Below are 144,179 nucleotides of genomic sequence, written 5' to 3' on the forward strand. Positions count from 1 at the left end.
TTATACCACAAAGGTCGTCGCCTGACAGAGTTGCGTGTCGAGGCTAGTACCGTGCAGAGCCTCCGGCCTCGCCTAGATTGCCCACACCGGCTGAGGGACGGGTACTGGGGCCCTTACGCCCCCCACCCCCCCCCGCGCTACAATAATACGTTTAATCGCTATAATTTTATTATCTACCGACCCTATAATAGTATTGCACACATTGGGGTGGAAGGGGAGTGAAGAGGACGTGAAACTTTGATGAATTTACCTCAGAGTCGCGTGTTAATGCGTGCGCATATTTGTAACGGGAATTAAAAATGGCGTCCACCCCGCAGCGAAGTTGTTGCTACCCGTTGCCAGGGGCAACCGTCGTAGTCCGCGCCGGCCGGCAATATTAAATAAATAAATATATAATTGTGTAACTAAATAAAGAGCAATCGCACTAAATCGATAATCAGTCCGATTTAAAGTTTAGAGACGAAAAATCGGAAATGCCTAAGTTTACCGCGGGCCGGGGGCGTGCCCACCTGCAAAATTTAATCTCGGCGAACCCCACGGTCCGAGAGCTAAATCCCCCGGAAGGGAGCGTACGCAGACGGACAAACAGACAGACAGATAGACAGACAGACAGACAAAAAATGAATTATATAGGTTAGATTATCTCGCCCTCTATAGTCTCTATCTCTTTCATTTGCTGATCAGCGAAACGTCGGTTCTGTGTTTGTGAACCACGCCTCGATCGTCACCACGGCTCCGTCTCCTCTCTGTCTCTCTCTCTCGGGACGAGCGCTTTTTATTGTTTTTAACGGTGGTGGGTGAGGCAGCTCAACTCCTCGGCACAGGCGCAAAGGCATTCTCCTTGAATTATACTTCATAACGAGCGCATTGGTCGCGCGTGCCGTGGCGTGCGTGACGACGGCGGTGTTTGTGACGCGCGTGTCACGTGCGGCGCCACGTGACACGCGCGTCACAGAGTGGCGCGCACGCGTGACGCTGTACTCGATGTGACTTTGTATCGAAATGGGCTTCAGTGCTTTCGCTGTGGCAACAATGAAAGGGTTTAAAACTCTCACCTCTCTCTTCTGTTCTATCTCCACATTATCTCTCCAACACTATCTCTCACTTTCTCGCAACTCTAATTAAAGGTATCTTCTCACTCCATCTCATTGTCAGTATCCGCCCCCCCCCCAATCTCTCTCTTCTCTCTCCATCTCTCTCTCTCTCTGTGCGCGCGCGCTAGTGCCGTCACGTCGTCATTCATTACTCGCAGCAAATATTCGTTTGAAGCGGTGGGGGGGTGGGGGGCGTGGTGGGGGGCCCGGGCGGGAGAGAGCGATGGTGGGGGGGGGGGAGGTGTGGGTAGGTGGGTGAGAGGGGCAGAGGGGGGTGGGGTGCAACGTTTATTTACTTAACATTTATATAAGTTTAAAGAAATATCGAGATTTTATGCTGCGCTCTCATACACAGGAGCGTTCATGAGGCCGACCCCGAAGGGCCCCAACCTCCTCCTCCTCCGCGTTCATCGCGGAGCGGCTTCCGGCTGCAGCCACCGCCCAACGCGCGTGGGAGACGCCGGTGGGGGTGGCGGCTAGAGGCGCAGCCCCTGCAACTTCCGTGGGCGCCACGGTGGCCAGGAGATGTTGACTACCTCTTTTGGTAGGCAGGAGGTCGTGGGTCCGATCTCGTCCCTGACGATGCCTGCTGTATATTTGGAGTTTGCGTGTCTCTCTTATCATCATCACGGTGGCTAGGAGATGTTGATACCTCGCCTGGTAGACAGGAGGTAGTGGGTCCGATCCAGACCATGACGATGCCTGCTGCTGTATATTGGAGTTTGCGTGTCTCTCTCACATCATCATCATCATCACGGTGGCCAGGAGATGTAATTACCTCGCCCGGTAGGCAGGAGGTAGTGGGTTCGATCCAGACCATGACGATACCTGCTGCTGTATATTTGGATCTTAATTTTAATTTGGAGCTTTCGTGACTGCAGGAATTACTCTTTGGTTCTTTCGGTAAAGTCACGTATAAGATAAAATAATAAATTAAATAATAGCAAGCGACGTTTCGATTGCAACACAAGTTTGCGTGTCTCTCTCTCATCATCATCACGGTGGCTAGGATATGTTAACTACCTCGCCTGGTAGGCAAAACGTCGGGGTTCGATCTCGACCCTGACGATGCCTGCTGCTGTATTTGGAGTTTGCGTGTCTCTCTAACATCATCATCAACGGTGGCTAGGAGATGTTGACTACCCGCCTGGTATGCAGGAGGTCGTGGGTCCGATTTCGACCCTAACGCCTGCTGTATATTGGAGTTTGTGTGTCTCTCTCTCATCATCATCATCACGGTGGCTAGGAGATGTTGACTACCTCGACTGGTGTGCAGGAGGTCGTGGGTCCGATCTCGACCCTAACGCCTGCTGTATATTGGAGTTTGTGTGTCTCTCTCTCATCAATCACCATCACGGTGGCTAGGAGATGTTGACTACCCTCGCCTGGTGTGCAGGAGGTCGTGGGTCCGATCCCGACCCTAACGCCTGCTGTATAGTTGGAGTTTGCGTGTCTCTCTCTCATCATCATCATCACGTGGCTAGGAGATGTTGACTACCTCGCCTGTTATGCAGGAGGTCGTGGGTCCGATTTCGACCCTAACGCCTGCTGTATATTTGGAGTTCACGTGTCTCTCTCTCTCTCATCATCATCACGGTGGCTAGGAGATGTTAACTACCTCGCCTGGTATACAGGAGGTCGTGGGTCCGATCTCGACCCTGCCGCCTGCTGCTGTAATATTTGGGGTTTTGTGTCTTCCTCCCGTGGTGTTCGCGTGGATAATTTGGCTGCGATACATTCCACACGACGATAAGCTACATAGCTCAGTGGACCTTACCTGCTAATAAAAAAATAGTTTATTCGTTTTAAAGAAATTCTCGCGCTAACACCAAGACGGAGAGCCCGCCCCCTCCCCACCCCATCAAACCTGGATAGTATTTGCCTACTCTTCCACGTTGTCCAAGCATATTTGGACAGTGGTATAGTTAGGGATAGAGGGTTAGGGCGATCACTCGTGTTAGAGACGGGTGTGGTTAGGGTTAGATGGTTGGGGTTTAGAACTATCACTCGTGTTAGAGACGAGGTGTAGTTAGGGTTAGATGGTTGGGGTTTAGAACTATCACTCGTGTTAGAGACAGGGTGTGGCTAGGGTTAGATGGTTGGGGTTTAGAACTATCACTCGTGTTAGAGACAGGGTGTTGGGGTTTAGAACTATCACTCGTGTTAGAGACTAGGTGTAGTTAGGGTTAGATGGTTGGGTTTAGAACTATCACTCGTGTTAGAGACAGGGTGTGGTTAGGGTTAGATGGTTGGGTTTAGAACTATCACTCGTGTTAGAAACGGGGTGTGGTTAGGGTTAGATGTTGGGGTTTAGAACTATCACTCGTGTTAGAGACAGGGTGTGGCTAGGGTTAGATGGTTGGGGTTTAGAACTATCACTCGTGTTAGAGACAGGGTGGGTTAGGGTTAGATGGTTGGGTTTAGAACTATCACTCGTGTTAGAGACAGGGTGGTGGCTAGGGGTTAGATGGTTGGGTTTAGAACTATCACTCGTGTTAGAGACAGGGTGTGGTTAGGGTTAGATGGTTGGGGTTTAGAACTATCACTCGTGTTAGAGACAGGGTGTGGCTAGGGTTAGATGGTTGGGGTTTAGAACTATCACTCGTGTTAGAGACGAGGTGTAGTTAGGGTTAGATGGTTGGGTTTAGAACTATCACTCGTGTTAGAGACAGGGTGTGGTTAGGGTTAGATGGTTGGGTTTAGGACTATCACTCGTGTTAGAGACGAGGTGTAGTTAGGGTTAGATGGGTTGGGGTTTAGAACTATCACTCGTGTTAGAGACAGGGTGTGGTTAGGGTTAGATGGTTGGGTTTAGAACTATCACTCGTGTGTAGAAACGGGGTGTGGTGAGGGTTAGATGGTTGGGGTTAGAACTATCACTCGTGTTAGAAACGGGGTGTGGTTAGGGTTAGATGGTTGGGGTTAGAACTATCACTCGTGTTAGAGACAGGGTGTGGTTAGGGTTAGATGGTTGGGGTTAGAACTATCACTCGTGTTAGAAACGGGGTGTGGTTAGGGTTAGATGGTTGGGGTTAGAACTATCACTCGTGTTAGAAACGGGTGTGGTTAGGGTTAGATTGGTTGGGGTTTAGACTATCACTCGTGTTAGAAACGGGGTGTGGTTAGGGTTAGATGGTTGGGTTAGAACTATCACTCGTGTTAGAAACGGGGTGTGGTTAGGGTTAGATGTGTTGGGGTTAGAACTATCACTCGTGTTAGAAACGGGGTGTGGTTAGGGTTAGATGGTTGGGGTTAGAACTATCACTCGTGTTAGAGACAGGGTGTGGCTAGGGTTAGATGGTTGGGTTAGAACTATCACTCGTGTTAGAGACAGGGTGTGGCTAGGGTTAGATGGTTGGGTTTAGAACTATCACTCGTGTTAGAGACAGGGTGTGGCTAGGGTTAGATGGTTGGGTTTAGAACTATCACTCGTGTTAGAGGCAGGGTGTGGTTAGGGATGGAGGCGAACAGCGTTGTCTCGGTGTTAGTAAAGTCTATGAATTGCCATCTTTTGTGAACCCCAGGACGGTGATCGCGGCAACGATACAAAGATCCCCCGTATAGCCTGAACAGACTGTAGGGGCAAGTGCTGCTAGCGAGTAGCAGCACTAGCTATGTGGCCAGCACGGCGCCCGGCCGCCTTTGTCTCCCCCAATGGCCATGTTTGGTACACACCGCACACCAGGTACTCATTCGATGCCGAGTCGACCTAGGGGAGGGGGGGCCCAGGATCGGTTCAGATCATCGTCACAGGCGTTGGTGGCAGCGATCCGTTGGGTTTTCGTAGCGCAATGCAACGCTAACCGCTGCGCCACCGCTCCCCAGCACCGAGCCCATTCCCCCTGCCACGGGCTATCCCACAGCGCCCTCTGCTGCCGCTACACCCCCCCCCCCCCCCCCCCCCCGGCTCTGCTCACCTATGAACAACAAAATTACTTACACGGTACAAGGGTTACTGTCTGTTAGGGGCCGTCCATAAATGACGTCACGCGATTTTGGATGATTTTGACCCCCCCCCCCTCGTTACACGGCATCACAAATAGTCAGACCCCCCCCTCAAATATGACGTCACATAGCTGTGCCCACCCCCCCCCAAATAAAACATGCTTCAAAACGCTTTAAACTATTGTGATTGTAGTGCGTAATTAATGTGGCGCTGCACTCTGATGTTGTCGGAGAAAACATTTATTTAAAAGTCTGTTTAATTAAGTAGAACGTGTTGTCTATATTTATTTAAAGTTGCGCATTTTGATGTGACATCACATTTCTCAAATCTCCCCCCCCCCCCGTCACACATCGTAACAAATTTCTGACCCCCCCCTTCCCTAGGTGTGTGACGTCATTTATGGACGGCCCCTTACAGCCGTTTTCTATCCACTGAAAAATAGCCGTATAGCTCAGTGGTTTCTTCAGAACCCGATAAGTAGATCTAAGGGTCTCTAAGTCGATGGGTCTCTATGTATGAAGTCTATGGATCTCTGTGTAAGTCGATGGGTCTCTATGTATGCGGTCTATGGATCTCTGTGTTCAAAGACAATGCATATATTATCATCGTGTGTTTTGTTTGCATTTCGACTGCAGGTGTTGTGGTTAATGCAGACATGAATCCTTGTAAAAAGGTTTCAGCTTTGTTGCAAGAAAAAGGGGAAAACCCCTATTATTATATTTGGGTACTGGCAAAGGAGGTCTAATGATGAAGTATGTATCGAACTCGCTGGGCTTGTGAAGCCGATTTCATAACGCGTGGCTGTCACGCGGATTCGATCCCATGTATCTCAGCGTCTCTGACCCCGATTCTAATCTCTTTCACACCACAACGGTTTACCATGTTAGCTCGTATGTATCCGCAGCATGAATGTCGAATCTCTTTCGCACCGTACGTAGTCAGCCGTGCCAATCGGAGGTGTCGGGGGAAGGAAAACTCAACATAAAGACCAGTTCTAAAGAAATGCGTTTTAAAATCGAGATTTAAAAGTGCATCGTTCCATTGGCTTTCTAATACACTGGTCAACAACAAAAACAATTGTGGACTTTTGCAGCTGTTTTAGACTAATTTCAGGGTGCTGATTCCAAATCTGATCTCAGATTTGCTCTATCACATCTCACTTTTATGCTATCGGCATACTCCATTTCATTGATTTTACCCGAAATTAACTCTGTCACTTATGATTGCAAGTTGTTGCGAGTCAGTGACTGCTTTAGTGTTAAAATATGGTGCTGTATTTTTAGGACAGTGTGTTCATAATATCATTTTATGTAGATATCCACATTTATTTAATCTTTTTCTTCTGCAGTTTTTATTGAAAATGCAATATTTGATATCTCAAAAACCTGATGTGATAGAGAAAACCGATGCCAGATTTGGAATCAGCACCCCACAATGACCTTAAACCCGTTGGAATACCTCATGCCAGAAAAAAGTGTGTTGACCAGTGATATATCGGAGGGGAAAGCGTCTGCACGTATGCACGTTCAACTTCTTTCGCACCGTACGTATCCAAACCGTGCCAATCGGAGGTGCGTGGTAAGAACGACGAACACGATTAGGTCGATAGTCGCTTGACCCGAACACCTGAACTCTGACACGAAAGAACGACGTAGACAAAGGTCCCCCGTACAGCGCGAACAGACTGTCGGGGCAAGTGCTGTTAGCGAGTGGCAAGCAGCACCTACGAAGGCGGCCGGCATGACATCCGAGAGGTGGCGGAGGGGAGTGTGTGTGGGGGGGGGGGGTGCCCAGCGCCACGTTCACAATTCCGACGGAGACTCCAGACGTGGACGAGTGTCACGGATCTTTAATTCACATGGAAACCCACCCACACGCATGAACCCCTCCCTACACACACGTGAACGCCCTTCCGAATCACGAGCCCTCACGTCCCCTCCCCACACACATGAACGTTCCCTGCCCCCCACTCCCCACCCCCCACTTCGCCCCCCCCCCCCCCCCCCGGACACAGCTGTACCCAGCCGCAGTAAAATTCAGGGGCAATCTTGCAATTAATTGGCGGAACGTATTAACCCGGAACAATATTTATCCGTCTATATGTATAAAAAAATATTAAATTTCTCCGTATGTACAAATCAATTCGAAATAATTATCTTTACCTAAGATTAAGATTTGTTTTTGTTTCTGCTGCTGCTGCTGCTGTTCTTGTCGATTCATCTCCGATGGACGATGCTACTCACCGCATCGGCCCTGACGTCCAAATCAAGCAACCCCGCTTGTGCCAGGCTAGGTGCAGCAGCAGCAACACCGAATACCTCGTCTCATCCGTGTAGAATAGGAGGGGGTGGGGGAGCGGTGGCGCAGCGGTTAGCGCACTGTGCGCTTGTCGTTGCCCGGAATATCGGAGGCAGTCCGTGGTGATGCGTGTCTCTCTCTCTCTCGCTCCCCCCGTGGTCGCGTGGATTTTTGTCTCCGGGTCTCTCCGGTTTTCCCCCCCCTCCACATTCAGAGTCAACGTCACGCGTTTTGCGAGAAGTTGGATGCTGCTATGAATGTCCGCACGACGATGATGATGATGACGATGATGACGACAATGATGATGATGATAACGATGATGATGACGACGATGACGGATGATGATGATGATGACGACGATGATGATGATGACGACGATGATGATGATGACGACGATGACGATAATGATGACGACGATGATGATGACGATGATGATGACGACGATGATGATGATGACGATGATGATGATGATGATGACGATGATGACGATGATGATGATGACGATGATGATGATGATGACGATGATGACGATGATGATGATGACGATGATGATGACAAAGATGACGATGATGATGATGGGCCCACTTCGTGTCAGCTATCATTTGTGATGGCCAGGTCGCTTCTAGAAAGAAACAAAAGCTATGTAGCAGCTTAGTGGGCCTTGCCTGCTAAAATAAAAAGGTTTAGTCTTAGTTCATACTCTTTGGTTCTTTCGGTAAAGTCACGTAGGTAGAAAACAAAAACATAAATCACGAGGCTTCGATCGCAGCACAAGCAATCGTCGTGAGGTGGAAAGATACAGCGGTAGAACTGCCGAACAAGAAAGGGCTTCTGCAACAAGAGGTCATATCTACAGGTGTGAGGTGGGTGTCACCCAAGGGTAAGTGGGAGGGGTCAGAGGTGGAAAGGTGTCCCGTCGCCGCACACATGCGCAGCAGCTGCGTTCAAGGGAGAGATTGACATCTCTGACCCCGGTTGAAAGCTTTCGTGACTGCAGGGATTCATCTTCTTGGTTCTTTCGGTAAAGTCACGTAGAATGTAAACCGCTCGCCAAACCTCCTACGCATTTCACAAGTAGTACTAATCGCATATCTGCATTTCCCATACATATGCTAAATTCCTCTTCATATGCAAATTATTTTGTCTGAGCGCTCTTCGCCCCTCCAACCCAGCTTAAATAGTCGCTCTAAGCCTGGGGCGTCTCATTCAGACTCTGTCTTCTCGACAGACCTGTTCTCCACCTGAGGACGGCTGCTTGCGTTGTGGCCGAAACGTCGTGAGAATTGTTTTATTATGTTTTATTTTTGTTATTTTATTGTTTACATTTTACGTGACTTTACCGAAAGAACCAAGAAGATCTCTGACCCTGCCCACTGACCCTTGGGTGACACCCACCTCACACCTACACATATAACACTGGTCAACAACAAAAACACATTATTTTCTGGCCTGGACTTTTGCAGCTGTTTTAGACTTATTTCAGGGTGCCGATTCCAAATCTGATCTCAGATTTGCTCTATCACATCTCATTTTAATGCTATCGGCATACCCCATTTTCATTGATTTTACCCGAAATTAACTCTGTCACTTATGATTGCAAGTTGTTGCGAGTCAGTGACTGCTTTAGTGTTAAAATATGGTGCTGTATTTTTAGGATAGTGTGTTTATAATGTCATTTTATGTAGATAGCCACATTTATTTAATATTTTTCTTCTGCAGTTTTTATTGAAAATGCAATATTTGATATCTCAAAAACCTGATGTGATAGACAAAAACTGATGCCAGATTTGGAATCAGCACCCCAAAGTTACCTTACAACCGTTGGAATACCTTATGCCAGAAAAAGTGTGTTGACCAGTGAATAATCTCTTGTTGCAGCAGCCCTTTCTTGTTCAGCAGTCCTACCGCTGTATCTTTGCACCTGATGACGATTGCTTGTGTTGCGATAGAAACGTCGAGATTCATTATTTATTTTTCTACCTACGTGACTTTACCGAAAGAACCAAAGAATATGGATTCCTGCAGTCACGAATGCTTCAAATCGAGATTGAGTTTTAGTTTAACCAACCAAAAGTGGCGAAGTATGGACAAACAACCCCACCCCCCACCACCCCTGCACGCCCTACCCCCTATGACAGCCAAAGCAGAAATAGATAAATAATATTGGGTCTTTCGGTTCAAAGAACCTATCTACGTAGATATGTTCAAAGAATCTACGTGACTTTACTGAAAGACCCAAGAATATGAATTATTCCTGCAGTCACGAAAGCTTCAAGTCAAGAAATCGATATCTTACATTGAGGCGTTGTTGTTGGTGGTCAGCTCCCGTTCAAAGCCAGCGGTGGCATTTACCTGGACGACCTGCGGGTAAAAGAGAGCTCCAAGTCTCGTCGGATTTCTCCGCGAGAGATGAGGATTCTGACCGTCTGACGTTCCTGTGGCGGGGTGATTTGAGAATAACTCAATCTGCTCACAGCCCCCCCCCCCCACCAATCGTATTCTGTTGATGGCCCCCCACACCAGTATAAGACCCCCCCCCCGCACCGCGCACGCCCCCACCCACCACAGCCTTCCCCGTGGCACCACCAATGCCCCCAGGTGAGGTATGTACAGGTGATCTCCCACACCTGTAGGGCACATCAGCGGCGTAGGTGCCAGGTGTTGCACAGGTGTGCACGGGGGAGCGGTGGCGCAGCGGTTAGCGCGCCGCGCTACGGACCCCGGCTGCCCGAGTTCGGTTCCCGCTCACGGCCAACACCAGTGACGGTTATCTGAACCGGTCCTGGGCCTCCCCCTAAGTCGACTCAGCCTCAATGAGTACCTGGTGAGGTGCGTAAACATCGCCACTGGGGGAGACAAAGGCGGTCGGGCGTGGTGCTGCCCCCCACCCCCCACCCCTCGTGTACCGTGCTGTCCTTCGTAGGCACTACTCGCTGACAGCACTTGCCACAACAGTGTGTTGAGGCTACACGGGGGATCTTTATCTTTGTCTTGCACAGGTGTGCTGCAACTCCTTGTGTGTACAGGTGTGAGGCTACTGTCCACAGGTGTGTACTGGTGCACTGCTGCAGGTGCGTACAGGTGTGAGGCTACCGTCCACAGGTGTGTACTGGTGCACTGCTGCAGGTGTGTACAGATGTGAGGCTACTGTCCACAGGTGTGTACTGGTGCACTGCTGCAGGCGCGTACAGGTGTGAGGCTACTGTCCACAGGTGTGTACTGGTCTACTGCTGCAGGTGTGTACAGGTGTGAGGCTACCGTCCACAGTTGTGTACTGGTGCACTGCTGCAGGTGTGTACAGATGTGAGGCTACTGTCCACAGGTGTGTGCTGGTGCACTGCTGCAGGTGTGTACAAGTGTGAGGCTACTGTCCACAGGTGTGTGCTGGTGCACTGCTGCAGGTGTGTACAGGTGTGAGGCTACTGTCCACAGGTGTGTACTGGTGCACTGCTGCAGGTGTGTACAGGTGTGAGGCTACTGTCCACAGGTGTGTGCTGGTGCACTGCTGCAGGTGTGTAGAGGTGTGAGGCTACTGTCCACAGGTGTGTGCTGGTGCACTGCTGCAGGTGTGTACAAGTGTGAGGCTACTGTCCACAGGTGTGTGCTGGTGCACTGCTGCAGGTGTGTACAGGTGTGAGGCTACTGTCCACAGGTGTGTACTGGTGCACTGCTGCAGGTGTGTACAGGTGTGAGGCTACTGTCCACAGGTGTGTGCTGGTGCACTGCTGCAGGTGTGTAGAGGTGTGAGGCTACTGTCCACAGGTGTGTACTGGTGGACTGCTGCAGGTGTGTACAGGTGTGCCGCAGCAAATGTAGGTGTGTACAAGAATCCCCCGCGATAAGGTTCCACGTGCGTTGTTTTGCAAATACATTGCCGATTAATAAGGGAACATATTTCCGTTTAAGTGTAATGTTTCGCATATGCGTTGTTTAAAAAATGTATATCAACACGTAGGCTTTCGCGACCGATATCATCCATTATAGAGGTTAATTTTTTTTGTTAGATCGCGTAAATATATACATGTGTGTCGTTAAAACCCGCCACCACCCGACACAGCCAATTAGTATCCCTCTATTTAAGGAACGAAGCAGGAGGATTTCTCTACAAGTCTGGCTGCCGCCTGATGATGCCGGTTGTAATTACCGGCGAAACGTCGTACTTAGATTGTAAATCTTCTTGGTTCTTTCGGTAAAGTCACGTAGAAGGGAAGTAATAAAATAATAAAAATAAAACATAATAAATAATTCTCACGACGTTTCGGCCACAACGCAAGCAGCCGTCCTCAGGTGAAGAACAGGTCTGTCGGGGAGACAGCGTCTGAATGAAACACCACCACGCTTGGAGCGACAATTTAAGCTGGGTTGGAAGGGGGGAAGGGCGCCTTGACAAAATAATTTGCATATCAAGATGAATTTAGCATATTTATGGGAAATGCAGGTATGTGATTAGTACTACTTGTGAAATGCGTAGGAGGTGTGCGGGGGGTTTCAAAGTCATATTATGTAAATGTTGTGGATTTGCTCTCTAACACACCGGTGTTGCTGTACTAGTAACGAATCGGCCACGTTCTGTTTACATCACAAACATTACTAATTGGCTGTGTTGGATGGTGGCGGGTTTAACGACACATTTATATTCACGCAACCTAACCCAAAGAAAACCTCTATTATGGATCGAAAAAATATATATTTGCGCCAAAAATGTTTGCAACATTTTTTTTAACTCGGAACGCACACGGACTATGTTGCGATGTAATGCCGCACGTTGGGCGAATATTCGCGTACCACCGAATATCGTTCCGTCACGTGATCCGCCTCCTTGTCTGCCAGACCGCCATCTTGTGTGATCGCAGCGCACGTGGTTAGGTAGAAATGTCGCGTTCGGTGAGTTTTTTTTACAGTACAAAGGCCTTAGAAAGGTGAGTGCTAAATGCACGGAAAATTATGTTAGCGCTTCTGGCAAGAAAAGGCGAAAGGTAAAGAATCTCAACGATAAATCAGAAGTTTCAAGTCGTTATAAAGCATGTGAAAAGGCTGTCGATATTTGCGAGAATGCGTGGCCTTCGTCTGCATAACTCCACAGTCGTCGATCAATAAGCTTTGCTTTACCATCTCTGGTAAGTTTTATCGAATTATTTGTATTTTTTATTCGTTAAAATCTATGCTACCTGATGGGTTTCTTTTTAAATAAACTTCACGACATTTAGTCACGCATTTTATTCCTGAAATGTCGGTTAGGAACTCAACCCCTTACTTTAAGATGTTTATGGGAATTTAGAGTAGTTCGCTTTTAAGTTATTTCGAGTTAAGTAGCATTTCTCAGGAACACAACCCTTATGTAGAGCGGGGGATTCCTGTACAGGTGTGTACAGGTGTGCTACTGCAGGTGTGTACAGGTGTGCTACTGCAGGTGTGTACAGGTGTGCCACTGTTCCTGAAGGTGTGTATAGGTGAGTACAGGTGTGCTATTACAGGTGTGTACAGGTGTGCTTCTGCAGGTTGTACAGGTGTGTACAGGTGTGCTATTATAGGTGTGTGCAGGTTTGCTACTGCAGGTGTGTACGGGAGTGCCACTACTCATGCAGGTGTGTTAAGGTGTGCCACTGGTACTGCCGGCGTGTTTAGCTGGTGTGCCACTGCTACTGCAGGTGTGTACAGGTATGTACAGGTGTGTCATTACAGGTGTGTACAGGTGTGCCACTGTTTCTGCAGGTGTGTACAGGTGTGCTACTGCAGGCGTGTACAGGTGTGCTCCTGCAGGTGTGTACAGGTGTGCTCCTGCAGGTGTGTACAGGTGTGCTGCAGGTGTGTACAGGTATGTACAGGTGTGTCATTACAGGTGTGTACAGGTGTGCCACTGTTTCTGCAGGTGTGTACAGGTGTGCTACTGCAGGCGTGTACAGGTGTGCTCCTGCAGGTGTGTACAGGTGTGCTCCTGCAGGTGTGTACAGGTGTGCTGCAGGTGTGTACAGGTATGTACAGGTGTGTCATTACAGGTGTGTACAGGTGTGCCACTGTTTCTGCAGGTGTGTACAAGTGTGCTACTGCAGGCGTGTACAGGTGTGCTCCTGCAGGTGTGTACAGGTGTGCTCCTGCAGGTGTGTACAGGTGTGCTGCAGGCGTGTACAGGTATGTACAGGTGTGTCATTACAGGTGTGTACAGGTGTGCCACTGTTTCTGCAGGTGTGTACAGGTGTGCTCCTGCAGGTGTGCACAGGTATGTACAGGTGTGTCATTACAGGTGTGTCATTACAGGTGTGTACAGGTGTGCCACTGTTTTTGCAGGCGTGTACAGGCGTGCTCCTGCAGGTGTGCACAGGTATGTACAGGTGTGTCATTACAGGTGTGTCATTACAGGTGTGTACAGGTGTGCCACTGTTTCTGCAGGCGTGTACAGGTGTGCTACTGCTGGCGTGTACAGGTGTGCTCCTGCAGGTGTGTACAGGTGTGCTCCTGCAGGTGTGTACAGGTGTGCTGCAGGCGTGTACAGGTATGTACAGGTGTGTCATTACAGTTGTGTACAGGTGTGTCATTACAGGTGTGTCATTACAGGTGTGTACAGATGTGCCACTGTTTCTGCAGGTGTGTACAGGTGTGCTACTGCCGGCGTGTACAGCAGGTGTGCTCCTGTTGTGCAGAGTCACTGAGTCTCCCGCTTGGTGAGCACTGTGTGGGATGTGTGGGATGGGGAGGGTGGGCGACCCTCGTGGGGCAGGGCCCCCCCCCTCATCTTGTAGGGATCGGGACCCCCAGGGGGGGAGCTCCCGGGAGGAGACGGGAGCGGCGTGTCCGGGGTGGCTGCGACGCAGAGACACGCACCACACGCGCACACAAAGACAAAGATCCCCCGTGTAGCCTGTAACAGACTGTTGGGGCAAGCGCTGTTAGCGAGCATCTACGAAGGCCGGCACGGCACACGAGGGGGTGGGTGGCCAACACCACGCCCGGCCGCCTTTGCCTCCCTAGTGGCGTTGTTTACACATTGCACCAGGTACTCATTTGAGGCTGAGTCGACCTAGGGGTGGCCGAGGACCGGTTAAGATAATCGTCACTGGTGTTGGCCGTGAGCGGGAATCGAACCTGGGTCGCCAGATTCGCAGCGCAGCGCTAACCGCTCCACTACTGCTCCCCACGGACGCGCACAACAACAACAACCGCCATTCGCCACTAAGTGGCGGTGACATCACCACGACGCTTGTGCCAGGCCATGTGCACCTTGAGGCCACGTGAAGTGTCGAACGCCCGCTGGCAGGAGGTCACGGGGCAGACCCGACCCTGCAGGTGCCACGGGTCGACTCACTGAGATGACCGAGATGACTGGCTGATGCACCACCTGTGCCCCCTACTGTGCCAACTTGCTGTGCTTTAGCCACCCGGCGCTCCGCTCGTTGTTGTGAGCGTCGCTCCTCTATCCCTCCGTTGTTGTTGGAGGGCGCAGCCTTGCCTGCCGGAGGAGCTCACCGATGGGACTTTGCCCAGATCTTTCAAGGATTTGTGAGCTCCTCACACAATCCAGCCTGGTTAAACCCAGGATGGATCGTAGGCAGGCCAGCCTAAATGTTCCTAACCAACGTGCACACACACAGACACACAAACACAAACAGCGGTGTGCTACATGGTGGTGGTGGTGAGCGTCTACTCACACAGGTGAGCGGTGTGCTGCATGGTGTGCTGCGTCGCCATGGGGTTGCTGATGATGACCGGGTGCCCACTGCCAGAGTTGCCCAGGAAGTGATGCGGGGGGTCTGGGGAGCGGGAAGGGGGCGGCGGCTGCTGCTGCTGCTGGTGAGGGGGGTGAGCGGGCAGGTGAGGCAGGTGAGGCAGGTGGGGCAGGAGCTGGGGGTGAGCGGGGTGAGCGGGGTGAGCGGGCGCCTGGCCGGCGGGTGCAGCGTCGGCCGTCACTCCTGCGCGCGCACAAAGACAAAGGCCCCCCGTGTAGCCTCGAACAGTCCGTTGGGGCAAGTGCCGCTAGCGAGCGCCGGTACGGCGCATGAGCCGGTGAGGTGGCCGGCAACCACGCTCGCTTTGCCTCGCCGGTGCTGATATCTACTACGCACTGCAACCAGGTACTCATTTCAGGCTGAGCCGACCTAGGGAAGGCCCAGGACCGGTTCAGATATTCGCCAGCGGCGTCGGCGAGCGAGCTGGCGGCCGGGTCCACGCTAACCACTGGGCCCACCGCTCCCCGGCACTGCCGAGGATTTCTCTCGGCCACTTCGTGTTTGGCCGTCACTGAGATTTAACCGCAGCAGGTCGACGGCTTCACAGCCCAAACCCGTGCCAAATTCAAGCGGATTTGGAATCGCCCTGAGCAGCAATCTTCCTCTTCCGCCCTTCCTCCTCTATCCATGACTCTAGGCCAGGGGTCGGCAACCTCTCAAAGCAGAAGAAGACGAAGAGCCGTTTTTTGTCTTGGTCTTTGACCAAAATAGCACGGGCAGCTAGCTACTTGTACACACAAACACAGCAAGCGGTCACACAGCCAATGACAACACCACGCATTCTGACTTGAATAGACAAAATAGTTTGAGAGCCGCGTCACACGCTACAGCAACTTGTACACACAAACACAGCAAGCGGGCACACAGCCAATGACAACACCACGCATTCTGACTTGAATAGACAAAATAGTTTGAGAGCCGCGTCACACGCTACAGCAACTTGTACACACAAACACAGCAAGCGGGCACACAGCCAATGACAACACCACGCATTCTGACTTGAATAGACAAAATAGTTTGAGAGCCGCGTCACACGCTACAGCAACTTGTACACACAAACACACCAAGCGGGTATACAGCCGACGAGAAAAAAATTCTGACTACAATCAACAAAATAGGTGATGGAATAAACGGCGTCTATTTCGTTTTTCAGTTATTCGTTAACACTCACACAGCTTGACTGTAGTTCATTGTGTTGTCGCGAAAACATCAAATAGTGACACTCCCATTCCCTGTTGTATTTAATACATTGCCGATTACATTTCGATTGAAAGCTTTCGTGACTGCAGGGATTCATCTTCTTGGTTCTTTCGGTAAAGTCACGCAGAAGGGAAGTAATAAAATAATAAAAATAAAACATAAACAGGACCCTGCGGGGTGGGCTGGTAGGAACGAATAACCAAAGAATGTAAACATAATGTATTATTACACTTGTTAAGCCAGGAAAGCCCCACTGAGTCAAAAGGTTTTTGTAGGGTCCTGCCAAGTGTTTGCAGTAGGGGGCGATGTTGCTACACCTAATCGGACGATACGAAGGGAGAGATTGAGGCCTAGTTCTAGGTTTTAGGCCTAGCTGTAGGCTTTAGGGCGCTGTGAGTTAATTTTTAATTTAAATGTTTTAATGATTATTGTAAAAGCTTTAAATTTAAATGTTTATATTTAAAAACATGAGGGAATGTAACATTGTTAAACATAACTCCCTTTCACACACGCGGGGGTACGATACGAAGGGAGAGTTTCAGGCCTAGTTCTAGGCTTTAGGCCTAGCTGTAGGCTTTAGGGCGCTGTGAGTTTTTTTTATTTAATTTGAAAGTTTTCATTAAAAGCTATCTCAGGGAATTATTAGGTCGCTGTGAGTTTTTTATTTAATTTCAAAGTTTAAATTAAGAGCTATCTCAGGGAATTATAAGGGAATGTTACACGTGTTTAGCCAGGAAAGCCTCATTAATTTAAATGTTTAAATTAAAAGCTATCTGAGGGAATTTTAAGGGAATGTTACACTTGTTCAGCCAGGATAGCGTCACTGAGTCTAAAGGTTTTTGTAGGGTCATGCCAAGTGTTTGCAGTAGGGGGCGATGTTGCTACCAGGATAGCGTCACTGAGTCTAAAGGTTTTTGTAGAGTCATGCCAAGTGTTTGCAGTAGGGGGCGATGTTGATACACGGACGGACGGACGGACACATTAATCTATTGGTGGTCTGGTCCACTTCGTTCCTACCAGTATAAAATACAATTCTCACGACGTTTCGGCCACAACGCAAGCAGCCGTCGTGAGAATGATTTTATTATGTTTAATTTTTTTTATTATTTCCCTTCTGCGTGACTTTACCGAAAGAACCAAGAAGATTGCCCATTACCCTTAGGTGAAATTACGTTTTAGATTTAAAATATTTTTTGTTGATTTTTTTTTAAGCGGCTGCCCGCAAGGGGGCAGCCAAAGAGCCACTTGCAGCCGGCCTCAAAGCCGCCATTTACCGACCGCTGCTCCAAACCGCAGCAAATTAACCAATTCCACCGCTCCATCTCCCGCCTGCGTGGACGACCTCCCGTCGGACACGGACCATTGCCCGGCTGCCGCTCCGTCGCTATTATTCTTGACCGCCGTTCCCATCCGGCGGGGCGGGGAGGCGCGTTCGGCGAGCCGTGTGGCCTCAATCAAACGCTGGCGCGAAAGCCGCAAAAGCGCAACGGGTTAAAGCCCGCGAGAGGGAAGCAATTAAAACGATGTCGTTTTATTTTAGCAGGTAAGGCCCCGCTGAGCTGCTATATAGCTCAACGAAAGTGGCTCATCATCATCATCGTATGGACATTGAGAACAGCAGCCACGTGCTCAAAACGCGTGATGTTGATTCGGAAAACCGGAGCACCCGGAGACAAATCCACGCGAGCACGGCGGGAGAGACACCGCAAACTCTAAAAATACAGGCGCCAGGCTCAAGATGGAACCCACGACCTCCCGCATACTAGGCGAGGGAGTTAACATCTCCGAGCCACCGCTGCGCGCCAGCTTCTGCCGCATTTCTCGCCCCTTCATAACGCCACCTCGCGAGACGTGGAGGATGACGGACTGAAACCTCCCGCCCCTCCGCCGTACCTCCGAGCAGCATCTCCTGCAGAAGGTTGTCCACCTTGGCGACGCCGAAGAGGCGGAGGAGGTGGACCTGCTCGACGAGCTGCCACGTGATGCTCTGCAGCGCCGGCAGCAGCAGCAGCAGCTCGCCGAATCGTCCGCGGCTCTCGTACTGGCGGTCGGTCACGTAGTCCTCCAGCAGCACCTGGGGTGAGCGAGCGGGCGAGCGGGTGAGCGAGTAAGTGGGTGAGCACCCACATGGATTAGGCACGTAGTCCTCCAGCAGCACCTGGGGTGAGCGAGTGGGTGAGTGGGTGAGCGAGTGAGTGGGTGAGCACGCACATGGATTAGTCATGTAGTCCAGCAGCACCTGGGGTGAGCGAGCACGAGTCACTCATGGGTCAATGTCCCGTCTCACCAAGTCACCAGTCACTCAATCACCGGTCACTCACTCTCTGGTCTCTCACCAGTCACTCACCCTCAGCTACCGTCGCTCACCCTCGCGCACGCCACTCACCTGCACGTGGAAGCGCATCGCTTTGATTCGAGCAGCGTCGCTCAATCCCTTCGCATCTGCAACAACAGCGAGGTCACGCACACCGGGTGAGCGCTCACCACCCCCACTCGGCCACAGCCTCACCACCCCCACACTGACCCACAGCCTCACCACCCACACTCATCCACAGCCTCACCACTGACCACACGTACCACCGGGTGGTGCATCTGCCAGACGTCTCGGTCGGTCGACCCATGGCGCCTGTGTGTGCCCCATGACCCCCTGCCTGCAGCGAGTCTTCCACACGCCACGTGATAACCTCAAGCTGGACCTAGCCTGGCACGAGGGCTCTGCCGTGACATCGCCGGTTGTTGTTGTTGTTTACAGGTGTGTGGGTAGCACTGGGTGTATTTTACATGAAGAGTGAAGGTGCAGATGGAGGTCTTGAGCCTGGATTTGAACAGGGAGCAAGGAGACGGCTGGGGTGGTGGTGGGGGGTGGTGGTGGTGGTGGGTGGGTGGGGGTAGTTCCAGACTATAGGGCAGAGGTCACAATCGGGTACCCGATACCCGTACCCTACCCGATACCCGGCTACCCGTACCCGGCCGGGTACGGGTAGCCGTTTGCAACTCTGGTGCGGCCGGGTACGGGTAGGCGGTGAGTCACCGTTTGTCACTCATTTCCCAACGTCTTGTCTCTTCTCACAATTCAAGTTCCTAGAATCAACCCACCCACGCCTGCAACATGGCTTCATCCCAGAGGTCACAATCGGGTACCCGATACCCGCACCCGACCCGATACCCGGCTACCCGTACCCGGCCGGGTATCGGGTACGGGTACCCGTTTGTGACCCTGGTGCGGCCGGGTACGGGTAAGGAATCAAAACCCGTTTGCGACCTCTGCTATAGGGGTCACCAGAGAAGAATCAGCAGCCTCCCTTTGAGCGAAGGTCGACTGGGAGCTCCCACAGAAAGCCACGGCTGCCGTAGCCAAGAGTGCGCGGAGGGGAGTAGCCAGCGAGAGATGAGAGGTTGGCGAGTGTCATAGAAACTCAATTTGGAGCTTTCGTGACTGCAGGAATGACTCTTTGGTTATTTCGGTAAAGTGACGTATAAAGATAAATAATAAATTAGATACTAGCATACGACGTTTCGATTGCAACACAAGCAATCGTCATCAGGTATAAATGAAATAGAAAACACAAATCTAGTATACTTATAAATGTAATGTAATACAACAGAGAGTCGGATAACATAACAGTCAACACCCTACCTATACACTACTACACACTACACTATACACTACAATACACTACTACACTATACACTACTACAACAGAGAGTCTGATAACATAACAGTCAACACCCTACCTATACACTACTACACACTACACTATACACTACAATACACTACTACACTATACACTACTACAACAGAGAGTCTGATAACATAACAGTCAACGCCCTACCTGCTTGATTACGTTCTTCCTGAGAATGCTAAATTTGAGAGAGAGATAAAACACAGAACCAGAGACATATAGACAGACATATAAGTAGAGACAGATATCACAGAGATACGTAGAGAGAGTGTCATACAGTTATTCTTTGGTTCTTTCGGTAAAGTCACGTATAAAGATAAAATAATAAATTAAATAATAGCATACTACGACGTTTCGATTGCAACACAAGCAATCATCATCAGGTATAAAAGAAATAGCAACAAAAATCTCACCAGAAAACTATAGACAGACATATAAGCAGACAGACATCATAAAGATACACAGAGAGAGAGAGAACACGTATCGGCACAAAGAGAGAGGTCGTCTCTGTGACGGGGCCTTAAATATAGAGAGGGGGCGGGGGCGGAGAGAGGGAGGGGACAGAGAAAAAATTAGCATGTCTCTGCCCCCTCCCTCTCTCCGCCCCCGCCCCCTCTCTATATGTAAGGCCTCGTCACAGAGACGACCTCTCTCTTTGTGCCGATACGTGTTCTCTCTCTGTGTATCTTTATGATGTCTGTCTGCTTATATGTCTGTCTATAGTTTTCTGGTTAGATTTTTGTTGCTATTTCTTTTATACCTGATGATGATTGCTTGTGTTGCAATCGAAACGTCGTAGTATGCTATTATTTAATTTATTATTTTATCTTTATACGTGACTTTACCGAAAGAACCAAAGGATAACTCTATGACCCTCTCTCTATGTATCTCTGTGATATCTGTCTCTGCTTATGTGTCTGTCTCTGTGTCTCTGGTTCTGTGTTTTATCTCTCTCTCTCTCTTGCAAATTTAGCATTCTCAGGAAGAACGTAATCAAGCAGGTAGGGCGTTGACTGTTATGTTATCAGACTCTCTGTTGTAGTAGTGTATAGTGTAGTAGTGTATTGTAGTGTATAGTGTAGTGTGTAGTAGTGTATAGGTAGGGCGTTGACTGTTATGTTATCAGACTCTCTGTTGTAATAGTGTATAGTGTAGTAGTGTATTGTAGTGTGTAGTGTGGTGTGTAGTAGTGTATAGGTAGGGCGTTGACTGTTATGTTATCAGACTCTCTGTTGTAGATTCCAAAGAACACAGGATGAGATGTTACTATCCTTTGTGCAAGCACTTCCAAGAGTTCATGAACAGTGAGCCTGGTGAAATTTGGGGAGCGCATCGTCAGTAGTGACCCTTTGGTTCCTAGGGTGTTTCGGCCTTTCATACTATACACCCTCCCCAAAGGCGGCCAGCGACAGGGTGATCAATCCTACGCTTGCGTCCCATTCCCAATTAGTCATAGGAGTTGCCTTGTTGTTGGTAGCCAACATCCCATGGGACTATGCATGGCAGGGGCGTCCTCCTCCCTGAGTCAAGCATTGTTGACTGCATACCTCCTGGTATGCAGTCAACAATGCGTAGTGTATTGTAGTGTATAGTGTAGTGTGTAGTAGTGTATAGGTAGGGCGTTGACTGTTATGTTATCCGACTCTCTGTTGTATTACATTACATTTATAAGTATACTAGATTTGTGTTTTCTATTTCATTTATACCTGATGACGATTGCTTGTGTTGCAATCGAAACGTCGTAGTATGCTATTATTTAATTTATTATTTTATCTTTATACGTCACTTTACCGAAAGAACCAAAGAATAATTCCTGCAGTCACGAAAGCTCCAAAATTAAGATTGTCACAGAGTTCACACGCGGGGCTCCAGGAGTATTTTGTTTCTCACCTGGGTCAAAGAAGACGATGGCCTTGAGGCACGCGAACTCCGCGTCGTCGAGTTGGAGGTCACGGAAAGGTCGCACGAGCTCGTCCAGAACGCGGTTCGAGACGCGGCACAGCTCCTGCTCGGGGCAGTTCCTGGGAATCACCGACTCGGAGCCTGCGGCGAGACGCCGGGGAACGCCGCAGCGGCCCAGTAAGGCGAACGCATGGCAACGGCTTGCCGGTGAACCCATAGCAATGGCCACGCCGGTGAACCCATGGCAATGGGATCGCCAGTGAACCCATGACAACGGGATCGCCAGTGAACCCATGACAACGGGATCGCCAGTGAACCCATGGCAATGGGATCGCCGGTGAACCCATGACAACAGGATCGCCAGTGAACCCATAGCAACGGGATCACCAGTGAACCCATGGCAACGGCCTCACCAGTGAACCCATGGCAACGGCCTCACCAGTGAACCCATGGCAACGGCCTCACCAGTGAACCCATGGCAACGGGATCGCCAGTGAACCCATGGCAACGGCCTCGCCAGTGAACCCATGGCAACGGCCTCACCAGTGAACCCATGGCAACGGGATCGCCAGTGAACCCATGGCAACGGGATCGCCAGTGAACCCATGGCAACGGGATCGCCAGTGAACCCATGGCAACGGGATCGCCAGTGAACCCATGGCAACGGCCTCGCCAGTGAACCCATGGCAACGGGATCGCCAGTGAACCCATGGCAACGGGATCGCCAGTGAACCCATGGCAACGGGATCGCCAGTGAACCCATGGCAACGGGATCGCCAGTGAACCCATGGCAACGGCCTCACCAGTGAACCCATGGCAACGGGATCGCCAGTGAACCCATGGCAACGGGATCGCCAGTAAACCCATGGCAACGGGATCGCCAGTGAACCCATGGCAACGGGATCGCCAGTGAACCCATGGCAACGGCCTCGCCAGTGAACCCATGGCAACGGGATCGCCAGTGAACCCATGGCAACGGGATCGCCAGTGAACCCATGGCAACGGGATCGCCAGTGAACCCATGGCAACGGGATCGCCAGTGAACCCATGGCAACGGCCTCACCAGTGAACCCATGGCAACGGGATCGCCAGTGAACCCATGGCAACGGGATCGCCAGTGAACCCATGGCAACGGGATCGCCAGTGAACCCATGGCAACGGCCTCACCAGTGAACCCATGGCAACGGCCTCACCAGTGAACCCATGGCAACGGCCTCGCCAGTGAACCCATGGCAACGGCCTCACCAGTGAAACCATGGCAACGGGATCGCCAGTGAACGCATGGCAACGGCCTCACCAGTGAAACCATGGCAACGGCCTCGCCAGTGAACGCACGGCAACGGGATCGACACTTCTCAGCAGTTGTGAAGAGCGGCGGTGCAGTGGTTAGCACGCCGCACTGCGAACCGAATGGCCCGAGTTTGACTCCCACTCACTTTCCATCCAAACATCGGTGAGTGATTTATCTGAAGCGGTCCTGGGCCTCCCCTAGGCCGACTCGGCCTCAAATGAGCATCGCCACTGGGCGTGGTGCTGGCCACTCACCCCCTCGTGCGCCGTGCCGGCCTTCATAGGTGCTCAGGACCAGCGCTCGCCCCAACGGTGTGTTGAAGACTATACGGGGCACCTTTGTCCGTGTGAGTGTGGTGCTCACCGAGCAGCAGCAGCTCCTTGTAGGGCAGGGAGCGCTTGGAGACCCCAAGAAGGAGGTGCTCGCCAGCGTGAGCTCTCAGCAGAGACACCTGGTGAGGGGGGCACGCGAAGGGTGAGGGGGGCACACGAGGGGTGAGCGGTGAGCAGGACACGTGAGGGATGAGTCACTTGCTTGGCGAGATGGGCGAGTTGCACGATTGGTGAGGGCAAGACACGTGATTGGTGAGGAGGGCGTGTCACGTGATTGGTGAGGTGGGAGAGTCACGTGATTGGTGAAGACAACGTGTCACTTGATTGGTGAAGACAACGTGTCACTTGATTGGTGAGGAGGGCGTGTCACGTGATTGGTGAGGTGGGAGAGTCACGTGATTGGTGAAGACAACGTGTCACTTGATTGGTGAAGACAACGAGTCACTTGATTGGTGAGGAGGGCGTGTCACGTGATTGGTGAGGTGGGAGAGTCACGTGATTGGTGAGATGGGCGAGTCACCTAATTGGTGAAGACAACGTGTCACTTGATTGGTGAGGAGGGTGAGTCGCGTGATTGGTTAGGTGGGTGAGTGACTTAATTGGTGAAGTCGGCAAGTAACTTGATTGGTGAGGAGGGTGGGTCACGTGATAGATGAGGAGTGCGAGTCGCCGTGCCTGGTCGTCTAGGGGCAGGTCGCAGAAGGCCGGGATGTACTTGGCCCACTCGACCAGCACCAGCAGCTGCTGCTTCATCGACTCGCACACGTCCTGCACCCCGGCCAGCTTGCGCACGGGCCCCCCGCCGTCCCCCGAGCCCCCCACTTCCCTGGCCCCCGTGATCTATGCGCACAGAGACAAAGAACACCCCCCCCCCCCCGTGTGAGGTGAAGTGAGTCAAACTCGGTTTTAAATAGTGCTGTTCGCGCAAGGCCCCACGGCGCTTGACAACAAAAAAGCCTTAACATTACAACAGTGAGTAAGACAACCCCGCACAGACGGATATGCAGGAGAAAATAAATGTGTTTTCAGGCGAGCCTTCAAAAGCTCGACTGACGGAGCGTCCCTGACGGACTGGGGCAAAACATCCCACAAGCGAAACGCCCTGACTCCTGAAAGCTCTATCACCACCCATTGCATGCAGATTTGTCCTCAGTATACTCGGGGTGCCCGGATTTGGTGGATCAAAGTTGCCGGACAGGGGCAGAGTACGGTTTCAGCACATCTCCGAGATATAATGGAGCCACTAACGCCCTGTCATGGCGCTGAAGGCCAATACAAGAACTTTAAATTCGAACCTGTATTTTACCGTATCGCCCGAACGGACTTTAGGGGCACGTGCTCGTGAAGGTGAAGTCGGCACATCAGTGAGGGTGAGAGCGTCATCGTAAAGACCGAGAGTGCCACGCTTGAGTGAGGACCCCATGTTAGAGTGAGGGTGCCATGTTAGAGTGAGGGTGCCATGTTAGAGTGAGGGTACCATGTTAGAGTGAGTGTGCCATGTTAGAGTGAGGGTGCCATGTTAGAGTGAGGGTGCCATGTTAGAGTGAGGGTACCATGTTAGAGTGAGTGTGCCATGTTAGAGTGAGGGTGTCATGTTAGAGTGAGGGTGCCATGTTAGAGTGAGTGTGTCATGTTAGAGTGATGGTGCCATGTTAGAGTGAGGGTGCCATGTTAGAGTGAGGGTGCCATGTTAGAGTGAGGGTGTCATGTTAGAGGGAGGGTGTCATGTTAGAGTGAGGGTGCCATGTTAGAGTGAGGGTGTCATGTTAGAGTGAGGGTGCCATGTTAGAGTGAAGGTGCCATGTTAGAGTGAAGGTGTCATGTTAGAGTGAGGGCGCCATGTTAGAGTGAAGGTGCCATGTTAGAGTGAGGGTGTCATGTTAGAGTGAGGGTGCCATGTTAGAGTGAGGGTGCCATGTTAGAGTGAAGGTGTCATGTTAGAGTGAGGGGGCCATGTTAGAGTGAGGGTGCCATGTTAGAGTGAGGGTGCCATGTTAGAGTGAGGGTGCCATGTTAGAGTGAGGGTGCCATGTTAGAGTGAGGGTGCCATGTTAGAGTGAGGGTGCCATGTTAGAGTGAGGGTGCCATGTTAGAGTGAAGGTGTCATGTTAGTGTGAGGGTGCCATGTTAGAGTGAAGGTGCCATGTTAGAGTGAAGGTGCGATGTTAGAGTGAAGGTGCCATGTTAGAGTGAGAGCGCCATGTTAGAGTGAAGGTGCCATGTTAGAGTGAGGGTGCCATGTTAGAGTGAGGGTGCCATGTTAGAGTGAGGGTGCCATGTTAGAGTGAAGGTGCCATGTTAGTGTGAGGGTGTCATGTTAGAGTGAGTGTGTCATGTTAGAGTGAAGGTGCCATGTTAGAGTGAATGTGCCATGTTAGAGTGAGGGTGCCATGTTAGAGTGAGGGTGCCATGTTAGAGTGAGGGTGCCATGTTAGAGTGAGGGTGCCATGTTAGAGTGAAGGTGTCATGTTAGAGTGAGTGTGCCATGTTAGAGTGAGGGTGCCATGTTAGAGTGAAGGTGCCATGTTAGAGTGAGGGTGCCATGTTAGAGTGAGGGTGTCATGTTAGTGTGAAGGTGTCATGTTAGAGTGAGTGTGCCATGTTAGAGTGAGGGTGCCATGTTAGAGTGAAGTTGCCATGTTAGAGTGAGGGTGCCATGTTAGAGTGAGGGTGCCATGTTAGAGTGAAGGTGTCATGTTAGTGTGAGGGTGCCATGTTAGAGTGAAGGTGCCATGTTAGAGTGAGGGTGTCATGTTAGAGTGAGGGTGCCATGTTAGAGTGAGGGTGCCATGTTAGAGTGAAGGTGCCATGTTAGAGTGAGGGTGCCATGTTAGAGTGAGGGTGTCATGTTAGAGTGAGGGTGCCATGTTAGAGTGAGGGTGCCATGTTAGAGTGAGGGTGCCATGTTAGAGTGAAGGTGTCATGTTAGAGTGAAGGTGCCATGTTAGAGTGAGGGTGCCATGTTAGAGTGAAGGTGCCATGTTAGAGTGAAGGTGCCATGTTAGAGTGAGGGTGTCATGTTAGAGTGAAGGTGCCATGTTAGAGTGAGGGTGCCATGTTAGAGTGAGTGTGCCATGTTAGAGTGAAGGTGCCATGTTAGAGTGAGGGTACCATGTTAGATTGAGGGTGCCATGTTAGAGTGAAGGTGCCATGTTAGAGTGAGGGTGCCATGTTAGAGAGAGGGTGTCATGTTAGAGTGAGGGTGTCATGTTAGAATGAGGGTGTCATGTTAGAGTGAGGGTGTCATGTTAGTGTGAGGGTGCCATGTTAGAGTGAGGGTGCCATGTTAGAGTGAGGGTGTCATGTTAGAGTGAGGGTGTCATGTTAGAGTGAGGGTGTCATGTTAGAGTGAGGGTGTCATGTTAGAGTGAGGGTGTCATGTTAGAGTGAGGGTGTCATGTTAGAGTGAGGGTGTCATGTTAGAGTGAGGGTGTCATGTTAGAGTGAGGGTGTCATGTTAGAGTGAAGGTGCCATGTTAGAGTGAGGGTGTCATGTTAGAGTGAGGGTGCCATGTTAGAGTGAGGGTGCCATGTTAGAGTGAGGGTGCCATGTTAGAGTGAGGGTGCCATGTTAGAGTGAAGGTGCCATGTTAGAGTGAGGGTGCCATGTTAGAGTGAGGGTGCCATGTTAGAGTGAGGGTGCCATGTTAGAGTGAGAGTGTCATGTTAGAGTGAGTGTGTCATGTTAGAGTGAGTGTGTCATGTTAGAGTGAAGGTGCCATGTTAGAGTGAGGGTGCCATGTTAGAGTGAAGGTGCCATGTTAGAGTGAGGGTGCCATGTTAGAGTGAGGGTGCCATGTTAGAGTGAGGGTGTCATGTTAGAGTGAAGGTGCCATGTTAGAGTGAAGGTGTCATGTTAGAGTGAAGGCGCCATGTTAGAGTGAGAGTGTCATGTTAGAGTGAGGGTGCCATGTTAGAGTGAGGGTGCCATGTTAGAGTGAGGGTGCCATGTTAGAGTGAGAGCGCCATGTTAGAGTGAGGGTGCCATGTTAGAGTGAAGGTGCCATGTTAGAGTGAAGGTGCCATGTTAGAGTGAGGGTGCCATGTTAGAGTGAAGGTGCCATGTTAGAGTGAAGGTGCCATGTTAGAGTGAGGGTGTCATGTTAGAGTGAAGGTGCCATGTTAGAGTGAGGGTGCCATGTTAGAGTGAGTGTGCCATGTTAGAGTGAAGGTGCCATGTTAGAGTGAGGGTACCATGTTAGATTGAGGGTGCCATGTTAGAGTGAAGGTGCCATGTTAGAGTGAGGGTGCCATGTTAGAGAGAGGGTGTCATGTTAGAGTGAGGGTGTCATGTTAGAATGAGGGTGTCATGTTAGAGTGAGGGTGTCATGTTAGTGTGAGGGTGCCATGTTAGAGTGAGGGTGCCATGTTAGAGTGAGGGTGTCATGTTAGAGTGAGGGTGTCATGTTAGAGTGAGGGTGTCATGTTAGAGTGAGGGTGTCATGTTAGAGTGAGGGTGTCATGTTAGAGTGAGGGTGTCATGTTAGAGTGAGGGTGTCATGTTAGAGTGAGGGTGTCATGTTAGAGTGAGGGTGTCATGTTAGAGTGAGGGTGTCATGTTAGAGTGAAGGTGCCATGTTAGAGTGAGGGTGTCATGTTAGAGTGAGAGTGCCATGTTAGAGTGAGGGTGCCATGTTAGAGTGAGGGTGCCATGTTAGAGTGAGGGTGCCATGTTAGAGTGAAGGTGCCATGTTAGAGTGAGGGTGCCATGTTAGAGTGAGGGTGCCATGTTAGAGTGAGGGTGCCATGTTAGAGTGAGAGTGTCATGTTAGAGTGAGTGTGTCATGTTAGAGTGAGTGTGTCATGTTAGAGTGAAGGTGCCATGTTAGAGTGAGGGTGCCATGTTAGAGTGAAGGTGCCATGTTAGAGTGAGGGTGCCATGTTAGAGTGAGGGTGCCATGTTAGAGTGAGGGTGTCATGTTAGAGTGAAGGTGCCATGTTAGAGTGAAGGTGTCATGTTAGAGTGAAGGCGCCATGTTAGAGTGAGAGTGTCATGTTAGAGTGAGGGTGCCATGTTAGAGTGAGGGTGCCATGTTAGAGTGAGGGTGCCATGTTAGAGTGAGAGCGCCATGTTAGAGTGAGAGCGCCATGTTAGAGTGAGAGCGCCATGTTAGAGTGAGGGCGCCATGTTAGAGTGAGGGTGCCATGTTAGAGTGAGGGTGCCATGTTAGAGTGAGGGTGCCATGTTAGAGTGAGGGTGCCATGTTAGAGTGAGGGTGTCATGTTAGAGTGAGGGTGTCATGTTAGAGTGAAGGTGCCATGTTAGAGTGAAGGTGTCATGTTAGAGTGAAGGTGCCATGTTAGAGTGAGAGTGTCATGTTAGAGTGAGGGTGCCATGTTAGAGTGAGGGTGCCATGTTAGAGTGAGAGCGCCATGTTAGAGTGAGAGCGCCATGTTAGAGTGAGGGTGCCATGTTAGAGTGAGGGTGCCATGTTAGAGTGAGGGTGCCATGTTAGAGTGAGAGCGCCATGTTAGAGTGAGAGCGCCATGTTAGAGTGAGAGCGCCATGTTAGAGTGAGAGCGCCATGTTAGAGTGAGGGCGCCATGTTAGAGTGAGGGTGCCATGTTAGAGTGAGGGTGCCATGTTAGAGTGAGAGCGCCATGTTAGAGTGAGAGCGCCATGTTAGAGTGAGGGCGCCATGTTAGAGTGAGGGCGCCATGTTAGAGTGAGAGCGCCATGTTAGAGTGAGAGCGCCATGTTAGAGTGAGAGCGCCATGTTAGAGTGAGAGCGCCATGTTAGAGTGAGTGCGCCATGTTAGAGTGAGGGTGCCATGTTAGAGTGAGGGTGCCATGTTAGAGTGAGAGCGCCATGTTAGAGTGAGAGCGCCATGTTAGAGTGAGGGCGCCATGTTAGAGTGAGGGCGCCATGTTAGAGTGAGGGCGCCATGTTAGAGTGAGGGTGCCATGTTAGAGTGAGGGTGCCATGTTAGAGTGAGGGTGCCATGTTAGAGTGAGAGCGCCATGTTAGAGTGAGAGCGCCATGTTAGAGTGAGAGCGCCATGTTAGAGTGAGAGCGCCATGTTAGAGTGAGGGTGCCATGTTAGAGTGAGAGCGCCATGTTAGAGTGAGGGCGCCATGTTAGAGTGAGGGTGCCATGTTAGAGTGAAGGTGTCATGTTAGAGTGAAGGTGTCATGTTAGAGTGAGGGTGCCATGTTAGAGTGAGGGTGCCATGTTAGAGTGAAGGCGTCATGTTAGAGTGAGAGCGCCATGTTAGAGTGAGGGTGCCATGTTAGAGTGAGGGTGCCATGTTAGAGTGAGGGTGCCATGTTAGTGTGAGGGTGCCATGTTAGAGTGAGAGTGCCATGTTAGTGTGAGGGTGTCATGTTAGAGTGAGGGTGTCATGTTAGAGTGAGGGTGCCATGTTAGAGTGAGTGTGCCATGTTAGAGTGAGGGTGCCATGTTAGAGTGAGGGTGCCATGTTAGAGTGAGGGTCTCATGTTAGAGTGAGGGTGTCATGTTAGAGTGAGGGTGCCATGTTAGAGTGAGGGTGCCATGTTAGAGTGAGGGTGTCGTGTTAGAGTGAGGGTGCCATGTTAGAGTGAAGGTGTCATGTTAGAGTGAGGGTGCCATGTTAGAGTGAGGGTGCCATGTTAGAGTGAAGGTGCCATGTTAGAGTGAGGGTGCCATGTTAGAGTGAAGGTGCCATGTTAGAGTGAAGGTGTCATGTTAGAGTGAGTGTGCCATGTTAGAGTGAAGGTGCCATGTTAGAGTGAAGGTGCCATGTTAGAGTGAGGGTGCCATGTTAGAGTGAGTGTGCCATGTTAGAGTGAGGGCGCCATGTTAAAGTGAGGGTGCCATGTTAGGTTAAGGGCACCTGTCTGGAGAGGGCCTCAGCCTGCACGAGGCTGCTGATTGAGAGCGACCCCACCTCCTCATAGCTCGGTCTCCGCAGGGCGATCCGATCTCTCTCATTCTGCACGGCTGCTTGAGGGGGGAGTGAGGGGTTTGGGGTGAGGTGGGGACAGTGGGGAGTAGGGGGTGGCGGTGAGATGATTTTGGGGGTGCAGCACAAGATCGTCAACACCACTCGGCTTATGGGTCAGGCTAGCTGTCCCAGGTGTAGTAAGTCTGAGTTTAATGAGATTTTAAAGAGGTGTAATGGGGGGAGGGAGGGGTTCTCTGGGGTTTTATGGGGTTTTATGGGTCTAATGAGGTTTTTCTGGGTCTTAATGGGTCTAATGGGATTTTATCTGTATTTTAATGGTATTTTCTATGGGGTTTAATGGGAGTTTTTATTGAATTTAATGGAAGTTTCACTGTGTTTTGATGGGATTTCACTGGATATTAGGATTATCTATGAGTTTAATGGAGTTTCTCTGGGTTGTTATGTGTTTAATGTGTTTTCAGTGGAAATTTCTATAGATTATTAATGGGGTTATTCCTGATTTAATGGGATTTTTATGGGATTTTTTGTGGTAAATTTTTTGATTTTCAATGCGGTTTAATTCATTTTTTTCTGTGTTTTAAAGTAATTTTACGTCGGCTTTTTTACAGAATTACCACTGAGCTTTAATGAGATATTTTCCATGGGTTCCGAATTTAATTTTCTCTCGCTTTTAATAGGGTTTCCCTTTGGGATTAACGGCTTTTCCATCTGATTGCCTCCGCTCACCCTCCTTCTTCATCCCCGCACGGAAGCACTTGCGCAGGCGGCAGTAGCGGCACTGGTTGCGTTTGTCCTTGTCCACCACGCACTGCCGATTGAACCTGGGGGTCAGAGGTCATCCAGGGGAGCGGGTCAAAGGTCATTTGACAAAAAATGTACTCACTGCCAGGTTGTGGTACGGCGAGGGTTATGGTTAGGATAGCTTGACTGGGTATGGTGCGGCTAGGGTTATGGTTAGGCCAGCTAGACCGGGTGTGGTACAACTAGGGTTATGGTTAGGCAAGCTAGACCGGGTGTGGTAGGGCTAGGGTTATGGTTAGGCAAGCTAGACCGGGTGTGGTAGGGCTAGGGTTATGGTTAGGTCAGCTAGACCAGGTGTGGTAGGGCTAGAGTTATGGTTAGGCCAGCTAGACCAGGTGTGGTAGGGCTAGGGTTATGGTTAGGCCAGCTAGACCAGGTGTGGTAGGGCTAGGGTTATGGTTAGGCCAGCTAGACCGGGTGTGGTAGCGCTAGGGTTATGGTTAGGCCAGCTAGACCAGGTGTGGTAGGGCTAGGGTTATGGTTAGGCCAGCTAGATCGGGTGTGGTACAGCTAGGGTTATGGTTAGGCCAGCTAGACCGGGTGTGGTAGGGCTAGGGTTATGGTTACGCCAGCTAGACCAGGTGTGGTAGGGCTAGGGTTATGGTTAGGCCAGCTAGACCGGGTGTGGTAGGGCTAGGGTTATGGTTAGGCCAGCTAGACCTGGTGTGGTACAGCTAGGGTTATGGTTAGGCTAGCTAGACCGGGTGTGGTAGGGCTAGGGTTATGGTTAGGCCAGCTAGACCTGGTGTGGTACAGCTAGGGTTATGGTTAGGCTAGCTAGACCGGGTGTGGTAGGGCTAGGGTTATGGTTAGGCCAGCTAGACCTGGTGTGGTACAGCTAGGGGTATGGTTAGGCTAGCTAGACCGGGTGTGGTACAGCTAGGGTTATGGTTAGGCTAGCTAGACCGGGTGTGGTACAGCTAGGGTTATGGTTAGGCTAGCTAGACCGGGTGTGGTACAGCTAGGGTTAGGGTTAGGCTAGCTAGACCGGGTGTGGTACAGCTAGGGTTATGGTTAGGCTAGCTAGACCGGGTGTGGTACAGCTAGGGTTATGGTCAGGCCAGCTAGACCGGGTGTGGTAGGGCTAGGGTTATGGTTAGGCAAGCTAGACCGGGTGTGGTACAGCTAGGGTTATGGTTAGGCCAGCTAGACCGGGTGTGGTACAGCTAGGGCTATGGTTAGGCCAGCTTGACCGGGTGTGGTACAGCTAGGGTTATGGTTAGGCCAGCTAGACCAGGTGTGGTACAGCTAGGGCTATGGTTAGGCCAGCTTGACCGGGTGTGGTACAGCTAGGGTTATGGTTAGGCCAGCTAGACCAGGTGTGGTACAGCTAGGGTTATGGTCAGGCCAGCTAGACCGGGTGTGGTAGGGCTAGGGTTATGGTTAGGCCAGCTAGACTGGGTGTGGTACGGCTAGGGTTATGGTTAGGCCAGCTAGACCAGGTGTGGTAGGGCTAGGGTTATGGTTAGGCCAGCTAGACCAGGTGTGGTAGGGCTAGGGTTATGGTTAGGCCAGCTAGACTGGCTGCAGTATGGCTAGGGCAGGGGTCGGCAACCTGCAGCTTCAGAGCTGCACGTGGCTCTTCAATCTAAGGAGTGCTTCGTGACGTTACTCATTAAGGACCACTGTCTCGCATTCACATACAGTGCAGTTTAAAAAAAATAGTTTTTACCAAATTCGAACGAAAAATGGCAAAGGTTATGGTTAGGTTAGCTTGACCGGGTGTGGTACGGCTTTTGTTATGGTTAGGTTAGCTTGACTGCGTTTGGAATGGCTAGGTTTACCACCCGTCCTGGTTGATTTTTTTCCTAGGGTCGTCAAAATATCACAACAAACAACAACGAGCGGTCGGTTTGGTCAGAGAAACGCCACCGGCTGGAGAGACGGGCAGGGTGCGAGGGGTGGCAGTGGTGTCCAGAGCGAGCCATTCCGGGGTGATTGTAGCTACTTGGATTCCCCGGTACGATCCCCGCTCACGGCCTGTGCCGGGCTTTGGCCGCGTGGCCGGGCGGCGGGGGGGAGCATCTGGGATTAGTGTGGGGTGACGGGGGCCTGCATGGGAGGGTTTGCGGTTTGCGTTAATGGGTAACTCATTTAGCCGCCCCATCGCCCGCCCCCACTCCGCCACTGCAGGTGAGCGTTGGGTACGCACGGAGCGACCTTGGCTGATACTATCGGGGCAGTAAAGTGGAGATAGCAGCGGGGTCGTAAAATCGACATCCCACGTCGTCGTCGACGCCTCGTGGGTTTTGGCAGAGGCCGCACGAACGAATCCCCGGGGCGCTCGGCCGAGAGGGAGGGAGGGAGGCGGTGGTGGCGGTGGCGACGCCGCCCAAACCGCACGCAGGTGAACACGCAGGTGGACACACAGGTGAACACGCAGGTGAACACGCAGGTGGACACGCAGGTGAACACGCAGGTGGACACACAGGTGGACACAAAGGTGGACACGCAGGTGAACACGCAGGTGGACATGCAGGTGGACACAAAGGTGGACACGCAGGTGGACACACAGGTGAACACGCAGGTGGACACACAGGTGAACACACAGGTGAACACGCAGGTGGACACACAGGTGGACACACAGGTGGACACAGGAGGACACACAGGTGAACACACAGGTGGACACACAGGTGGACACAGGTGAACACAGGTGAACACACAGGTGGACACACAGGTGGACACACAGGTGAACACACAGGTGGACACGCAGGTGAACACACAGGTGAACACACAGGTGAACACACAGGTGGACACACAGGTGAACACACAGGTGAACACACAGGTGGACACACAGGTGGACACACAGGTGGACACGTGTGCACGCGCGAGCGCCCATCCCATCACCCGCACGGCCCTTCCTCCATTGGTTGAACGCAGGCAAGCTCAGGACAGGTGTGTCATCAGCAGAGTCAGGCTATGCTTGAATCAATGCTGCAGGCAGCGGTGCACTACAGGCGGTGCGCTACTACAGGCGGTACACTAGGGGCCGTCCATAAATGACGTCACGCACCTAGGGGAGGGTCAGACATTTGTGACGATGTGTGACGTCAAAATGCGCAACTTTAAATAAATATAGAATTGTTATAACAAGACTCCTACAACATCAGAGTGCAGCGCCACATTAAACACGCACTACGATGACAATAGTTTAAAGCGATTTTAAACATGTTTTATTTTCAAAATGGAAATATGGTTTTGGGGGGGGGGACGCGGGGGGCAGAGCTTTGTGACGTCATATTTGAGGGGGGGGTCTGGCTTATTGTGACGCCGTGTGACGAGGGGAGGGGGGGGTCAAAAATCGTCTAAAATCGCGTGACGTCATTTATGGACGGCCCCCTAGAGGGGGTACGCTGCTACAGCTGGTCCGCTGCAGGTGTCACACTGCTACAGGTGGTGTACTACAAGCGGGGTGCTACTACAGGTGGTACGCTGCTACAGGTGGTGTACTACAAGCGGGGTGCTGCTACAGGTGTCACGCTGCTACAGGCGGTGCGCTACGTTTACTACGCCAGGCAGCGCGATACTGAAACTGCAGGCGGGCGCGCCGCTGCCACCGCGGGTGCAAGCGCTGCAGGCGCAAGCGCTGCAGGTTGCAAGCGCTGCAGGTTGCAAGCGCTGCAGGTGCAAGCACTGCAGGTGCAAGCGCTGTAGGTTGCACCTGCAGGTGCAAGCGCTGCGGGTTGCAAGCGCTGCAGGTGCAAGCGCTGCAGGTGCAAGCGCTGCAGGTTGCAAGCGCTGCAGGTGCAAGCGCTGCAGGTGCAAGCGCTGCAGGTTGCAAGCGCTGCAGGTGCAAGCGCTGCAGGTGCAAGCGCTGCAGGTTGCAAGCGCTGCAGGTGCAAGCGCTGCAGGTGCAAGCGCTGCGGGTGCAAGCGCTGCGGGTTGCAAGCACTGCAGGTGCAAGCGCTGCAGGTTGCAAGCGCTGCAGGTGCAAGCGCTGCAGGTGCAAGCGCTGCAGGTGCAAGCGCTGCAGGTTGCAAGCGCTGCAGGTGCAAGCGCTGCAGGTGCAAGCGCTGCAGGTGCAAGCGCCGCCTCCGCACCTGCAGGTGTAGATGTGGTTCTTGCGCACGCTGCGCCGGAAGAACCCCTTGCAGCCGTCGCAGCTGGAGGCGCCGTAGTGCTTCCCGGTGGCGCGGTCTCCGCAGATGGCGCACGTGGCCACCACGCCGCTCACTAGCACGCCCGCCCCGGGGCCCCCGGGCCCCACGGAGTCCGAGGGCCCATGCACACCTGGGGGGTAGGGTGTGGGGGTGGGGGTAGGGGGGGTGGGGGGGACGGGGTAGGGGGGGGGGATGGGGGGTAGGGTGGGGGGGGGGGATGGGGTAGGGGGGGGTAGGGTGGGGTGGGGGGGGATGGGGTAGGGGGGGTAGGGTGGGGTGGAGGGGATGGGGTAGGGGGGGTAGGGGGGGGTAGGGTGGGGTGGGGGGGTGGGGTAGGGGGGGTAGGGTGGGGTGGGGGGGGATGGGGTGGGGGGGGTAGGCGGGGGGGTTGGGTGGGGGGGGACGGGGTAGGGGGTGGAAGAGTTCAAAATAAGATTAACACGTAGGAGGCTTCTTCTTGGTTCTTTCGGTAAAGTCACGTAGAAGGGAAATAATAAAATAATAAAAATAAAACATAATAAAATACAATCCTCACGACGTTTCAGCTGTCCTAATGAACACGTGTTCTGTCGGGAAGACAGCGTCCGAATGAACACGTGTTCATTCAGACGCTGTCTTACCGACAGCCCTGTTCTTCACCTGAGGACGGCTGCTTGCGTTGTGGCCGAAACGTCGTGAGAATTTTATTATGTTTTATTTGTATTAGGCGCAGCTCCTGCAAGTGCTCCGTCGCGCCCCTGCTGGCGGAAGCTCTGGCGTTTGTAAGAAGTGGGGTGTATGTACTGAATTGTGGAACTTCTTTCGCACCGTACCTTGCCAACCGCGATAATCGGAGGTGCGGAGGAAGGACCGCAAACGACACGAAAAGGAGTTCAAAAAAAATTAGTTTTCAATCTAAATATAAAAGTGCATCCGCTCCCAGTGGCTTCCTCATATCGGAAGGGAGAGCGTTCCAGACGGCCGCAGAAGCGCGTCTGAAGGCGCCGCGCGATGCGGCGACCACCGTTGTCGTACCCACACTATACCCCACACCACACGCACACTGCGAATCCACTCTGCTGAGTGGACAGATGGCACTCATCTGTAACATCACTCACCTCCAACATCACTCGCCTTCAACATCACTCATCTGTAACATCACTCACTCACCTGTAACATCACTCGCCTTCAACATCACTCATCTGTAACATCACTCACCTCCAACATCACTCGCCTTCAACATCACTCATCTGTAACATCACTCACTTCTAACATCGCTCACTCACCTCCAACATCACTTGTAACATCACTTCCCTGTAACATCACTCACTCACCTGTAACATCACTCACTCACCTGTAACATCGCTCGTAACATCACTCCCCTGTAACATCACTCACTCACCTGTAACATCGCTCGTAACATCACTCCCCTGTAACATCACTCACTCACCTGTAACATCACTCACTCACCTGTAACATCGCTCGTAACATCACTCATCTGTAACATCACTCACCTTCAACATCACTCGTAACATCACTCACCTTCAACATCACTCGTAACATCATTCATCTGTAACATCACTCGTAACATCACTCACCTTCAACATCACTCGTAACATCACTCACCTCCAACATCACTCGCCTTCAACATCACTCACTCAACTGTAACATCACTCACCTCTATCATTGCTCAACTGTAACATCACTCGTAACATCACTCACCTGTAACATCACCTTTAACATCACTCGTAACATCGCTCACTCGCCTGTAACATCAATCACTCTTAACATCACTCACTCACCTGTAACATCACCTGTAACATCACTCGTAACATCACTCACCTCTAACATCACTCGTAACATCGCTCACTCGCCTGTAACATCAATCACTCGTAACATCACTCACTCACCTATAACATCACTCACTCACCTATAACATCACTCACTCACCTGTAACATCACTCATATGTAACATCGCTCGCTCACCTCTATGCACATCTAGATCGACATTTTTTTTCAGCGCTGCTTATTGCGTGCGCTAGTTTGTTGCCCTTCCCCCGCACCTCCGATTGGCACGGATTGGCTACGTACGGTGCGAAAAAAGTTCAACACACACCACTCGCCGATAACATCACTCGCCCAAGTGCAACATTGCCCACTCGTCTGTAAACATCGCGGTGTGGATCACTCGGTCCCACTGGACACAAGCAGGTCCCAGAACCCCTCTGTGAGGTTCCTGAAGAGACTCACTCGGTCCCACTGGACACAAACAGGTCCCCAGAACCACTCTGTGAGGTTCCTGAAGAGACTCACTCGGTCCCACTGGACACAAACAGGTCCCCATAACCCTCTGTGAGGTTCCTCAAGAGACTCACTCAGTCCCACTGGACACAAACAGGTCCCCAGAACCCCTCTGTAAGGTTCCTCAAGAGACTCACTCGGACTCACTGGACACAAACAGGTCCCCAGAACCCCTCTGTGAGGTTCCTCAAGAGACTCACTCAGTTCCACTGGACACAAACAGGTCCCCAGAACCCCTCTGTGAGGTTCCTCAAGAGACTCACTCGGTCCCACTGGACACAAGCAGGTCCCAGAACCCCTCTGTGAGGTTCCTGAAGAGACTCACTCGGTCCCAAAACAGGTCCCCAGAACCCCTCTGTGAGGTTCCTAAGAGACTCACTCGGTCCCACTGGACACAAACAGGTCCCCAGAACCCCTCTGTGAGGTTCCTCAAGAGACTCACTCGGTCCCAAACAGGTCCCCAGAACCCCTCTGTGAGGTTCCTGAAGAGACTCACTCGGTCCCACTGGACACAAGCAGGTCCCCAGAACCCCTCTGTGAGGTTCCTCAAGAGACTCACTCGGTCCCACTGGACACAAACAGGTCCCCAGAACCCCTCTGTGAGGTTCTTCAAGAGACTCACGCGGTCCCACTGGACACAAACAGATCCCCAGAACCCCTCTGTGAGGTTCCTCAAGAGACTCACTCGGTCCCACTGGACACAAGCAGGTCCCAGAACCCCTCTGTGAGGTTCCTGAAGAGACTCACTCGGTCCCAAAACAGGTCCCCAGAACCCCTCTGTGAGGTTCCTAAGAGACTCACTCGGTCCCACTGGACACAAACAGGTCCCCAGAACCCCTCTGTGAGGTTCCTCAAGAGACTCACTCGGTCCCAAACAGGTCCCCAGAACCCCTCTGTGAGGTTCCTGAAGAGACTCACTCGGTCCCACTGGACACAAGCAGGTCCCCAGAACCCCTCTGTGAGGTTCCTCAAGAGACTCACTCGGTCCCACTGGACACAAACAGGTCCCCAGAACCCCTCTGTGAGGTTCTTCAAGAGACTCACGCGGTCCCACTGGACACAAACAGATCCCCAGAACCCCTCTGTGAGTTTCCTCAAGAGACTCACTCGGTCCCACTGGACACAAACAGATCCCCAGAACCCCTCTGTGAGGTTCCTCAAGAGACTCACTCGGTCCCACTGGAAACAAACAGATCCCAGAACCCCTCTGTGAGGTTCCTCAAGAAACTCACTCGGTCCCACTGGACACAAACAGGTCCCAGAACCCCTCTGTGAGGTTCCTCAAGAAACTCACTCGGTCCCACTGGACACAAACAGGTCCCCAGAACCCCTCTGTGAGGTTTCTCAAGAGACTCACTCGGTCCCACTGGACACAAACAGATCCCCAGTACCCCTCTGTGAGGTTCCTCAAGAGACTCACTCGGTTCCACTGGACACAAGCAGGTCCCCAGAACCCCTCTGTGAGGTTCCTCAGGAGACTCACTCGATCCCACTGGACACAAACAGGTCCCTAGAACCCCTCTGTGAGGTTCCTCAAGAGACTCACTCGGTCCCACTGGACACAAACAGATCCCAGAATCCCTCTGTGAGGTTCCTCAAGAAACTCACTCGGTCCCACTGGACACAAACAGGTCCCTAGAACCCCTCTGTGAGGTTCCTCAAGAGACTCACTCGGTCCCACTGGACACAAGCAGGTCCCAGAACCCCTCTGTGAGGTTCCTCAAGAGACTCACTCGGTCCCACTGGACACAAACAGGTCCCCAGAACCCCTCCGTGAGGTTCCTCAAGAGACTCACTCGGTCCCACTGGACACAAACAGGTCCCCAGAACCCCTCCGTGAGGTTCCTCAAGAGACTCACTCGGTCCCACTGGACACAAACAGGTCCCCAGAACCCCTCTGTGAGGTTCTTCAGGAGACTCACTCGGTCCCACTGGACACAAACAGGTCCCCAGAACCCCTCTGTGAGGTTCCTCAAGAGACTCACTCGGTCCCACTGGACACAAACAGGTCCCCAGAACCCCTCTGTGAGGTTCCTGAAGAGACTCACTCGGTCTCACTGGACACAAGCAGGTCCCAGAACCCCTCTGTGAGGTTCCTCAAGAGACTCACTCGGTCCCACTGGACACAAACAGATCCCAGAACCCCTCTGTGAGGTTCCTCAAGAAACTCACTCGGTCCCACTGGACACAAACAGGTCCCCAGAACCCCTCCGTGAGGTTCCTCAAGAGACTCACTCGGTCCCACTGGACACAAACAGGTCCCCAGAACCCCTCCGTGAGGTTCCTCAAGAGACTCACTCGGTCCCACTGGACACAAACAGGTCCCCAGAACCCCTCCGTGAGGTTCCTCAAGAGACTCACTCGGTCCCAAAGCAGGTCCCCAGAACCCCTCTGTGAGGTTCCTCAAGAGACTCACTCGGTCCCACTGGACACAAACAGGTCCCCAGAACCCCTCCGTGAGGTTCCTCAAGAGACTCACTCGGTCCCACTGGACACAAACAGGTCCCCAGAACCCCTCCGTGAGGTTCCTCAAGAAACTCACTCGGTCCCACTGGACACAAACAGGTCCCCAGAACCCCTCCGTGAGGTTCCTCAAGAGACTCACTCGGTCCCAAAGCAGGTCCCCAGAACCCCTCTGAGGTTCCTGAAGAGATTCACTCCATCCCACTGGACACAAACAGGTCCCCAGAACCCCTCTGTGAGGTTCCTCTAGCGACTCACTCGGTCCCAAAGCAGGTCCCCAGAACCCCTCTGTGAGGTTCCTCTAGCGACTCACTCGGTCCCAAAGCAGGTCCCCAGAACCCCTCTGTGAGGTTCCTCTAGCGACTCACTCGGTCCCAAAGCAGGTCCCCAGAACCCCTCTGTGAGGTTCCTCAAGAGACTCACTCGGTCCCAAAGCAGGTCCCCAGAACCCCTCTGTGAGGTTCCTCTAGCGACTCACTCGGTCCCAAAGCAGGTCCCCAGAACCCCTCTGTGAGGTTCCTCAAGAGACTCACTCGGTCCCAAAGCAGGTCCCCAGAACCCCTCTGTGAGGTTCCTCTAGCGACTCACTCGGTCCCAAAGCAGGTCCCCAGAACCCCTCTGTGAGGTTCCTCAAGAGACTCACTCGGTCCCAAAGCAGTTCCCCAGAACCCCTCTGTGAGGTTCCTCTAGCGACTCACTCGGTCCCAAAGCAGGTCCCCAGAACCCCTCTGTGAGGTTCCTCAAGAGACTCACTCGGTCCCAAAGCAGGTCCCCAGAACCCCTCTGTGAGGTTCCTCAAGAGACTCACTCGGTCCCAAAGCAGGTCCCCAGAACCCCTCTGTGAGGTTCCTCTAGCGACTCACTCGGTCCCAAAGCAGGTCCCCAGAACCCCTCTGTGAGGTTCCTCAAGAGACTCACTCGGTCCCAAAGCAGGTCCCCAGAACCCCTCTGTGAGGTTCCTCAAGAGACTCACTCGGTCCCAAAGCAGGTCCCCAGAACCCCTCTGAGGTTCCTGAAGAGATTCACTCCATCCCACTGGACACAAACAGGTCCCCAGAACCCCTCTGTGAGGTTCCTCTAGCGACTCACTCGGTCCCAAAGCAGGTCCCCAGAACCCCTCTGTGAGGTTCCTCTAGCGACTCACTCGGTCCCAAAGCAGGTCCCCAGAACCCCTCTGTGAGGTTCCTCTAGCGACTCACTCGGTCCCAAAGCAGGTCCCCAGAACCCCTCTGTGAGGTTCCTCAAGAGACTCACTCGGTCCCAAAGCAGGTCCCCAGAACCCCTCTGTGAGGTTCCTCTAGCGACTCACTCGGTCCCAAAGCAGGTCCCCAGAACCCCTCTGTGAGGTTCCTCAAGAGACTCACTCGGTCCCAAAGCAGGTCCCCAGAACCCCTCTGTGAGGTTCCTCTAGCGACTCACTCGGTCCCAAAGCAGGTCCCCAGAACCCCTCTGTGAGGTTCCTCAAGAGACTCACTCGGTCCCAAAGCAGGTCCCCAGAACCCCTCTGTGAGGTTCCTCTAGCGACTCACTCGGTCCCAAAGCAGGTCCCCAGAACCCCTCTGTGAGGTTCCTCAAGAGACTCACTCGGTCCCAAAGCAGGTCCCCAGAACCCCTCTGTGAGGTTCCTCAAGAGACTCACTCGGTCCCAAAGCAGGTCCCCAGAACCCCTCTGTGAGGTTCCTCTAGCGACTCACTCGGTCCCAAAGCAGGTCCCCAGAACCCCTCTGTGAGGTTCCTCAAGAGACTCACTCGGTCCCAAAGCAGGTCCCCAGAACCCCTCTGTGAGGTTCCTCAAGAGACTCACTCGGTCCCAAAGCAGGTCCCCAGAACCCCTCTGTGAGGTTCCTCTAGCGACTCACTCGGTCCCAAAGCAGGTCCCCAGAACCGCTCTGTGAGGTTCCTCTAGCGACTCACTCGGTCCCAAAGCAGGTCCCCAGAACCCCTCTGTGAGGTTCCTCAAGAGACTCACTCGGTCCCAAAGCAGGTACCCAGAACCCCTCTGTGAGGTTCCTCAAGAGACTCACTCGGTCCCAAAGCAGGTCCCCAGAACCCCTCTGTGAGGTTCCTCTAGCGACTCACTCGGTCCCAAAGCAGGTCCCCAGAACCCCTCTGTGAGGTTCCTCTAGCGACTCACTCGGTCCCAAAGCAGGTCCCCAGAACCCCTCTGTGAGGTTCCTCTAGCGACTCACTCGGTCCCAAAGCAGGTCCCCAGAACCCCTCTGTGAGGTTCCTCAAGAGACTCACTCGGTCCCAAAGCAGGTCCCCAGAACCCCTCTGTGAGGTTCCTCAAGAGACTCACTCGGTCCCAAAGCAGGTCCCCAGAACCCCTCTGTGAGGTTCCTCTAGCGACTCACTCGGTCCCAAAGCAGGTCCCCAGAACCCCTCTGTGAGGTTCCTCTAGCGACTCACTCGGTCCCAAAGCAGGTCCCCAGAACCCCTCTGTGAGGTTCCTCTAGCGACTCACTCGGTCCCAAAGCAGGTCCCCAGAACCCCTCTGTGAGGTCCCTGAAGATAGAGGTGTAAGGGAGGCAGTATCCGTGAGGTCCATCAAGGGGGGGGGAGGAAGGGGGTTGCTGAGAGGGGTCCCTGTTGGGGGTCTCACCGTGAGGGGACCCCACGCCCTGCTGCTGGTCCCCGTGAAACTCCATGAGACGCGAGAAATCGGGGTCGAGAGCGGGGAAGTCGGACATGATGTCCGCGGTGAGACGTGGCGACAGGCGCATCCTCCTCCACCTCCTCCCCGCCCGGCTCGCCTCACCACTCCCCTCACCACTTGCCTCACCACTCGCCTCACCACTCCCCTCACCACTCGCCTCACCACTTGCCTCACCACACGCCTCACCACTTGCCTCACCACTCGCCTCACCACTCCCCTCACCACTTGCCTCACCACTCGCCTCACCACTCCCCTCACCACTTGCCTCACCACTCGCCTCACCACTCCCCTCACCACTCGCCTCACCACTTGCCTCACCACTCGCCTCACCACTTGCCTCACCACTCGCCTCACCACTACCCTCACCACTCGCCTCACCACTCGCCTCACCACTCCCCTCACCACTTTCCTCACCACTCCCCTCACCACTCGCCTCACCACTTTGCCTCGCCTCCTCACCTTTTACCCCGCTGCCTGCCTCTAATCTGCCTCTCACCTGAATTCCTCACCTGTTCCGCCAAAACACTCCTCTCACCACTCGCCTCACCACTTGCCTCACCACTCCCCTCACCACTCGCCTCACCACTCTGCTCACCACTCCCCTCACCACTCGCCTCACCACTTTGCCTCGCCTCCTCACCTTTTACCCCGCTGCCTGCCTCTAATCTGCCTCTCACCTGAATTCCTCACCTGTTCCGCCAAAACACTCCTCTCACCACTCGCCTCACCACTTGCCTCACCACTCCCCTCACCACTCGCCTCACCACTCTGCTCACCACTCCCCTCACCACTCCCCTCACCACTTTGCCTCGCCTCCTCACCTTTTACCCCGCTGCCTGTCTCTAATCTACCTCTCACCTGACTTCCTCACCTGTTCCGCCAAAACACTCCCCTCACCACTTGCCTCACCACTTGCCTCACCACTCGCCTCACCACTCGCCTCACCACTCGCCTCACCACTCCCCTCACCACTTTGCCTCGCCTCCTCACCTTTTACCCCGCTGCTTGCCTCACCCTCCAGGGATCGCTCACCTTGCTCCTCACCTAATTCCAAACTCGGCCCGTCAAAACACTCTCCACCTCACCCCCAGGGATAATCTTACCTCACTCGCCTCTCTCCTCACCCCTCCCAGGCACCCTCACCCTGTCACTCACCTCAATCCTCACCCCCAGGGACACTCCTCACCGATCACTTCACAGTGACGCTCACCTCAACCACCTAACCCTCACCACCTAACCATCACCACCCAATATCACTCGCCGAACCCGAATGCTCACCCCTTTGAGACGTACGCTCCCCTCACTCTGCTCCTCACCACTTAGAGACACTCACCCCTCACCTCACCCCTTCTTACATACTCGGCCACTAGTGATGCCTGCCGATGGCGCCTGCTCACCCCGGCCATGCGAGTCGAGCGAGCGCGGGGGTAAGTGAATGGGTGAGTGAATGGGTGAGTGGGTGAGTGAACGGGTGAGTGAATGGGTGAGTGAATGGGTGAATGGGTGAGTGGGTGAGTGAATGGGTGAGTGAATGGGTGAACGGGTGAGTGAATGGGTGAGTGAATGGGTGAGTGGGTGAGTGGACGGGTGAGTGAATAGGTGAGTGAACGGGTGAGTGAATGGGTGAGTGAACGGGTGAGTGGGTGAGTGAATGGGTGAGTGAATGGGTGAGTGAACGGGTGAGTGAACGGGTGAGTGATAGGGTGAGTGAATGGGTGAGTGAACGAATGAGTGAACGGGTGAGTGAATGGGTGAGTGATCGGGTGAGTGAATGGGTGAGTGAACGGGTAAGCGAACGGGTGAGTGAACGGGTGAGTGAACGGGTGAGTGAATGGGTGAGTAAACGGGTGAGTGAACGGGTGAGTGAATGGGTAAGCGAACGGGTGAGTGAACGGTGAGTGAACGGGTGAGTGTAATTGTCGCGAGTGTTGGTGAGTGCGAGGGAGTGTGAGGGTGAGTGAGAGGGTGGACTAGCTTGAATGAGGGTAAGTGTGAGGGCGAGCCTGCGTGGTGAGGGTGAGTTTGAATGACGGTGAGTAGAGGGGTGTGCATGAGCAAGGGGGTGAGTGCGAGTTGGTGAGTGTGATTGCAGGTGTGAGGGCGAGCGATGGTGACTTCGTGTGACTCTAACGGCGAGCGAGTGTGACGGTGAGTGTTGGTGAGTGATGGTGAGTGATGGCCGTGTCAGGGTGAGTGTTGGTGAGTGATCACACGACCGGTACCCGTGTTGCTTCGATCTACGCTTTCCCCAAACAACACCGAAAAGTTACTTCCCCCCCCCCCCAGTAACACCCCCAGGGTCATCCCCCACCACCCCCCTCACGCCCCCCTCACCCCACGTGTGTCAAGCCAGTGCCGTGTGTGTGTGCGCGTGCGTGTGTGTGTGTGTGTGTGTGCGTGTGTGTGTGTGTGCGTGTGTGCCGTGCGTGTGTGTGTGTGCGTGTGTGTGCGTGTGTGTGTGTGCGTGTGTGCGTGTGTGTGCGTGTTTTTGTGTGTGTGTGTGTGTGCGTGTTTGTGTGCGTGTGTGTGCGTATGTGTGTGTGTGCGTGCGTGTGTGCGTGCGTGTGTGCGTGTGTGCGCGTGTGTGTGTGCGCGTGTGTGTGCGTGTGTGTGTGCGTGTGTGTGCGCGTGTGTGCTTGTGTGTGCGTGTGTGCGTGTGTGTGCGCGTATGTGTGTGCGTGTGTGTGTGTGTGCGTGTGTGCGTGTGTGTGTGCGTGTGTGTGTGCGTGTGTGTGCGTATGTGTGTGTGTGTGCGTGTGTGTGTGTGCGTATGTGTGTGTGTGTGCGTGTGTGTAAATGTGTGTGTGTGTGCGTGTGTGTGTGCGTGTTTGTGTGCGTGTGTGTGTGCGTATGTGTGCGTGTGTGTGCGTGCGTGTGTGTGCGTATGTGTGTGTGTGTGCGTGTGTGTGTAAATGTGTGTGTGTGCGTGTGTGTGTGCGTGTGTGTGTGCGTGTGTGCGTGTGTGTGTGTGCGTGTGTGTGTGTGCGTGTGTCTGTGAGGTGCGGTAGTATAGCGGTTAGCGCGCTGCGCTACGAACCTGTTCGATTCCCGCTCACGGCCAACACCAGTGACGATTATCTGAACCGGTCCCGGGCCTCCCCTAGTTCGACTCAGCCTCAAATGAGTACCTGGTGCGGTGTGTAAACATCGCCACTGACCATTCACCCCCTCGTGTACCGTTTCGGCCTTCATAATTGCTCGTTAACAGCACTTGCCCCTACAGTCTGTTAAGGCTACACCGGGGATCTTTGTCTTTGTGTGTGTTGGTGGGGGGGGGGGCGGTGGGCGCAGTGGTGAGCGCGCTGCCCCAACGCACCCGGCGACGCGAGTTCCATTCCCGCTCACGGCGACCAACCAACACCACTCGCCTCACCACTCGCGCCCCTCACCACTCGCCTCACCACTCGCGCCTCTCACCACTCACCTCACCCCTCACTCGCCTCTCTCCTCACCCCCCCCTCCACCCTTCCAGGTACACTCACCCTGACACTCACCTCGCGGTCAGCTGAACCGGTCCAAGGCCCCCCCCCCCCCCCCCCCTCTAGGTCGACTCGGCCTCAAATTATTACCCTGGTTCAGGGATGTGTAAACATTGCCACTCCGGGGTGGGGGGAGGGAGACAAAGGCGGCCGGGCGTGGCGTTTGCCATCCACTACCTTGTGTGCCGTGCCGGCCTTCGTATGTGCTTCTCGCTAACAGCACTTGCCCCATCAGTCTGGTGAGGCTATAAGGGGGATATTTGTCTTTGTGCGCGTGTGTGTGTACACGTGTGTGTACACATGTGTGTGTGCACGTGCGTGTGCACGTGTGTGTGTACACGTGTGTGTGTACACGTGTGTGTGTACACGTGTGTCTGTGTGTACACGTGTGTGTGTGCACGTGTGTGTGTGTGTACAGGTGTGTGTGTACACGCGTTTGTGTGTGCGTTTGTGTGTGCACGTGTTTGTGTGTACAGGTGTGTGTGTGCACGTACGTGCGCCTGTGATTGTTGTCTTTCCCCACAGAGTACGGACAACTTCAACATGCCAGAGTATAATTTGGGGGGAGACAACGAGAACGTGGAGCTTCCGCGGATTTCTACCCCCCACCTCACCCCCACCCTACCCCCCCCCCCCACCTCACCCCCCACCCTACCGCCCCCCCCACCCCGCGGCTCGCATTACGACAGAGCGAGGACTTTGAACCCCATGGCCATAACCGCGTCACCTCGCCCCCGAGGCCGCGACACCCAGCACAGAACACCCTGCACACAGCAACACCCTGCACCACCCTGCACACAGTAACACCCTGCACACAATAACAGCCTGCACAGAACACCCTGCACACAGCAACACCCTGCACAGAACACCCTGCACACAGCAACACCCTGCACCACCCTGCACACAGCAACACCCTGCACAGAACACCCTGCACACAGCAACACCCTGCACAGCACACAGCAACACCCTGCACAGTACACAGCAACACCCTGCACACAGCAACACCCTGCACATAGCACACAGCACACCCTGCACACAGAACACCCTGCACACAGCAACACCCTGCACAGTACACAGCAACACCCTGCACAGTACACAGCAACACCCTGCACACAGCACACAGCAACACCCTGCACACAGTAACACCCTGCACAGCACACAGCAACACCCTGCACACAACAACACCCTGCACACAGTAACACCCTGCACAGCACACAGCAACACCCTGCACACAACAACACCCTGCACACAGCAACACCCTGCACACAGTAACACCCTGCAGCCTGCACAGAACACCCTGCACACAGCAACACCCTCCACACAACAACACCCTGCACACAGCAACACCCTGCACACAGTAACACCCTGCAGACTGCACAGAACACCCTGCACACAGCAACACCCTGCACACAGTAACACCCTGCACACAGTAACACCCTGCAGCCTACACCACCCTGCACAGCACACAGCAACACCCTGCACACAACAACACCCTGCACACAGCAACACCCTGCACACAGTAACACCCTGCAGACTGCACAGAACACCCTGCACACAGCAACACCCTGCACACAGTAACACCCTGCACACAGTAACACCCTGCAGCCTACACCACCCTGCACACAGCACACAGCAACACCCTGCACACAACAACACCCTGCACACAGCAACACCCTGCACACAGTAACACCCTGCAGACTGCACAGAACACCCTGCACACAGCAACACCCTGCACACAGTAACACCCTGCAGCCTACACCACCCTGCACACAGCACACATCAACACCCTGCACAGAACACCCTGCACACAGCACAGAACACCCTACAGCCTGCAACACCCTGCACACAGAACACCCTGCACAGCAACACCCTGCACACAGCACAGAACACCCTGCAGCCGACACCCAGCACAGAACACCATGCACACAGCCCCATGCACTATAGGCACAGCACCCTGCACTCTGCCGCACTACACACAGCTGTGTGCACTCTGCGCACAACAAGATTGACTTTTTCCCCTCCCCCCTGCACCGCGCACCCTGCACACAGCACCCTGCACAGGACACCCTGCACAGGACATCCTCCACTCCGCACCCTGCACACAGCACCCTGCACACAGCACCCTGCACAGGACACCCTGCACAGGACACCCTCCACTCCGCACCCTGCACACAGCACCCTGCACACAGCACCCTGCACAGGACACCCTGCACAGGACACCCTCCACTCCGCACCCTGCACACAGCACCCTGCACACATCACCCTGCACAGGACACCCTGCACAGGACACCCTCCACTCCGCACCCTGCACACAGCACCATGCACACAGCACCCTGCACAGGACACCCTGCACAGGACACCCTCCACTCCGCACCCTGCACACAGCACCATGCACACAGCACCATGCACACAGCACCCTGCACAGGACACCCTGCACAGGACACCCTCCACTCCGCACCCTGCACACAGCACCATGCACACAGCACCCTGCACAGGACACCCTGCACAGGACACCCTCCACTCCGCACCCTGCACACAGCACCATGCACACAGCACCATGCACACAGCACCCTGCACAGGACACCCTGCACAGGACACCCTCCACTCCGCACCCTGCACACAGCACCATGCACACAGCAGCACCATGCACACAGCACCATGCACAGGACACCCTGCACAGGACACCCTCCACTCCGCACCCCGTACACAGCACCATGCACACAGCACCATGCACACAGCACCCTGCACAGGACACCCTGCACAGGACACCCTCCACTCCGCACCCCGTACACAGCACCATGCACACAGCACCATGCACACAGCACCCTGCACAGGACACCCTGCACAGGACACCCTCCACTCCGCACCATGCACACAGCACCATGCACACAGCAGCACCATGCACACAGCACCCTGCACAGGACACTCTGCACAGGACACCCTCCACTCCGCACCATGCACACAGCACCATGCACACAGCACCCTGCACAGGACACCCTGCACACAGCACCCTGCACTCCACACCCTGCACCCTAGGCACGGCACTTTGCCAGCAGCACCCTGTAAGACTGAGCACTCCAACCAGCGCCCTGCACCCGTAGCCGGGCGATCGCGGCTCTGCGCGCGCCCTGTCACCCAGCAGTGAGGGGCAGCAGCTAGGGTCGGTGGCTCACACACAGACGTTGTGAGACTCTCATCTACCCAGGGCAGTAATTATAATATTGGGGGGGGGACACATCCCCCCCCAATATTCAAATATGCTCAAAATGCCCCCCCCCCCCAATTTCTTGCTATAAAATATATTTCTGCTTATATGATTGTGGTTATGATTGTACTTTACAAATCCCTAATCTCTGCCATTACCTACAATGACACAAGAAAAGGTAAAAAAGAAAACAAAGATCAATACAATACACTACTAGACATTATTGTACGGGAAAAAAGTCAATCCCATGTGTTAGTGAATTTTTTTGTATATTTTAGGCAGAAATTCGTTTTCAAATTTAGATATATTTTTTTCTGGGGGGGGGACCCCCAGACCCCCTGGAAGATTTGGTCCCCCCCCCCCAATGTTGACTCCATGGCTACGGCCTTGCATCTACCGATCCGCTGGTATTCTTAGGTTTTTTCGGTAAAGTCACGTAGGTAAAACATTAAAATTAATAAAAGTAAAATAAAATAAAAATCACGACGTTTCGGAGGCAACACAAGCTTCCGTCTTCAGGTGGAACCGTCACAGCCACGACAGCTGTACTTGATACATACTTGATACAGCTGTCGTGGCTGTGACGGTTCCACCTGAAGACGGAAGCTTGTGTTGCCTCCGAAACGTCGTGATTTTTATTTAATTTTACTTTTATAAATTTTAATGTTTTACCTACGTGACTTTACCGAAAAAACCTAAGAATATGAATCTTTGCAGTAACGAAAACTTCAAATCTAGAACTATCCGCTGGTGTCGACGGAGAAGGCGCCACAGCAGGTACGGACTAACCGCCATCTCTTTCCATCTGTACGGGGGATCGAGCGTTGCCCCCTCGCGCAAGGCGTGGAGTTTTCAACCGGGCGCCCCGGTTTTCCTGCTCCCACGTGCTACGAGCCACTCAAAGCTCCGGGTCGCACAGATGGATTCAGGAATCCATGATCGTGCGGCCATCTTCTGGCCACGTGGCAAAAGTCAGCCACGAGCAGCCTTCCTCCCGAGCTCATCGACGTCACTGCCACGTCACTGCAACGTCACTGCAACGTCATCCACACTCGTGCAACGTCACTGCCACGTCACTGCAACGTCACTGCAACGTCATCCACGCTCGTGCAACGTCACTGCCACGTCACTGCAACGTCACTGCAACGTCATCCACGTCACTGCAACGTCACTGCCACGTCACTGCAACGTCATCCATGCTCGTGCAACGTCACTGCCACGTCACTGCAACGTCATCCACACTCGTGCAACGTCACTGCCACGTCACTGCAACGTCATTCATCCGGGGGGGGGTGTCAACCTCAAATCCCCCCCCCCCACCTCAATATGCACATCGCACACCTAACACCTTGCAACGATAACACTGGTCAACACACTTTTTCTGGCATAAGTTATTCCAACGGTTTTAAGGTAATTTTGAGGTGCCGATTCCAAATGTGGCATCAGTTTTTGTCTATCACATCCGGTTTTTGAGATATCAAATATTGCATTTTCAATAAAAACTGCAGAAGAAAAATATTAAATAAATGTGGATATCTACATCAAATGATATTATAAACACACTATCCTAAAATACAGCACCATATTTTTAACACTAAAGCAGTCACTGACTCGCAACAACTTGCAATCATAAGTGACAGAGTTAATTTCGGGTAAAATCAATGAAAATGGGGTATGCCGATAGCATACAAATGAGATGTGATAGAGCAAATCTGAGATCAGATTTGGAATCAGCACCTTGAAATTAGTCTAAAACAGCTGCAAAAGTCCAGGCCAGAAAAAAATGTTTTTTTTTTGTTGACCAGTGTAACTCTTCACCTAACGATCTATACTCGACACTCTGCGTATCGCACCCTGCACTCACCACCCTGCACTCACCACCGTGCACTCTCCACCCTGCACTCTCCATTCAGCACCCAGTGGAGGTGTCACCACGAATGGCTTAAAAACAAAACCTCTTACGATTCGCGTAACACGCGTGTGCGACTCGCTGTTTTACATAATCATGCAAATGATATGCAAAGCATTGAACTTGGGCCCATCGAGTCAATAGAATTGTTAACCAACGACGCGGTAACGAAGCGAGGTCACCATGTCAACCTCACGAGAATCGGGGTGAGATGTTAACTACCTCGCCTGGTGTACAGGAGGTCGTGAGTTCGATCCCGACCCTGAGGTCGTGGGTTCTATCCCGACCCTGACGTGTGCCTGCTGTATATTGGAGTTTGCGTGTCTCTCTCTGTATCTCTCTCTCTACGTGGTGAGATGTTAACTACCTCGCCTGGTATACAGGAGGTGGTGGGTTCGTTCCAGACCCTGACGTGTGCCTGCTGTATATTGGAGTTTGTGTGTCTCTCTCCTCTCTCTCCCCGTGGTGAGATGTTAACTACCTCGCCTGGTATACAGGAGGTCGTGGTTTCGTTCCCGACCCTGACGGACCCTGCTGTATATTGGAGTTTGCGTGTCTCACTCTGTATCTCTCTCTCCGTGGTGAGATGTTAACTACCTCGCCTGGTTCACAGGAGGACATGGGTTCGTTCCCGAACCTGATGGTGCCTGTTATATAATTGGAGTTTGCGGTGTCTTTCTCCTCTCTCTCCCCGTGGGTTTTTCTCCGTGTCCTCCGGTTTTTCCCGTCACATTTTGAATCAACGTCACGCGTTTAGAGTCATTTGGCTGCTATAAATGTCCACGCGATAAGCCGCTTCGTTGAGCAATCATTTGTGTTCAGGTCGCTTTTGAAAACGAGAAATATAGCTCAGTGGGTCTTGCCTGGTAAAATCTAAAATGTTATATTCTTTGGTTCTTTCGGTAAAGTCACGTAGAAAGAAAATTTAAATTAAATTTAAAATAAAAGCTATTTTAATTGTATTTTAATGATATTTTCTATCTACGTGACTTTACCGAAAGAACAAAAGAATATGAATTCCTGCAGTCACGAAAGTTTTAAGTCAAAATCTACAACGTTAAGTTTAGTAGTTTACAAACTCCTTGTGAGATGACGACAGGAGAGTTCTGGACGAGAGCGAGATGTAACAAACGACATCAGTGCATAGAGATGCGGACAACAACACAAATCATTTAAGTTTTAAATACGACGTGAAATCATAAGCCACCTTCGTTGAGCTATGATCATTTGCGGCCAGAGCTACGTACTGTAGCTCGGCGGAGCCCTTACCTGGTAACAATTTATTTGTTTAATGTGTTTAGTTCAAGGCCAGTAGCCACGGAGTCAACATTGGGGGGGGACCAAATCTTCCAGGGGGTCTGGGGGTCCCCCCCCCAGAAAAAAAAATCTGAATTTGAAAACTCATTTCCCTGCCATTTCCTGCCTAAAATATTTTTAAAAATCACTAACACATAAGATGGACTTTTATTTTTTACAATAATGTCTAATAGTGTATTGTATTACATTGCTCTGTTTTTTAAATCCTTTATATTAAGTTCGCTTGCTTGCTTAGGACCGTGCAAATCTTTCGGTCGTTTTTTAACCCACTTCCCGTGATCCAATCGAGCTGACATTTTGCACACAGACTCGTTGTGCGTGACAATGCATTTTCATGAAAATTTTTCCAAAATGTTACACTGTTTAGGGAAATTTTTTTAAATATTTAATTACCAATTGCTTAATGCTGGCAGACAATCATCTGACCCATAGGTGGCAGCCATCTCAAGCCAGAGGACGAGAGGACTCTAGCCGCCCCGATGCCACGCATATAAAGGATTTATAGTGAAAAACTTTGTTCTTACGGGTTATTTTTTTTCTTTTTTTACCTGTTCTTGATTCATTGCATGTAATGGCAGAGATTAGGGATTCATAAAGTACAACCATAACCAAAATAATTTCAACAGAAATCTATTTTATAGCAAGAAATTGGGGGGGGGGACATTTTGAGCATATTTGAATATTGGGGGGGGATGTGTCCCCCTCAATATATATTATAATTACGGCCTTGCCATTTAGTTTAGAATCGCGAGGGAAAAGGAGAGGGTTGGGGGGGGTGGAGGGAGGTTGTCAGTGGTGAGGTGGGGGGTGAGTGGTGGGGGGAAAGGTGGGCGGGAGGTTTGGGATGAATGGTTGCACCCAGCTTTGCTCCCCTCCCCTCCCCCCACTCTTTACCAAAGTAGTCAATAACACCGTGGCCTTAAACACAACACCCTATGTACAGTAACGGGCGACGTTTCGGGCAATGCCCCTTCTTGAGAGCACACACACAGATGCCACGCCGGTGGGCGTGACCTATCTTGAATGACGTCAGGGCTGTCACGTTAGCCCCGCCCACAAGCAGACAGGGGGGGGGGGGGTCGGTGGATGGGGGGTTTGGTGAAGGGATGGAGGGGGGGGCGTCGGTGAAGGGGGGGGGCGTCGGTGGATGGGGGGGGGGGCTAATCCCACGTGAGCGGGGGGCTTTGATTGCAGGTCACGTGACTCCATCACGCACTCCTTGACTCATTAATGACGGCACGTGACCAAACGAGTGGTGAGTGTGACTGGTGAGTAAGAGAGAGTGATGGTGAGTGATGGTGAGTGATGGTGAATGATGGTGAGTGATGGTGAGTGATGGTGAATGATGGTGAGTGATGGTGAGTGATGGTGAGTGAGTGATGGTGAGTGATGGTGAGTGAGTGATGGTGAGTGATGGTGAGGAATGGTGAGTGATGGTGAGTGATGGTGAGGGATGGTGAGTGAGTGATGGTGAGTGATGGTGAGTGATGGTGAGTGATGGTGAGGGATGGTGAGTGATGGTGAGTGATGGTGAGTGATGGTGAGTGAGTGATGGTGAGTGATGGTGAGTGATGGTGAGTGATGGTGAGTGATGGTGAGTGATGGTGAGTGATGGTGAGGAATGGTGAGTGATGGTGAGTGATGGTGAGTGATGGTGAGTGATGGTGAGGGATGGTGAGTGATGGTGAGTGATGGTGAGTGATGGTGAGTGGTGATGAGTGATGGTGAGTGATGGTGAGTGATGGTGAGTGATGGTGATTGATGGTGAGTGATGGTGAGTGGTGATGAGTGATGGTGAGTGATGGTGAGTGATGGTGAGTGTTGGAGAGTGATGGTGAGTGATGGTGAGTGATGGTGAGTGATGGTGAGTGATGGTGAGGAATGGTGAGTGATGGTGAGTGATGGTGAGTGATGGTGAGTGTTGGAGAGTGATGGTGAGTGATGGTGAGTGATGGTGAGTGATGGTGAGGAATGGTGAGTGATGGTGAGTGATGGTGAGTGATGGTGAGGAATGGTGAGTGATGGTGAGTGATGGTGAGTGATGGTGAGTGTTGGTGAGTGATGGTGAGTGATGGTGAGTGTTGGAGAGTGATGGTGAGTGATGGTGATTGATGGTGAGTGATGGTGAGTGATGGTGAGTGATGGTGAGTGATGGTGAGTGAGTGATGGTGATTGTGAGTGATGGTGAGTGATGGTGATTGTGAGTGATGGTGAGTGATGGAGAGTGATGGTGAGTGAGTGATGGTGATTGATGGTGAGTGATGGTGAGTGATGGTGAGTGATGGAGAGTGATGGTGATTGATGGTGAGTGATGGTGAGTGATGGAGAGTGATGGTGAGTGATGGTGATTGATGGTGAGTGATGGTGAGTGTTGGAGAGTGATGGTGATTGATGGTGAGTGATGGTGAGTGATGGTGAGTGATGGTGAGTGATGGTGAGTGATGGTGAGGGATGGTGAGTGATGGTGAGTGATGGAGAGTGATGGTGAGTGATGGTGAGTGATGGTGAGTGTTGGAGAGTGATGGTGAGTGATGGTGAGTGATGGTGAGTGATGGTGAGTGATGGTGAATGTTGGAGAGTGATGGTGAGTGATGGTGAGTGATGGTGAGTGTTGGAGAGTGATGGTGAGTGAGTGATGGTGAGTGATGGTGAGTGATGGTGAGTGTTGGAGAGTGATGGTGAGTGATGGTGAGTGATGGTGAGTGATGGTGAGTGATGGTGAGTGTTGGAGAGTGATGGTGAGGGATGAAGTTCCCCACAGCACTCGCCCACCCACGCACTCACCACACTGCAGGCCACAACAACACTCTCACCCACTCACCACACTTCAGGTCACACAACAACACTCTCACCCACCCACTCACCACACTGCAGGTCACAACAACACACTCACCCACCCACCCACTCACCCACCCACTCACCAACTCACTCACCCACCCACTCACCCACCCACTCACCAACTCACTCACCCACCCACTCACCCACCACTCACCAACTCACTCACCCACCCACTCACTCACCCACCCACCCACCCACTCACCCACCCACTCACCAACTCACTCACCCACCCACTCACCCACCCACCCACTCACCCACCCACTCACCAACTAAATCACCCACCCACTCACCCACCCACCCACCCACTCACCCACCCACTCACCCACCCACCCACTCACCCACCCACCCACCCACTCACCCACCCACTCACCAACTCACTCACCCACCCACTCACCCACCCACCCACTCACCCACCCACTCACCAACTAAATCACCCACCCACTCACCCACCCACCCACCCACTCACCCACCCACTCACCCACCCACCCACCCACCCACTCACCCACCCACTCACCAACTCACTCACCCACCCACTCACCCACCCACCCACTCACCCACCCACTCACCCACCCACCCACTCACCCACTCACTCACCAACTCACTCACCCACCCACTCACCACACCGCAGGTCACAATCCTTCCCTCGCACCGCTGTCAATTTTGAAAGTCCCGAGAAGGCCTCTCCCTCTCTCCCTCTCTCCCTCTCTCTGGCGGAGACGAGCAACTCCACGGCTGCTGCCTTCATTGTTGAGTTTAACGCGGCACGGGGACTCGACCCGGTCACCTGCACCCCGTGTGTCACGGGGACTCGACCCGGTCACCTGCACCCCGTGCGGCACGGGGACTCGAACCGGTCACCTGCACCCCGTGCGGCACAGGGACTCGAACCGGTCACCTGCACCCCGCGCGGCACGGGGACTCGAACCGGTCACGTGCACCCCGTGCGTCACGGCGACTCGAACCGGTCACCTGCACCCCGTGTGTCACGGGGACTCGAACCGGTCACGTGCACCCCGTGTGTCACGGGGACTCGAACCGGTCACCTGCACCCCGTGTGTCACGGGGACTCGAACCGGTCACGTGCACCCCGTGTGTCACGGGGACTCGAACCGGTCACGTGCACCCCGTGTGTCACGGGGACTCGAACCGGTCACGTGCACCCCGTGTGTCACGGGGACTCGAACCGGTCACCTGCACCCCGTGTGTCACGGGGACTCGAACCGGTCACCTGCACCCCGTGTGTCACGGGGACTCGAACCGGTCACCTGCACCCCGTGTGTCACGGGGACTCGAACCGGTCACGTGCACCCCGTGCGTCACGGGGACTCGAACCGGTCACGTGCACCCCGTGCGTCACGGGGACTCGAACCGGTCACGTGCACCCCGTGCGTCACGGGGACTCGAACCGGTCACGTGCACCCCGTGCGTCACGGGGACTCGAACCGGTCACGTGCACCCCGTGTGTCACGGGGACTCGAACCGGTCACGTGCACCCCGTGTGTCACGGGGACTCGAACCGGTCACGTGCACCACGTGCGTCACGGCGACGCCTTTGTCTGACGACCCCAGCGAGCTGCGAGGTCGGCTCTCACGCCGGCGCAGACCGTGACCCCACGTGACCCCACGTGACCCCACGCGCGCGCCACTCTCGGGCACGGGGCCGTGATTCCTGCCGCGAGCGGCAACGGCCGCCTTTGTCTCGCGCGACAGGTGTGTGTGTGTCAGTGTGTGTGTGTGTGTGTCAGGTGTGTGTTTGTGTGTCAGTGTGTGTGTGTGTGTCAGTGTGTGTGTGTGTGTCAGTGTGTATGTCAGTGTGTCAGTGTGTGTGTCAGTGTGTGTGTGTGTGCCAGGTGTGTGTTTGTGTGTCAGTGTGTGTGTCAGGTGTGTGTGTGTGTAAGTGTGTGTGTGTGTGTGAGGTGTGTGTGTGTGTCAGTGTGTGTGTGTGTCAGTGTGTGTGTGTGTCAGTGTGTGTGTGTGTGAGGTGTGTGTGTGTGTCAGTGTGTGTGTCAGTGTGTGTGTGTCAGTGTGTGTGTCAGTGTGTGTGTGAGGTGTGTGTGTCAGTGTGTGTATTAGTGTGTCAGTGTGTGTGTGTCAGTGTGTGTGTGTCAGTGTGTGTGTGTCAGTGTGTGTGTGTGTCAGTGTGTGTGTGTGTGTGAGGTGTGTGTGTGTGTCAGTGTGTGTGTGTGTCAGTGTGTGTGTGTGTCAGTGTGTGTGTGTGTGTCAGTGTGTCAGTGTGTGTGTGTCTGTGTGTGTGTCTGTGTGTGTGTGTCAGGTGTGTGTTTGTGTGTCAGTGTGTGTGTGTGTCAGGTGTGTCTGTGTGTCAGGTGTGTGTGTCTGTGTGTGTGTCTGTGTGTGTGTGTCAGGTGTGTGTGTCAGTGTGTGTCAGTGTGTGTATGTCAGGTGGCTGTGAGGTGAAAACAATCCCCCCCCCCCCGCCAAAGTCAAGTTAAGAGATCAAATCATCATCGGGTCAGACCATGGGGTCAGGTCAATAGGTCAGATCATGGGGTCAGATCAATGTAGTAGATCATGGGGTCAGATCAATGTAGTAGATCATGGGGTCAGATCAATGGGTCATCTCATGGGGTCAGATCAATGCGCCAGATCGTGGGGTCAAATCAATGGGTCAGATCAATGGGGTCACGACAATGGGTCAGATCATCGGGTTAGATCATGGGGGCAGGTCAATGGGTCAGACCATGGGGTGAGATCAATAGGTCAGTTCAATGGGTCAGATCATGGGGTGAGATCAATGGGTCAGATCAATGGGTAAAATCATGGGGTTGAGATCAATAGGTAAGTTCAATAGGTCAGATCATGGGGTGAGATCAATGGGTCAGTTCAATGGGTCAGATCATGGGGTGAGATCAATGGGTCAGTTCAATGGGTCAGATCATGGGGTGAGATCAATAGGTAAGTTCAATAGGTCAGATCATGGGGTGAGATCAATGGGTCAGTTCAATGGGTCAGATCATGGGGTGAGATCAATAGGTCAGTTCAATGGGTCAGATCATGGGGTGAGATCAATGGGTCAAATCAATGGGTCAAATCATGGGGTTGAGATCAATAGGTAAGTTCAATAGGTCAGATCATGGGGTGAGATCAATGGGTCAGATCAGTAGGTCAGATCATGGGGTGAGATCAATGGGTCAGTTCAATGGGTCAGTTCAATGGCTCAGTCCATGGGGTTGAGATCAATGGTCGTAAGAATCCGTGCGAGTTTGGGGGAGGAGGGGTCGTGGGGCGAGTGAGGTTGGAGGGGGGTAGGGGGAGGGGAGGGGCAGGGGGGAGGGGCAGGGGGGAGGGGCGAGGGGGGAGGGGCAGGGGGGAGGGGCAGGGGGGAGGGGGGAGGGGCAGGGGGGAGGGGCAGGGGGGAGCGGAGCAGTCGCGAAGCGGCACCGCAAATATTGACGGAGGGGAGGGGTGCTTTTCAGCCCAGGACAATACTATACAATACTATACAGTACTATACAATACAGTACAATACTATACAATACTATACAGTACTATACAGTACTCTACAATACTATACAGCACAACAGTACAGCGTAGCCACACGACAACACATGATATGTACTAAATAGCATTCTGAGGAGCGGTGGCGCAGCGGTTAGCACGCTGCCCTACGAACTCAGCCGCCCGAGTTGCATTGCCGCTCACGGCCAAGACCAGCGATGTCCAACACCAGGAGTCACTCACACGTCCAAAGACAAAGTTCCCCCGTGTAGCCTTGACAGACTGTAGGGGCAAGTGCTGTTAGCGAGCAGCACCTATGAAGGCCGGCACGGCACACGAGGGGGTGGGTGGCCAGCACCACGCTGGTGCTCGTCCGTGAGTAGGAATCGAACTCGGATCACCGGGTTCGCCGAGCAGCGCACTAACCACTGCACTACCGTGCCCCGCGCTCACACATTCACTCATTCACACGCACACGTTCACTCATTCATACAACACACACATTCACTCATGCATACAACACACACGTTCACTCATTCATACCACACACACGTTCACTCATGCATACAACACACACATTCACTCATTCATACAACACACCCCACACGAACTCACACTCTTACAGAACCACCTGTACGTACAGACACACGCACACGCACACACGCACACACACACGCACACACACACGTACGCACACACACACACACGCACACACACACGCACACACACACGCACACACACACACACGCACACACGCACACACACACGCACACACACACGTACGCACACACACGCACACACACACGCACACACACATGCACACACACACACAGAGTGGCGGTCGAGCCGGGAATCGAACCCTGCCGCCCGCCCCGCAGCAGCAGCAGCAGGGAGGTGTGGATCGAACTGAACAATAAATAGATACACAATAAATAAATACACAATAAATAAATACATACATAATAAATAGATACGTAATAAAAAGATACGTAAAAAGATACACAATAAATAGATACATAATAAATATATACACAATAAATAGATACACAATAAATAGATACACAATAAATACATACATAATAAATAGATACGTAATAAAAAGATACGTAAAAAAGATACACAATAAATAGATACATAATAAATATATACACAATAAATAGATACACAATAAATAAATACACAATAAATAAATACATACATAATAAATAGATACATAATAAAAAAGATACGTAATAAATAGATACATAATAAATATATACACAATAAATAGATACACAATATATAGATACACAATAAATAGATACACAATAATGAAATACATAATAAATACATACATAATAAATAGATACACAATAAAAAGATACGTAATAAATAGATACATAATAAATAGATACACAATAAATAAATACATAATAAATAGATACACAAGAAATAGATACACAATAAATGGGTACATAATAAATAGCTACATGATAAATAGACACACAATAAACAGATACATAATAAATATATACATAATAAATATATACATAATAAATAGATACATAATAAATAGATACATAATAAATATATACATAATAAATAGGTACATGATAAATAGATACATAATAAATAGATAAGTAATAAATACATAATAAATATATACATAATTCCCACGCGTCGACGGCTCGGTAATTCGATCTCCCAGGGCGGCATGTGAAACAATGGGGGGCGAGATTCTTAAATCCCCCTCCCTCTCCATCCCCCTTCATCCGAGCAACCCCCCCCCCCTCCATCTTTGACTGCCCCCTTGTGGCTCTTTGGCTGCCCCCTTGTGACTCTTTGGCTGCCCCCTGAGACTCTTTGGCTGCCCCCTTGTGACTCTTTGGCTGCCCCTTGAGACTCTTTGGCTGCCCCCTTGTGACTTTTTGGCTGCCCCCTTGTGACTCTTTGGCTGCCCCCTTGAGACTTTTTGGCTGCCCCCTTGACACTCTTTGGCTGCCCCCTTGTGGCTCTTTGGCTGCCCCTTGAGACTCTTTGGCTGCCCCCTTGTGGCTCTTTGGCTGCCCCCTTGTGGCTCTTTGGCTGCCCCTTGAGACTCTTTGGCTGCCCCCTTGTGGCTCTTTGGCTGCCCCCTTGAGACTCTTTGGCTGCCCCCTTGTGGCTCTTTGGCTGCCCCCTTGTAACTCTTTGGCTGCCCCCTTGAGACTTTTTGGCTGCCCCCTTGAGACTCTTTGGCTGCCCCTTGAGACTCTTTGTTCTGCCCCCTTGTGGCTCTTTGGCTGCCCCCTTGAGACTCTTTGGCTGCCCCCTTGTGGCTCTTTGGCTGCCCCCTTGTGACTCTTTGGCTGCCCCCTTGTGACTCTTTGGCTGCCCCCTTGAGACTTTTTGGCTGCCCCCTTGAGACTCTTTGGCTGCCCCCTTGTGGCTCTTTGGCTGCCCCCTTGTGACTCTTTGGCTGCCCCCTTATGACTCTTTGGCTGCCTCCTTGAGACTTTTTGGCTGCCCCCTTGAGACTCTTTGGCTGCCCCCTTGAGACTCTTTGGCTGCCCCCTTGTGGCTCTTTGGCTGCCCCCTTGTGGCTCTTTGGCTGCCCCCTTGTGACTCTTTGGCTGCCCCCTTGTGGCTCTTTGGCTGCCCCCTTGTGACTCTTTGGCTGCCCCTTGTGGCTCTTTGGCTGCCCCTTGAGACTCTTTGGCTGCCCCCTTGTGGCTCTTTGGCTGCCCCCTTGAGACTCTTTGGCTGCCCCCTTGTGGCTCTTTGGCTGCCCCCTTGTGACTCTTTGGCTGCCCCCTTGTGGCTCTTTGGCTGCCCCCTTGAGACTCCTTTGGCTGCCCCCTTGTGGCTCTTTGGCTGCCCCCTTGTGACTCTTGGCTGCCCCCTTGTGACTCTTTGGCTGCCCCCTTGAGACTCTTTGGCTGCCCCCTTGAGACTCTTTGGCTGCCCCCTTGTGGCTCTTTGACTGCCCCCTTGTGACTCTTTGGCTGCCCCCTTATGACTCTTTGGCTGCCCCCTTGTGACTCTTTGGCTGCCCCCTTGTGACTCTTTGGCTGTCCTCTTGTGACTCTTTGGCTGCCCCCTTGTAGCTCGTTGGCTGCCCCCTTGTGGCTCTTTGGCTGCCCCCTTGTGACTCTTTGGCTGCCCCCTTGAGACTTTTTGGCTGCCCCCTTGAGACTCTTTGGCTGCCCCCTTGTGACTCTTTGGCTGCCCCCTTGTGACTCTTTGGCTGCCCCCTTGTGACTTTTTGGCTGCCCCCTTGAGACTCTTTGGCTGCCCCCTTGAGACTCTTTGATTGCCCCCTTGTGGCTCTTTGGCTGCCCCTTGTGACTCTTTGGCTGCCCCTTGTGACTCTTTGGCTGCCCCCTTGAGACTCTTTGACTGCCCCCTTGTGGCTCTTTGACTGCTCCCTTGTGACTCTTTGGCTGTCCCCTTGTGACTCTTTGGCTGCCCCCTTGTGACTCTTTGGCTGCCCCCTTGTGACTCTTTGGCTGCCCCCTTGTGACTCTTTGGCTGCCCCCTTGTGACTCTTTGGCTGCCCCCTTGTGGCTCTTTGGCTGCCCCCTTGTGGCTCTTTGGCTGCCCCCTGGAGACTCTTTGACTGCCCCCTTGTGGCTCTTTGACTGCCCCCTTGTGACTCTTTGAATGCCCCCTTGTGGCTCTTTGGCTGCCCCCTTGTGACTCTTTGGCTGCCCCCTTGAGACTCTTTGACTGCCCCCTTGTGGCTCTTTGGCTGCCCCCTTGTGACTCTTTGGATGCCCCCTTGTGGCTCTTTGGCTGCCCCCTTGTGACTCTTTGGCTGCCCCCTTGTGGCTCTTTGGCTGCCCCCTTGTGACTCTTTGGCTGTCCTCTTGTGACTCTTTGGCTGCCCCCTTGAGGCTCTTTGGCTGCCCCCTTGTGACTCTTTGGCTGCCCCCTTGTGACTCTTTGGCTGCCCCTTGTGACTCTTTGGCTGCCCCTTGTGACTCTTTGGCTGCCCCCTTGGTGACTTTTTGGCTGCCCCCTTGTGACTCTTTGGCTGCCCCCTTGTGACTCTTTGGCTGCCCCCTTGTGACTCTTTGGCTGCCCCCTTGAGACTCTTTGACTGCCCCCTTGAGACTCTTTGGCTGCCCCCACGTGACTCTTTGGCTGCCCCTTGTGGCTCTTTGGCTGCCCCCTTGTGACTCTTTGGCTGCCCCCTTGTGGCTCTTTGGCTGCCCGTTGTGATTCTTTGGCTGCCCCCTTCTGACTCTTTGGCTGCCCCCTTGTGACTCTTTGGCTGCCCCCTTGTGACTCTTTGGCTGCCCCCTTGAGACTCTTTGACTGCCCCCTTGTGACTCTTTGGCTGCCCCCTTGTGACTCTTTGGCTGCCCCCTTGAGACTTTTTGGCTGTCCCCTTGAGACTCTTTGGCTGCCCCCTTGTGGCTCTTTGGCTGCCCCCTTGTGACTCTTTGGCTGCCCCCTTATGACTCTTTGGCTGCCCCCTTGTGACTCTTTGGCTTCCCCCTTGTGGCTCTTTGGCTGCCCCCTTGTGACTCTTTGGCTGTCCTCTTGTGACTCTTTGGCTGCCCACTTGTGGCTCTTTGGCTGCCCCCTTGTGGCTCTTTGGCTGCCCCCTTGTGACTCTTTGACTGCCCCCTTGTGGCTCTTTGGCTGCCCCTTTGTGGCTCTTTGGCTGCCCCCTTGTGGCTCTTTGGCTGCCCCCTTGTGACTCTTTGGCTGCCCTCTTGTGACTCTTTGGCTGCCCCCTTGAGACTCTTTGACTGCCCCCTTGTGACTCTTTGACTGCCCCCTTGTGACTCTTTGGCTGCCCCCTTGTGGCTCTTTGGCTGCCCCCTTGTGATTCTTTGGCTGCCCCCTTCTGACTCTTTGGCTGCCCCCTTGTGACTCTTTGGCTGCCCCCTTGTGACTCTTTGGCTGCCCCCTTGTGACTCTTTGGCTGCCTCCTTGTGGCTCTTTGGCTGCCCCCTTGTGACTTTTGGCTGCCCCCTTGTGACTCTTTGGCTGCCCCCTTGTGACTCTTTGGCTGCCCCCTTGTGACTCTGTGGCTGCCCCCTTGAGACTCTTTGACTGCCCCCTTGAGACTCTTTGGCTGCCCCCACGTCACTCTTTGGCTGCCCCTTGTGGCTCTTTGGCTGCCCCCTTGTGACTCTTTGGCTGCCCCCTTGTGGCTCTTTGACTGCCCCCTTGAGACTCTTTGACTGGCCCCTTGTGACTCTTTGACTGCCCCCTTGTGGCTCTTTGGCTGCCCCCTTGTGACTTTTTGGCTGCCCCCTTGAGACTCTTTGACTGCCCCCTTGTGACTCTTTGACTGCCCCGTGTGACTCTTTGGCTGTCCCCTTGTGACTCTTTGGCTGCCCCCTTGTGACTCTTTGGCTGTCCCCTTGTGACTCTTTGGCTGCCCCCTTGTGACTCTTTGGCTGCCCCCTTGTGACTCTTTGGCTGCCCCCTGAGACTCTTTGGCTGCCCTCTTGTGACTCTTTGGCTGCCCCTTGAGACTCTTTGGCTGCCCCCTTGTGACTTTTTGGCTGCCCCCTTGTGACTCTTTGGCTGCCCCCTTGAGACTTTTTGGCTGCCCCCTTGAGACTCTTTGGCTGCCCCCTTGTGGCTCTTTGGCTGCCCCTTGAGACTCTTTGGCTGCCCCCTTGTGGCTCTTTGGCTGCCCCCTTGTGGCTCTTTGGCTGCCCCTTGAGACTCTTTGGCTGCCCCCTTGTGGCTCTTTGGCTGACCCCTTGAGACTCTTTGGCTGCCCCCTTGTGGCTCTTTGGCTGCCCCCTTGTAACTCTTTGGCTGCCCCCTTGAGACTTTTTGGCTGCCCCCTTGAGACTCTTTGGCTGCCCCTTGAGACTCTTTGGCTGCCCCCTTGTGGCTCTTTGGCTGCCCCTTTGAGACTCTTTGGCTGCCCCCTTGTGGCTCTTTGGCTGCCCCCTTGTGACTCTTTGGCTGCCCCCTTGTGACTCTTTGGCTGCCCCCTTGAGACTTTTTGGCTGCCCCCTTGAGACTCTTTGGCTGCCCCCTTGTGGCTCTTTGGCTGCCCCCTTGTGACTCTTTGGCTGCCCCCTTATGACTCTTTGGCTGCCCCCTTGAGACTTTTTGGCTGCCCCCTTGAGACTCTTTGGCTGCCCCCTTGAGACTCTTTGGCTGCCCCCTTGTGGCTCTTTGGCTGCCCCCTTGTGGCTCTTTGGCTGCCCCCTGTGACTCTTTGGCTGCCCCCTTGTGGCTCTTTGGCTGCCCCCTTGTGACTCTTTGGCTGCCCCCTTGTGGCTCTTTGGCTGCCCCTTGAGACTCTTTGGCTGCCCCCTTGTGGCTCTTTGGCTGCCCCCTTGAGACTCTTTGGCTGCCCCCTTGTGGCTCTTTGGCTGCCCCCTTGTGACTCTTTGGCTGCCCCCTTGTGGCTCTTTGGCTGCCCCCTTGAGACTCTTTGGCTGCCCCCTTGTGGCTCTTTGGCTGCCCCCTTGTGACTCTTTGGCTGCCCCCTTGTGACTCTTTGGCTGCCCCCTTGAGACTTTTTGGCTGCCCCCTTTAGACTCTTTGGCTGCCCCCTTGTGGCTCTTTGGCTGCCCCCTTGTGACTCTTTGGCTGCCCCCTTATGACTCTTTGGCTGCCCCCTTGTGACTCTTTGGCTGCCCCCTTGTGGCTCTTTGGCTGCCCCCTTGTGACTCTTTGGCTGTCCTCTTGTGACTCTTTGGCTGCCCCCTTGTGGCTCTTTGGCTGCCCCCTTGTGGCTCTTTGGCTGCCCCCTTGTGACTCTTTGGCTGCCCCCTTGAGACTTTTTGGCTGCCCCCTTGAGACTCTTTGGCTGCCCCCTTGTGACTCTTTGGCTGCCCCCTTGTGACTCTTTGGCTGCCCCCTTGTGACTTTTTGGCTGCCCCCTTGAGACTCTTTGGCTGCCCCCTTGAGACTCTTTGATTGCCCCCTTGTGGCTCTTTGGCTGCCCCTTGTGACTCTTTGGCTGCCCCTTGTGACTCTTTGGCTGCCCCCTTGAGACTCTTTGACTGCCCCCTTGTGGCTCTTTGACTGCCCCCTTGTGACTCTTTGGCTGTCCCCTTGTGACTCTTTGGCTGCCCCCTTGTGACTCTTTGGCTGCCCCCTTGTGACTCTTTGGCTGCCCCCTTGTGACTCTTTGGCTGCCCCCTTGTGACTCTTTGGCTGCCCCCTTGTGGCTCTTTGGCTGCCCCCTTGTGGCTCTTTGGCTGCCCCCTTGAGACTCTTTGACTGCCCCCTTGTGGCTCTTTGACTGCCCCCTTGTGACTCTTTGACTGCCCCCTTGTGGCTCTTTGGCTGCCCCCTTGTGACTCTTTGGCTGCCCCCTTGAGACTCTTTGACTGCCCCCTTGTGGCTCTTTGGCTGCCCCCTTGTGACTCTTTGGATTCCCCCTTGTGGCTCTTTGGCTGCCCCCTTGTGACTCTTTGGCTGCCCCCTTGTGGCTCTTTGGCTGCCCCCTTGTGACTCTTTGGCTGCCCCCTTGTGACTCTTTGGCTGCCCCTTGTGACTCTTTGGCTGCCCCTTGTGACTCTTTGGCTGCCCCCTTGTGACTTTTTGGCTGCCCCCTTGTGACTCTTTGGCTGCCCCCTTGTGACTCTTTGGCTGCCCCCTTGTGACTCTTTGGCTGCCCCCTTGAGACTCTTTGACTGCCCCCTTGAGACTCTTTGGCTGCCCCCACGTGACTCTTTGGCTGCCCCTTGTGGCTCTTTGGCTGCCCCCTTGTGACTCTTTGGCTGCCCCCTTGTGGCTCTTTGGCTGCCCCCTTGTGATTCTTTGGCTGCCCCCTTCTGACTCTTTGGCTGCCCCCTTGTGACTCTTTGGCTGCCCCCGTGTGACTCTTTGGCTGCCCCCTTGAGACTCTTTGACTGCCCCCTTGTGACTCTTTGGCTGCCCCCTTGTGACTCTTTGGCTGCCCCCTTGAGACTTTTTGGCTGCCCCCTTGAGACTCTTTGGCTGCCCCCTTGTGGCTCTTTTGGCTGCCCCCTTGTGACTCTTTGGCTGCCCCCTTATGACTCTTTGGCTGCCCCCTTGTGACTCTTTGGCTTCCCCCTTGTGGCTCTTTGGCTGCCCCCTTGTGACTCTTTGGCTGTCCTCTTGTGACTCTTTGGCTGCCCACTTGTGGCTCTTTGGCTGCCCCCTTGTGGCTCTTTGGCTGCCCCCTTGTGACTCTTTGACTGCCCCCTTGTGGCTCTTTGGCTGCCCCTTTGTGGCTCTTTGGCTGCCCCCTTGTGACTCTTTGGCTGCCCCCTTGTGACTCTTTGGCTGCCCTCTTGTGACTCTTTGGCTGCCCCCTTGAGACTCTTTGACTGCCCCCTTGTGACTCTTTGACTGCCCCCTTGTGACTCTTTGGCTGCCCCCTTGTGGCTCTTTGGCTGCCCCCTTGTGATTCTTTGACTGCCCCCTTGTGGCTCTTTGGCTGCCCCCTTGTGACTCTTTGGCTGCCCCCTTGAGACTCTTTGACTGCCCCCTTGTGGCTCTTTGGCTGCCCCCTTGTGACTCTTTGGATTCCCCCTTGTGGCTCTTTGGCTGCCCCCTTGTGACTCTTTGGCTGCCCCCTTGTGGCTCTTTGGCTGCCCCCTTGTGACTCTTTGGCTGCCCCTTGTGACTCTTTGGCTGCCCCTTGTGACTCTTTGGCTGCCCCTTGTGACTCTTTGGCTGCCCCCTTGTGACTTTTTGGCTGCCCCCTTGTGACTCTTTGGCTGCCCCCCTTGTGACTCTTTGGCTGCCCCCTTGTGACTCTTTGGCTGCCCCCTTGAGACTCTTTGACTGCCCCCTTGAGACTCTTTGGCTGCCCCCACGTGACTCTTTGGCTGCCCCTTGTGGCTCTTTGGCTGCCCCCTTGTGACTCTTTGGCTGCCCCCTTGTGGCTCTTTGGCTGCCCCCTTGTGATTCTTTGGCTGCCCCCTTCTGACTCTTTGGCTGCCCCCTTGTGACTCTTTGGCTGCCCCCTTGTGACTCTTTGGCTGCCCCCTTGAGACTCTTTGACTGCCCCCTTGTGACTCTTTGGCTGCCCCCTTGAGACTATTTGGCTGCCCCTTGAGACTTTTTGGCTGCCCCCTTGAGACTCTTTGGCTGCCCCCTTGTGGCTCTTTGGCTGCCCCCTTGTGACTCTTTGGCTGCCCCCTTATGACTCTTTGGCTGCCCCCTTGTGACTCTTTGGCTTCCCCCTTGTGGCTCTTTGGCTGCCCCCTTGTGACTCTTTGGCTGTCCTCTTGTGACTCTTTGGCTGCCCACTTGTGGCTCTTTGGCTGCCCCCTTGTGGCTCTTTGGCTGCCCCCTTGTGACTCTTTGACTGCCCCCTTGTGGCTCTTTGGCTGCCCCTTTGTGGCTCTTTGGCTGCCCCCTTGTGGCTCTTTGGCTGCCCCCTTGTGACTCTTTGGCTGCCCTCTTGTGACTCTTTGGCTGCCCCCTTGAGACTCTTTGACTGCCCCCTTGTGACTCTTTGACTGCCCCCTTGTAACTCTTTGGCTGCCCCCTTGTGGCTCTTTGGCTGCCCCCTTGTGATTCTTTGGCTGCCCCCTTCTGACTCTTTGGCTGCCCCCTTGTGACTCTTTGGCTGCCCCCTTGTGACTCTTTGGCTGCCCCCTTGTGACTCTTTGGCTGCCTCCTTGTGGCTCTTTGGCTGCCCCCTTGTGACTTTTTGGCTGCCCCCTTGTGACTCTTTGGCTGCCCCCTTGTGACTCTTTGGCTGCCCCCTTGTGACTCTTTGGCTGCCCCCTTGAGACTCTTTGACTGCCCCCTTGAGACTCTTTGGCTGCCCCCACGTGACTCTTTGGCTGCCCTCTTGTGACTCTTTGGCTGCCCCCTTGAGACTCTTTGACTGCCCCCTTGTGACTCTTTGACTGCCCCCTTGTAACTCTTTGGCTGCCCCCTTGTGGCTCTTTGGCTGCCCCCTTGTGATTCTTTGGCTGCCCCCTTCTGACTCTTTGGCTGCCCCCTTGTGACTCTTTGGCTGCCCCCTTGTGACTCTTTGGCTGCCCCCTTGTGACTCTTTGGCTGCCTCCTTGTGGCTCTTTGGCTGCCCCCTTGTGACTTTTTGGCTGCCCCCTTGTGACTCTTTGGCTGCCCCCTTGTGACTCTTTGGCTGCCCCCTTGTGACTCTTTGGCTGCCCCCTTGAGACTCTTTGACTGCCCCCTTGAGACTCTTTGGCTGCCCCCACGTGACTCTTTGGCTGCCCCTTGTGGCTCTTTGGCTGCCCCCTTGTGACTCTTTGGCTGCCCCCTTGTGGCTCTTTGACTGCCCCCTTGAGACTCTTTGACTGGCCCCTTGTGACTCTTTGACTGCCCCCTTGTGGCTCTTTGGCTGCCCCCTTGTGACTCCTTGGCTGCCCCCTTGAGACTCTTTGACTGCCCCCTTGTGACTCTTTGACTGCCCCTTGTGACTCTTTGGCTGTCCCCTTGTGACTCTTTGGCTGCCCCCTTGTGACTCTTTGGCTGTCCCCTTGTGACTCTTTGGCTGCCCCCTTGTGACTCTTTGGCTGCCCCCACGTGACTCTTTGGCTGCCCCCTTGTGATTCTTTGGCTGCCCCCTTGTGGCTCTTTGGCTGCCCCCTTGTGGCTCTTTGACTGCCCCCTTGTGGCTCTTTGACTGCCCCCTTGTGACTCTTTGACTGCCCCCTTGTGGCTCTTTGGCTGCCCCCTTGTGACTCTTTGGCTGCCCCCTTGAGACTCTTTGACTGCCCCCTTGTGGCTCTTTGGCTGCCCCCTTGTGACTCTTTGGCTGCCCCCTTGTGACTTTTTGGCTGCCCCCTTGTGACTCTTTGGCTGCCCTCTTGTGACTCTTTGGCTGCCCCCTTGAGACTCTTTGACTGCCCCCTTGTGACTCTTTGACTGCCCCCTTGTGACTCTTTGGCTGCCCCCTTGTGGCTCTTTGGCTGCCCCCTTGTGATTCTTTGGCTGCCCCCTTCTGACTCTTTGGCTGCCCCCTTGTGACTCTTTGGCTGCCCCCTTGTGACTCTTTGGCTGCCCCCTTGTGACTCTTTGGCTGCCTCCTTGTGGCTCTTTGGCTGCCCCCTTGTGACTTTTTGGCTGCCCCCTTGTGACTCTTTGGCTGCCCCCTTGTGACTCTTTGGCTGCCCCCTTGTGACTCTTTGGCTGCCCCCTTGAGACTCTTTGACTGCCCCCTTGAGACTCTTTGGCTGCCCCCACGTGACTCTTTGGCTGCCCCTTGTGGCTCTTTGGCTGCCCCCTTGTGACTCTTTGGCTGCCCCCTTGTGGCTCTTTGGCTGCCCCCTTGTGATTCTTTGGCTGCCCCCTTCTGACTCTTTGGCTGCCCCCTTGTGACTCTTTGGCTGCCCCCTTGTGACTCTTTGGCTGCCCCCTTGAGACTCTTTGACTGCCCCCTTGTGACTCTTTGGCTGCCCCCTTGTGACTCTTTGGCTGCCCCCTTGTGACTCTTTGGCTGCCCCCTTGTGACTCTTTGGCTGCTCCCTTGTGACTCTTTGGCTGCCCCCTTGTGACTCTTTGGCTGCCCCCTTGTGGCTCTTTGGCTGCCCCCTTGTGGCTTTTTGGCTGCCCCCTTGAGACTCTTTGACTGCCCCCTTGTGGCTCTTTGACTGCCCCCTTGTGACTCTTTGACTGCCCCCTTGTGGCTCTTTGGCTGCCCCCTTGTGACTCTTTGGCTGCCCCCTTGAGACTCTTTGACTGCCCCCTTGTGGCTCTTTGGCTGCCCCCTTGTGACTCTTTGGCTGCCCCCTTGTGGCTCTTTGGCTGCCCCCTTGTGACTCTTTGGCTGCCCTCTTGTGACTTTTTGGCTGCCCCCTTGAGACTCTTTGACTGCCCCCTTGTGACTCTTTGACTGCCCCCTTGTGACTCTTTGGCTGCCCCCTTGTGGCTCTTTGGCTGCCCCCTTGTGATTCTTTGGCTGCCCCCTTCTGACTCTTTGGCTGCCCCATTGTGACTCTTTGGCTGCCCCCTTGTGACTCTTTGGCTGCCCCCTTGTGACTCTTTGGCTGCCTCCTTGTGGCTCTTTGGCTGCCCCTTTGTGGCTCTTTGGCTGCCCCCTTGTGACTCTTTGGCTGCCCCCTTGTGACTCTTGGCTGCCCTCTTGTGACTCTTTGGCTGCCCCCTTGAGACTCTTTGGACTGCCCCCTTGTGACTCTTTGACTGCCCCCTTGTGACTCTTGGCTGCCCCCTTGTGGCTCTTTGGCTGCCCCCTTGTGATTCTTTGACTGCCCCCTTGTGGCTCTTTGGCTGCCCCCTTGTGACTCTTTGGCTGCCCCTTGAGACTCTTTGACTGCCCCCTTGTGGCTCTTGGCTGCCCCCTTGTGACTCTTTGGATTCCCCCTTGTGGCTCTTTGGCTGCCCCCTTGTGACTCTTTGGCTGCCCCCTTGTGGCTCTTTGGCTGCCCCCTTGTGACTCTTTGGCTGCCCCCTTGTGACTCTTTGGCTGCCCCCTTGTGACTCTTTGGCTGCCCCTTGTGGCTCTTTGGCTGCCCCCCTGTGACTCTTTTGGCTGCCCCCTTGTGACTCTTTGGCTGCCCCCTTGTGACTCTTTGGCTGCCCCCTTGTGACTCTTTGGCTGCCCCCTTGTGACTCTTTGGCTGCCCCTTGTGACTCTTTGGCTGCCCTCCTTGTGACTCTTTGGCTGCCCCCTTGTGGCTCTTTGGCTGCCCCCTTGTGACTCTTTGGCTGCCCCCTTGTGGCTCTTTGGCTGCCCCCTGTGATCTTTGCTGCCCCCTTGTGACTCTTTGGCTGCCCCCTTGTGACTCTTTGGCTGCCCCCTTGTGACTCTTTGGCTGCCCCCTTGTGACTCTTTGGCTGCCCCTTGTGACTCTTTGGCTGCCCCTTGTGACTCTTTGGCTGCCCCCTTGTGACTTTTGGCTGCCCCCTTGTGACTCTTTGGCTGCCCCCTTGTGGCTCTTTGGCTGCCCCCTTGTGACTCTTTGGCTGCCCCCTTGTGACTCTTTGGCTGCCCCCTTGTGACTCTTTGGCTGCCCCCTTGTGCTCTTTGGCTGCCCCCTTGTGACTCTTTGACTGCCCCCTTGTGACTCTTTGGCTGCCCCCTTGTGGCTCTTTGGCTGCCCCTTGTGGCTCTTTGGCTGCCCCCTTGTGACTCTTTGGCTGCCCCCTTGTGGCTCTGCTTTTGGCTGCCCCTTGTGACTCTTTGGCTGCCCCCTTGTGACTCTTTGGCTGCCCCCTTGTGACTCTTTGGCTGCCCCCTTGTGACTCTTTGCTGCCCCCTTGAGACTCTTTGACTGCCCCCTTGTGACTCTTTGACTGCCCCCTTGTGACTCTTTGGCTGCCCCCTTGTGCTCTTTGGCTGCCCCCTTGTGACTCTTTGGCTGCCCCCTTGTGACTCTTTGGCTGCCCCCTTGTGACTCTTTGGCTGCCCCCTTGTGACTCTTTGGCTGCCCCCTTGTGACTCTTTGGCTGCCCTCCTTGTGGCTCTTTGGCTGCCCCTTGTGCCTTTTTGGCTGCCCCCTTGTGACTCTTGGCTGCCCCTTGTGACTCTTTGGCTGCCCCCTTGTGACTCTTTTGGCTGCCCCCTGTAGACTCTTTGACTGCCCCCTTGAGACCTCTTTGGCTGCCCCCACGTGACTCTTTGGCTGCCCCCTTGTGGACTCTTTGGCTGCCCCCTGGACTCTTTGGCTGCCCCCTTGTGGCTCGTTGCTGCCCCCTTGAGGACTCTTTGACTGGCCCCCTTGTGACTCTTTGACTGCCCCCTTGTGGCTCTTTGGTCTGCCCCCTTGTGACTCCTTGGCTGCCCCCTTGGACTCTTTGACTGCCCCCTTGTGACTCTTTGACTGCCCCCTTGTGACTCTTTGGCTGTCCCCTTGTGACTCTTTGGCCTGCCCCCCTTGTGACTCTTTGGCTGCCCCTTGTGACTCTTTGGCTGCCCCTTGTAGACTCTTTGGCTGCCCCCCGTGACTCTTTGGCTGCCCCCTTGTGATCTTTGGCTGCCCCCTTGTGGCTCTTTGGCTGCCCCCTTGTGACTCTTTGACTGCCCCCCTTTGTGGCTCTTTGACTGCCCCCTTGTGACTCTTTGACTGCCCCCTTGTGGCTCTTTGGCTGCCCCCTTGTGACTCTTTGGCTGCCCCCTTGAGACTCTTTGACTGCCCCCTTGTGGCTCTTTGGCTGCCCCCTTGTGACTCTTGGGCTGCCCCCTTGTGACTTTTTGGCTGCCCCCTTGTGACTCTTGGCTGCCCTCTTGTGACTCTTTGGCTGCCCCCTTGAGACTCTTTGACTGCCCCTTGTGACTCTTTGGCTGCCCCCTGTGACTCTTTGGCTGCCCCTTGTGGCTCTTTGGCCCCCCTTGTGATCTTTGCTGCCCCCTTCTGACTCTTTGGCTGCCCCCTTGTGACTCTTTGGCTGCCCCCTTGTGACTCTTTGGCTGCCCCCTTGTGACTCTTTGGCTGCCCCTTGGCTGCCTCCTTGTGGCTCTTGGCTGCCCCCCTTGTGACTTTTTGGCTGCCCCCTTGTGACTCTTTGGCTGCCCCCTTGTGACTCTTTGGCTGCCCCTTGTGACTCTTTGGCTGCCCCCTTGAGACTCTTTGACTGCCCCCTTGAGACTCTTTGGCTGCCCCCACGTGACTCTTTGGCTGCCCCTTGTGGCTCTTTGGCTGCCCCCTTGTGACTCTTTGGCTGCCCCCTTGTGGCTCTTTGGCTGCCCCCGTGTGATTCTTTGGCTGCCCCCTTCTGACTCTTTGGCTGCCCCCTTGTGACTCTTTGGCTGCCCCCTTGTGACTCTTTGGCTGCCCCCTTGAGACTCTTTGACTGCCCCCTTGTGACTCTTTGGCTGCCCCCTTGTGACTCTTTGGCTGCCCCCTTGTGACTCTTTGGCTGCTCCCTTGTGACTCTTTGGCTGCCCCCTTGTGACTCTTTGGCTGCCCCCTTGTGGCTCTTTGGCTGCCCCCTTGTGGCTTTTTTGGCTGCCCCCTTGAGACTCTTTGACTGCCCCCTTGTGGCTCTTTGACTGCCCCCCTTGTGACTCTTTGACTGCCCCCTTGTGGCTCTTTGGCTGCCCCCTTGTGACTCTTTGGCTGCCCCCTTGAGACTCTTTGACTGCCCCCTTGTGGCTCTTTGGCTGCCCCTTTGTGGCTCTTTGGCTGCCCCCTTGTGGCTCTTTGGCTGCCCCCTTGTGACTCTTTGGCTGCCCTCTTGTGACTTTTTGGCTGCCCCCTTGAGACTCTTTGACTGCCCCCTTGTGACTCTTTGACTGCCCCCTTGTGACTCTTTGGCTGCCCCCTTGTGGCTCTTTGGCTGCCCCCTTGTGATTCTTTGGCTGCCCCCTTCTGACTCTTTGGCTGCCCCATTGTGACTCTTTGGCTGCCCCTTGTGACTCTTTGGCTGCCCCCTTGTGACTCTTTGGCTGCCTCCTTGTGGCTCTTTGGCTGCCCCTTGTGACTTTTGGCTGCCCCTTGTGACTCTTTGGCTGCCCTGTGACTCTTTGGCTGCCCCCTTGTGACTCTTTGGCTGCCCCCTTGAGACTCTTTGACTGCCCCCTTGAGACTCTTGGCTGCCCCCACGTGACTCTTTGGCTGCCCCTTGTGGCTCTTTGGCTGCCCCCTTGTGACTCTTTGGCTGCCCCCTTGTGGCTCTTTGACTGCCCCCTTGAGACTCTTTGACTGGCCCCTTGTGACTCTTTGACTGCCCCCTTGTGGCTCTTTGGCTGCCCCCTTGTGACTCTTTGGCTGCCCCCTTGAGACTCTTTGACTGCCCCCTTGTGACTCTTTGACTGCCCCTTGTGACTCTTTGGCTGTCCCCTTGTGACTCTTTGGCTGCCCCCTTGTGACTCTTTGGCTGTCCCCTTGTGACTCTTTGGCTGCCCCCTTGTGACTCTTTGGCTGCCCCCTTGTGACTCTTTGGCTGCCCCCACGTGACTCTTTGGCTGCCCCCTTGTGATTCTTTGGCTGCCCCCTTGTGGCTCTTTGGCTGCCCCCTTGTGGCTCTTTGACTGCCCCCTTGTGGCTCTTTGGCTGCTCCCTTGTGACTCTTTGGCTGCCCCCTTGTGACTCTTTGGCTGCCCCCTTGTGACTCTTTGGCTGCCCCCTTGTGACTCTTTGACTGCCCCCTTGTGGCTCTTTGGCTGCCCCCTTGTGACTCTTTGGCTGCCCCCTTGTGACTCTTTGGCTGCCCCCCTTGAGACTCTTTGGCTGCCCCCTTGTGACTCTTTGGCTGCCCCCTTGTGGCTCTTTGGCTGCCCCCTTGTGGCTCTTTGGCTGCTCCCATGAGACTCTTTGGCTGCCCCCTTGTGGCTCTTTGGCTGCCCCCTTGTGACTCTTTGGCTGCCCCCTTGTGACTCTTTGGCTGCCCCCTTGTGACTCTTTGACTGCCCCCTTGTGGCTCTTTGGCTGCCCCTTTGTGGCTCTTTGGCTGCCCCTTGTGACTCTTTGGCTGCCCCCTTGTGGCTCTATGGCTGCCCCCTTGCGGGCGGCAGTTTTTTATTTATTTAAAGGAACCAGAATTTACTTTCCTTGACTCTGCACACTCGAAAATGTCGTTACAGGCAGTCCCCGCTTTTACGACCATTCTGTTCCTGTAACGGCGTCGTAAATCGGACCCTATTTTCCCCACAGATGCAGAGTATAAGTCGCGTCTCCGCGACAACACAATGTAGAACAATGACAACCTAAATTTCTATTTAAAGCTTTCGTGACTGCAGGGATTCATCTTCTTGGTTCTGTCGGTAAAGTCACGTAGAAGGGAAATAATAAAATAACAAAAATTTTAATAAAACATAATAAAATAATTCTCACTATTTTTATAATGTTTTATTTTTATTATTTTATTATTTCCCTTCTACGTGACTTTACCGAAAGAACCAAGAAAATGAAAACCTATTTTTTGTTTAATTCAGAATGTGCGGCGGCATCGTCGTCTGCCGTGTGCCCGCCTTGCCGACACGAGCAGCTGCCCGTTGCGGTGTGCGGTGGAACTTTTGACGATTTGTTTTGGTTTTTGAAAGGTCGCCGACTCCTGGTCTACAGCACTTCCTCAATCATTGCTGAACGCTTTACGGCGAGCCAAGCGAGTCGCGTGTTAGACACGGGGAGAGAGAGAGAGGGGATATTCGCAGTTACATCACAACAGCCACTAGCAAGTGGATAGAGACACATGGAAGGGATAGAGAGACCAGCAGAGGATAGATACACCAATAATAATCGTGGTTAATAACACTGGTCAACAAAAAAAAAACTTTTTTTCTGGCCTGGACTTTTGCAGCTGTTTTAGACTAATTCAGGGTGCTGATTCCAAATCTGATCTCAGATTTGCTCTATCACATCTCATTTTTATGCTATCGACATACCCCATTTTCATTGATTTTACCCGAAATTAACTCTGTCACTTATGATTGCAAGTTGTTGCGAGTCAGTGACTGCTTTAGTGTTAAAATACGGTGCTGTATTTTTAGGATAGTGTGTTTATAATATCATTTTATGTAGATATGCACATTTATTTAATATTTTTCTTCTGCAGTTTTTATTGAAAATGCAATATTTGATATCTCAAAAACCTGATGTGATAAGACAAAAACTGATCCCAGATTTGGAATCAGCACCCCAAAATTACCTTACAACCGTTGGAATACCTTATACCAGAAAAAGTGTGTTGACCAGTGTAATCGACAGATACCACATTCATTTAGCCCTCCCTGGCCAAGCGGTCGCACAGTGGCCCTGGTGGTGGTGATGATGGCGATGTGAAGGCACTAGAACACGTGGTTTTTCCCACCACGGGAAGGGAGTGACGGGAGGTAGAGTCAAGGATGGTGCAATACGCGTGAAACAAAACGCGAGGGACGCGAGGCAACGAACGCCGTGCAGAGTTGCGGGAAGGTTTTCGTTGTCGTGCCCCTTTCAAAGGAGCCGTCGCGCTCACAGAACGCCAGAGACGCAGGTTCAGGATGAGTGGCGGGCGAACGGGAAGAGAGGCCGGGAAGGGAAGTCCGGACAAAGAGGAGGGCACTTGGGCTCAAGATGAGCAGCGGGGAGAGAGGAGGAGATATAGTGGCCTGGCCAAGATGTCGGTGATGATGAGGCAGAGGTCGCAAACGGGGTTGGATTCCTTACCCGTACCCGGCCGCACCAGGGTCGCAAATGGGTACCCGTACCCGTACCCGGCCGGGTACGGGTACGGGTACCCAGCCGGGTATGGGTAGCCGTTCCCTACCCGTACCCTACCCGAAATGAGTGACAAACGGCTACTCACCAGTGACTCACGGCCTACCCGTACCCGGCCGCACCAGGGTCGGAAACGGCTACCCGTACCCGTACCCGGCCGGGTACGGGTAGCCGGGTATCGGGTAGGGTACGGGTATCGGGTTCCCGGTTGCGACCTCTGTGATGAGGTGATGATGATGTTGTTGGTGGTGGTGTCTTTACGTGTGTTGAACTTCTTTCGCGCCGTACGTAGCCAGCCGCGCTAATCGGAGGTGCGGGGGAAGGACAACAAACTGACACGCAGAAAAGCGGTGCTCGAGAAGTTCCATTTCAATCGGGATGATTGAAAAGTGCACAGCTCCAGCGGCTTCCGAATATCGGTAAGGAGGAGCGTTCCAGACGGCCGCAGGAGCGCATCTGAAAGCGCCGCGCGATGATGCGGCGACCGCGCCGTCTTTGCTCGATGGCTGAGCCAAAATCCGCTGCTGCGAGGAGGACGGGAGTTTGGGCGATGAAGCTTTGGGCTTCTTGACGAGATCAGCGACGTCCTCTCGTGCTTCTGTGTTTTGATTTAGTGCGCTGATCTTAAAGGAGCATTGAAAAATGTTGACACTCCGACTGATGCTCCTGCTGTTGTGGAGTGACTCATGCAGCCAGCTATGGCTGCAGAGTTTGGTGGTGCATGTTGTTTACGTCGTTTATTGTGAAAATTCGGTCACAGTTCCTATGACCTGCACTGTTTCATTGCTTTTATGGCTTTGTTTTGGTGATTTTTGAAAAGTTTTTCGGTTTGGCCATGTTTGTTTGTTGTAGTACAGAGTTAGACTGATGGCCTTAATCTAAGTTGTCTTGTGGTTGTTGTTGTTTGACTTGCATCCCACTGGGATTTTTGCACACAGCGTTGGTGTACGGTGCTTTTTCGGCAATATTTTGCTGTCTTTTCTTGTATTTTCTGTTTGCACATAGTCACTTTAAGATGTTTTCTTGTTCATGTTTTTGTTATTTTGTTTGTTGCGGTTGCACCCGATTCAAGAGCCGAATGGCTCACAAAGCGAGCGCTTTGTGTGGCGTAATAAGTGCTGATGATGACGACGACGACGACGAGGCGAGGTGAGGGGAAGAGACGGGGACGAGAGAAGGAGCGAGCAGGAGCGAGTCTGTTTTCAAAGGGGGCGGAGTCTGTTTTCAAAGGGGGCGGAGAGTGGAGCAAGGGAAGGAGGGGTTCAAAGTGGGCGTGGCGATGCACGCGCAAGTCACGTGGTTTACGGGAGGCCTGAGCTGATTTCGATGCAGGTGTCGAGCGGTGGGGTGCGAGATGTCACTTCTCGAGGGCTGCGAGACGTGGCCAGATTTTCGTTCGAAGGTAAATCGTGGAGAACACAAGTTAAGCACGGGCACGAAAGTAGAACGACTTTACTAATAGGGTTTTTCCCCTTTATTCTGGCAACAAAACTGACACCTTTTGCAAGGAATCATGTTTACATTAACCACAATACTTGCAGTCAAATGCAAACAAAAAAACAATACTCTGATAATGTATGCATTGTCTTTGAAACTGATTGGTCCACACCAAAGACAGCTTTCTTTAGAGCCTAGTCTCATATGGTGTTCGACCAGATGACGCCAAAAGGCGCACAATTCAAAGACACCGCACTACCAGAGTAATGAGAGCTCGGGGTGAGCAGCTACATCATGGGACCTCCTTGCCAGTACCAAAATATACTAATAGGATTTTTCCCCTTTTTCTGCCAGAAAAAAAGGGAAAACCCCTATTAGTATATTTTGGTACTGGCAAAGGAGGTCCCATGATACAACGACTTTGTTTCATGAAACCCCCGATGTATTTAGCAAGATAATAATTGTTTACGATTGTGAACCAAATGGGTGCAAGTTGTAGTGGAGGTTGATAGCCACTTATCCAGATTGATAAAACTACATTTCTTTGGTAATAACGGTTTTTGGGGTTGGATCGCGTTATTTATAAATGTGTCGCAACCCTCCACCACCCGACACGGCCAATCAGCAAAAAAAAGTGTCACGTTGACAATGAGAAAAATAGTTCACTACTTTAGCCCACCGGTTTGTGTTGAAGCGTGAAACCACAACATTTACAATTTTAAGAGTACGACGTTTCCCTGGTAATTACATCCAGCAGCATCGGGCAATTTGTAGGCGGAAGCCTACGCGTTAAACTACATTTCTACGTACGGTGCGAAAGAAGTTGAACATAGGTACACGGTCAGATTTTTTGTAAGAAGGTTGAAAATTCGAAAACACAAATTCGGCATGTAAGTTACGACTTACGTTTGTTTCGTCAACCCCCCCTATGCGTTTATTAACATGGTAGTTGTTCTATTGTATTATACGTGAGTTGACAAGGCTGCAGTAACGTTGAAGAATCGCATGGCCGCGGACTGTCGAAAGATGCGTTGACGCACGTGGACCTGTCTTGGCGCAGTTGCTGGTGAGATGAATTCACGGACCCGCTCGCTGGTGCGTGTCGGGGTGTCGTGAGAGGTGGCGGCCGCTTGGGGTGGGGAAGGAAAGCGTCCAGCAGGGGATTGACCGTGGCTGTTCGATAACAAATGATGATGATGATGAAACGCAGTTTTCTGAGCGCAGGTCCGAAGGCCCGAAACGCCAAATGGGGCCAGTGACAAACGGCACTGTTGACGTTGCAATAGATTCGTGAATTTGACACTTTTCTTGAATTGTAAAAGGGAAGATGATGATGATTGGTGGAGGGGAATTCCAGAGTGGAGCAGTGAGAGGGAAGAAGCAGAGAGAGAAGTGAGTTGAGCGAGTGAGTGAGTGGACTGGTGAGTGAGTGAGTGGGTGAGTGAGTGGGTGAGTGGACTGGGTGAGTGGGTGAGTGAGTGGACTGGGTGAGTGAGTGGACTGGGTGAGTGAGTGGACTGGATGAGTGAGTGGGTGAGTGAGTGGGTGAGTGAGTGGGTGATCGAATGGACTGGGTGAGTGAGTGGGTGAGTGAGAGGACTGGGTGAGTGAGTGACTGGCTGAGTGAGTGGGTGAGTGAGTGGGTGAGTGAGTGGGTGAGTGAGTGGACTGGGTGAGTGAGTGGGTGAGTGAGTGGACTGGGTGAGTGAGTGGACTGGGTGAGTGAGTGGACTGGGTGAGTCGATGAGTGAGTGGACTGGGTGAGTGAGTGGGTGAGTGAGTGGACTAAGTGACTGGCTGAGTGAGTGGACTGATGAGTTAGTGAGTGCTTTGCTCTGACATGCAGTGTAGCGGTTGGACGTTTGATGAATGAGATACACAGTCGGGGTCTGGCAGACCGAGCCCTCGACAAGGCTTGTGGAATAAAACAGTAAGTTGAAGTTCACGGGAACAGCACCCGCGGTGGTAGCTATGGGCGAGTGATAAGGAGGCGAGATTCCCATGAGATTCCACACAGGTAACGTCTCACGCAGGTAACGTCTTACACAGGTAACGTCTCACACAGGTAACGTCTCGCACAGACGAGATACTCGTACGTGAGAGAGTGCCACGCAATGGAGAGCCCGTACAGGTGCGTGTCTTTTAGCTGCGAAGACTCCACACAGGTGAGCGTCATGCACGGCGAGTCGCACAGGTGACAGTTCACGTAGGCGAGGCTCCAGACAGGTGAGCGTCTTTCCGGGTGATTGTCGACACAGGTGATTAACGCACAGATGAGAGCTTCACACAGGCGAGTCCATGCACACCCCAGCTTTGACACTTTCATTAAGACCGCGAGTAAAAATTTGCCGCACAGGTGACAGTTTATGTAGGCGAGGGTCCAGACAGGTGAGCGTCTTTCCGGGTGATTGTCGACACAGGTGATTAACGCACAGATGAGAGCTTCACACAGGCGAGTCCACGCACACGCACAGCTTTGACCGCGAGTAAAAATTTGCCGCACAGATGAGCAGAGTCCACGCACACGGGGTGTGATTGGCACACAGGTGAGAGTCCACGCACACAAGGTGAGAGATCGCACGCGGGTCTCCGACTCACCGCGCGCAGTCACCGACGTGGCTGTCGCTGAGCGTTGCGCTCCTCCGTTCACCATGGCGCTCGGGTCGAGAAGACGCGGGGGGAGCGGGGAGAGGGGGGGCGGGGGAGAGGGGAGGGGCTGTGTATGAATAGGGGGGAGGGGGCGTGGGGGCTGCCCCCCCCCCTCCTCCTCCCCCCACTCGCCAGGTGAGGTCACCTGGTTTGGCAGTTGGGCCGCCGCTCGCTCGGTTGTGTTCAGACAAAAAAAAAGAATGAACGCCAAAGGTAAAGCCCCAGGAGCCCCAGGTAGCTCCTCCGGTGACTCGGGGGATGTAGCTCGAGGTGGAGCTCTGGAACCCCGCGAAGTGTTGGCGGCGCGCGTGAAAAACTTTTTTTTTAATTCCAACGGCGTCGTTTGCATTCGAATCTGAAATGTATCGCGAGCCGGTGGATAGAAAGCAAATGCAAGCGTCCACTCTCGTCTCGTCTGTGTGTGTGTCTGTGTGTGTATGTCTGCATGTGTCTTTGTGTGTGTCTGTGTTATGTGTCTGTGTGTGTCTGTGTGTGTGTCTGTGTGTGTGTCTGTGTGTCTGTGTGTGTGTCTGTATGTGTGTCTGTGTGTGTGTGTGTTTGTGTGTCGCCTTGCCAGGCACGCTGAGTAGAGGCTTGCGGAGCCTCAATGCGGTTTCAGGAAAGGGCGGTCCTGCACGGATGCCATATTTTCTGTCCATCTGCTACAGCAGAGGTGTAGGGAATTCCAACAAGACCTACATCTCTGCTTTATTGACCTGGTCAAGGCCTATGATACCATCAGTAGGCCTGGGCTCTGGGTTGTTCTTCGTGCTTTCGGAGTCCCTGACCCTCTGCTCACGATCATTAAGGACCTTCATGATGGTGAACGGGCCCGGGTAAAACTACGTGGTCAGGAGTCGGAGCCATTCGCTGTACACCTTGGGGTGGGACAGGGATGTCCTCTGGCTCCCACATTATTTAACATCTATTTTGACCGCGTAGTTCGTGAAGCCTTCAATAGCTGTACCGGAGGAATTTCCATCTGGTACAGATATAATGGGAGGCTGATCGATGCCCGGGTGCGGTCAAGGGATGGCTCCCTATTGCTAAACCATGTTACGTATGCCGATGATCTGGTAATCGCTGCACACTCAGAGGAGGAGTTGGAGATGCTGCTTCTGAACCTGGAGCTTGCCACTAAGAGGTGGGGCCTTACCATCAGCCCCACCAAAACTAAGCACCTGCCTGGGAATTTTGTACCATCGGACACTGCACCCACACAACTCCCAATTGGTGATGGGGCAGTTGTGGAGAGAGTGGAAAGTTTCCCATATCTGGGCAGTGTGCTTATGACCGGCTCCGGTTTAGCAGAAAAGGTCTCACTCCGAATCAGTCGAGCGGCATTGTCTTTTCATCGGTTGCGTAATGCTGTGTGGAAGCTACCTGGTCTGTCGCTCCGCACGAAGCTTCAGGTCTTCTCGGCTACAGTCATTCCCTCCCTTCTCTACGCTTGCGAAACGTGGACCCCCTAATGGAGCATCTTCGCCGGTTATAAACATTTAGGCTGGCCTGCCTACGATCCATCTTCGGTTTAACCAGGCTGGATTGTGTGAGGAGCTCATGTAGCCCGCATGCCCAGCCACCGCATGGCTAAACAGCTTTTGTTCAGCCGGATCGAGGGGGCTGAACGGGCGCAGCACGGGCTAGAGAAGAGATGGAGTGATGTGGTACAGGAGGACATGGAGCTGAGTGGACTTGCCGATGACTGGTACCAGCGGTGTCAAGATCGGCCTCAGTGGAGGAGGCTCGTGAAGGACGCTACTGGGCAGTTGGAGGCAGTCGCCCTCCAGCAACAACGGAGGGCGAAGGAGCGACGCTCACAACAACGAACGGAGCGCCGGGTGGCTAAAGCACAGCAAGTTGGCACAGTAGGGGGCACAGGTGGTGCATCAGCCAGTCATCTCGGTCATCTCAGTCAGTCGACCCGTGGCACCTGCAGGGTTTGCCCCGTGACCTCCTGCCAGCGGGCGTTCGACACTTCATGTGGCCTCAAAGTGCACATGGCCTGGCACAAGCGTCGTGGTGACGTCACCGCCATCTAGTGGCGAATGGCGGTTGTTGTTGTTGTTGTGTGTCAGGGAGCGCGCTGCGCTACGAACCCGGCGACCTGGGTTCGATTCCTGTTCAGTGACGATTTTAACCGGTCCCGGGCCTCCTCTAGGTCGACTCAGCCTCAAATGAGTACCTGGCGCGGTGTGTAGTAAACATCGCCACTGGGGAGACAAAGGCGGTCGGGCGTGGTGCTGGCCACCCACCCCCTCGTGTGCCGTTCCGGCCTTCATAGGTGCTCACTAAAAGCACTTGCCCCTACAGTCTGTTACAGGCTACACGGGGGACCTTTGTGTGTGTGCCATGTGTGTTTTCGTGCCATTTATTGACTCTTTCATGCAGTTGTTAGTTTTGGAGGGTTTTTTCATTTGTTTGGTAGTTGTTAATACAGTAGATACTGTAGTTGCTGTACAGTATATACTGTAGTTGATGTACAGTATATGCTGTATTTGCTGTACAGTATATACTGTGGTTGCTGTACAGTACGTACTGTAGTTGCTGTACAGTATTAACTGTAGTTGCTGTACAGTATATATGTGTATAGAATTTGGCTCTCATACAGTAGAACCCCTCTTAACGACCACCCCTGCTAACGACAAATCGCTTAACGACGGCCTCCATAGAGCCCAACGTGTATTGTGTAGTGTATAGTGTATAGTAGTGTAGTGTATAGTAGTGTAGTGTATAGTAGTGTAGTGTATAGTAGTGTATAGTGTATAGTAGTGTAGTGTATAGTAGTGTAGTGTATAGTAGTGTAGTGTATAGTAGTGTAGTGTATAGTAGTGTAGTGTATAGTGTATAGTAGTGTAGTGTATAGTAGTGTAGTGTATAGTAGTGTATAGTAGTGTAGTGTATAGTAGTGTAGTCTATAGTGTAGTATATAGTCGTGTAGTGTATAGTAGAGTAGTGTATTGTATAGTAGTGTATAGTGTAGTGTATAGTAGTGTAGTGTATAGTAGAGTAGTGTAGTGTATAGTGTAGTGTATAGCAGTGTAGTGTATAGTAGTGTAGTGTATAGTAGTGTAGTGTAGTGTATAGTAGTGTAGTGTATAGTGTAGTGTATAGTGTAGTGTATAGTGTAGTGTATAGTAGTGTAGTGTATAGTAGTGTAGTGTATAGTAGTGTAGTGTATAGTAGTGTAGTGTATAGCAGTGTAGTGTATAGTAGTGTAGTGTATAGTAGTGTAGTGTATAGTAGTGTAGTGTATAGTAGTGTAGTGTATAGTAGTGTAGTGTATAGTAGTGTAGTGTATAGTAGTGTCGTGTATAGTGTAGTGTATAGTAGTGTAGTGTATAGTAGAGCAGTGTAGTGTATAGTGTAGTGTATAGCAGTGTAGTGTATAGTAGTGTAGTGTATAGTAGTGTAGTGTATAGTAGTGTAGTGTATAGTAGTGTAGTGTATAGTAGTGTAGTATATAGTAGTGTAGTGTATAGTAGTGTAGTGTATAGTAGTGTAGTGTCGAGTAGTGTAGTGTATAGTAGTGTCGTGTATAATAGTGTAGTGTCGAGTAGTGTAGTGTATAGTGTAGTGTACAGTAGTGTAGTGTATAGTGTAGTGTATAGTAGTGTATAGTGTATAGAAGTTTAGTGTATAGTGTAGTGTATAGTAGTGTAGTGTATAGTGTAGTGTATAGTAGTGTATAGTAGTTTAGTGTATAGTGTAGTGTATAGTAGTGTAGTGTATTGTGTAGTGTATAGTAGTGTATAGTCTAGTGTATAGTGTAGTGTATAGTGTAGTGTATAGTAGTGTATAGTGTAGTGTATAGTGTAGTGTATAGTAGTGTATAGTGTAGTGTATAGTGTAGTATTAGTGCCTCCATAGAGCCCAATATGTTCGCTTAGTGACCATTCTCATGTTAACAATGGGATGTTGTAGGAACAGTAAATATTAATTAATGTATTGATTAACCATGTTTATTTTAATAGCATACGTTTATAACGTTGTTAATATCTTCAAGTATTACTATCCTATGTTTAAATATTATAAAGTAAGTTTATTTTGGGTGAAAAAGGGGGGGGGTGTACGCTTGCGATGCTATCGGAACGAATTAACCCTTTAACGTGCATTCCCTCTCCTCGCTTAACGACCGATTCGCTTAACGACTAGTTGCGTGGAACCAATCGTCGTCGACAAGAGGGGGGCAGGTCTTCGACTGTGTATAATGAATGCAGAGCTTTGTTTGAACGAGATTCTTTTAAAATTCAATCGTTGTTGTTGTCGTCTGCATCCCTCTCCACTGATGTCGTTCGTCACATCTCGCTCTCATCTTCTTCAAAACTGACCTGCCTGTCCACGAAGTGGGCTTCGTCGTGCGGGAATTTCTACAGTAGCCAAAATACTCGAAACGCGTAATGTTCATTCTAACTGTGGGGGGGGGGGGGGGTGGGGGGGTAACCCCAGAAGACCCGACAAAAATCCACGGGTCAGGGTCGGGATCGAACCCACAACCTCCTGTATACCAGGCGAGGTAGTTAACATCTCATAGCCACCGTGATGATGATGAGAGAGAGACACGCAAACTCCAAATATACAGCAGCAGACGTCAGGGTCGGGATCGAACCCACAACCTCCTGTACACCAGGCGAGGTAGTTAAGCCACCGTGGCAGGGGGAGGGGCGGGGGGGGGGGCGATGGTGGGGGGGGGGGGTCATCTGGGCACCACCTGGAGTCACGGGGGGCAGGGCGAGCTGAATAAATCCAGATCCCAGATTCAACCCGGATCCCAGATTCAATCCAGATCCCAGATTCAATCCAAATACCAGATTCAATCCAGATCCCAGATTCAATCCAGATACCAGATTCAATCCAGATCCCAGATTCAATCCAGATCCCAGATTCAATCCAGATCCCAGATTCAATCCAGATCCCAGATTCAATCCAGAAACCAGATTCAATCCAGATCCCAGATTCAATCCAGATCCCAGATTCAATCCAGATCCCAGATTCAATCCAGATCCCAGATTCAATCCAAATACCAGATTCAATCCAGATCCCAGATTCAATCCAGATCCCAGATTCAATCCAGATCCCAGATTCAATCCAGATCCCAGATTCAATCCAGATCCCAGATTCAATCCGGATCCCAGATTCAACCCAGATCCCAGATTCAATCCAGATCCCAGATTCAATCCAGACCCCAGATTCAATCCAGATCCCAGATTCAATCCAGATCCCCGATTCAATCCAGATCCCAGATTCAATCCAGATCCCTGATTCATCCCAGATACCAGATTCAATCCAGATCCCAGATTCAACCCAGATCCCAGATTCAATCCAGATCCCAGATTCAATCCGGATCCCAGATTCAATCCAGATCCCAGATTCAACCCAGATCCGAGATTCAACCCAGATCCCAGATTCAATCCAGATCCCAGATTCAATCCAGATCCCAGATGCAATCCAGATCCCAGATTCAACCCAGATACCAGATTCAATCCAGATCCCAGATTCAACCCAGATCCCAGATTCAATCCAGATCCCAGATTCAATCCGGATCCCAGATTCAATCCAGATACCAGATTCAACCCAGATCCCAGATTCAACCCAGATCCCAGATTCAATCCAGATCCCAGATTCAATCCAGATCCCAGATTCAACCCAGATACCAGATTCAATCCAGATCCCAGATTCAACCCAGATCCCAGATTCAATCCAGATCCCAGATTCAATCCGGATCCCAGATTCAATCCAGATACCAGATTCAACCCAGATCCCAGATTCAACCCAGATCCCAGATTCAATCCAGATCCCAGATTCAATCCAGATCCCAGATTCAATCCAGATACCAAATTCAACCCAGATACCAGATTCAACCCAGATCCCAGATTCAATCCAAATCCCAGATTCAACCCAGATCCCAGATTCAATCCGGATCCCAGATTCAATCCAGATACCAGATTCAACCCAGATCCCAGATTCAACCCAGATCCCAGATTCAATCCAGATCCCAGAATCAATCCAGTTCCCAGATTCAATCCAGATCCCAGATTCAATCCGGATCCCAGATTCAATCCAGATCCCAGATTCAATCCAGATCCCAGATTCAATCCAGATCCCAGATTCAACCCAGATACCAGATTCAACCCAGATCCCAGATTCAATCCAGATCCCAGATTCAATACAGATCCCAGATTCAACCCAGATCCCAGATTCAATCCGGATCCCAGATTCAATCCAGATACCAGATTCAACCCAGATCCCAGATTCAACCCGGATCCCAGATTCAATCCAGATCCCAGATTCAATCCAGATCCCAGATTCAATCCAGATACCAGATTCAACCCAGATACCAGATTCAACCCAGATATCAGATTCAATCCAGATCCCAGATTCAATCCAGATCCCAGATTCAACCCAGATCCCAGATTCAATCCGGATCCGAGATTCAATCCAGATACCAGATTCAACTCAGATCCCAGATTCAACCCGGATCCCAGATTCAATCCAGATCCCAGATTCAATCCAGATCCCAGATTCAATCCAGATACCAGATTCAACCCAGAAACCAGATTCAACCCAGATCCCAGATTCAATCCAGATACCAGATTCAACCCAGATCCCAGATTCAATCCAGATCCCAGATTCAATCCAGATCCCAGATTCAATCCAGATCCCAGATTCAACCCAGATCCCAGATTCAACCCAGATCCCAGATTCAATCCAGATCCCAGATTCAATCCAGATCCCAGATTCAACCCAGATCCCAGATTCAATCCGGATCCCAGATTCAATCCAGATCCCAGATTCAATCCAGATCCCAGATTCAATCCAGATCCCAGATTCAATCCAGATACCAGATTCAACCCAGATACCAGATTCAACCCAGATCCCAGATTCAATCCAGATCCCAGATTCAATCCAGATCCCAGATTCAACCCAGATCCCAGATTCAATCCGGATCCCAGATTCAATCCAGATACCAGATTCAACCCAGATCCCAGATTCAACCCGGATCCCAGATTCAATCCAGATCCCAGATTCAATCCAGATCCCAGATTCAATCCAGATACCAGATTCAACCCAGCTACCAGATTCAACCCAGATACCAGATTCAATCCAGATCCCAGATTCAATCCAGATCCCAGATTCAACCCAGATCCCAGATTCAATCCGGATCCCAGATTCAATCCAGATACCAGATTCAACCCAGATCCCAGATTCAACCCGGATCCCAGATTCAATCCAGATCCCAGATTCAATCCAGATCCCAGATTCAATCCAGATACCAGATTCAACCCAGATACCAGATTCAACCCAGATACCAGATTCAATCCAGATCCCAGATTCAATCCAGATACCAGATTCAACCCAGATCCCAGATTCAATCCAGATCCCAGATTCAATCCAGATCCCAGATTCAATCCAGATCCCAGATTCAATCCAGATCCCAGATTCAACCCAGATCCCAGATTCAACCCAGATCCCAGATTCAATCCAGATCCCAGATTCAACCCAGATCCCAGATTCAATCCGGATCCCAGATTCAACCCAGATACCAGATTCAATCCAGATCCCAGATTCAATCCAGATCCCAGATTCAACCCAGATCCCAGATTCAATCCAGATCCCAGATTCAATCCAGATCCCAGATTAAATCCAGATCCCAGATTCAATCCAGATCCCAGATTCATCCCAGATACCAGATTCAATCCAGATCCCAGATTCAACCCAGATCCCAGATTAAATCCAGATCCCAGATTCAATCCAGATCCCAGATTCATCCCAGAAACCAGATTCAATCCAGATCCCAGATTCAACCCAGATCCCAGATTCAATCCAGATCCCAGATTCAATCCGGATCCCAGATTCAATCCAGATACCAGATTCAACCCAGATCCGAGATTCAACCCAGATCCCAGATTCAATCCAGATCCCAGATTCAATCCAGATCCCAGATTCAACCCAGATACCAGATTCAATCCAGATCCCAGATTCAACCCAGATCCCAGATTCAATTCAGATACCAGATTCAACCCAGATCCCAGATTCAACCCAGATCCCAGATTCAATCCTGATCCCAGATTCAATCCAGATCCCAGATTCAACCCAGATACCAGATTCAATCCAGATCCCAGATTCAACCCAGATCCCAGATTCAATCCAGATACCAGATTCAACCCAGATCCCAGATTCAACCCGGATCCCAGATTCAATCCAGATCCCAGATTCAATCCAGATCCCAGATTCAATCCAGATACCAGATTCAACCCAGATACCAGATTCAACCCAGATATCAGATTCAATCCAGATCCCAGATTCAATCCAGATCCCAGATTCAACCCAGATCCCAGATTCAATCCGGATCCGAGATTCAATCCAGATACCAGATTCAACTCAGATCCCAGATTCAACCCGGATCCCAGATTCAATCCAGATCCCAGATTCAATCCAGATCCCAGATTCAATCCAGATACCAGATTCAACCCAGAAACCAGATTCAACCCAGATCCCAGATTCAATCCAGATACCAGATTCAACCCAGATCCCAGATTCAATCCAGATCCCAGATTCAATCCAGATCCCAGATTCAATCCAGATCCCAGATTCAACCCAGATCCCAGATTCAACCCAGATCCCAGATTCAATCCAGATCCCAGATTCAATCCAGATCCCAGATTCAACTCAGATCCCAGATTCAATCCGGATCCCAGATTCAATCCAGATCCCAGATTCAATCCAGATCCCAGATTCAATCCAGATCCCAGATTCAATCCAGATACCAGATTCAACCCAGATACCAGATTCAACCCAGATCCCAGATTCAATCCAGATCCCAGATTCAATCCAGATCCCAGATTCAACCCAGATCCCAGATTCAATCCGGATCCCAGATTCAATCCAGATACCAGATTCAACCCAGATCCCAGATTCAACCCGGATCCCAGATTCAATCCAGATCCCAGATTCAATCCAGATCCCAGATTCAATCCAGATACCAGATTCAACCCAGCTACCAGATTCAACCCAGATACCAGATTCAATCCAGATCCCAGATTCAATCCAGATCCCAGATTCAACCCAGATCCCAGATTCAATCCGGATCCCAGATTCAATCCAGATACCAGATTCAACCCAGATCCCAGATTCAACCCGGATCCCAGATTCAATCCAGATCCCAGATTCAATCCAGATCCCAGATTCAATCCAGATACCAGATTCAACCCAGATACCAGATTCAACCCAGATACCAGATTCAATCCAGATCCCAGATTCAATCCAGATACCAGATTCAACCCAGATCCCAGATTCAATCCAGATCCCAGATTCAATCCAGATCCCAGATTCAATCCAGATCCCAGATTCAATCCAGATCCCAGATTCAACCCAGATCCCAGATTCAACCCAGATCCCAGATTCAATCCAGATCCCAGATTCAACCCAGATCCCAGATTCAATCCGGATCCCAGATTCAACCCAGATACCAGATTCAATCCAGATCCCAGATTCAATCCAGATCCCAGATTCAACCCAGATCCCAGATTCAATCCAGATCCCAGATTCAATCCAGATCCCAGATTAAATCCAGATCCCAGATTCAATCCAGATCCCAGATTCATCCCAGATACCAGATTCAATCCAGATCCCAGATTCAACCCAGATCCCAGATTAAATCCAGATCCCAGATTCAATCCAGATCCCAGATTCATCCCAGATACCAGATTCAATCCAGATCCCAGATTCAACCCAGATCCCAGATTCAATCCAGATCCCAGATTCAATCCGGATCCCAGATTCAATCCAGATACCAGATTCAACCCAGATCCGAGATTCAACCCAGATCCCAGATTCAATCCAGATCCCAGATTCAATCCAGATCCCAGATTCAACCCAGATACCAGATTCAATCCAGATCCCAGATTCAACCCAGATCCCAGATTCAATTCAGATACCAGATTCAACCCAGATCCCAGATTCAACCCAGATCCCAGATTCAATCCTGATCCCAGATTCAATCCAGATCCCAGATTCAACCCAGATACCAGATTCAATCCAGATCCCAGATTCAACCCAGATCCCAGATTCAATCCAGATCCCAGATTCAATCCGGATCCCAGATTCATTCCAGATACCAGATTCAACCCAGATCCCAGATTCAACCCAGATCCCAGATTCAATCCAGATCCCAGATTCAATCCAGATCCCAGATTCAATCCAGATACCAGATTCAACCCAGATACCAGATTCAACCCAGATCCCAGATTCAATCCAGATCCCAGATTCAACCCAGATCCCAGATTCAATCCGGATCCCAGATTCAATCCAGATACCAGATTCAACCCAGATCCCAGATTCAACCCAGATCCCAGATTCAATCCAGATCCCAGAATCAATCCAGTTCCCAGATTCAATCCGGATCCCAGATTCAATCCAGATCCCAGATTCAATCCAGATCCCAGATTCAATCCAGATCCCAGATTCAATCCAGATACCAAATTCAACCCAGATACCAGATTCAACCCAGATCCCAGATTCAATCCAGATCCCAGATTCAATACAGATCCCAGATTCAACCCAGATCCCATATTCAATCCGGATCCCAGATTCAATCCAGATACCAGATTCAACCCAGATCCCAGATTCAACCCGGATCCCAGATTCAATCCAGATCCCAGATTCAATCCAGATCCCAGATTCAATCCAGATACCAGATTCAACCCAGATACCAGATTCAACCCAGATACCAGATTCAATCCAGATCCCAGATTCAATCCAGATCCCAGATTCAACCCAGATCCCAGATTCAATCCGGATCCCAGATTCAATCCAGATACCAGATTCAACTCAGATCCCATATTCAACCCGGATCCCAGATTCAATCCAGATCCCAGATTCAATCCTGATCCCAGATTCAATCCAGATACCAGATTCAACCCAGATACCAGATTCAACCCAGATACCAGATTCAATCCAGATCCCAGATTCAATCCAGATACCAGATTCAATCCAGATCCCAGATTCAATCCAGATCCCAGATTCAATCCAGATCCCAGATTCAACCCAGATCCCAGATTCAACCCAGATCCCAGATTCAATCCAGATCCCAGATTCAATCCAGATCCCAGATTTAACCCAGATCCCAGATTCAATCCGGATCCCAGATTCAATCCAGATCCCAGATTCAATCCAGATCCCAGATTCAATCCAGATCCCAGATTCAATCCAGATACCAGATTCAACCCAGATACCAGATTCAACCCAGATCCCAGATTCAATCCAGATCCCAGATTCAATCCAGATCCCAGATTCAACCCAGATCCCAGATTCAATCCGGATCCCAGATTCAATCCAAATACCAGATTCAACCCAGATCCCAGATTCAACCCGGATCCCAGATTCAATCCAGATCCCAGATTCAATCCAGATCCCAGATTCAATCCAGATACCAGATTCAACCCAGATACCAAATTCAACCCAGATACCAGATTCAATCCAGATCCCAGATTCAATCCAGATCCCAGATTCAACCCAGATCCCAGATTCAATCCGGATCCCAGATTCAATCCAGATACCAGATTCAACCCAGATCCCAGATTCAACCCGGATCCCAGATTCAATCCAGATCCCAGATTCAATCCAGATCCCAGATTCAATCCAGATACCAGATTCAACCCAGATACCAGATTCAACCCAGATACCAGATTCAATCCAGATCCCAGATTCAATCCAGATACCAGATTCAACCCAGATCCCAGATTCAATCCAGATCCCAGATTCAATCCAGATCCCAGATTCAATCCAGATCCCAGATTCAACCCAGATCCCAGATTCAACCCAGATCCCAGATTCAATCCAGATCCCAGATTCAACCCAGATCCCAGATTCAATCCGGATCCCAGATTCAACCCAGATACCAGATTCAATCCAGATCCCAGATTCAATCCAGATCCCAGATTCAACCCAGATCCCAGATTCAATCCAGATCCCAGATTCAATCCAGATCCCAGATTCAATCCAGATACCAGATTCAACCCGGATCCCAGATTCAATCCAGATCCCAGATTCAATCCAGATCCCAGATTCAACCCAGATCCCAGATTCAACCCAGATCCCAGATTCAATCCGGATCCCAGATTCAACCCAGATACCAGATTCAATCCAGATCCCAGATTCAATCCAGATCCCAGATTCAATCCAGATCCCAGATTCAACCCGGATCCCAGATTCAATCCAGATCCCAGATTCAATCCAGATCCCAGATTCAACCTAGATCCCAGATTCAATCCAGATCCCAGATTCAATCCAGATCCCAGATTCAATCCAGATACCAGATTCAACCCGGATCCCAGATTCAATCCAGATCCCAGATTCAATCCAGATCCCAGATTCAACCCAGATCCCAGATTCAATCCGGATCCCAGATTCAACCCAGATACCAGATTCAATCCAGATCCCAGATTCAATCCAGATCCCAGATTCAATCCAGATCCCAGATTCAATCCAGATACCAGATTCAACCCGGATCCCAGATTCAATCCAGATCCCAGATTCAATCCAGATCCCAGATTCAATCCAGATCCCAGATTCAACCCAGATACCAGATTCAACCCAGATACCAGATTCCATTCATGCCGGGACCCATGACTGTTTTCTTTTTGTCATGTTGGTGATCCAGGTCAGACGAGCAAATGAGACTCATCCTGGCCTCGAACACAGCAAATGCGAACACTTACAGCAGCACCCTGATTGAATCCAGACCGAGACCAGATCCATGTGTAGTGGTGGTATTGACGTGCGCCGGCAGTGATGGATCACGGGGCGCGGGGTTGGGCACGCGATGTGGGCGTGGCATGGACGCGCGCGCCGGTGGTAAGGCGCGCTCACACAAGCTGGGAAAAGAGGATCGTAGCGAGTGCGCAGTGATTGGTCAGATAAGTGGGTGCTCTCAGCGACGTCCGCAGGAGGGGTATAAAGGGAGACGCGCGAGAGCACTCGTGGTCAGTGTTAACCAGTTGAAGACCGAAGACGGGGTGGAGGAGGTAGTGGCCCGAGACCCCTAGTCCCGCCGTCCTTGTGGGGACCGGGGCCCTGTGTGGCTCGGAGCCGAGACTGGGGGGACCGTAGTCCGACGCCCGTGTGGGTCGCGACGGTGGTACCCAGAGCCGAGACGGGCACCCCGGCTGGGTGTGTCCCGGAAGGCTACGGGGCGTAAAAGCCCGTGTCAGTACAGCTGAGTGGGTGTTGGTCACCCGAGTAGCTGAGTGGGTGTTGGTCACCCGAGTAGCTGAGTGGGTGTTGGTCACCCGTGTAGCTGAGGGGGTGTTGGTCACCCGAGTAGCTGAGTGGGTGTTGGTCACCCGAGTAGCTGAGTGGGTGTTGGTCACCCGTGTAGCTGAGTGGGTGTCCGTCACCCGTGTAGCTAAGTGGGTGTTAGTCACCCGTGCAACGGAGTAGGGTGTTAGTCATCCGTGTAACTACAAGTTGGTGAAATAAAGAGTGTGCTACCCGTGAAGTCGTCTCCTGCCGAGTTACTACTTTACAACTGGCGTCAGAAGTAAACCTGTCTTCAAGGAGAATGGACACAAGGAAGACTTCTCGTTCCCACGTGCAAGACCGGGGAGACGACGACGTACCGGTGACACCACCCTCGGGAGGAGAGGACGAGGAGTTGCCGCCGATGCAGCACTTCGCGGAAATGGCCGATGCTCCGCCCGCCTCCGACACCAGCCTGCAGGACGCACACTCCCGCCTGGCGGAGTTGCTGCTCGCCGCCGCTGCGATCTTGGCGGAGATCTCCGTTCCAGCGGCCGGTGGAACGCCTGCGGGGTTGGAAGAGGCGGCGCGGCTGGAGGGTTCCCGCCATAAGGCGTTTCGCGCCAAAAGTTTTGGAGTTGGCGCCATTTTTGAGGGTCCGCCTCCGGTTGGCGGGAAACGCGGACACCACGTGGCCAGGGGTCTCCACACAGCGCAGCCCGCGTCATCGGCGAGCGCCGGAGCTCTCCATTTTGCGCCTGCAGACGGAGCCGACATTTTCTACAACCACAGCGGCGCGCGGGAAAATCGTTCCAACGACGACGACGACGATCGAGTTCTCCAGCAACGATTGCCCGCGCTGTCGGTGTTCAAGGCGGACGGGGGCGACTGGGGAGCCTTCCAGCGACGGTTCATCGCGCATCAAGAAATGTCGGGGTGGTCCGACACCACTGCCCTGCGCGCGCTGCCAGCGATGCTCGATGACGACGCGCTTGCGGCCTTCACGTCTGCCCCGAGGTCGTCCCGCTCAACGCTCCAGGCCGCGCTGCACCTGTTGGCCAAGTTGTTCGGGCCGCCCTCGACCTGTCGCCACCAGTTCTACGATCGGCGGAAGGTGGTTGGAGAAACAACGCTCGCCTATCGCACGGCGCTGCTCGCCCTGGCGGACTCAGCTTTTCCCCGCATGGACAAGGAGGGGAAGGACGCCATGGTGACGGAGCAGCTGCTGGCGCTGGCTCACGGATTGGGAGTTCCCATTAATACGGCGGACGAAATGGACATCTGCTCCCTGGGGATTGCCACGAGTATCCACGCTTACGAGGTCCTACAGCGGAAGCCGACGGTCGTCTGCGCATCGGTGGAGAACGGGGCACCGGCCGCCACGATCATCGGACCTCAGCCTGCTGTGCCTCGGGAGGAGGCCTTCGCTGGTTCGAGGCCGGGGGAGTGGAGAACGGGAGGTCGTTCGCCCACACGCTCCTCCCGCAAGCTGGAGCAACCGAAACCTACGACGTCCCTCGTCGTCTGCTACAACTGCGGCCTTCGGGGCCACGTCGCGTCCGGGTGCCGGGCCCCGCGTCAACGCACCGCGGGACCACGTCCGGACGACGACCAGGGACTCAAGACATCCCAACTGAACCCGGCAAGTCGCGGCACCTCACACGTTCGGTCCACACGCACGGCACGTTCGGGTCGCCGCTTAGCGGTGGGGGGACCGTGTATGGGCACCGGGGGTTCGGTTCGGCGAGAGGGGTCCGCGTACGGCCCGAAGGCAGTCGAGTGGTCCGAATTGGCCCACAGGATTGTGGCTGCGTCGGCCGGGTCGTCCGTGGTAACGGGGTACATTGACGGGGTTGAGGTCCGGGTGCTCGTGGACACGGGTGCGTCGGCCACTATTATTTCGGACCTTATTTATAATATTCTTCCCGTCCAATGTCGACCACTTCTGCCGGTGGACGTACCATTTTACGCGGCGAACGGGGGATCTTTGGGAATCATCGGCCAGATTCGGGCGAATATTTGTATTGGCGACATTAAATTGGCGGGTCCTATTTTTGTGTCATCATCGTTGGCCGTTCCTTGTTTACTAGGCACGGATTTTCTGTCTAAAATGCCCATCAAAATTCTCATAGACCAGGCCTGCATTGAGCTTCCGTCGGGTCGGCGGGTTGAGTTTTTGAAGAGTCCAAATAAGATACGCACGGCTTGTGCGACGGTGCAGGCGCTGGCAACCCGGACTGTACGGGTGCCCCCGGGATCGCAAATGTTGGTACCCCTTCGGTTGAGGAAACCCCTTGGGGCGGATGCGGGGGCACAGGGAGTTCTATTGGGGCCGTCTAACAGGGCTAAAGGGGACCTCGACTTAGCGGTGGCCCAGACCATGGTGAGGGGGGACAGTGAGCCGTTCGTTGTGGTCCTGAATACGGGGTCGCGGCCGGCCGTGATTACGCAGGGAACGGTGCTCGCTCACGCCGCGCCGCTACCCGTCGAGGAACAGCTCGTTGCTCACGCCGATTCAAATGTCGATACGCATCCCCAAAGTGAGGAGGGGACGGAGTGGTTGGACTCGTTGTGTGCCGGGTCCAGTACCTTGTCCAGTGTGCAGTTGGGTGCATTGAGGGGCTTGCTGCTCGAGTTCGCTGACGTGTTTAGCAGGCACAAGTACGACATTGGCTGCACAGACCTGTTGCGCCACCACATAGAGACTGGGGACGCGGCCCCTATTCGACAGAATCCCTTCCGGCTCAGTCCAGCCGAGAAGGAGCATGTGCAGTCGGCAGTAAATGACATGTTGGCGGCCGACATCATTGCGCCCTCTTCCAGTCCGTGGGGTGCTCCTATCGTCTTGGTTAAAAAACAGGATGGATCCCTGCGGTTCTGTGTCGATTTCCACCGCCTAAACAAAATATCAATGGCCGATGCGTATCCGCTCCCCAGGATGGATGAGTCGCTGGATGCCTTGGCAGGAGCACAGTTTTTTTCGACGCTCGATTTGCTTTCGGGATTTTGGCAATTGCCCCTCGATGACGAATCAAAACCTAAAACCGCTTTCCGGACACCGGGAGGCCTATTTGAGTTCAACCGATTGCCCATGGGTTTACATTCCGCTCCTGCCACGTTCCAGAGGCTCATGGAATTGGTTTTGTCAGGCCTTCAATGGGACACCTGTTTGATTTACCTCGATGATATCATCGTTTTCAGCCGAACTTTTGAGGAGCACCTCCAGCGACTGAGAGCAGTGTTTCTCAGGATGCGTTCCGCGAAGCTAAAATTTAAACCAGCTAAATGTTTTCTGCTTCGGGAATCGGTCAGGTATTTGGGCCATATCGTTAGCCGTTCGGGGATCTCGACGGACCCTGCTAAGACGCAATGCGTCGGCTCATGGCCAACACCGACCTCTGTTACTGAAGTCCGCAGCTTCATAGGATTTGCCCCCTATTACCGTCGTTTTGTCAAGCAGTTTGCCACCATAGCCAGGCCCCTGCACGCTTTGACGGCTAAAGGGGTGCGGTTTCACTGGGGGCCGGAGGAGGAGGCCGCGTTCTGCTCCCTTCGTGACGCCTTGGTGCAGGCTCCCCCCTTGTGTTACCCCGATTTCACGCAACCGTTTGTGCTCGACACGGATGCCAGTAACACGGGTATCGGGGGAGTGCTCTCACAGGTGGTCGGGGGGGTCGAACGGGTGGTCGCCTACGGTAGCAGGGTTCTGTCCCCCGCGGAACAACGCTACTGCGTGACACGGCGTGAATTGCTGGCGATTGTGTTTTTTATACAGCAATTCAGGCCGTATCTGTATGGCCGTCACTTTACGGTTCGCACGGACCATGCGGCTCTCCAATACGCTATGCGGGTGGCGCAGCCATCCGGCCAATTGTCCCGATGGTTGGAGGTCCTTCAGGACTACCAATTCACGACGATTTACCGCAAGGGGTTGCGCCACTCGAATGCGGATGCATTGTCACGGTTGCCGACGCGTACGGAATGCGCATGTCAGTTAGGATCGGCGCGATGTAAACCCTCTGTCGCTGTCCCCGCGGAAGTGGTGCTAGCCGCCACGGATACTACGGGGGTCGACGCCCCCACGGGGAGGGACTCGCTGTTAGCATTGCCTCTCATCGAGTGGGGCCGTCTGCAAATGGCCGACAGCTCCCTACTCGCGCTACGTCGGAAGGTTAACGTTCCCGAGGGCGGGGAAACGCGGGTCGGTTCCTGGGTGTGCAGACAGGGCCTCTTGATGAAGTGGGACTCCATGTCCCGGCGTCACATGCTTGTGGTGCCGGTTGCTGTACGGGGTAAGGTCGTCCTGGCTGCCCATGAACGACTCATGCATCTGGGGTTTCACAAAACGCTCGCCCTCATTCAGCGAGACTACTATTTGCCTGGGATGGGAAATTACGTGGCGAACATTCTTAAGGGGTGTGTAGGGTGCGCTAAAAGAAAACCGCCACCAATAGCGGCTAATCCACCGCTGCAATCCATTCAAGTTTCGCGCACGAACGAATTGGTCGCGCTAGACATCTTGGGGCCCTTTCCCACTACACCTCGGGGAAATAAGTTCCTGCTGGTTGGCGTAGAGTACTTCACCCGCTGGCCCATGGCGTGGCCACTCGCCAACCAGTCGGCTGCGGCAGTGGCGGACGCCTTTGTCCAAGGTTACGTTTTGGACAAAGGCGCCCCCGAACGCTTGCTGACGGATCAAGGGAAAAACTTTTCGAGTGTTTTGTTGCGCGAGGTGTGCGACCTGTTGGGTACAAAGAAAGTACGTACCTCCCCGTACCACCCGCAGACTGACGGTATGGTTGAACGTCTGAACAGGACGATTACGTCTATGCTGTGCCAACAGGTATGCGACGACCAGGTGGATTGGGACTTACAGGTACCGGGGGTACTAGCGGCCTATCGGATGGCACCCCATGCGGCGACGGGGTTTTCTCCATTTTTTCTGATGTATGGGCGGGAGGCTGATCCGGCCATGGACGTCCAACTGGGGATTTCACAGCCACGTGCAAAATCTAAATTGGCAGACCACATTAAGTTTAACATCGCCAAATTGGCTGAGGCGCGAGAGGCTGCGAGATTGAATTCACGCTCTCGGCAGATCGCGAACGAGCGATTGCATGAACGGAAGGTGCATACGCACAATTGGGAACCGGGCGATAAGGCCTGGCTGCATTGTCCACACGCACCGTTGGCTACGTCCCCCAAACTGTTGAAACCATGGAGGGGACCGGTGGAAATTGTGCGGGTTGCACGACCCCAGAGTATACAGATTAAATGGGGAAAACGCCGTTGGTACGTGCACCCCTCCCGACTGAAACCCTACGCGGCGCCGCGTGACCCCGGGTTGTGCCGTGACGACCGAGCGTGTGATGTGACCGTCGACTCGGGGAGGGATGTGTCGCAGGCTGATCCTCACGTGTCTCCACCTGACCCACCCCCAGGTGTCTCGGACCTGACGGCTGTTGACCGTCGGGAACCGGAACCCCGCGGCTCGCGCGGAGCCCCGATGCCTGGCCCATGCCTTCCTGAACTGCTGGCGCCGCCGGATGGCCAACTGCGTCCTGTGCCGTACGACGGTCCGGCAAGGCGGACTCGGGCAAGGACGCAACACTTTTCATGAAAAAATAAATAAATTTCTTTTTTTGTTAAAGCCCGACCTCGTTGCCGGCTTCCCCCTCTGCCGGGGTAATGTCCCGTTCAAGGGACGCTCGGACACATTGGGACGCTGCATGAGTCGGAGAGAAAAGAAGAGAAAATGATTAAAGACATTTTTTTTATTGTTATTTTTTCCGCATACACAGTATCGTTGCCACTCGCCGGATTGTGCATGTTGTTCTTGTTGTGGGTGTGGGGGTTGCTGGGTTTTGCGGATTGCGGTGTTCATGTTGTGTTGTTAGGGTTTGTGTTATGTTACGGGGCACACATGGGGGTGAAGGGGTGTTGTATGTTTTATTGGCAGCCGGGTCGGCTGCGAGCTATGTGGTAGGGGGTGATGTAGTGGTGGTATTCACGTGCGCCGGCAGTGATGGATCACGGGGCGCGGGGTTGGGCACGCGATGTGGGCGTGGCATGGACGCGCGCGCCGGTGGTAAGGCGCGCTCACACAAGCTGGGAAAAGAGGATCGTAGCGAGTGCGCAGTGATTGGTCAGATAAGTGGGTGCTCTCAGCGACGTCCGCAGGAGGGGTATAAAGGGAGACGCGCGAGAGCACTCGTGGTCAGTGTTAACCAGTTGAAGACCGAAGACGGGGTGGAGGAGGTAGTGGCCCGAGACCCCTAGTCCCGCCGTCCTTGTGGGGACCGGGGCCCTGTGTGGGGACCGGGGCCCTGTGTGGCTCGGAGCCGAGACTGAGGAAACCGTAGTCCGACGCCCGTGTGGGTCGGGACGGTGGTACCCAGAGCCGAGACGGGCACCCCGGCTGGGTGTGTCCCGGAAGGCTACGGGGCGTAAGAGCACGTGTCAGTACAGCTGAGTGGGTGTTGATCACCCGAGTAGCTGAGTGGGTGTTGGTCACCCGAGTAGCTGAGTGGGTGTTGGTCACCCGTGTAGCTGAGGGGGTGTTGGTCACCCGAGTAGCTGAGTGGGTGTTGGTCACCCGAGTAGCTGAGTGGGTGTTGGTCACCCGTGTAGCTGAGTGGGTGTCCGTCACCCGTGTAGCTAAGTGGGTGTTAGTCACCCGTGCAACGGAGTAGGGTGTTAGTCATCCGTGTAACTACAAGTTGGTGAAATAAAGAGTGTGCTACCCGTGAAGTCGTCTCCTGCCGAGTTACTACTTTACACATGCATGGACCCAGTTTCTCATCTACACCAGGACCCCCCCCCCCACAACGCACCCAGAGCCATGGAAATACGCGGAGGCACGAGACGTAGTGGAGAAGAAATCCGCGGAAGCACCGACGCATTGGAGTGTGCGTGTTTAATTAAAGGCACGGTCTTGGCACGATCACACAGACACACACAAGCAGTTCAGCCCTACCCCACCCCCAATGCCCTCACACACCGCGACTCCAACACCTAACCCCTACACCTAAACCCTACACTTAACCCCTACACCTAACCCCTACACCTAACCCCTACACCTAAACCCTACACTTAACCCCTACACTTAACCCCTATACCTAACCCCTACACCTCACCCCTACACCTAACCCTTATCCCCTCACCCATAGCCTCACCACTACCCCCTCACCCATAGCCTCACCACTACCCCCTCACCCATAGCCTCACCTCTACCCCCTCACCCATAGCCTCACCACTACCCCCTCACCCATAGCCTCACCTCTACCCCCTCACCCATAGCCTCACCACTACCCCCCACCCATAGCCTCACCACTACCCCCTCACCCATAACCTCACCCCTATCCCCTCACCCATAGCCTCACCCTTATCCCCTCACCCATAGCCTCACCACTACCCCCTCACCCATAGCCTCACTCCTACCCCCTCACCCATAGCCTCACCCCTATCCCCTCACCCATAGCCTCACCCTTATCCCCTCACCCATAGCCTCACCACTACCCCCTCACCCATAGCCTCACCACTACCCCCTCACCCATAGCCTCACCACTACCCCCTCACCCATAGCCTCACCTCTACCCCCTCACCCATAGCCTCACCACTACCCCCTCACCCATAGCCTCACTCCTACCCCCTCACCCATAGCCTCACCTCTATCCACTTTACCCTGAGACTCACCTCAACCCCCAAATCCAGACCTTAACCCTCCCGCCCGCCCTCTGTGCCCTCGAAACCCTCACACAAGGTGCGTGTGCTGCGGTGTGAGTGCGGTGCGGTGAGTGCGGTGTCAGTGTGGTGTGAGTGTGGTGAGTGTGGTGAGTGCGGTGTGAGTGCGGTGTCAGTGCGGTGTCAGTGCGGTGAGTGTGGTGAGTGTGGTGTAAGTGTGGTGTGAGTGTGGTGCGGTGAGTGCGGTGTCAGTGTGGTGTAAGTGTGGTGAGAGTGTGGTGTGAGTGTGGTGCGGTGAGTGCGGTGTCAGTGTGATGTGAGTGTGGTGAGTGTGGTGAGTGTGGTGAGTGCGGTGTCAGTGCGGTGAGTGTGGTGAGTGTGGTGAGTGTGGTGTCAGTGTGGTGTCAGTGCGGTGAGTGTGGTGTGAGTGTGGTGAGTGTGGTGAGTGTGGTGAGTGTGGTGAGTGTGGTGAGTGTGGTGTCAATGTGGTGAGTCTAGTGTCAATGTGGTGAGTGTGGTGAGTGTGGTGAGTGTGGTGTCAATGTGGTGAGTGTGGTGAGTGCGGTGTCAATGTGGGGAGTGTGGTGTGAGTGTGGTGAGTGTGGTGAGTGTGGTGAGTGTGGTGTCAATGGTGTGAGTGTGGTGAGTGCGGTGTCAATGTGGTGAGTGTGGTGAGTGTGTTGAGTGTGGTGTCAATGTGGTGAGTGTGGTGAGTGTGGTGAGTGTGGTGTCAATGTGGTGAGTGCGGTGTCAATGTGGTGAGTGCGGTGTCAATGTGGTGAGTGTAGTGTCAATGTGGTGAGTGTGGTGAGTGTGGTGAGTGTGGTGTCAATGTGGTGAGTGTAGTGTCAATGTGGTGAGTGTGGTGAGTGTGGTGTCAATGTGGTGAGTGTGGTGTGGGAGTGTGGTGAGTGTGGTGAGTGTGGTGAGTGTGGTGTCAATGTGGTGAGTCTAGTGTCAATGTGGTGAGTGTGGTGAGTGTGGTGAGTGTGGTGTCAATGTGGTGAGTGTGGTGTGAGTGTGGTGAGTGTGGTGAGTGTGGTGAGTGCGGTGTCAATGTTGTGAGTGTGGTGTCAATGTGGTGAGTGTGGTGTGAGTGTGGTGAGTGTGGTGTCAATGTGGTGAGTGTGGTGAGTGTGGTGAGTGTGGTGTCAATGTGGTGTGAGTGTGGTGAGTGTGGTGAGTGTGGTGAGTGTGGTGTCAGTGTGGTGTGAGTGTGGTGAGTGTGGTGAGTGTGGTGTCAGTGTGGTGTGAGTGTGGTGAGTGTGGTGTGAGTGTGGTGAGTGTGGTGAGTGGTGTGAGTGTGGTGAGTGTGGTGAGTGTGGTGAGTGGTGTGAGTGTGGTGAGTGTGGTGAGTGTGGTGAGTGTGGTGTCAGTGTGGTGTCAGTGCGGTGAGTGTGGTGTGAGTGTGGTGAGTGTGGTGAGTGTGGTGAGTGTGGTGTCAATGTGGTGAGTCTAGTGTCAATGTGGTGAGTGTGGTGAGTGTGGTGAGTGTGGTGAGTGTGGTGTCAATGTGGTGAGTGTGGTGAGTGCGGTGTCAATGTGGGGAGTGTGGTGTGAGTGTAGTGAGTGTGGTGAGTGTGGTGAGTGTGGTGTCAATGGTGTGAGTGTGGTGAGTGCGGTGTCAATGTGGTGAGTGTGGTGAGTGTGTTGAGTGTGGTGTCAATGTGGTGAGTGTGGTGAGTGTGGTGTCAATGTGGTGAGTGCGGTGTCAATGTGGTGAGTGCGGTGTCATGTGGTGAGTGTAGTGTCAATGTGGTGAGTGTGGTGAGTGTGGTGAGTGTGGTGTCAATGTGGTGAGTGTGGTGAGTGTGGTGAGTGTGGTGTGAGTGTAGTGAGTGTGGTGAGTGTGGTGAGTGTGGTGTCAATGTGGTGAGTGTGGTGAGTGCGGTGTCAATGTGGGGAGTGTGGTGTGAGTGTGGTGAGTGTGGTGAGTGTGGTGAGTGTGGTGTCAATGGTGTGAGTGTGGTGAGTGCGGTGTCAATGTGGTGAGTGTGGTGAGTGTGTTGAGTGTGGTGTCAATGTGGTGAGTGTGGTGAGTGTGGTGAGTGTGGTGTCAATGTGGTGAGTGCGGTGTCAATGTGGTGAGTGCGGTGTCAATGTGGTGAGTGTAGTGTCAATGTGGTGAGTGTGGTGAGTGTGGTGAGTGTGGTGTCAATGTGGTGAGTGTAGTGTCAATGTGGTGAGTGTGGTGAGTGTGGTGTCAATGTGGTGAGTGTGGTGTGGGAGTGTGGTGAGTGTGGTGAGTGTGGTGAGTGTGGTGTCAATGTGGTGAGTCTAGTGTCAATGTGGTGAGTGTGGTGAGTGTGGTGAGTGTGGTGTCAATGTGGTGAGTGTGGTGTGAGTGTGGTGAGTGTGGTGAGTGTGGTGAGTGCGGTGTCAATGTTGTGAGTGTGGTGTCAATGTGGTGAGTGTGGTGTGAGTGTGGTGAGTGTGGTGTCAATGTGGTGAGTGTGGTGAGTGTGGTGAGTGTGGTGTCAATGTGGTGTGAGTGTGGTGAGTGTGGTGAGTGTGGTGAGTGTGGTGTCAGTGTGGTGTGAGTGTGGTGAGTGTGGTGAGTGTGGTGTCAGTGTGGTGTGAGTGTGGTGAGTGTGGTGTGAGTGTGGTGAGTGTGGTGAGTGGTGTGAGTGTGGTGAGTGTGGTGAGTGTGGTGAGTGGTGTGAGTGTGGTGAGTGTGGTGAGTGTGGTGAGTGTGGTGTCAGTGTGGTGTCAGTGCGGTGAGTGTGGTGTGAGTGTGGTGAGTGTGGTGAGTGTGGTGAGTGTGGTGTCAATGTGGTGAGTGTGGTGAGTGCGGTGTCAATGTGGGGAGTGTGGTGTGAGTGTAGTGAGTGTGGTGAGTGTGGTGAGTGTGGTGTCAATGGTGTGAGTGTGGTGAGTGCGGTGTCAATGTGGTGAGTGTGGTGAGTGTGTTGAGTGTGGTGTCAATGTGGTGAGTGTGGTGAGTGTGGTGTCAATGTGGTGAGTGCGGTGTCAATGTGGTGAGTGCGGTGTCAATGTGGTGAGTGTAGTGTCAATGTGGTGAGTGTGGTGAGTGTGGTGAGTGTGGTGTCAATGTGGTGAGTGTAGTGTCAATGTGGTGAGTGTGGTGAGTGTGGTGTCAATGTGGTGAGTGTGGTGTGGGAGTGTGGTGAGTGTGGTGAGTGTGGTGAGTGTGGTGTCAATGTGGTGAGTGTGGTGTGGGAGTGTGGTGAGTGTGGTGAGTGTGGTGAGTTTGGTGTCAATGTTGTGAGTGTGGTGTCAATGTGGTGAGTGTGGTGTGAGTGTGGTGAGTGTGGTGAGTGCGGTGTCAATGTTGTGAGTGTGGTGTCAATGTGGTGAGTGTGGTGTGAGTGTGGTGAGTGTGGTGTCAATGTGGTGAGTGTGGTGAGTGTGGTGAGTGTGGTGTCAATGTGGTGTGAGTGTGGTGAGTGTGGTGTGAGTGTGGTGAGTGTGGTGAGTGTGGTGTCAGTGTGGTGTGAGTGTGGTGAGTGTGGTGTGAGTGTGGTGAGTGTGGTGAGTGTGGTGTCAGTGTGGTGTGAGTGTGGTGAGTGTGGTGTGAGTGTGGTGAGTGGTGTGAGTGTGGTGAGTGTGGTGAGTGTGGTGAGTGTGGTGAGTGTGGTGTCAGTGTGATGTCAATGTGGTGAGTGTGGTGTCAATGTGGTGAGTGTGGCGTCAGTGTGGTGTGAGTGTGGTGTGTGTGGTGTGGGAGTGTGGTGAGTGTGGTGAGTGTGGTGAGTGTGGTGTCAATGTGGTGAGTGTGGTGAGTGTGGTGAGTGTGGTGTCAGTGTGGTGAGTGCGGTGTCAATGTGGTGAGTGTGGTGAGTGTGGTGAGTGTGGTGAGTGTGGTGTCAATGTGGTGAGTGTGGTGAGTGTGGTGAGTGTGGTGAGTGTGGTGTCAATGTGGTGAGTGTGGTGAGTGCGGTGAGTGTGGTGTCAATGTGGTGAGTGTGGTGAGTGTGGTGAGTGTGGTGTCAATGTGGTGAGTGTGGTGAGTGTGGTGTCAATGTGGTGAGTGTGGTGAGTGCGGTGAGTGTGGTGTCAATGTGGTGAGTGTGGTGAGTGTGGTGAGTGCGGTGTCAATGTGGTGAGTGTGGTGAGTGCGGTGAGTGTGGTGTCAATGTGGTGAGTGTGGTGTCAGTGTGGTGAGTGCGGTGTCAATGTGGTGAGTGTGGTGAGTGTGGTGAGTGTGGTGTCAATGTGGTGAGTGTGGTGTGGGAGTGTGGTGAGTGTGGTGAGTGTGGTGAGTTTGGTGTCAATGTTGTGAGTGTGGTGTAAATGTGGTGAGTGTGGTGTGAGTGTGGTGAGTGTGGTGAGTGTGGTGAGTGCGGTGTCAATGTTGTGAGTGTGGTGTCAATGTGGTGAGTGTGGTGTGAGTGTGGTGAGTGTGGTGTCAATGTGGTGAGTGTGGTGAGTGTGGTGAGTGTGGTGTCAATGTGGTGTGAGTGTGGTGAGTGTGGTGAGTGTGGTGAGTGTGGTGTCAGTGTGGTGTGAGTGTGGTGAGTGTGGTGAGTGTGGTGTCAATGTGGTGTCGTGGCCGCGTAATCCCCACGAGGCCGATCGCTGCTCGTTGCATTTCATCGTTGTACGTAGAGAGTCACAGGTCACGGGGTCACGGGGTCAGATGACGGCAAACACTCGGAACGCCTTCCCTCCCGGGGGGTTCTGCAAACTGTGGAGAGAACGAACGGGTCAACCACAGTCAACCACACTCAACCACACTCAACCACGGTCAACCACGGTCAACTACAGTCAACCACAGTCAACCACACTCAACCACGGTCAACCACACTCAACCACAGTCAACCACACTCAACCACAGTCAACCACACACTCAACCAAACTCAACGACATCATCACAATCACGTAACATGGCCTAGCGGTAGTGCGTCGCCGCTTGTTGTTACACTCACACCGCAAAGACCCCCCCCCCCCCGCATCGCCATAAACGTTGGGGTGAGCGCTGTTAGCGAGCACCTATTAAGGCCGGCACGGCACACGAGGGGGCAGGTTGCCAGCACAACGCCCGGCCGCCTTTGTCTTCCCGCTTGCGATGTTTTACACACCGCACCAGGTAACTCATTTGAGGCCGAGTCGACCTCGGGGAGGCCCAGGACCGGTTCGGATAATCGTCGCCAGTGTTGGTGGCCGTGAGCGGGGAATCGAACTCGGGGCGCCGGGTTCGTGGCGCAGCGCTAACCGTGAAGCCACCGCTCCCCTCGCATCAACGACAACAACTAAGTGGCGCTGACGTCACCACGGCGCTTGTGCCAGGCTACGTGCACGTTAAGGCCACGTGAGGTGTCGAACGCCCGCTGGCAGGAGGCCACGAGACAGACCCAGCAGGTGCCATGGTTCGACTGACGGAGATGCACCACACGCACGCACAGACACACGCACGCACAGACACACGCATGCACACACGCAGAGACACACGCACATACACACACGCATGCAGAGACACGCACATACACTCACACACGCACAGACACGCACGCACAGACACACACACGCACAGACAGACACACATTCACAGACACACACAGACACAGACACACACACACACAGACACAGACACACACACACGCACAGACACACACGCACAGACACACACGCACAGACACACACACACGCACAGACACACACGCACAGACACATACACGCACACACACACACGCACAGACACACGCACGCACAGACACACGCACGTACAGACACACACGCACTGCACCACACACGCACAGACACACACACAGACAGACACACGCACAGACACACGCACGCACAGACACGCACACGCGCACACACGCACAGACACACACACACGCACAGACACACATACACGCACAGACACACACACGCACAGACACACACACAGACAGACACACGCACAGACACACGCACGCACAGACACGCACGCACAGACACACACGCACACGCGCACACACGCACAGACACACACACGCACAGACACACGCACGTACAGACACACACGCACTGCACCACACACGCACAGACACACGCACAGACCACACGCACAGACACACACACACGCACAGACACACACGCACAGACACATACACGCACACACACCACACGCACAGACACACGCACGCACAGACACACGCACGTACAGACACACACGCACTGCACCACACACGCACAGACACACACACAGACAGACACACGCACAGACACACGCACGCACAGACACGCACACGCGCACACACGCACAGACACACACACACGCACAGACACACATACACGCACAGACACACACACGCACAGACACACACACAGACAGACACACGCACAGACACACGCACGCACAGACACGCACGCACAGACACACACGCACACACACGCACAGACACACACACACGCACAGACACACATACACGCACAGACACACACACGCACAGACACACGCACAGACGCACGCAGGTGGCCGCACCTCTCGGAGAAGATGCCGTTCTGGAAGGAGGCGAGATACTCAGACTTCTTGTCGACGGGCATCAGGTCCACGTAGCCGCCGCGCGCGTTCTGCACCACGCCGGCATGCACCGCCACGCGGCACGCGCTCGACAGCTGACCGGGGGGATGCACGCCGACAGAAATCGCCGGCTCACTCGCTTCAACATCGATGACGACGACGGCAGTCGCCCGTTCGCCACCAAAGCGGCAGCGGCGCCGTCACGAGGGCGCTTGTGACGCAGGTCACGAGCACTTTTGGAGGCCACGCGGAGCGTCGAAGGCTCCCAGGTAGGTCGCTCACTCCGCTGACTGCCGCCTCGCTCACGGACTCACTACCATACTCATCAACACGCTCACTAGCATACTCATCATCACACTCACTACCATACTCACCAGCACACTCACTACCATACTCATCATCACACTCACTACCATACTCACCATCACGCTCACTACCATACTCACCAACACACTCACTACCATACTCATCAACACACTCACTACCATACTCACCATCACACTCACTACCATACTCATCATCACACTCACTACCATACTCATCAACACACTCACTACCATACTCATCATCACACTCACTACCATACTCATCATCACGCTCACTACCATACTCATCAACACACTCACTACCATACTCACCATCACGCTCACTACCATACTCACCAACACACTCACTACCATACTCATCAACACACTCACTACCATACTCATCATCACACTCACTACCATACTCATCATCACACTCACTACCATACTCATCATCACACTCACTACCATACTCATCAACACACTCACTACCATACTCATCATCACACTCACTACCATACTCACCATCACACTCACTACCATACTCACCAACACACTCACTACCATACTCATCAACACACTCACTACCATACTCATCATCACACTCACTACCATACTCACCATCACACTCACTACCATACTCACCAACACACTCACTACCATACTCACCAACACACTCACTACCATACTCATCATCACACTCACTACCATACTCATCATCACACTCACTACCATACTCACCATCACACTCACTACCATACTCATCATCACACTCACTACCATACTAACCAGCACGCTCAACACCATACTCATCAACACACTCACTACCATACTCACCAGCACACTCACTACCATACTCACCATCACACTCACTACCGTACTCACCAACACACTCACTACCATACTCATCAACACACTCACTACCATACTCATCATCACACTCACTACCATACTCATCAACACGCTCACTACCATACTCATCATCACACTCACTACCATACTCACCATCACACTCACTAGCATACTCATCATCACACTCACTACCATACTCACCATCACACTCACTACCATACTCATCATCACACTCACTACCATACTCATCATCACACTCACTACCATACTCATCAACACGCTCACTAGCATACTCATCATCACACTCACTACCATACTCATCATCACACTCACTACCATACTCATCATCACACTCACTACCATACTCATCATCACACTAACTACCATACTCATCATCACACTCACTACCATACTCATCATCACACTCACTACCATACTCATCAACACACTCACTAGCATACTCATCATCACACTCACTACCATACTCATCATCACACTCACTACCATACTCACCATCACACTCACTACCATACTCATCATCACACTCACTACCATACTCATCATCACACTCACTACCATACTCACCATCACACTCACTACCATACTCATCATCACACTCACTACCATACTCATCAACACGCTCACTACCATACTCACCATCACACTCACTACCATACTCATCATCACACTCACTACCATACTCATCAACACACTCACTAGCATACTCATCATCACACTCACTACCATACTCATCATCACACTCACTACCATACTCATCAACACGCTCACTAGCATACTCATCATCACACTCACTACCATACTCATCATCACACTCACTACCATACTCATCATCACACTCACTACCATACTCATCATCACACTAACTACCATATTAACCAGCACGCTCACTACCATACTCATCAACACACTCACTACCATACTCACCATCACACTCACTACCATACTCACCATCACACTCACTACCATACTCATCATCACACTCACTACCATACTCATCAACACGCTCACTAGCATACTCATCATCACACTCACTACCATACTCATCATCACACTCACTACCATACTCATCAACACACTCACTAGCATACTCATCATCACACTCACTACCATACTCACCATCACACTCACTACCATACTCATCATCACACTCACTACCATACTCATCAACACGCTCACTACCATACTCACCATCACACTCACTACCATACTCATCATCACACTCACTACCATACTCATCAACACACTCACTAGCATACTCATCATCACACTCACTACCATACTCACCATCACACTCACTACCATACTCATCATCACACTCACTACCATACTCATCAACACGCTCACTAGCATACTCATCATCACACTCACTACCATACTCATCATCACACTCACTACCATACTCATCATCACACTCACTACCATACTCATCATCACACTAACTACCATACTAACCAGCACGCTCACTACCATACTCATCAACACACTCACTACCATACTCACCATCACACTCACTACCATACTCACCATCACACTCACTACCATACTCACCAACACACTCACTACCATACTCATCAACACACTCACTACCATACTCACCAGCACACTCACTACCATACTCATCATCACACTCACTACCATACTCATCATCACACTCACTACCATACTCACCAACACGCTGACTACCATACTCATCAACACACTCACTACCATACTCACCATCACACTCACTACCATACTCATCATCACACTCACTACCATACTCATCAACACACTCACTAGCATACTCATCATCACACTCACTACCATACTCACCATCACACTCACTACCATATTCATCATCACACTCACTACCATACTCATCAACACGCTCACTAGCATACTCATCATCACACTCACTACCATACTCATCATCACACTCACTACCATACTCATCATCACCTCACTACCACTACTCACAGCACACTACTACCATACTAACCAGCACGCTCACTAACATACTCATCAACACACATCACTACCATACTCCCCATCACACTCACTACCATACTCACCATCACCTCACTACCATACTCACCACAACACTCACACCATACTCATCAACACACTCACTACCTACTCATCATCACACTCACTACCATACTCACCAACACGCTGACTACCATACTCATCATCACACTCACTACCATACTCACCCAACACGCTGACTACCATACTCATCATCACACTCACTACCATATTCATCATCACACCACTACCATACTCATCATCACCCTCACTACCATACTCACCAGCACACTCACTACCATACTCATCACACTCACTACCATACTCATCATCACACTCACTACCATACTCACCAACACGCTGACTACCATACTCATCATCACACTCACTACCATACTCACCAACACGCTGACTACCATACTCACCATCACATTCACTACCATACTCATCATCACACTCATACCATACTCATCAACACACTCACTACCATACTCACCAACACACTCACTACCATACTCATCATCACACTCACTACCATACTCACCAACACGCTGACTACCATACTCATCATCACACTCACTACCATACTCACCAACACGCTGACTACCATACTCACCATCACATTCACTACCATACTCATCATCACATTCACTACCATACTCATCATCACACTCACTACCATACTCACCATCACACTCACTACCATACTCACCAACACACTCACTACCATACTCACCAACACACTCACTACCATACTCACCAACACGCTGACTACCATACTCACCATCACACTCACTACCATACTCACCATCACACTCACTACCATACTCACCATCACACTCACTACCATACTCACCAACACACTCACTACCATACTCATCATCACACTCACTACCATACTCACCAACACGCTGACTACCATACTCACCAACACACTCACTACCATACTCACCAACACACTCACTACCATACTCACCAACACACTCACTACCATACTCACCAACACACTCACTACCATATGTGTAGTGTAGTAGAACGACACTACTGTATTGGCCCGATTGGGGGGCTATAGGTAGGTGTCACGGGGGTCGTGTCGGGCCGTGACACTCTGCGTGAACCAACAGGACACGTGACCGGATAAAGGGGGGGCCAGGGGTCCCAGGGGGGTCACGTGGTTGGGGGTTCGGGCCTTCCGGAAGGATCGGGAAGGGGGACGTGGCCACGCCGGAGTGGTTATCAGCGGTGTGTGGACGGAGAGCGGGGCCTGTTCTGGGCTGTTCTTCTGGGTCAACTCTGGGATGAAGCTCTCCGCTCTCCGCTAGTGGACCAGGCAGCGTGTTGGGCTGTCCTGGCCCAGTGAAGTAGTATCCTCGCGTGTGAGCTAAGTTAGTGAAGGTGGCTATCACCTTAAGTCGTTGTGTTAAGCGTTCATTGTTATGTTATCTAATAAATAGTGTTGCCTCCCAAGTTCCAGTGTGCGCTTGAATTTAACCCACTACAATACCAACACACTCACTATCGTACTCGCCAACACGCTCGCTACGACACTCACCGATTCAAATAACCGTCATTGGTGTTAGCAATCGAACTCGGGTTGCTGGGTTCTTAGCGCAGCACGCTAACCCCTAGGTCGACTCAGCCTAAAATGAGTACCTGGTGCGGTGTGTAGTAAATTAGGCCACTGGGGAGACAAAAGCGGCCGGGCGTGGTGCTGGCGACCCATCCCCCCGTGTGGAGTGCCGGCCTTCATAGGTGCTACTCACTAACAGCACTTGCCCCAACAGCCTGGCGAGGCTACACGGGGGATCTTTGTCTTTGCGTCACTCACGTCAGAGTAGATCGTTGAGCCAATGACGCGCGCTTGATGAGGGTTGTGCTGCATGCAGTGAGCGGGGCAGTGAACCCTGGGGGGCGGGGGGGGGTATGGGGGGGGGGGACAGACACAGGGGTGAGGTGGAGTGAGGTGGGGTGGGGTGAGGTGTGGTGAGGTGGGGTGAGGTGGGGTGAGGTGGGGTGAGGTGGGGTGAGGGAGCCAGGACTCCTCACCATGCTCACTCCAAACCTCGCTACTCATCCCAAAACCCCGACGACTCCCAAATCCGCACCTGAACAACAATCACCTAAACCAAACTTACCTGGTGGACTCACACTCACCCAGACCCAGTACTCACTCACCTGGACTCACGCTCACCTCACACTCACCTCACACTCACCTCACACTCACCTGGACTCACACTCACCTGGACTCACACTCACCTCATGCTCACCTGGACTCACACTCACCTCACACTCACCTGGACTCACACTCACCTGGACTCACTCACCTCACACTCACCTGGACTCACACTCACCTGGACTCACCTCACACTCACCTCACACTGACCTCACACTCACACTCACCTGGACTCACACCCACCTCACACCCACCTCACACTCACCTGGACTCACACTCACCTCACACTCACGCTCACCTGGACTCACACTCACCTGGACTCACACTCACCTCACGCTCACCTGGACTCACACTCACCTCATGCTCACCTGGACTCACACTACCTGGACTCACCTCACACTCACCTCACACCTCACGTTCACCTGGACTCACACTCACCTCACGCTCACCTGGACTCACACTCACCTCACACTCACCTGGACTCACACTCACCTCACACTCACCTGGACTCACACTCACCTCACGCTCACCTGGACTCACACTCACCTCACGCTCACCTGGACTCACACTCACCTCACACTCACCTGGACTCACACTCACCTCACACTCACCTGGACTCACACTCACCTCACGCTCACCTGGACTCACACTCACCTCACGCTCACCTGGACTCACACTCACCTCACACTCACCTGGACTCACACTCACCTGGACTCACCTCACACTCACCTCACACCTCACGTTCACCTGGACTCACACTCACCTGGACTCACACTCACCTGGACTCACACTCACCTCACACTCACCTGGACTCACACTCACCTGGACTCACCTCACACTCACCTCACACCTCACGTTCACCTGGACTCACACTCACCTGGGCTCACACTCACCTGGACTCACCTCACACTCACCTCACACCTCACGCTCACCTGGACTCACACTCACCTCACACTCACCTGGACTCACACTCACCTCACACTCACCTGGACTCACACTCACCTCACACTCACCTGGACTCACACTCACCTCACACTCACCTGGACTCACCTCACACTCACCTCACACCTCACGCTCACCGGGACTCACACTCACCTCACACTCACCTGGACTCACACTCACCTCACACTCACCTGGACTCACACTCACCTCACACTCACCTGGACTCACACTCACCTGGACTCACACTCACCTGGGGCAATGCGTCGCTGGTTTCCTGTACGGACACAGTTGGCCCACGGTGGTGACACAGTCCAGGGCCTTCACTGTGGGGGGGGGGGGCAGCGGGGGGGGGCAGCGGGGGGGGGGCACTCGTCTCCATTAGGGGATGGGGGGGGGAGGGCGGGAGAGAGCGGCGGGCCCCCCGTTCTTGAGCGGTGAGGGTGAGCGGTGAGCGGTGAGGGTGAGCGGTGAGGGTGAGCGGTGAGAGTCGAGCGGTGAGGGTGAGCGGTGAGGGTGAGCGGTGAGGGTGAGCGGTGAGGGTGAGCGGTGAGGGTGAGTGGTGAGGGTGAGCGGAGCGAGATTAGCGCGGGTGCTTTTGAGGGCGGTCGCCCGGATTTCCAGGAGGCTCATCAGTGGAAGAGCAAGCGGCTTGCCAAGCATCATCATCATCTTCTTCATCATCCCTCCCTCCCTCCCTCCGGGGTAGCATCATCATCATCAGGCACGGGTGGTGGTGGTGGAGCAGTCGAAACTAAGCTGTTAAACTATTCATTTACTACATTTAGATTTAAAGCTTTCGTGACTGCAGGGATTCATATTCTTGGTTCTTTCGGTAAAGTCACGAGAAAATGTTCTTGCTGTGGATTTCACACCTGATGACGATTGCTTGTGTTGCAGTGGAAACGTCGTGAGAATTGTATTGTTTAATATTTTTATTATTTTATTATTTCCCTTCTACGTGACTTTACCGAAAGAACCAAGAATATTTATTTACTAGTTTAATTGCAAGTCACGTGACGGGCTCATAAATATTAAGTTGAATGAAAAAGACCGAAAAATGTAAAGATTGTATCGAATTTATTCCATCGAACATATCTCCATATATATATAAAATTTGGTGTAAATTGATGATCATCTCCCAAAAGTTTTCCTTGACATGAATTTTGTTCTTATTGGATTCTGCATTAATGTGATTTATTTACTATTTATAAACCGGAAGGACAGGTCGTTGTTCACTAATTTTCGCCAAAAATGTTTTATCGCTTTTGCCGAAATGAATTGCACTCGGTTACAATAACTTACTGGATTCTGAATTTACGTGAACTTGAGAAAAGTTACTTTTTGTTATTGATCGGAAGGAATTTTCACTCCAAGTGCGAGAAAAAGTCATGAAAGTGAAACTGAACATAGCTCAAATTAAAAGCGGATTCCGCTTTTTCATTTCAATTTCTATTCGACGTCCAAAAAAAATTGCTACAAATATTGCCACGCACAAATTAACCGAATAGATTATATACTATCATTATTTTGTAAGGCCGCGCAAAACGAAAAGATAAAATAATAAAACGGGGGCGCACCTATCAAAAGCGGCGGTGTACATTTTTGAGGAATAAATGTATTATTTTTGTAATAACTAATAATTAATTAGTTAAAATTATCATATGATAAACATTTCATGAAAAACTTTACATATTTTTTCATGACAATCCACGTGGCCAGCCAGCGGCGTTACACAGAGCATGCCGAGTGTCAGGCGTGACGCACCGATCACCAAATCTACGTGTAACACATTGTCCTGCGGAGGGAGCTGGTAAGAACGTTGGGTTGCTCGGTCAATGGCCAGGGTCAACGGCGGCGTGGTGTATTCCGCAAATATGCCCGACTGTGAGGGCGGGCACAAGCCGGCGTGAGTAGGTTAAATGTTGAGTTATTTAAGGGCACCACGGGGTGACCAGCCCCTCCCCACCCAGCCCCACCCCTCCCACCCCTCACCCAGCCCATCCCTCCCCACCCAGCCCCTCCCCACCCTCCCCTCCCCACCCTCCCCTCCCCACCCAGCCCCTCCCCACCCTCCCCTCTCCACCCAGCCCCACCCCTCCCATTTTTGGATGCACGACAGACGGACAGACTAATCCCCTGTGGGCTGGTGTAACCAGGAGGTTCCTACCAGTATTATTTTACCAAGTAAGGCCCACTGAGCTATATTGCCATTTTTCAGAAGCGACCTGGCCACAGATGATAAGAGCCCAGTGAAGCGGCTCATCATCATCACGTGGACATGTACAGCAGCAGCCAAACACTCGAAACGCGTCACGTCGATTGTAAATGTGGAGGCAAAAAATAAACGAAGGACCCGGAGACAAATCCGCGCGACCACGGGGAGAGAGAGAGACACGCAAACTCCAAATATACAGCAGCAGGGGTCGGGATCGAACCCACGACCTCCTGTATACCAGGCGAGGTAGTTAACATCTCCTAGCTACCGTGATTATGATGAGAGAGAGAGAGACACGCAAACTCCAAATATACAGCAGCAGGCATCAGGGTCGGGATCGCACCCACGACCTCCTGTACACCAGGCGAGGTAGTTAACATCTCCTAGCCAACATGGTGCTCTGTCAGGAGTGGTCAGAGATGGTGAAGGTGGAGAGGCATGCTGAGGGTCAAGGGGTGGTGATGGGTGAGGGATGAGGGGTGGTGAACGTCTGAGGGGTGAGGGACAGCGGGTGGTGAGCGGTAGTGAGTGGTGGTGAGGAGCTGCGCTCACTCACCCGTCACGCGGAACACAGTGAAGGAGTTGGCGGGGCGGTACTTGCTGTGGGACAAACAGAGGCGCAAGTCACCCTCAACCCCTGAGACTCACTCCTGAGCCTCACTCCTGTAGCTCACGCCTGAGACTCACCCCTGAGACTCACCCCTGAGACTCACCCCTGCCACTCACTCCTGCCACTCACTAATGCCATTCACTCCTGCTACTCACTCCTGCCACTCACTAATGCCACTCACTCCTGCCACTCACTCATGCCACTCACCCCTGCCACTCACTCATACCACTAACTCATACCACTCACTCATACCACTCACTCATACCACTCACTCATACCACTCACTCCTGCCACTCACTCCTGCCACTCACTAATGCCACTCACTCCTGCCACTCACTCATGCCACTCACCCCTGCCACTCACTCATACCACTCACTCATACCACTCACTCCTGCCACTCACTCATACTACTCACTCACACCACTCACTCATGCCACTCACGAATGCCACTCACACCTGAGCCTCCGGCCACTCACTCCTGCTACTCACTCCTGCCACTCACTCCTGCCACTCACCCCTGCCACTCACTCCTGCCACTCACTCATGCCACTCACTCATGCCACTCACGAATGCCACTCACACCTGAGCCTCCTGCCTCTCACTCCTGCCACTCACTAATGCCACTTACTAATGCCACTCACTCATACCACTTACTAATACCACTCACTCCTGCCACTCACTCCTGCCACTCACTCCTGTCACTCACTCATGCCACTCGTTCCTGCCACTCACTCATACCACTCACTCATGCCACTCACTCATGCCACTCACGAATGCCGCTCACTCATACCACTCACTCATGCCACTCACTCCTGAGCCTCACTCCTGCCACTCACGAATGCCACTCACGAATACCACTTACTCATACTACTCACTCATGCCACTCACTAATGCCACTCACGAATACCACTCACTCATGCCACTCACGAATGCCACTCACACCTGAGCCTCCTGCCACTCACGCCTGCGACGCACACCTAATACTCAACCCCGTGACTCACACCTGAGCCTCACTCTCGCCACTCATTCCCGCAACCCAGTCGTGTGAGTCACCTGATGGAGGTGATGCCCTCGCGGGTCGACTTCACAAAGAACGGGATGCGTCCGTTGCGCGTCACGTCCACCCAGCCGCCCTCGTTGTCCACAATCCCATAATGCATTGCGGCGCGGCATACGCTCGATTGCTGCGGGACCACGTGACCCAACACGCGGCCGTCACGTCAGTCACGTCATCAGCATGCCACTGGTCACGAAAGTCATACGACCGCTACGCAGCATGCCGTGTTGTAGTGCACTGTACCACGTCATTGTACAATACATTGTATGATGTCGTTCTACCACATTGTAATGCACTGTACCATTTCGTTTTAAGGAGTGTGCATCGCAAGGGATGGCATCTCGAGGAGCATCGGTCCACCGATAATATAATAACGTCATGGGACCTCCCTTGCCAGTATCAAAATATGAGAATATGTTTCACCCTTTCTGGCAATAAAACAGTTGTGTTAAGATGTTAAAACAACAAACTGAAACCTTTTGCAAGAAATCATGTCTGCATTAACCACATGTACCTGTGGTGAACATACAAAAAAGACATGCTCTGGTAGTATGTGATGCATTGTCTTTGAAACTGATTGGTCCACACCAGAGACAGCTTTCTTTAGAGCCTAGTCTCAAACAGTGTTAGACCAGAGGACGCCAAAAGGCGACCAGCACAAAGACAATGCCACTATCTTATGGCGGCTCGTTCGAAAGTACGGATGTTCATAAGTCGGACGTTCGTATCTCAGGGACCGCCTGGACATTGTACCACGTCCATCATACCACATTGTAACATATTGTACCACGTCATTGTACCGCGTTGTATAATGCATTGTAACGTGTGACACGTGACTAGCACGTGCCATTATGCCTCGTACCATGTCATAGTAAAGGGTGCCGATCACCTTGCCACTGCTGTAGAAACAGCCCGCAGGGCACTCGTACCTGCACACAGGTGAGGGGGGGGGTCACGTGACGCAGATGTAGGGGGGGGGGGTGACGTAACAAATGTGTGTGGGGTCACGTGACGCAGGCGAGTGGGGTGATGTGACAATGCGCTCACCTGTTGCACGGCGTGCCCTTACAGCGATCGCGCAGCTTGGTGTCGCACGTGACCTTCTGAGCTGCACGGCAAGAGGGCGACACAGGGTGATGGACATCAACATCACCACATCATCGCCACGCCATCAATACGTCCGCACCACCACCGTTCCGGCGACATCATCACCGCTACCGTTCTGTCATCGTCACCACAACACCACCATGCCATCACCACCACCTTGGTATCATCGCCACAACATTACCACCACGATGCTATCATCAGCACCACCATCCCACCACGACCAACACATGGTCATGACTGCAGTTGCCCCACGGTTGTATGGATGGTACGATGTGCGTGCGTTTGTGTGTGGGCAGTGGTCGTGTAGTGGTTAGCGCGCTGTGCTCGAACCCGGTGACCCGAGTTCGATTCGCGCTCACGGCCAACACCAGTGACGAATGTCTGAAATGGTCACGAGCCTCCCTTACATCAACTCAGCCTCAAATGAGTATATGAACCTTATGGCGGGACCCTCGGGGTCCCGAATAAATGGAAGTCAATATCGTAATTAATTTATTTCTTTTTGGCGACTGCGCACATAAACGCCAAGACACACCTGGCGCGGATCATTCTGTTGTCGTGTCGTCCAGCGAGCTCGAATGCGCAGAAGAAACAAAACTTTTAAACTTTTGATTAGCGCATCGTGTAGAGCTCATCGAGAGGAATTCGCCTTCAACAGACATAAAATGACGTCGCAACGCAGTTTATGCGAGAGCCGGGGGCTTATGGGACCCCAGGGTTCGGCCATAATGTTCATTATGGTGTGGTGTGTAAACATCACCACTAGGGAGACAAAGGCAGTTGGGCGTGGTGCTGGCCACCAACCCCGTCGTGCGCAGTGCCCGACCTTCACAGGTACTCGCTAACAGCACTTGCCCCAACAGTCCGTTGAGGCTACACGGGTATGGTGGGGGGGGGAGACATTTGTCTTTGTGTTCGGAAACGTCTGACCTGCCCCTATTGGAGACATCTCATATCTGCATTTCCCATAAATATGCTAAATTCCTCTTGATATGCAAATTATTTTGTCAAGGAGCTCTTCCCCCCTCCATCCCTGCTTAAATAGTCGCTCCAAGCCTGGGGTGTGTCATTCAGACTCTGTCTTCTCGACAGACCTGTTCTCCACCTGAGGACGGCTGCTTGCGTTGTGGCCGAAACGTCGTGAGAATTATTTTATTATGTTTGATTTTTATCATTTTATTATTTCCATTCTACGTGACTTTACCGAAAGAACCAAGAAGAAGCTTCACAGCTCTTCGGATTCCTCCAGCGTCAAATAAATATTCTGACGATGTGGGTGCGTGCGTGTGCGCGCGTGCCGCGGAGAGGCGAGGGAAGAGGGCGCCTACTCATTTCCTCTACGCTTATTACTTCGCGAATGTCAAATTCTCTCGCGTCCGGTGGGGCCACGGGGGGTGACGTGGTGGTCGTGGTGCGAGCGGGCCGGGTCGGCTCCACCTCGTTCGGGCCCTCCTCTTCCTCGGTCTCCTCGTCCGCCTCCTCCACCTTGGTGCCCGTGTCGGGCCCGGGCAGAGGCCGCTCGCCGCTCCCTCCTGCAGAGAGAGAGGGGGGGGGGACACTGGAGGACGACACTGGGGGCAGTCTCAGGGGCTATGGAAAGTGTCGGGCCTAGTGTTAGTGTGAGGCTTAGTGTTAGTGTGAGGCCTAGTGTTAGTGTGAGGCCTAGTGTTAGTGTGAGGCCTAGTGTTAGTGTGAGGCCTAGTGTTAGTGTGAGGCCTAGTGTTAGTGTGAGGCCTAGTGTTGGTGTGAGGCCTAGTGTTAGTGTGAGGCCTAGTGTTGGTGTGAGGCCTAGTGTTAGTGTGAGGCCTAGTGTTAGTGTCAAGGCAAGTGTTAGTGTGAGGCCTATGGTTAGTGTGAGGCCTAGTGTTAGTGTGAGGCCTAGTGTTAGTGTGAGGCCTAGTGTTAGTGTGAGGGCTAGTGTTAGTGTGAGGCCTAGTGTTATTGTCAGGCCTAGTGTTAGTGTCAGCGCTAGTGTTAGTGTGAGGCCTATCGTTAGTGTCAGGGCTAGTGTTAGTGTGAGGCCTAGTGTTAGTGTGAGGCCTAGTGTTAGTGTGAGGCCTAGTGTTAGTGTGAGGCCTAGTGTTAGTGTGAGGCCTAGTGTTGGTGTGAGGCCTAGTGTTAGTGTGAGGCCTAGTGTTAGTGTGAGGCCTAGTGTTAGTGTGAGGGCTAGTGTTAGTGTGAGGCCTAGTGTTATTGTCAGGCCTAGTGTTAGTGTCAGCGCTAGTGTTAGTGTGAGGCCTATCGTTAGTGTGAGGCCTAGTGTTAGTGTCAGGGCTAGTGTTAGTGTGAGGCCTAGTGTTAGTGTCAGGGCTAGTGTTAGTGTGAGGCCTTGTGTTAGTGTGAGGCCTTGTGTTAGTGTGAGGCCTAGTGTTAGTGTCAGAGCTAGTGTTAGTGTGAGGCCTAGTGTTAGTGTGAGGCCTAGTGTTAGTGTGAGGCCTAGTGTTAGTGTGAGGCCTAGTGCTAGTGTCAGGCCTAGTGTTAGTGTCAGGGCTAGTGTTAGTGTGAGGCCTAGTGTTAGTGTGAGGCCTAGTGTTAGTGTCAGGCCTAGTGTTAGTGTAAGGCCTAGTGTTAGTGTGAGGTCTAGTGTTAGTGTGAGGCCTAGTGTTAGTGTGAGGCCTAGTGTTAGTGTGAGGCCTAGTGTTAGTGTGAGGCCTAGTGTTAGTGTGAGATCTAGTGTTAGTGTGAGGCCTAGTGTTAGTGTCAGGCCTAGTGTTAGTGTCAGGGCTAGTGTTAGTGTGAGGCCTAGTGTTAGTGTGAGGCCTAGTGTTAGTGTCAGGGCTAGTGTTAGTGTGAGGGCTAGTGTTAGTGTGAGGCCTAGTGTTAGTGTCAGGCCTAGTGTTAGTGTCAGGGCTAGTGTTAGTGTGAGGCCTAGTGTTAGTGTCAGGCCTAGTGTTAGTGTCAGGGCTAGTGTTAGTGTGAGGGCTAGTGTTAGTGTGAGGCCTAGTGTTAGTGTCAGGCCTAGTGTTAGTGTCAGGGCTAGTGTTAGTGTGAGGCCTTGTGTTAGTGTGAGGCCTAGTGTTAGTGTGAGGCCTAGTGCTAGTGTCAGACCTAGTGTTAGTGTGAGGCCTAGTGTTAGTGTGAGGCCTAGTGTTAGTGTCAAGCCTAGTGTTAGTGTCAGGCCTAGTGTTAGTGTCAGACCTAGTGTTAGTGTCAGACCTAGTGTTAGTGTGAGGCCTAGTGTTAGTGTCAGGCCTAGTGTTAGTGTCAGGCCTAGTGTTAGTAGGAGGCCTAGTGTTAGTGTCAGGGCTAGTGTTAGTGTCAGGGCTAGTGTTAGTGTGAGACCTAGTGTTAGTGTCAGGCCTAGTGTTAGTGTCAGGCCTAGTGTTAGTGTCAGGCCTAGTGTTAGTGTCAGGCCTAGTGTTAGTAGGAGGCCTAGTGTTAGTGTCAGGGCTAGTGTTAGTGTCAGGGCTAGTGTTAGTGTCAGACCTAGTGTTAGTGTGAGGCCTAGTGTTAGTGTGAGGCCTTGTGTTAGTGTGAGGCCTAGTGTTAGTGTCAGAGCTAGTGTTAGTGTGAGGCCTAGTGTTAGTGTCAGAGCTAGTGTTAGTGTGAGGCCTAGTGTTAGTGTAAGGGCTAGTGTTAGTGTCAGGCCCAGTATTAGTGTGAAGCCTAGTGTTAGTGTCAGGGCTAGTGTTAGTGTGAGGCCTAGTGTTAGTGTGAGGCCTAGTGTTAGTGTGAGGCCTAGTGTTAGTGTCAGAGCTAGTGTTAGTGTCAGACCCAGTGTTAGTGACAGGCCTAGTGTTAGTGTGAGGCCTATTGTTAGTGTCAGACCTAGTGTTAGTGTGAGGCCTAGTGTTAGTGTGAGGCCTAGTGTTAATTTGAGGGCTAGTGTTAGTGTGAGGTCTAGTGTTAGTGTCAGGGCCAGTGTTAGTGTGAGTCCTAGTGTTAGTGTCAGGCCTAGTGTTAGTGTCAGGGATAATGTTAGTATCAGGGATAGTGCTAGTGTGAGGCCTAGTGGTAGTGTCAGGGTTGGTGCTGCTGCTGCCGCACCCCAGAAGCACATGTTGTCCCGGCAGCCCCCTCCGTAGCTGGGGGGGCACTCCGAGCACGGCCGCCCCACCTTGTAGGGGGCCGACCCCCACCAGTTGCCCCTGGAACACACAATGAGTGGGGGTTGGAGGCGCCACAGTGGAGAGATGTTAACTACCTTGCCTGGTATACAGGAGGTCGTGGGTTCGATCCCGACCCTGACGCCTGCTGTCTACTTGGAGTTTGTATGTCTCTCTCTCTCCCCGTGGACGCGTGGATTTTTTTTACGGGTATTCCAGTTATTCCTTCCACGTTAAGAAACATTCATTTACAGTATTTGGCTGCTACGCATTTCCACGCGATAAGCCAATAAATTGGGCTATCATTTGTGGCCAATTCGCTTCTGAAAAAGAGCAATATAACTCAGTGAACCTTACTTGGTAAATAAGTAAAATAAGTTGTAAATAAGTAAAATAAGTTATTGATAGGGCTGGATGGCTTAGAGATCAGGGATCATGTTGCTGAGATCCAGAGTTCCAATCCCTGACCAATCGGGGATCTCAATTGTAGTGAGTTGATGGTCTCAGCCTGATCACCCGTGACTTACACAGAGACTTGCATAGAGACCCATCGACTCGCACAGCAAACCTACTGACTTACATAGAGACCCATCGACATCCGCTTACAATGGTGTCCAGGCTGAGACCATCAACTCACCGGCCTTGAGAACTCGGGTTTAACCACACATGGCTGAACACTGCCACTGTGAACCCATACAAATGTAGTGGGGTATTGTTAGCGTTACACGCGGTTACCACTACTCACCTGGTGTAGCATCAGCCATTGGTCAACAGGGGGCAACGGCGAGTACGGCCTGTATCAAGTAACGCCGTTAGGCCAGGGAACCCAGAGGGCCGTTGGGAATCGGAGGTATACGCAATATAGTAGTAGGTTTTACCCTTTAAACTGGTATAAAACTGACACCTTTATACAAGGCATCATGTTTGCAATAACCGCAACACAAGCAGTCAAAATGCAAACAAAAAGAAACAACTCTGATAATGGTAATGATGTGCATAGTGTAAATGCTTACCCCGAGCTCTCAATACTCTGATAGTGCACTGTTTTTGAGTTGTACGCCTTTTGGCGTCATCTGGTCCAACACCAATGGAGACTAGGCTCTAAGAAAAGCTGTCTCGGGTGTGGACCAATCAACTTCAAGGACAGTGCATATCATTACCATTATCAGAGTTTTTTCTTTTTGATTGCATTTTGACTGCTTGTGTTGCGGTTATTGCAAACATGATGCCTTGTATAAAGATGTCAGTTTTGTACCAGTTTAAAGGATAAAAACCTACTACTATATTTTGCCACTGGTAAAGGAGGTCTCATAGTATATACGCAAGAGTCCAGGTCCCTCCAGAAGGTTCTAGAGAGTAGGCGTGGCCAGGGGCAGAGTGACACTGGGAGCTGTATATAAGGCGGACCCCCCTGAACGGGTTTGCCAGTAGTCGTCAAGCTGAAGACCCAAAGAGCCAGCCTAGCAAAAGACCCTGGGAACACCCGGACCCGCCGTCCTTCTCAGGGCCGGGACTGAGAGGGCCAGTGGTCAGACCCTGGGAACCCCCGACCAGACGTCCTTCTCAGGGCCGGGACTGAGTGAGCCAGTGGTCGGACCCTGGGAACCCCCGACCAGACGTCCTTCTCAGGGCTGGAACTGAGTGGGCCAGAGGACCTTGGCTGGGTCAGGTTAGCTAGTCCCCTAGCCGGAGGGCTGATATATAGAGGAAGTGGTCCCAGTGAGTAGGACACGCTCGCCCGGAGGCTATACCTCCCCAGGGTATCGGGTGGAGGGGTCGATACCCCTTTGTGCTCGGGACCTCGTGTTATAGTTGTTACTGTTAAATAAACGTGTTGCCTCGAGAAGAAGACTCTGTCTCCATCATTACCACTGCACAAATATACAGCCACACTCGGAGCTTGAACCCAGGATCTCAGCAGTGCCGGCTCTTCCTTTTGTAAAGACAACCGACACACGTTCTTGCTTTACTAGGAGCCTTTGTTGCAGACACGAACACTATTCTTTAGGCCCAAACTTTGTCTTCTTTCCAACCGTCTCTTCCCCTTGTTCTATCCCCTTTTAAATCCCTCGAAGTCCCCTTTCTCGAAGGTTCGCCCCCCCCCCCCCCCCCCCCATTTCCCTCAGCCAATCCCCGTCCTCCTTCTCCAATGGTTGTCAACCGTCTTCCCCGTCAATGAACCCACAGGGCTTAAAACCCCAGGATATAATCGGTGCTGGCCAGTGCCAGATTATCCTAGTAGCAAAAGTAGCTACAAATGCTACAGACCCCGCGCTTTCAAGGGCCCCACGCTAAATGCTTTCAAGCTATCAATTCCGGTGCAGTGCTTCTGCACTTGCTCTATTACTATAGTACTATACCGCCTTCAACTTTTATGAACGACTGGGTGTTTAAGGTTAGCGATTTCTTGTATTATCCGGCTGTATAGTAAATAAAAAAATAAAATTACTATGCAAGTTAAAAATGTATGTTTCAATATGTACGTGTATTTTCGTTATTTAGGACCCCTTTATAACATATGCTACAGGCCCCCACACTGGCTTAACTAGTGCTGGCTCGGTGTCTCCGACACGGCCATGGTGAACCCGCGGAGCGAGAGAGCGAGACACTGGGGGGCTCGAACCGGGACGCCTCTACTCACTTGGGGGCGTAGTTGCAGACGAGGTAGACGGCACGGGCCCACACCTGGCCCCACACGTTCATGTTGTAGCACAGGTTGATGGCGCAGCCGATCCGACTGGAGGTGGCCCACACGAGCTGTGGGGCAGGGGCAGGGATGAGGGGCAGGCATGAGAGCAAGGTCAGGGGCAGGCACGGAGGTGAGGCACGAGCAGAGCTAGAGGTTGAGTGGTTAGGGTTCGAGACAGGGACGGCGTTAGAGACAGGTGAGTGCACGTGGTGAGTGCATGTAGTGAGTGCACGTGGTGTGTGTCTCACCTGCGTGTAGTGAGTGCGCGTGGTGAGTGCACGTGGTTAGTTTCACGTGGTGAGTGCACGTGGTGAGTGTCACGTGGTGAGTGCACGTGGTGAGTGTCACGTGGTGAGTGCACGTGGTGAGTGGCTCACCTGCGTGTAGTGGGTGCACACGGGCCCTGTGCAGCGGAAGGGGCACCAGGGATTGCACTCGTGCGGGTACGGGAAGCTGTAGTCCCGCACCTCGTCGTACCACGCCTGCACATGGAACGTGGGGGGGCGAAACCTATGGGGGGGGGCGTGGGGAAGAGGAGGGGGGCACGGGGGGTGCAGGGGGGCATGGGGGGGGGGAGCAGGGGGGGGTTAGCCTTGATAGGAGCCCCCTCCCACCCTTAAATTTGGCTCCAACCAGAGGTCACATTTATAGGTAAGATACTCCTCCATCACTTACCTGTCCCTCTGCATTAAGAAAAATATATAGAAAAAATATGTCTTTAGACCTCCCATCAGCCGCACCAGTTAAATGGAACCGGTGTTGGCCACCGCTCCACGTGGATCGATATCTGCAGCTGCCAACAGGCAACGCGAGAGCAGTAGACTGGATGTAGTGTGTCCAACGTGTGCGGAAACGTCTCCTCCGAGTCGCCAATCCGGACAGAGGGCAATGAAATGTCCCAGTCATGCCGGTAACTTGTTAGGAAACCACCGGGGGGCTATGCACTTTTTGTCTTTAGTTCGTTGTCTTCCCCCCCCGCCCATCCCCGCCGCACCTCCGATTCACCACAGTTGGCTACGCACGGTACGAAAGAAGCTCAACGCAACGCACAACCCTCAGGTGACATCTCAGCCGCAATGTCCACGTGGCGCCACGAGGGAGCGGTAGAATTCGCTAACCGCGTGGGGGATGCGCTCACCTCAGTGCCCTCACCCCACTCACCACCCCCCTCACCTGCCCCAGTGCCCCCACCCCCCCTCACCTCAGTGCCCCCACCCCCCTCACCTGCCCCTGTACCCTCACCCCCCTCACCTGCCCCAGGACCCTCACCCCACTCACCACCCCGCTCACCTGCCCAGTGCCCTCACCCCACTCACCTCAGTGCCCGCACCCCACTCACCTGCCCCTGTACCCTCACCCCACTCACCACCCCCGTCACCTGCCCCTGTACCCTCACCCCACTCACCACCCCACTCACCACCCCACTCACCTGCCCCTGTACCCTCACCCCCCTCACCACCCCACTCACCACCCCACTCACCTGCCCCTGTACCCTCACCCCACTCACCACCCCACTCACCTGCCCCTCACCCCGCTCACCTGCCCCTCACCCCACTCACCTGCCCCAGTGCGCCCCCAGGTTCTGGCCGATGCGGCTGAGCTCCCCGGCGGGGCCGTGCTCCCACAGACACGTCTCGGCCCAGTGCTCGGCAGAACGTTCCAGCTCCGAGTCCCACACCTACACCACACACACATCACACGTGCATCACACACACACGCGTCACATCACACACACACATCACGCACACACATCACACACACACATCACAAACACACGCATCACACGTGCATCACACGCATCACATCACACACGCATCACATCACACACACACACACGCGTCACACGCATTACACGCATCACATCAAACACACAAGTGCATCACACACACAGGCATCACATCACACACGCGTCACATCACACACACACGCATCACACCACACACACATCACACGTGCATCACACACACAGGCATCACATCACACACGCATCACATCACACACACGCGCGCATCACACGCATCACACCACACACACATGCATCACATCATACCCACACACACCACACACACACACGCGCATCACATCAGAAACACACGCATCACACACATCACACCACACACATCACATCACACACATCACACCACACACATCACATCACACACGCGCATCACATCACACACACACGCATCACATCACACACACACACCTCACACACCACACACACCACGTCACAGGACAGACCCAGGTGCCACAGGTCGAGTGACTGAGATGACTGAGATGACTGGCCATTGCACCACCTGTGCTCCTTCCTGTGCCAAATTGCTGCGTTTTAGACACCCGGCGCTCCGCTCGTTGTTGTGAGCGTTGCTCCTCTGCCCTCCGCTGTTGCTGGAGGGCGACTTCCTCCAACTGCCCAGCAGCGTCATTCACGAGCCTCCTCCACAGAGGCCGATCTTGACACCGCTAGTACCAGTCATTGACAAGTCCACTCAGCTCCACATCCTCCTGTACCACATCACTCCATCTCTTATCTAGCCTGTTGAGCCCCCTCTATCCGGCCGAACAAAAGCTGTTTAGGCATGCGGTGGCTGGGCATGCGGGCTCCATGACCCAGCCAACGCAGCCTTGGCTGCCGGAGGAGTTCATTGATGGGACTTTGTCCAGATCTTTCAAGGCTCTGTGAGCTCCTCACACAATCCAGGCTGATTATACCCAAGAAAATTTTACTTTAGAATGTACAACTCCTCCTCCCCCACCACCACCAACAACAAAGATAAAGATCCCCCGTATAGCCTTAACAGAATGTTGGGGCAAGTGCTATTAGCGAGCACCTATGAAGCCCGACACGGCACACGAGGGGGTGGGTGGCCAACACCACGCCCGGCCGCCTTTATCTCCCTAGTATCGATGTTTCACCGCACCAGGTACTCATTTGAGGCTGAGTCAACCTAGGGAAGGCCCAAGACCGTTTCAGATAATCGTCACCGGTGTTGGCCGTGAGCGGGAATCGAACCCGGGTCGCCGGGTTCGTAGCGCAGCGCGCTAACCACTACACCACCGCTTCCCACTACGCACACCCATCAAGGAGGCTGTTGTAGGAGGGGAAAGGGGGGTGGGTCAATCAATGAAGGTCAGGTCAAGGTCAAACCTCCACCCCCCCCCCCCCTCATTCTATTTTATTTGACCAGGCGATATCATCTCAAACGACAGCTCAACCAAGTGGCTCATTTATCATCGCGTGGAAATGTGTAGCATATTCTTAGGTTTTTTCGGTAAAGTCACGTAGGTAAAAAAATCTAGCTGTGACGGTTCCACCTGATGACGGAGACTTGTGTTGCCTCCGAAACGTCGTGATTTTTTTTATTTCTATTATTACTTTTATTAATTTTATTTTTTTTACCTACGTGACTTTATCGAAAAAACCTAAGATTATGAATCCTTGCAGTCACGAAAGCTTCAAATCTAGAAATATATAGCAGCCAAATACAGTAACTCTAAACGCCTGTGGTGTCGATTCTAAAGGCGGAGGTGGGGCGGGAAATCGGAGGACCCGTTGAAAAATCCACGCGACCACGGTGAGAGAGAGAAACACCGCAAACCCCAAATATACAGCAGCAGGCGTCAGGGTCGGGATCGAACCCACGACCTCCTGCACACCAGGCGAGGTAGTTAACATCTCACCACGGAGAGAGAGAGACACGCAAACTCCAAATACACTGCAGGCGTCAGGGTCTGGATCGAACCCACGACCTCCTGCACACCAGGCGAGGTAGTAAACATCTCACCACGGAGAGAGAGAGACACGCAAACTCCAAGTATACAGCAGGCGTCAGGGTCTGGATCGAACCCACGACCTCCTGCACACCAGGCGAGGTAGTTAACATCTCCTAGCCACCGCGATGATGATGAGGGAGAGAGAGAGACACGCAAACTCCAAATATGCAGCAGCAGGCGTCAGAGTCTGGATCGAACCCACGACCTCCTGCATACCAGGCGAGGTAGTTAACATCTCCTAGCCACCGCGATGATGATGAGAGAGACACGCAAACTCCAAATATACAGCAGCAGGCGTCAGGGTCAGGATCGAACCCACGACGTCCTGTACACCAGGCGAGGTAGTTAACATCTCCTAGCCACCGTGATGATGATGATGAGAGAGAGAGACACGCAAACTCCAACTACACAGCAGGCGTCAGGGTCGGGATCGAACCCACGACCTCCTGTATACCAGACGAGGTAGTTAACATCTCCTAGCCACCGCGATGATGATGAGAGAGACACGCAAACTCCAAATATACAGCAGCAGGCGTCAGGGTCGGGATCAAACCCACGACCTCCTGTATACCAGGCGAGGTAGTTAACATCTCCTAGCCACCGCGATGATGATGAGAGAGAGAGACACGCAAACTCCAAACATACAACAGCAGGCGTCAGGGTCGGGATCGAACCCACGACCTCCTGTATACCAGGCGAAGTAGTTAACATCTCCTAGCCACCGCGATGATGATGAGAGACAGAGACACGTAAACTCCAAATCTACAGCAGGCGTCAGGGTTTGGATCGAACCCACGACCTCCTGCATACCAGGCGAGATAGTTAACATCTCCTAGCCACCGCGATGATGATGAGAGAGACACGCAAACTCCAAATACACAGCAACAGGCGTCAGGGTCGGGATCAAACCCACGACCTCCTGTATACCAGGCGAGGCAGCTAACATCTCCTAGCCACCGTGATGATGATGAGAGAGAGAGACACGTAAACTCCAAATCTACAACAAGCGTCAGGGTCTGGATCGAACCCACGACCTCCTGTATACCAGGCGAGGTAGTTAACATCTCCTAGCCACCGCGATGATGATGAGAGATAGAGACACGCAAACTCCAAATCTACAGCAGGCGTCAGGGTCTGGATCGAACCCACGACCTCCTGCATACCAGGCGAGATCGTTAACATCTCCTAGCCACCGCGATGATGATGAGAGAGACACGCAAACTCCAAATACACAGCAGCAGGCGTCAGGGTCGGGATCAAACCCACGACCTCCTGTATACCAGGCGAGGCAGTTAACATCTCCTAGCCGCCGTGATGATGATGAGAAAGAGAGACACGCAAACTCCAAATACACAGCAGCAGGCGTCAGGGTCGGGATCGAACCCACGACCTCCTGTACACCAGGCGAGGTAGTTAACATCTCACCACGGAGAGAGAGAGACACGCAAACTCCAAATATATAGGAGGCATCAGGGTCGGGATCGAACCCACGACCTCCTGTACACCAGGCGAGGTAGTTAACATCTCCTAGCCACCGTGATGATGATGAGAGAGCGAGAGACACGCAAACTCCAAATATACAGCAGCAAGCGTCAGGGTCGGGATCGAACCCACGACCTCCTGTATACCAGGCGAGGTAGTTAACATCTCACCACGGAGAGAGAGAGACACGCAAACTCCAAATACACAGCAATTGTCAGGGTCGGGATCGAACCCACGACCTCCTGTACACCAGGCGAGGTAGTTAACATCTCCTAGCCACCGTGATGATGATGAGAGAGCGAGAGACACGCAAACTCCAAATATACAGCAGCAAGCGTCAGGGTCGGGATCGAACCCACGACCTCCTGTATACCAGGCGAGGTAGTTAACATCTCACCACAATGAGAAAGAAACACCGCAAACTCCAAATACACAGCAATTGTCAGGGTCGGGATCGAACCCACGACCTCCTGTACACCAGGCGAGGTAGTTAACATCTCCTAGCCACCGTGATGATGATGAAAGAGCGAGAGACACGCAAACTCCAAATATACAGCAGCAAGCGTCAGGGTCGGGATCGAACCCACGACCTCCTGTATACCAGGCGAGGTAGTTAACATCTCACCACAATGAGAGAGAAACACCGCAAACTCCAAATACACAGCAATTGTCAGGGTCGGGATCGAACCCACGACCTCCTGTATACCAGGCGAGGTAGTTAACATCTCACCACAATGAGAGAGAAACACCGCAAACTCCAAATACACAGCAATTGTCAGGGTCGGGATCGAACCCACGACCTCCTGTAGACCTGGCGAGGCAGTAAACATCTCCTAGCCACCGTGATGATGATGAGAGAGACACGCAAACTCCAAATATACAGCAGCAAGCGTCAGGGTCGGGATCGAACCCACGACCTCCTGTAGACCTGGCGAAGCAGTAAACATCTCCTAGCCACCGTGATGATGATGAGAGAGACACGCAAACTCCAAATATACAGCAGCAAGCGTCAGGGTCGGGATCGAACCCACGACCTCCTGTAGACCTGGCGAGGCAGTAAACATCTCCTAGCCACCGTGATGATGATGAGAGAGACACGCAAACTCCAAATATACAGCAGCAAGCGTCAGGGTCGGGATCGAACCCACGACCTCCTGTAGACCTGGCGAGGCAGTAAACATCTCCTAGCCACCGTGATGATGATGAGAGAGACACGCAAACTCCAAATATACCGCAGCAAGCGTCAGGGTCGGGATCGAACCCACGACCTCCTGTAGACCTGGCGAGGCAGTAAACATCTCCTAGCCACCGTGATGATGATGAGAGAGACACGCAAACTCCAAATATACAGCAGCAAGCGTCAGGGTCGGGATCGAACCCACGACCTCCTGTAGACCTGGCGAGGCAGTAAACATCTCCTAGCCACCGTGATGATGATGAGAGAGACACGCAAACTCCAAATATACAGCAGCAAGCGTCAGGGTCGGGATCGAACCCACGACCTCCTGTAGACCTGGCGAGGCAGTAAACATCTCCTAGCCACCGTGATGATGATGAGAGAGACACGCAAACTCCAAATATACAGCAGCAAGCGTCAGGGTCGGGATCGAACCCACGACCTCCTGTAGACCTGGCGAGGCAGTAAACATCTGCTGGCCACTCACAAGGTACTCCATGTTCGAGGCCGATGGGGACACCTGGCCCCGCAGTTTGTTGTGGAGGTCCAGGATGACGGCCTTGTCGCTTTCTGAGATGGCTCTGCGCAGCCTCCTCGTGCTGCTGGCGCTGTAGTTGCCACTGTTGTAGTTGTTGCTGCTGTAGTTGTTGCTGTTGTAGTTGACACTGTTGTAGTTGTTGCTGCTGTAGTTGACATTGTTGTAGTTGTTGCTGCTGTAGTTGACACTGTTGTAGTTGCTACTGCTGTAGTTGTTGCTGTTGTAGTTGCCACTGCTGTAGTTATTGCTGCTGTAGTTGCCACTGCTGTAGTTGCTACTGTTGTAGTTGTTGCTGCTGTAGTTGCCACTGTTGTAGTTGTTGCTGCTGTAGTTGTTGCTGCTGTAGTTGACGTTGTTGTAGTTGTTGCTGCTGTAGTTGCTGCTGCTGCTGGAGTTGTTATCGCTCTTGTTGCTGTTGCGCTTGCTGCTGCTGTAGTTGTTGCTGCTGTTGTTGCTGTTGTTGTTGCTGATGTTGTTGTTGCTGCTGCTGTAGTTTCTGCTGCTGTTGTTGTTGCTGCTGGTGCTGCTGTTGTTGCTGCTGCTGCTCCCCTGAGCATCCGCGCCGTGTCGGGTCATCAAGATCTCCCACTCGGGCGAGATGGAAGCCAAGGAGGAGGAGGAGGACGATGATGAGGATGAGGAGGATGCGGCGAGGGTGATGAGGGCAGCTAGGGGCAGCCAGACCATGGTAGGGCTCACGGCGCTCGGAGCTACCCGAGGACTCAAGGAGGTCAGCGGAGACGGGTTCACGATGGAGGCCATGCGGACTGCCAGTAGTGCCTGCGCGCGTGTGTGGGGGGGGGGGGGGTAACATGGGGGGGGGGGGTAAGATGAAGAGGAGAGGTAAGACGAGGGTGAGAAAGTAATCATTCATGATGAGTGGTGGGTGGTTTTTTTTTTCCTCCATAGAGCACCCTCTATGCGGGGACTGGGAGCGGCGCACCACGTGACCGGCGTCTCATCTCGAACATTCCACATTCCGAGGGGCACCCCCAGTGGCAGCTAAACCTTCAAGCACATCGCGCTTGGGTCAGGGAGTGGGGGTAGGGGGGGTTTAGCAACGCTGGATGCAACCATTCATCCCACCCCTCCCGCCCACAATTCCCCCCACCACTCATCCCCCTCCTCACCACTGACCGCCTCCCTCCACCCCCCCCCCCATCCTCTCCTTTTCTCTGGCGATTCTAAACTAAACAACTTTTATTTTATTGTACCAGGTAGGGGCCCCACTGAGCTATGTAGCTCTTTTTCAGAAGCGAGCTGGCGATCACAAATGGATGGCTAAACGAAGTGGGCTCATCATCATCGCGTGGAAAATTTCTAGCTGCCAAATACTCTCGAAACTCGTGACGTTGATTCTAAATGTAGAGGGGGGGGGGGGAACGGAGGACAGGGAAAAAAGTCCACGCGACCACGGTGAGAGAGAAAGACACACAAACTCCAAACATACAACAGGGGTCAGGGTCGAGATGGAACCCATGGCCACCTGTACACCAGGCGAGGTAGTTAACATCTCGCCACGGAGAGAGAGACACACACAAACTCCAAACATACAACAGGGGTCTGGATCGAACCCACGGCCACCTGTACACCAGGCGAGGTAGTTAACATCTCCTCGCCACGGAGAGAGAGACACACACAAACTCCAAATATACAACAGGGTCGGGATAGAACCCACGGCCACCTGTACACCAGGCGAGGTAGTTAACATCTCCTCACCACGGACGAGAGACACACACAAACTCAAAATATACAACAGGGTTGGGATGGAACCCACGGTCACTTGTACACCAGGCGAGGTAGTTAACATCTCACCACGGAGAGAGAGAGACACACAAACTCCAAACATACAACAGGGGTCTGGATCGAACCTGTACACCAGGCGAGGTAGTTAACATCTCTCCACGGAGAGAGAGAGAGAGGCACAAACTCCAAATATACAACAGGACCTGAATCGAACTCACGACCACCTGTACACCAGGCGAGGTAGTTCACATCCCCTAGCCACCGTTGCGTCCCTGCGTGGCCCGATGTGACTCAGCACCTGGCCTTGCAAGCAGCGGATATTACTTTGTCTTCCATAACAGAGGTTAGATCGTATCCATACAAAAGTGTATCTTTTATTTTTACGCTTTATCTAACCCAGAAACCCGGGTTTAACGACGCATTTTAATTCGCGTGAACTAACCGGAAAACCTCTATTTACTACTATGATGAGCCAATAATGTCTGTGTGTCCCGCGCGTGACGTCACTCCACGTCGACCAGCCCCCCTCATTAATAATCATGAGCGGGTGACGTCACCCCGCATGGAGAACCCGCCCCCTCATGAATAATCATGAGCAGGTGACGTCACTCCGCATCGAACAGCCTCCCTCATTAATAATCATGAACAGGTGACGTCACTCCACATGGACACCCCCCCTCATTAATATTAATTAGCGGGTGACGTCACTCCCCATGGGGGGGGGCGAGTCGCCCCCTCCCCCCTCCTCAGCGTCAACTCACAACCCTCACTACAAAGGCAGAACCCTCACGTCACGTGGTCTCCGTCACGCTACTGAGACATCAGAGTAAAAAGGACGTCACGATGAACAAGGGATTATAACCTTCAAATGAAATAGCTCTGTGTCACCGCGGCCTTACAAACTGCGCACGAATTGATGCGATGAATATATCACGTCGCGGTCTGATTTCCGCTCGCAAGTTTCACATTTACTGCAACGCACCCGGGTCCTTGGACGGGCAAGAGGCGAGTTGAAGATAACAGTGGTCGCGAAAGCCTCCTCCTCCTCCTCGACTGCGTCGTGCAGTCACCTACGGGGAGATGAGGGAGATTCTGGGGGAGATGAGGGAGACACGGGGAGGTGAGGGAGACACGGGGAGATGAGGGAGATTCTGGGGTAGATGAGACACGGGGAGGTGAGGGAGATTCTGGGGGAGATGAGAGAGACACGGGGAGGTGAGGGAGACACGGGGAGATGAGGGAGATTCTGGGGGAGATGACAGAGACACGGGGAGATGAGGGAGATTCTGGGGGAGATGAGTGAGACACGGGGAGGTGAGGGAGACACGGGGAGATGAGGGAGATTCTGGGGGAGATGAGAGAGACACGGGGAGGTGAGGGAGATTCTGGGGGAGATGAGAGAGACACGGGGAGGTGAGGGAGATTCTGGGGGAGATGAGAGAGACACGGGGAGGTGAGGGAGACACGGGGAGATGAGGGAGATTCTGGGGGAGATGAGAGAGACACGGGGAGGTGAGGGAGATTCTGGGGGAGATGAGAGAGACACGGGGAGGTGAGGGAGACACGGGAGATTCTGGGAGATTCTGGGGGAGATGAGGGAGACACGGGGAGACACGGGGAGATGAAGGAGATGAGGGAGACACGGAGAGATGAAGGAGGCACGGGGAGATGAAGGAGACTGGGAGTTGAGGGAGACGCGGGGAGATTCTGGGAGATTCTGGGAGATGAGGGAGAGACAGGGAGACACGGGGAGACAAGGGGAGATGAGGGAGACAAGGGGAGATGAGGGAGACACGGGGAGATGAGGGAGACACGGGGAGATGAGGGAGACGAGGGGAGATGAGGGAGACGAGGGGAGATGAGGAGGAGATATCGGTGGAGGGAGACTGCTAGTATCCTGAACGAGGAGGGAACACCACAGACGGCACTGCCCAATGTCAGACCTATCGGAGTGAAAACGTAGGAGATGTGGAGGGGAGATGAAGGGCCACACAGACAGACAGAGAGAGACAGAGTGAGGGAGGGAGGGGGAGGGAGACTGGGGGAGGCGACCTGGGCCCTGGGGTCACGTGAGTCCCCTGGAGGACGAGGCGGGGTTCGCGCCCTCCCAGGGGTCGGAGACAGCGGGCAGCACACCCCGTGGGCCCCCAGCGCCCTGTGAGTCCCAGCATATACCCCCTGCCCTTCTCTCCCCCCTCCCCTGCCCTTCTCTCCCTCCTCCCACACTCTACCCTCCCCCTCCCTGCCCTTCTCTCCCCCCTCCCCCTGCCCTTCTCTCCCCCCTCCCCTGCCCTTCTCTCCCCCCTCCCCTGCCCTTCTCTTCCCCTCCCCTGCACTTCTCCCCCCTCCCCCTGCCCTTCTCCCCCTGCCCTTCTCCCCCTCCTCCCCTGCCCTTCTCCCCCTGCCCTTCTCCCCCTGCCCTTCTCCCCCTGCCCTTCTCCCCCTGCCCTTCTCCCCCTGCCCTTCTCCCCCTGCCCTTCTCTCCCCCCTGCCCTTCTCTCCCCCCTCCCCTTCTCTCCCCCCTCCCCTGCCCTTCTCTCCCCCCTCCCCTGCCCTTCTCTCCCCCCTCCCCTTCTCTCCCTCCTCCCTGCCCTCTTCTCTCCCCCTGCCCTTCTCTCCCCCCTCCCCTGCCCTTCTCTCCCCCCTCCCCTGCCCTTCTCTCCCCCCTCCTTCTCTCCCTGCTCCCCTGCCCTTAACCCTACTCTACCCTCCCCTTCTCTCCCTCCTCCCCTGCCCTTCTCTCCCTGCTCCCCTGCCCTTAACCCCCCTTCTCCCCCTGCCTTTCAACCCCATCCTCCCCTGCCCTCCTCCCCTGCCCTGCCCCGTCGTACCGGACCGCCGGAGGCCGCGTGCAGCTCCCCGCGTGGTGCGGGCAGCGGAGTCGGAGCCGCGGGCCGGGATGGCGGGGAGGAAGGGCGTTGTGGGGGGTGGGTGGGAGTCGCGATTCTCAGCGCCCGTGTCTCTGCCTCGTCTCTCTCTCTCTCTCTCGCCTCTCTCTCTCGTGTCTCCCTCCTCCCTCCTTCGCTCGCGTCTCACGGACGAAGCCAAGAAATGCGGCTCGCTCCTACGCGCTCCCAGCTCCTCCTCCTCCTGTTCTCCTCCCTCCCTCCCTCCCTCCCGTCTCCAGTTCTCTCCCCCCCCCACCACCTCATTCTCGCTCCCACCTCCCTCACTCCCCCCCCCACCTCCCTCACTCCCCCCCCCACCTCCCTCACTCTCCCCCCCTCACTCCCCCTAATTCTCCCCCCCCCCTCACTCCCCCCACCTCCCTCACTCTTCCCCCTCACTCCCCCCCATTCTCCCCCCTAACCCCCCCACCTCCCTCACTCTCCCCCCACCTCCCTCACTCCCCCCCCCTCACTCCCCCTCATTCTCCCCCCCCCCCACCTCCCCCCCTCTCCCCCCTCACTCCCCCTAATTCTCCCCCCTCACTCCCCCCCCCCCTCACTCCCCCTCACTCCCCCCCCTCACTCCCCCCCCTCACTCCCCCCCCTCACCCCCCCCTCACTCCCCCCCCTCACTCCCCCCCCTTCACTCCCCCCCCCTCACTCCCCCCTCACTCCCCAGTTCTCTCCCCTGCCCGCTCGCTCTCCCCCATTCTCTCTCCCGCAGCCCCCGTGGGGTTAAGAATGATGGGCGGAGCTGACTCGCTCATTCTCTCTCTTTTTTTCTTTTTACGATCAGAGGAAACAAGAAGATCATCGGTGTCGTCGGCACTTTGCTTCGTTCATCGTTTAGTTTTTTTTGGGTTTTTTTTCTCAATGTTTTGCTTTATGTGCCCCCCCCCCCCCCCATCCTTTTCAAACGAAATATTTCACAAAATATTTCACGCTCTGCTCGCCTCCTGCTTACCCCTTCCCTCTCTCTGTACCCCCTCTCTCTCCCCCCCCCCCTCTCTCTCTCTACCCCCCCCCCCCTCTCTCTACCCCCTCTCTTTCTACCCCCCCCTCTCTCTCTACCCCCCCCCCTCTCTTTATACCCCCCCCCCCTCTCTCTCTCTACCCCCCTCTCTTTCTACCCCCCCCTCTCTCTCTCTACCCCCCCCCTCTCTTTATACCCCCCCCCCTCTCTTTCTACCCCCCCTCTCTCTCTACCCCCTCTCTCCCTACTCTATGTCCATGTTCTTCCCTCCAACTCCTCATATTCCACCTCCATCTCCTCCACCTCTTCCATCTCCTCCACCTCTTCCATCTCCTCCACCTCTTCCATCTCCTCCACCTCCTCCACCTCCTCCACCTCCTCCATCTCCTCCTCCCTGGCTCTTTCTCCTCCTGCCTTTCCTCCCCCCCCCCCTCCCGGGGAAGTAAAAACTCCGAGAGTTTTCTGGGCAAAGGGACAAAAGGGATTTGTTTGCGCACAGCGGCAGCGCCAACCACGCACCCGCGGTGTGACCTCGAGCCACAACCACAACCACAGCACCAACACAGACACAACACCGACACCACAGACACGGCACCGACACAGACAACCGGCACACACCCACGCGGGTGCGGACACGACCATGCAGACACGTACACGCGGCCTGAGCGACACACAAAGGCGTGCATTGTACGCGCAGAGAACTCGGGCCCTCAAAGGCCCTCTTGAACGAGTTCAGGTACAGACACAGCCCTACGATTACAGACAAACGTACAAACACAGACCACAGCAACAACACAATCGCAGGCAAGCCACAAGCATAGCCACAAACACAAAGATCCCCCGTGTAGCCTTAACAGACTGTTGGGGCAAGTGCTGTTAGCGAGTAGCACCTATGAAGGCCGGCACGGCACGCGAGGGGGTGGGTGGCCAGCACCACGCCCGGCCGCCTTTGTCTCCCCAGTTGGCGAATGTTTACGCACCGCACCAGATACTCATTTGAGGTTAAGTCGACCTAGGGGAGGCCCAGAACCGGTTCAGGAATTCGTCAATGGTGTCGGCCGCGAGCGGGTTCGCAGCGCAGTGAGTCACTAAGTGGGGGGGTGCGACGTTGCCTCGGTACTTATGCCAGGCTAGGTGCGCTTTGAGGGCACGTGCAGTATGGGAGGCTCGCCGGCTGGGTCAGGGGGCAGACCCCGGTTCTTGTTTTTGTAAGGCATTTGAAAGGCGACGGGCGCGTGTATTTTAAATCTGCGTGTGTGCGATGAGTTTGGTGAAGCCATCCGGGTTGCCAGACGGGGTCAGGTTTTTCCCCTCTCCAAAGGTTCGCGTGGGGCAATGATCGGTAATGAGAGTGGCAGAAGGCACTTCACACTGAGACACGCGGACTCACATAGAGAATCACGGACTCACACGGAGACCCATAGACTCGCACAGAGACACATAGACTCAGATGCCCATAGACCACACAGAGATCCATAGACTCACATAGAGACCCATACTCACATAAAATCCGACTTATCTACAGAGACCCATAGACTCACACAGAGACACATCGCACAGAGACCCAAAGACTCACACAGAGACCGATAGACTCACACACAGACCCGCAGACACATCGCACCGAGACCTATAGACTCACACAGAGACCAATAGACTCACACACAGACACATCGCACAGAGACCCAAAGACTCACACAGAGACACATAGACTCTCCCAGAGACCCATACACTCACACAGAGACCCATAGACTCACACACAGACCCATAGACTCACACACAGACCCATAGACTCACACAGAGACCCATAGACTCACACACAGACACATCGCACAGAGACTCAAAGACTCACACACAGACCCATAGACACATCGCACAGAGACCCAAAGACACATCGCACCGAGACCTATAAACTCACACACAGAGACCCATAGACTCACACAGAGACCCATACACTCAAACACAGAGACCCATAGACTCACACAGAGACTCATAGACTCACACACAGAGACCCATAGACTCACACAGAGACCTATACACTCACACACAGAGACCCATAGACTCACACACAGAGACCCATAGACTCACACACAGACCCATAGACTCTCACACAGACCCATACACTTACACACAGAGACCCATAGACTCACACACAGAGACCCATAGACTCACAAACACAGACCCATAGACTCTCACACAGACCCATACACTTACACACAGAGACCCATAGACTCACACACAGAGACCCATAGACTCACACACAGAGACCCATAGACTCACACACAGAGACCCATAGACTCACACACAGACCCATAGACTCACACAGAGACCTATACACTCACACACAGAGACCCATAGACTCACACACAGAGACGCATAGACTCACACACAGACCCATAGACTCTCACACAGACCCATACACTTACACACAGAGACCCATAGACTCACACACAGAGACCCATAGACTCACACACAGAGACCCATAGACTCACACACAGAGACCCATAGACTCACACACAGACCCATAGACTCACACAGAGACCTATAGACTCACACACAGAGACCCATAGACTCACACACAGAGACCCATAGACTCACACACAGACCCATAGACTCTCACACAGACCCATACACTTACACACAGAGACCCATAGACTCACACACAGAGACCCATAGACTCACACACAGAGACCCATAGACTCACACACAGACCCATAGACTCACACAGAGACCTATAGACTCACACACAGAGACCCATATACTCACACACAAACCCATAGACTCACACACAGAGACCCATAGACTCACACACAGAGACCCATAGACTCACACACAGACCCATACACTCACACACAGAGACCCATAGACTCACACACAGAGACCCATAGACTCACACAGACCCATAGACTCACACAGAGACCTATAGACTCATACACAGAGACCCATAGACTCACACACAAACCCATAGACTCACACACAGAGACCCATAGACTCACACACAGAGACCCATAGACTCACACACAGACCCATAGACTCTCACACAGACCCATAGACTCACACACAGAGACCCATAGACTCACACACAGAGACCCATAGACTCACACACAGACCCATAGACTCACACAGAGACCTATAGACTCACACACAGAGACCCATAGACTCACACACAAACCCATAGACTCACACACAGAGACCCATAGACTCACACACAGAGACCCATAGACTCACACACAGACCCATACACTCACACACAGAGACCCATAGACTCACACACAGAGACCCATAGACTCACACACAGACCCATAGACTCACACAGAGACCTATAGACTCACACACAGAGACCCATAGACTCACACACAAACCCATAGACTCACACACAGAGACCCATAGACTCACACACAGAGACCCATAGACTCACACACAGACCCATAGACTCACACACAGAGACCCATAGACTCACACACAGAGACCCATAGACTCACACAGACCCATAGACTCACACAGAGACCTATAGACTCACACACAGAGACCCATAGACTCACACACAAACCCATAGACTCACACACAGAGACCCATAGACTCACACACAGAGACCCATAGACTCACACACAAACACATCGCACAGAGACTCAAAGACTCACACACAGACCCATAGACACATCGCACAGAGACCCATACACTCACACAGAGACCCATAGACTCACACACAGAGACCCATAGACTCACACACAGACCCATAGACTCACACAGAGACCTATAGACTCACACACAGAGACCCATAGACTCACACACAAACCCATAGACTCACACACAGAGACCCATAGACTCACACACAGAGACCCATAGACTCACACACAGACCCATAGACTCACACACAGAGACCCATAGAATCACACACAGAGACCCATAGACTCACACAGACCCATAGACTCACACAGAGACCTATAGACTCACACACAGAGACCCATAGACTCACACACAGACCCATACACTCACACACAGAGACCCATAGACTCACACACAGAGACCCATAGACTCACACACAAACACATCGCACAGAGACTCAAAGACTCACACACAGACCCATAGACACATCGCACAGAGACCCATACACTCACACAGAGACCCATAGACTCACACACAGAGACCCATAGACTCACACACAGACCCATAGACTCACACAGAGACCTATAGACTCACACACAGAGACCCATAGACTCACACACAAACCCATAGACTCACACACAGAGACCCATAGACTCACACACAGAGACCCATAGACTCACACAGACCCATAGACTCACACAGAGACCTATAGACTCACACACAGAGACCCATAGACTCACACACAGACCCATACACTCACACACAGAGACCCATAGACTCACACACAGAGACCCATAGACTCACACACAAACACATCGCACAGAGACTCAAAGACTCACACACAGACCCATAGACACATCGCACAGAGACCCATACACTCACACAGAGACCCATAGACTCACACACAGACCCATAGACTCACACACAGAGACCCATAGACTCACACACAGAGACCCATACACTCACACACAGAGACCCATAGACTCACACACAGAGACCCATAGACTCACACACAGACCCATAGACACATCGCACAGAGACCCATACACTCACACAGAGACCCATAGACTCACACACAGAGACCCATACACTCACACAGAGACCCATAGACTCACACACAGAGACCCATAGACTCACACACAGAGACCCATACACTCACACAGAGACCCATAGACTCACACACAGAGACCCATAGACTCACACACAGAGACCCATACACTCACACAGAGACCCATAGACTCTCACACGCACATTACACAACACAAAGTGATGACGTGCACTTCCCCGCAGTCACAACAAAGCGTTCGGTCTCCCCAATTCCTGCTCGTGTGGGAGTGGACCGCGCCGGCCACGTGTCGCCCCAGCAGCCAGCGGCCTCGCGAGTGTTGCGAGACGGAGAGAGAATTCTAGATTTGAAGCTTTCGTGACTGCGAGGATTCATACTCTTAGGTTTTTTTTTCGGTAAAGTCACGTAGGTAAAAAAATTTATAATAAAAATAATAGAAATAATAATGGGAATAAAATTAAAAATCACAGTAATTTTTTCATGAAAAATCACTGTGATTTATTATTTAATTTCTATTATTATTTCTAGTATTTTTATTATTTATTTTTATTTTATAAATTAAAAATCACTGTG

The 144,179-nt window shown here is 53.0% G+C and overlaps 2 protein-coding genes across 7 annotated transcripts; both read right to left on the reverse strand.

Annotated features, from left to right (window-relative positions):
• Positions 1-7,442: 7,442 nt before the first annotated feature.
• On the reverse strand, positions 7,443-81,013 carry LOC133355806 (hepatocyte nuclear factor 4-gamma-like). 3 transcript variants are annotated; one of them, XM_061573190.1, is made up of 11 exons: positions 80,897-81,013; positions 35,197-35,386; positions 31,082-31,176; positions 30,284-30,393; positions 24,143-24,307; positions 23,499-23,586; positions 21,833-21,985; positions 18,646-18,701; positions 18,153-18,333; positions 14,982-15,242; positions 7,443-14,136 (listed from the first exon to the last, which is right to left on the reverse strand). In XM_061573190.1, the coding sequence occupies exons 1-11, from the start codon at positions 80,949-80,951 to the stop codon at positions 13,979-13,981; spliced, it is 1,512 nt and encodes a 503-aa protein (XP_061429174.1). In that variant the 5' UTR covers positions 80,952-81,013; the 3' UTR covers positions 7,443-13,978. The 3 variants fall into 3 exon arrangements, with proteins under 3 accessions (XP_061429174.1, XP_061429173.1, XP_061429172.1); XM_061573189.1 differs by lacking the exon at positions 80,897-81,013 and adding an exon at positions 42,602-44,868 and having other exon boundaries at positions 30,284-30,390; XM_061573188.1 differs by lacking the exon at positions 80,897-81,013 and adding an exon at positions 42,602-44,868.
• A 20,835-nt stretch (positions 81,014-101,848) lies between these two features.
• On the reverse strand, positions 101,849-138,097 carry LOC133355797 (cysteine-rich secretory protein LCCL domain-containing 1-like). Of its 4 annotated transcripts, none has more exons than XM_061573165.1 (16): positions 137,908-138,097; positions 136,059-136,146; positions 133,280-134,110; positions 127,919-128,037; positions 126,737-126,869; positions 126,312-126,427; positions 123,612-123,712; positions 120,953-121,156; positions 119,565-119,625; positions 119,380-119,446; positions 118,514-118,644; positions 117,407-117,450; positions 114,886-114,958; positions 113,349-113,424; positions 108,300-108,433; positions 101,849-106,517 (listed from the first exon to the last, which is right to left on the reverse strand). In XM_061573165.1, exons 3-16 carry the CDS (start codon positions 134,090-134,092, stop codon positions 106,466-106,468), a joined length of 2,124 nt encoding a protein of 707 aa, XP_061429149.1. In that variant the 5' UTR covers positions 134,093-134,110; positions 136,059-136,146; positions 137,908-138,097; the 3' UTR covers positions 101,849-106,465. The 4 variants fall into 4 exon arrangements, with proteins under 4 accessions (XP_061429149.1, XP_061429151.1, XP_061429148.1 ...); XM_061573167.1 differs by having other exon boundaries at positions 119,565-119,620; positions 120,975-121,156; positions 136,059-136,168; XM_061573164.1 differs by having other exon boundaries at positions 136,059-136,168.
• Between the last annotated feature and the right edge of the window lie 6,082 nt (positions 138,098-144,179).

The sequence above is a fragment of the Lethenteron reissneri genome, chromosome 52 (genome assembly GCF_015708825.2).
Source record: "Lethenteron reissneri isolate LAM-NWPU_2019-01 chromosome 52, ASM1570882v1, whole genome shotgun sequence".
In the NCBI taxonomy this organism is placed as follows: Eukaryota; Metazoa; Chordata; class Hyperoartia; order Petromyzontiformes; family Petromyzontidae; genus Lethenteron; species Lethenteron reissneri.

What these genes read in the sequence shown, in the direction of transcription:
- LOC133355806 (XM_061573188.1), bottom strand. Translation starts at nt 42,722, where the DNA reads ATGCGCCTGTCGCCACGTCTCACCGCGGACATCATGTCCGACTTCCCC. An exon ending in TGCGGGGATGAAGAAGGAGG is followed by an intron (nt 30,394 to 31,081) that starts GTGAGCGGAGGC and finishes TCCCCCCTCAAG; the next exon opens with CAGCCGTGCAGAATGAGAGA. An exon ending in GCAGCACACCGCTCACCTGT is followed by an intron (nt 14,137 to 14,981) that starts GTGAGTAGACGC and finishes TCTGCGTCGCAG; the next exon opens with CCACCCCGGACACGCCGCTC.
- LOC133355797 (XM_061573166.1), bottom strand. Translation starts at nt 134,092, where the DNA reads ATGGCCTCCATCGTGAACCCGTCTCCGCTGACCTCCTTGAGTCCTCGG. An exon ending in CCTCGAACATGGAGTACCTT is followed by an intron (nt 128,038 to 133,279) that starts GTGAGTGGCCAG and finishes TGTGTGGTGTAG; the next exon opens with GTGTGGGACTCGGAGCTGGA. An exon ending in GAGGGCATCACCTCCATCAG is followed by an intron (nt 117,451 to 118,513) that starts GTGACTCACACG and finishes TTTGTCCCACAG; the next exon opens with CAAGTACCGCCCCGCCAACT.